Genomic DNA, 113,087 nt, shown 5'->3' with positions numbered 1-113,087 from the left:
GACCAAATGTTATTTTGTAATTTATTTATTTTTTTACAGCTGTGAGTTTGTCATTATAGCACAACCCCTCCACAGAATCGGAGAGGGACAGAGAGAGCAGCTTCCCCCTGAGAACCAGGGAAGAAAGTGACACGAGGAGGCCGAGCTTCTCTCATCACAGTTTGACTGTTAGATAGGATCATTTAGCAAAATGGGCAAACCAACCCGGTTGTTGGCTGCCTTCTAAGTGGCCCCAGGCTATTTCAGAACGTAATGAACAGTTAATCTTTGATAAGTACATGCAATTCACATAGCCCAGGACTAAGAATACCTTGCCAGTTAGAGGTGACATCTTTTTTTTAACTTTAAAAAGGGGACCAATCTGATAAGGGTCCTCTTTACTGGTGTTGGAAGTGAGGATTGCTACATAAAAATATATATATATATTTTTTTTTACTACATCATGTTTAAATTTGTGTTGGTACAACTACTTTTTGAAAAATATATATTGTACTGTATTGGTCTTTTTGCTGGACAGCAAAAAATACCATGGCAGAGAACTGATACAGTTTAATTTAAAATATTAACATTATTATTTAAAGCTAAAATAGCAACCAAAAAAAAAAAAAAAATGGAATGAAAAACAAACCCCCCAAAAAAAGCAGTGTGCATTTCTGTGCTTCAGGTGCCCCCTGCTGTTGAAATCTCGTTGGTGCACTGGTTAGAACTCATCTGTAAAAGGTCATTTTACAGAGGAGAATGATGCATAAATAACTTTTTGGTCAGTAGGGGGCATCAAAAGCCTGTTTTTAGACTTGCTGTGAAACAAATGTTGAATTCTTGGTAATTAGTCCCTAGTGTTGTTTTGCTTTCCCAAAAGAGGCAGTTTTTTTTTTTTTTGTTTTTTTTTTTACAGCTGCTCAATTATGTTTAACCATCGCAACGATTTTTTTTTGTGACCAGATTTGCCCCCTTTTTTTCTTTCAAATAGAAACTGATTAAACAACCTGTGTTTACTTGTACAGTAGTATAATTTGTAGCAGCATCCAAACTTGCAACAGTAAGGGCCACCCTTACACAAATGGAGCATATCATAATTTTGGGATATAAAAATGTAGGACAACTGTCTTGTCACATTTGTCACACATTTTAAATTTATCTAGAAAATGCCTTGTCAAATTCAGATGAAACTTAAGGACATTCTTCAAGATATTTTGAATGTAGTGTAATCTGCAATTATGTTAATGTACTGTGTTTGTAAGTATTTCTGCCACTCTCTGTCTTTACACTGTCAGAGTTGCAGTATATCTAGATAAGTGTGATGAAACGTAGTCTGGACAGGCTTTTCTCACACAACACTCCTCATCTTGTAATGATGTGATTTATCAGCACACGTTACTAATTGAGAGAGAGAAAGAGAGAGAGAGAGAGAGAGAGAGAGAGAATTACTGAAGCCCACAACTTGTTCTGTGCACTACAGTAAATCTAGCCTAATACTAACAGAAATGGAGACCATATCCGGTATAGTAGCTTGTGCACAGTATGGATCAGTACCTAAAACTATAAGACCAAGGGCCAGAGCAAGAGTCAAGAGTGCTGGCCCATGGTGTCTCATGAAATGAGGGATGCTGCTTGATCTACTGTGAATGCACACATGCTGCACATTCATGGTTTTGTCATGGATACCCAGAGGGGTTCAGGAGTCCTTGAACTGTATTGTTTGCAATTACTGTGAACTGATACAGTATGTTAGTACTCAGGTTAGTGTTGCACAGACAGTACAGTATATGGATATCTTAGAAGATAGAGTACACCTCACTTGACAGTAGATTAGACTGTATTGAAAAATCTTCTATAGATGGCACCGAATGTGTTTTATTTTGTTTTTATCAATCGTACTATAAACCTTGGTTTTTGCTGTTTGTGTCCGTGACACACTTGATTTGCTTCTAGAAAGAATTTTTTTAAAAATTCTTTGTTTTGGATCTTTATAGGCCTATTCTGTGTCAGTATATTATCAGCTGTCCTGCAGTAATTCTAATCGAAGCATCTTTTTACAGTATCTTTAACTTGCTGTCATCCACCCTCTGTACTTTCCACTTGCCTTGTATATTGTAAAAACCAAATGCAAACTTTATCTGAAAACAATAGTCAACAGATCCTGCACAAGAAACGACATTTGCTCACCTCCCTATCTGGTCAGATGTCATTCTCTTAATTGGTCTTCATCCACATTTGCCTCTTGGTGCTTCTCCATAGCTTATGACCTTGCATGTCCTATGGGCATTAAGAAACGCTCTCTGTTGGAAGCTAGTCTGAAATTGCTATTCTAATTGGGGCTTCCAGCAAACCTAATCTGTCTCCTATGAAGAGATCTGTAAAGCGGTTGATTCCTGCATCTTGCTTATTGCTGCAATGTACAGTACCTTATACATCCTCTTAAGGTGGTGAATCAAACTTTGGTGATGTGATCGTGTTTGTTTCCTGTGCATTTGCTTGTTGAAAAATGCTGGAGAGTGAATCCAGACTAGCACCTTGGAAACAAGAGGTCAGAGAAAGACTACCAGTCTCCAGACACCCATTGTTAATTGGGCTGAAAGCTTTTTGTGCTGCAGATGTGATGGTGTCTTCAGGGACAAAATCGGATTCTGCTTCTGGTGTCTTCTCCAAACTATCAGTTGCATTTTGTGTGTTTTATGTCTTTTCCTGCAAGCCAGAATGTTGTCAGCACATAAATCCTTTAAATGACATGTGAACTTGCAGCACACGTTTTTAAAATGAAAATATTCAATACAATGTTCAAAGCAATTTTTGTTTATCTTCAAGCCCCCCTGGGCAAATGGGTAATGTTTCATTTTAAAATACCTAATCTTCTATTGTGGGTCTTTAAAATCAATACACTATAGCCAGTAATGTATTAAATAATCCTTCAAAATTAACAGTACTGCATGTTTGGACAATCTCAGTTATTTTATTGACTGAGTATTGATTAGACAACATGCCAAACTTGCATCCTTCAGCCATTAGATAGAGCCAGGGGCTTGGCTGACAGGTTACCGTCATTTTTTATATTCCTTTCTCCCAGAAATGTTTAGATTTACAGTGTTGTTCTACTGTAGCATATCATGCAGCACACTTTTTCTATTTTTTTCGTTTAAATTATTTCAAATTTGTGAAGGAGATGTATGTAAAGGTGTCCTAAGTTGCTACTTTATATTCCATTTTGCTATTTTGTAATAATTGGTCTCTGTCTGGAATTCTTTTAGAATACCTTTTTAAAGGTACTGGCAAGCGATACAGTACATACTGTTAACAAAACCACTTGGCATGTGCTTTATGGAATAGCCAGAGCCGGAATGTGTGCTGCTGTAGTAGTGATTGCACTTTTAATTGCACTCCTGAACCTTAATGAGACTAAAGTCCAGGCCATTTCAAGGATTCCAAGGAATCCCACGAATGCTGCCTCCTGAGGGTAACTGTAATAAGAGTTCCAGGGAGCAATCGGTGCATTAGTGCAGCCTCCATGCTGACGGGCACAAGCTTCCGATGGCTTCATGTACAGAATGAGTGCAATCATACATTCATTACCTTACTTTTTTTCATGGAATAAATGAGTGTTTCAATGTGGTAATCATGACAATACAATTACAGTAGGAATGAGGCAGTCTTGTGTGAAGCTTGAAAATACTTTCTAATGCAGGTCAATATGTGAATAAGACACATACTGTATGCTGTTAATGAAGCCAGTGTGTTAATTGTGACATTCTGAGAATCCTTTTGCCTCCCATTGTTTAAACTACACACCTTTTTAATTAATGTTTTATCTGTCAGAAATGAATTTAGGCATTTAACTTGCTATAACACAAAGCATATGCTACTAGAGTAGAATCTTTTTTTGTTCTCCTAGTGTCGAGTGGAAATAGGATGGAACTTGCATTGAAGAACATCTAGCCATTGTTAGTCTTGTGTATTCCCTGTACATACATTATACATTTAATAGTCAAGCATTGTCTTCCTAAAACGGTGTAATGTTTTGGTTCACAAGTTTCATATTTAAACTAACAATACTTGGTTAAGCCTACTGTGCACATAGATTTGTAAACTAATCAAACAGAACTTTGTCTGTGGCATCCATACATGTGGCAGTAAGGGAGTTAATAAAATGTAAAGCATTGGTAATCTGTTTCATAAGCGTCATTTGCTTTTGAACACCACTGTGCCCCTCCAAGATTGCATTTAACTTTATTAATCTACTGCATAACTTTCACTGCCTTGTGCTTTTGCTGGTGCATTGCTGCCACACGTGAACACCTTGTTGGCTAAAATAAAAACCACTTCAGCAAGTAGATATTTAATTTGCTTTGCGTTTTAATTATGCAATACGTGTGTATGAGAACAAAACAATATTAATGCTTTGTAATTGTTTTGTATATTGTCGTTTTGTGATGTGCAGTACGAAATGAAACAAACAGTAATTTTAAGTGCCTATATGTATTGCAGCTAAGGCATGCGCAGTTAAAGACTAAAAATGGGGAGCCAACTCCAGGACCACGATATAGGTGAATCCACAGTATAGCGAGGGGGAATATAAGGAGGTGTGTGTGTGTGATATATATATTTCCATTACATGAGAGTAGATGTTAAAACTTCATGCTGATTTGAACTCTGCTCTCGCAAAAATAAGCACCAACTAAGACATAGCTTTTACAGTAAACCTAATGTGATCCATCTGCGTCTTCATTTGCGTTTCTTTCCATCTGATGCAGTAGATATCCTTCTGCCTGGTGTTGATAGCTGAAGTATAATGCTGGCTCCAGGGATCAGCTTATTTTGCTTCCCCAGCACATCAGCACACATAATGGCTGCAATGCTGGCTCCAGGGATCAACCACAGTGTGATCTCCCCAGTGCATCAGCATGACAACTGTCTGGATTGAGCTAAGTAGGCTACATCTCTGGGGTCATCAAGTGGGCATCTTCCATCCTCTGTTTCGTCGACTAGCCCACAACACCTCAAGTGTCCCAGCATCACCCCATCCGCCACTCAACTCAACCCAGCTTATTTTACCGGTACATCAGTGCTGCTTTCTTTCTACTTTGCTTGATATCCCCAGCCACAATCTTTCCGTCTTAACCACAGCCAGTTCCTGCGCCTCTCTGGTGCTTCAGATAAGTTCTTCAGTACAACACAACCCTTGGCCACTGAATCTGACATCTCTGAGAAACCAGGTTGTAGAGTGTGCCACAAATCCTCGACAGCCCACCTCCATTGGGTAAACCCTGACTCTCCATACTCGCTGTTCCGCTACAGCGGCTAGTTGAGCATACTGCAGTTATATATATATATATATATATATATAAGAAATTAAAAATTCTCTACATAGTACTATTAATCATTTAAATTGAAAGCACTTTGAAATGAGTGCTTACCTTTGCATGTAAACAAAACCACATACTGTATACACTGTGCCGCCCATAACACCTACTGTCCAAAATAACTGAGACTACTGTAGGTGAAACCTTTTTTTCTTCTCTATCCATACAGCTGGATAATTCTAGCGCAGAATAATTTTCGTGCTTAACGCTACAGAGAGAGTGTTTATTTACAAGAACAACACTCCATCCATTCTGGGGTTTATCGTGAAATTACTGCACTACTCTACGAACGCATCGTCTATTAAAATTCAATATGGCATTCCCAATTGAGAAGGCTCTACAAATATTGACAATCAAAACCTGTACCTTTTTAAAAAATAACCTGTTAAATATTGTTGTACCAGCGATGGTCTCAAGATGGTTTAAAGCACATTTTCAGACAAGTGCAGAAGAGCATGAACGGTTAACAGAGGAGGCTCATATACTGCTCAGAGTTTTTACCAAAACAGAATTTTTTTTTTTTTTTTTTTTTTTTTTTACAGAAGTATTTTCTTAACCGTTCCTATAAACAATAAATCGCTCGAACTCTTCTCCTCCTTTAGTCACAAGATGCTGTGCAGTATGTTTTGCCAGTGAACTTTAACAATTTGGGGAAATACAGTCCTTTCTTGTTTCATTCAGCAAGAAATGAAGCAGAGGACAATAAAAGCCAACATGCTAGTTTCCTGCTGTCACATAATAAAGCTAGATCTTGGCATTACTAATATCTGGCCAGATACTGCAGATTGCCACAGTGATGAACGCTGCATGCATGGAGTTCGAACAACTAAATTACACTCCACCAAGAAGCTTTTTTAGAAGATTTTTACAGACTTTTAACAGACTTCATTAATAGAGAAGTTGTAATTCCATCTGAAAGATGGAATTTTTTATTTTTTTTTGTAAACAGTACAGAGGAGACTTCATTTAGTTTTACCTTTTGATTTTGATTAGTATTAACTGCAAAATTAAATTGCCCTTTCAGCTATTTACAATTTATTTTTATTTTGAGCCTGTAGAAAGTCTGTTTTCTGAGTCATTTGCTTTCCATTTTAAAAGCAGTATTTCTGGGGGGCTGATGTCCGACATTATAAGAAACAAATCCAAGTTTCCATGCGTCAGTTGTCAAAAGGGAAATTCTCGTTGGATTTCTTAGTCTGTCGTTATTTTGGCTATTCTTGGCACAAGCTCGCCATTTAGCATTTCTTCTTCTGTCTTGACATGCAAGTGGCAGTATTTCAATATTTGAAAAAATGAAATAAATTGGTGGCTGCCTTCAAATCTGTTTCTTCTGGTGCAGATTAATGAGGCAGTTGGCTGATTTTATGTAGCTTTGTCTGATTGCTGCTGCTAATCATTTTCTAATTTTTAACCTTGTGGTAGAACATGAATGCAGCCTCTTCAGTGGTTATGAATACTAATTGTTTTCTTTAATTGGCTTTACAGTACTGATACAGTAAAGTGATGTGTAATTCCACATAGGTAAGGTTTTATTGGGTCATCAGACTTCAGGCACTAGGCGTTCATGCTTGTATTTGCAGAAGTGTAAAGAAAATAAAATGAATTGTGTTAACAGTCTCAATTGTATAGACTTTACTGATCCCATAAAACTGACAGCTTCTGTGTCCTCCTGGTCAAGTGGTTTTAGGGTAAGGTCCACTTTATGACTTATTGTATAGTGAGGACTTTGGTGGTTCAGAATGAAATAAAATTAGATAAAGTTAGGAATGAACCTTAATGTCCCCTCTTTGATTTTATTTGTATTAGTTCTACAGTACATAATGTTTTTGGCAAGTGAGTCCAGCAACATTAATTTGTTATAAGACTAGCCAAATTATTTTCCATTTCAAAATGTAGTATTTTCGGTTACAAAACTTTTTTTATTTATTTTTTTTAAATAAACGACCAGTCATACAATCCCCATTTGGCCATATGTCAGTTATACTGTGTTGTCACATTGCAAGTACATTTTTACAAAACAACCAGAAACTTGGTACAAACTCATACTGTAGAATCATGGTGTTGGAGCAAGCTGTGTTGTAATTTCACAATACTCCCCTTGAAGTGTCTAATTGCCATTGTAAACTGCCCCACATCAGTGTTTGAGATTAACTGATTTTATCACCCAGATATCTTATTTTTATTGTTTTGAGTGTTTGAAAAACAAAACAAAATATGGTGTGAATAGAAGTATTCAGCGCCTGCAGGAAAGCAGCTAGTTATCATTTAATCTGCAGAACAGCTGTGTACCCAGCAGACAACCATTTCAAGGCTTCAGCTCCTTCCCTGAATATGATGGTATTAAACAGTGCGCAGCTGACATATGGTTGCAGTGGTAAAGCCTGTGGAAACAAGGTCGACACCAGGTTTGCATCCCATTACTGTATATACCCCAATTTGCACTTCTGAGAACAATCCTGATATGATACTGTATGTCTAAGCAACTTGGTTAATAATTTAAACCTTCATAAATTTTTTCTGTACATTTTTTTAAACACATAATCAGTTATTCAGGATTATACTATATTTACTCTGTTATGTCTTTTTGATTTTATGTGGCTTGTTTTCTTAATTCTATTTTTACAAATCTGGTTAATGTATCTAGGGCTTCTGATTTTTTTATTTGAACTGATAACACCCTAGATAATAAATATAAATATATATATACACACACACACACACACACACACACACACACACACACAGTACTGTGCAAAAGTTTTAGACAGGTGTGAAAAAATGCTGTAAAGTAAGAATGCTTTAAAAAAGACACGTTAATAGTTTATTTATCAATTAACAAAATACAAAGTGAGTGAACAGAAGAAAAATCTACATCAAATCAATATTTGGTGTGACCACCCTTTGCCTTCAAAACAGCATCAATTCTTCTAGGTACACTTGCACACAGTTCTTGAAGGAACTCAGCAGGTAGGTTGGCCCAAACATCTTGGAGAACTAACCACAGTTCTTCTGTGGATTTAGGCAGCCTCAGTTGCTTTTCTCGCTTCATGTAATCCAAAACAGACGCGATGATGTTGAGATCAGGGCTCTGTGGGGGCCATACCATCACTGCCAGGACTTCTTGTTCTTCACGCTGAAGATAGTTCTTAATGACTTTTGCTGTATGTTTGGGGTTGTTGTCATGCTGCAGAATAAATTTAGGGCCAATCGGATACCTCCCTGATGGTATTGCATGATGGATAAGTATCTGCCTGTACTTCTCAGCATTGAGGAGACCATTAATTCTGACCAAATCCCCAACTCCATTTGCAGAATTGCAGCCTCAAACTTGCAAGGAATCTCCACCATGCTTCACTGTTGCCTGCAGACACTCATTCGTGTACCACTCTCCAGCCCTTCGGCAAACAAACTGCCTTCTGCTACAGCCAAATATTTCAAATTGCGACATCAGTCCAGAGCACCTGCTGGCTTTTTTCAGGACCCCAGTTCCTGTGTTTTCATGCATAATTGAGTCGCTTGGCCTTGTTGCCACATCGGGTGTATGGCTTTTTGGCCGCAAGTCTTTCGTGAAGGTCACTTCTGCCCAGACAGTAGATGGGTGTACCAGGGTGCCACTGTTTTCTGCCAATTCTGAGCTGATGGCATTGCTGGACATCTTCCGATTGTGAAGGGAAGTAAGCATGTCTTTCATCTGCTGCAGTAAGTTTCCTTGGCTGACCACTGTGTCTACGGTCCTCAACGTTGCCTGTTTCTTTGTGCTTCTTCAAAAGAGCTTGGACAGCACATCTGGAAACCCCTGTCTGCCTTGAAATTTCTGCCTGGGAGAGACCTTGCTGATGCAGTATAACTACCTTGTGTCTTGTTGCTGTGCTCAGTCTTGCCATGGTGTATGACTTTTGATGGTAAACTGTCTTCAGCAACCTCACCTTGCTAGCTGAGTTTGGCTGTTCCTCACCCAGTTTTATTCCTCCTACACAGCTGTTTCTGTTTAGGTTAATAATTGTGTTTCAACCTACATTCTGAATTGATGATCATTAGCACCTGTTTGGTGTAATTGTTTAATCATACACCTGACTATATGCCTACAAAATCCCTGACTTTGTGCAAGTGTACCTAGAAGAATTGATGCTGTTTTGAAGGCAAAGGGTGGTCACACCAAATATGGATTTGATTTAGATTTTTCTTCTGTTCACTCACTTTGCATTTAGTTAATTGATAAATATAATCTATTAACATGTCTCTTTTTTAAAGCATTCTTACTTTACAGCATTTTTTCACACCTACCTAAAACTTTTGCACAGTACTGTGTGTGTGTGTGTGTGTGTGTGTGTGTGTGTGTGTGTGTATATATATATATATATATATATATATAAATTTGAAATCGGTGCATATCCAATAAACAAACACTGGAAATGGTTACTCAATTCATGTTGACTTCACCCCTTTCCCAGTAAAAATTCCTGATGCAGTTTGGCAATGCCCTGCCTTCCTGACTTGTACCTTGCATTGATTCATTCTGAATACATTAAGCCCACTCCAACTACTGAGTGGCAGCAAATTCCTACTTTTCTATCGGAGGCTTCACAGACTGAGGATTACACACGTTTGCAAGATTTAAAACGAGATTTCAAATAGAAATGGAGGACTGTTGCTTTTGCTATTTAAAGCTATATTACATTGGATGGGGAGGATTTACAGTACATGCTTGTGGGATTTAAATAGAATTGCAAATTGCAAAAATGCCTAGACACAAAGAATAATATGCCCATGGCCATAAGGATTTTGCTGTGGAAGACAGCATAGGAAAAAAAAGTGCAGTTACTATACATATTGTGACATCAGTTTTGTGTTGTATACAGAAAAGTCAAATAGCTCAAAATAAACACAGAAAAATGAAAATAAACACCAAAAAACAGAAGCCTAAATATCTCGCTTTTCCCTGGCACTGTACTAGTAGTCTACTCCCTGTTTCGTCTTGTCTGCAAGTCTCATTGCTCTCTTGATGCATTGCTTTGAGGTATGTGCATCATTTTTTTTTTTTCTTTTGTTTACACAAATTAGCAAAAGCAAGAGATGGACTTTAGTGCCCAAGTTTTAACCCCAATTAAATACAAACTTCCTATTTTAATTGTTCATGCTTTACATGTTCAGTAGGTCACAGAGGCCTACCTTTTACACAATACTAACAATACTGAGCTAATAAAGGATTTAACTAACAAACAATGCATAGATATCTAATAACCATAATTAATATTAATATGATGGGTTGCCACTGTACGTGGAATATTAGGTTCATGCATTGTATGTACTGTACATAGTAACAAAAAATGGACATCCTTTGGTGTTGCAGGAATTTTACAATTAAATACATTTTACAAGAAGAAAACCCTCTCCTTGATAAACCAGTGTTATTTTGATGAGTGTCCTCAGATTGCATGCTGAATCAGTGGAGCAGAATCGGATTGTGACAATACAATACACTCGTACCAACATCAATTAATAACTTCAACACAACTATAGCTTTCCATAGCATAGATACAAGGTGTGTAACAGGCATGTCTGTATTTGTGTTGTGCTATAAAGGGTTTGGTGTTTGTTAAATACATTAAAAAAATAAAGGCATATGGATGCTATAACTTAAGCTTACAGTGTATTGAGAAAACAGACAGCTGTTAAAGAGGTCTCTAAGACTTGGAATCAGAACTGTTAGTTATAAAACCTGAACCTCTTTCACAGGGTTTAGAGAAAAGAAAGTTGAATGCTGAGTTATATAAAAAAAAAAACAAACAAACAAAAAAAAACCCTAAAAAAACACTGTTGTACTACAGTGCATGTGTTCTGTAGCTGAATGGTCAGATGGAGAATAAGGTTATTGTTAATTCTGACAAATGCTCTCTTGTTGCTGTTGGATGACATTGCCAAATAGATATGGGCTATCTTTCAATAAGAGCTAAAAGAGCACAAAGAGACTCCTGCGATTCCAGCTGGCTTGATGTCCAGGCGACAGGAAATCAGTCTTGATTTAGACTTACAACACTGCCTTGGAAAGCCTGATCCGGATAAAATAGATGTGCCGTGGAAGTTATTGGTCAAGTCATTCACATCACTGTGCAAATGTAAAGAAAAAAAGAATACAATGGAGGGCCCTTCTCTGTCAAGGCGTTGCCATGTAAACCACAGCTAGCCTTCATGGACGGTCAGGATTAATGCTACACATTTTATAGGGCAATAATTTATATATGTTGTCTTTACTTATTTAGTATTATGACTGATCTGGAGAATGAATACAGACACTTGATGTTGAAAGCCGGCTGATTTATTACTGACCTTGGAGCCTACCTTTAGTGTGGCGCTTCTGGGTAAATGGTGACGTTTTTCCAGATGTTCAAGCTGCCCTGTGGATAAAAAAGCAGTACAGTAAACAACTAGGTAGTTTGTTTGGCATGCCATCAATTGATGTTTGAGTCTATAACAAGTGTTTAAAACACGACTTCCCTAAATTCTTTGTTTTGATCCAATGCCTCTGTGCTTGGGAATATTAAAGGGACAATGGTTAGCATCCTGCACGCTTGGCAATCCAATCTGTGGATGTTATTGAACAAGTGTTTTAGTATTCTGTAGTTGTGCTTCCTGCAATTAAGTCTCTTGAATAACCCTTTTTGGGACCCCTACATGTAATTATTTTTTATCATTTAAGATCAGAGCTTAGTAAAAACCTGGTGGCCTTTTCACTGATGTACTGCAAAAGGACTGACATTTGTCCAAGAATGTTCCATAACTATTGAATGGAATGTTAGAAATACTTGCTAGTATTGGTAAAAGAAATTCATTGTTTAGTGTGTGTTTGTCATACTTCTGTTCAATGTAGAATCAGAATTGGAGGCAGCAATTAAAGTGAAGACTAATCAAGTACTGTTCATGAATTTTGTACAATGTTAAAATGAAGCATCAGATTTTGTTATTGTTACAACCCCCCAATCCCGCCCCCCAACCCCGTCTGTTTGTTTATAAAACTGGTATTTGCTTTTATTGCAAATGGTTCAGAATACAAATTCCAAAGCTGTTTTTCTTTTCTTACATGAAGTGGTACTGTACTTTGTTAGAAACCTCCAGATGGATTTAGGTAAAATCTATTCTAGAGCTGGAATGCAGCTGTTCATATTTCCATTTTGAGATTTAATTCTCCTTACTGAAAGGATCTTTTTGGAGCAAATCTTTCCAAAAATATCAATTGTATATACAATTACCAGTCAAGGTGTTGGAGAAATATATTGTTACTTCTTGGATGATTTATAAACAGTCACCATTAGTATCCTAAGAAACCACTTTCCTAACACTAGCTATCAGTCCTGTTTCCAATCCGAATTGCCATTGCTTTTGTAGAGAACATTAACTGCCTCCTTAAGCCTTGGCTACAAAACGATTTATCTGACTTGTATTGTTTTAATTGTTTTTTTTTTCCTGTGTTTGTACAGGTCCGAGATGGGCATCCTGGAATCTTGGTGTTTTTATTTGTATTCGATGTGCTGGAATCCATCGAAATCTTGGCGTTCACATATCACGGGTCAAGTCAGTGAATCTGGACCAGTGGACACAAGAACAAATACAGGTAAAAAAAAAAAAAATAATAATAACAGAAAGTGACAACCATTAATACAGTAATGCCTTCAATTCAAGAAATCACATTTAAATTATTCCAAAAGATTACTGTTTGAAAAGACACTTTTACCTTTGTTGAATTTCTCATCCAGTTCCAGAGTCCATCCTTAAACCTGGTTTGATCAAATGTGGTTAAATCCTGGAAGATTGCAGTGTTTCAGGAAGCAATTCATTTGGTTTTGGTGGATTGACCTTCGATTTTATAGAGTGACTTGCATCACTGAGTGCTAATTGATATTATAACCAATTAATTCTTGAGTGCTAATCATTCATTGCAAAGTGGGCTTTAAGCACGTTTTTCTGTTTTTTTTTTTTTTTTTTTTTTTTTTTTTTTTTTTATTTCTTAGTGTGTGTTTAGACCATTTCTGTTTGGAATTGAATTGCTTTGGAATTTAGAGATCAAACCGCTGTTACATTGAAATGTTTGGTAGTGCACTTGAGTCTGAGCATTTGGGGGACATTAATGAGTCTACCTTGGAGCCTACCTATAGTGTGGTACTTCTGGGTACATGGTGATGTTTTTCAGATGTTCAAACTACCCTGTGGATAAAAAAGCAGTACAGTAAACAACTAGGTAGTTTGTTTGGCATGCCATCAATTGATTTTTGGGTCTGTAACAAGTGTTTAAAACACGACTTATTCATTTCCCTAAATTTATTGTTTTGATCCAGCGCCTCTGTGCTTGGGAATATTAAAAAGATATTGAGATAAAGGGGCAGTGTTGCACATCATGCACTCTTGGCAATCCAATTTGTGGATGTTATTGAACAAGTGTTTTGGTATTCTGTAGTTGTGCTTCCTGCAATTAAGTCTCTTGAATACCCCTTCTTGGGACCCCTAAATTTAATTTATTTTTTATCATTTAAGATCAGAGCTTAATAAAAACCTGGTGGCCTTTTCAATGATGTACTGCAAAAGGACTGACATTTGTCCAAGAATGTTCCATAAATATTGAATGGAATGTTAGAAATACTTGCCAGTATTGGCAAAAGAGCGCCACACTACTGCTTTATTTATAAAGTACAATTACTGTGCTTTGTGTAGTATTTGAGGTAGTATTTTATTATGAAATGTCTACAAGTAGACTTTCTACATTAATGGATTAGTTTTGGGTTTCTTGAGTAAAAGTTAAGATAAAAAATAGACCAATATACAGTATAAGGGCATTGAACAAATGAATTATTGTACTTCGAAACTGGCAGATGCATTTTCCTGCAAAAGAGGAGTTTATTTTTATAATTCAAAACAAACCTTATCAGGATTCAAAAGGTTCATAAATGTGTTTTAGTGTGCAGTGCCCTAATGAGGAGAAATGTCATTCAAACCCTATTACAGTAGCTGCAATAATTCAGGCATCTGGCCCAGAACCTTTCTCTTCTGTAGAAATGTATTGGTATCATTGTGTTATTGTTTTGAAGGCACTTTGTAGTAGAAATTCATTGTTTAGTGTGCGTTTGTCATACTTCTGGCTCAATGTAGAATCAGAGTTGAAGGCAGCAATTAAAGTGAAGACTAATCAAGTACTGTTCATGAATTTTGTACAATGTTAAAATGAAGCATCAGATTTGTTATTGCCCCCACCCACACCCCTCTCTGTCTATGTGATAAATGCATGTTTATAAAACTGTTATTTTGTTTTTACTTCAAATGGTTCAGAAGACAAATTCCAAAGCTGTTTTTCTTTTCTTACATGAAGTGGTACTGTACTTTGTTAGAAACATCCAGATGGATTTAGGTAAAATCGATTCTAGAGCTGGAATGCAGCTGTTCATAATTCCGTTTTCAGATTTAAAAAAACAAATGTTTTTTTCTTTTTCATTTTCTTATTTGAACATTGCTGAATTAGTACTTTGTGTGCCTCTCAGGGTTGGAGTGGGATGCACAGTTGGGTGTCCATGTTTTAAAAATCTTTGTAAGCATTTGTGATGGTGGTCCACTATGAAAGGCGCTATATAAAATAAACATTGATTGATTTACACTGCAGCAGTTTACACTTCGATTGATTGTGCCAAATTCTTATAGCACAACCTGGGGATCAACTCATGCAATGGAAACTAAAATTCAATTCAATTGTACGTTGTCAGAATGATGCTTCCTATTTAGGAAGCAATGCAGGATGTACTAAAATAAGCTGTTCATGAAGAACGACATAGTAAATTTGATTTTGTGGTGTATACCTGTTTTCGATTAAACATTTAGCAATGAACATGAAGCTATTGTACTCCCTGAAGTACGGGCACATTTAAACGTGACACCCACAGTAAACAGTAGTCCCTGAGAAAAGAACATTATTTTAATCCTGTTTTCTAACTTATATTCACAGAGCGTTCAGGACATGGGAAACACCAAGGCAAGAAAGCTGTATGAAGCCAATCTTCCAGATAACTTCAGAAGACCACAGACAGACCAGTATCCTTTGCTCTCTTCTTTTTAATAGAAGCCAGTGCTGTAATAAAACAGAAGTGCTAAATGGATCTGCAAATGTGCGCTGTAGCGAAATGTGGAGACAAATATGATTTATAGTGTGGTTTGTTTCATATAATGTACACTAACAGTTTTATATTTTTTCATACAAACTCCTTTTGAAGTAGCTCCCTCATCTAATTTAATAGGGTGTCCACTTTTTAGTCAGTTTTTTCAAGGAAAATATTAGTTGTCTCCGAATGTAAGCTTAAAACTGTTTCTTATTATTTAATTGGTATGCAGACCAGCTCTTCAATAGCCTTGCTTTTGCATTAAACTATGCTGTTGGATATCAGAGAACCCTTTTTTAAAAAAAAAAAAAAAAAAAAAAAAAAAAAATTTGTTTGTAAAGAATTTTGTTGAATCGATTTAAGTAACTGGATGTACATATTTCCAAAGAGCTTTTGTTTCAATCTATGCTATGAAAACCTGATTTAATTACCAAAATGTGAATAATAAATAGGGGTGATGCTTGTCTACTCTGTGGAATTAGTTGTGGCCTTCCACTAATTATGAAAGTCTCTAGTGGGTAGTAGCTACAGTACAACAACAGAACAGTTTTGCCATTTTTAAATAAATAAATGTGCCAGTTTTTTTTTATTTTGTTTTATTTATTGATATATGCATGCATGCATGCACATGCATTGTATTGATGCTAAGGTAGAAAACAAATTATATCTATAATACAATTATGTATTTTAATTGTCAAAGTAATTAAAGCAGGATACACATTTTAGCAGAAACTGAGCCTGGATCTAGTGTCCGATCCTTTTAGTCCAACTGGTGCCTGGGGATATAGTGAGATTCCTGTATGAGTGTCACTTTTAATGTAATACAGTGGATGTAGGTCATGGTACTTTTACTTTTTCACCACATGATTTTCCTTTAGCTGTGGGCAGGTAGTGTGTGTGTGTGTGTGTGTAACATACCAATTTTAGCTATTTTTTTTTAAATTTTCATTGTGCTGTTTTAGAAATGTATCTTTCAAAACCCAAAGGAAATGCACTTTTAAGAGATTTTGATGGCTCTAACATGTATTTGTTTTGCTTGTGTTATACATTAACACAAATTGTATGATCTGCTCTTACAGAATACACTTTTCCTCCAATTTGTGCAAACAGTAATTATTTACTTCCATTTGTAGCTTTGGGACAGAGTTGTTGTGCTGCATTTCCTAACCATGAATGTGCCCCTTCTCCCCTGAGCTGTCTGGCTCTTATTAAATATTATTGCTGGAGGAGTGTTTTTTGTTTGTTTGTTTGTCGTCCCCCCCCCCCCCCCCCCCCCCACCAAGTCCACCCCCCACCATTTTTTCCCACCTGCAATCGTAAATGTTTTCTTAGCTGATCGGTTGTATGTGGTCAAAGTTTCATCAAGGTTGCAAATCCAATAATGTCTAAGAATCTGGGATTTAATCGGCTTCTGTTGTGCAGATAGCTTGGGAAACAAAGACTTGATCCATGATCTTGTACTCTTTCTGAGAGAGGTTCTCGTTCAATTTTCCCATTTTATTTCTATGTAGTTTACATATTCATTTTTCCATCTTCAGTTAATTGTCCACAGAAACTGGCATTGCATATGGCAAGCTGGACAGTGATAACAGTACTGATAAAATAAATAAAAAAGTTGAAAGATGTGTTTAAACTTGTATTTGCTTCATGTTCATAATAGTCAGGTGGTTCTTTTTAAATGGAGATATCTAATGTGTTTTCTTGATTGTCAAATTTTTATAGACAGAAACAATTCTACACATTTACTATTGTCACAAGTTTGGCTGCAAGTGCTTTGGTTGACCTGCTTGTAAAGTCCAGTAATTTGTTTTCCAGGTTAGTGGTTTTAATGTAATAACTAGCTAGCAGAATAACCTGATTTTAAAGTGAGGTGCTTTTTGGTACTTTTTGATGATGATGATGATGATGATGATGGTTCAAATTGTCTTCATTCTGTTTACCTTAATTGGCTTGTCCTCAGAGCAGTGGAATTTTTCATCAGGGATAAATATGACAAGAAGAAGTACTATGATAAAAGTGGCTTAAATGGGACTACAGTAAGTGATATTATTATTTATTTAATGTTCCTTTGTACTTGTTTTGGATATTGGTGGGAGGTTCACTTTTATTACTGTTCCATCAAAGACCCCTCCCCCTTATGATTGATTAAACCTCTGGTCATATCAATGATACAGACCTGTGGAGATGGCCTGAACCCGTCAAGGTACTTGTTTTAAATCAGTAGCAGAGGATGAGAATAATAAATATGGTGAAGGGGAAGAAGATGCTTTTTTAACTGATGAGTTACAATCTGGTGAAAGTGAGACAATTGAGGAAATTATAATAAGGAAGGGAAAAAAGTGTACAAGAAATGTTACTAACTGGAAAGTAAATCAGTCAAAGTTAAAGCCCAATTCAGAGCCAGCCTACTTAAACAACAATGGACAGGAAATTCGTGCAAAAGAAGTAACCAAAGATGATGATGCATGTAGGCAGAAAGGTGCTGAAAAAGCTGTGGGGATGAGCAGAGAATTATTCACCAAAGATTTCAGAAGACAAAATGCATTCATTTGTGGCAGTGTGAAACAAGTGAAGAGTTTCATACCAAAACGCTACATATCCATTTTCACTGTTTCTGGTAAATTTCATATCTCTTATTTCAGATACTTTAGTAACAAGCAATGAGCACATTGAGGAGGTCATAAAACACTCTGGCTTTTTGCCTGTGCAGAATGAAGTTTGCTACCCCTGTACGCTTCACTTCCTCTGTCAGACTGGGGTTCTTCATTTGCATCTTATGGCTCATGCATGTCACACAGATATCTTTGGCAGGATGACCAAAGCCAAGCTTGAATCTGTAGCAAAATACACTGTATAGTGAGTAGCTGGCTTGGTCTTGGTTTTTTTTGTTTGTTTTTGTTTTTTTTGCTCCAAGAGCTGATGCATCTTTTTGACACTCGGGTCGTAGGGCAGATATTTGCACCCTGGTGCCCCACGACCTGCACAATAACTGGCCCTGCACATGAAAGAAGAAATATGCAGTACAATCTTCTCCTTTTTCTGTTCATACTCCTCCAACTTTTTGTGCCCCACCCTTGTGTTCTGGTCTGGGAGCAGCATGCTGTGCATAGTATTGCACACCCCGGGATACACAGTTTTGCTGATCCCTTCAAAGAAATAAGCACAATAAAGCTCACAGTTTAACCATATGTTTCTTTTTTTTCTTTTTTATTATTTTCTTACAAGGATGTGCCAATTAAATTATTATATCATTCCACGTCCACAAATTAAAAATTAAATATAATTTAGATAGATACCAATTTGTAGGGCTTGTGAAATATCAGTCAGATTGCTGTTTTCTGAAATGTTCAGTTAAAAACCAGTGCAATGAATTCCAGGACCAACACCATAAATTGGACGATATTACAGCTTGATGTTTTAGTATTTCAAATATCAAACTCGTTGAAGAACCGTATACGTTTATTACAAAATAAATTAATTAAATAAAAATTAAATTAATATCTCAAAACTCTTCAGAATTCACATATATGGTTCTTCGTCTGAACAGTTCAATTAACAATTATCAACACCTGAAATTCTAATGGTTGTCTTTCTATTGATTAGAAGGTTGTTTTGTTTTTTTTATTTGGTTATTGTTTTTAAATAATCTGGGTGTTGCTGAGCTTTTTATTTAAAAAAAATAAATAAATAAATAAATAAATAATAATAATGTCTTTAAGAAATAAAACATAGAAAATCACAATATCAATTTACCTAGACCACACTAGTGAATGTAGCTTTACAGACTTGGACCCTTGCTTTTTTTATGTCAGCATCTGCAACACGCTCACTTTTCTTGTTACACAATGTGAGATTCATCCTGAGACACTTTGTCTACCTTATAATAAAATATATCGTGATTCAGCTGGAGATCTGCCGGCGTAAGCTTGTCAGCATGACAATCAGAGTTCTTCTCTGCAGAATGAGTGCAGACCACTCGCGGAATTTTGCCCTCGCCAGAATGGCGCTTCTTCTCTCGGTTGTGAGCATCTTTGGATGCTTTACATTTTGTACTGACGGGAGATGTTAACACTGGCTCTGATATTTCATCAAAATTGTGATCATAAACAAATGAACACTTTCCTAGTTTGTGGGTGATTTAAATAACTGCGAATTATTACCTACAACAATTAATGTACTCTCGTACACGCAGTCTTCAGTTAAGTCCCAGGCATTGTAGCCCTCGGGATAAAATTGTTAGCTAGGTGGCTACGTTTTATTAATTTTTTTTAACTAGCAGTGGGAGAAAGTACAGTAGAATCTGCCAGAATTGACGGACATGAGGACGTGAGAGCATAGCAAATACAAAAGAAACGAGTTTTGTGAAGCATCCACACTATAATTTGACAGAACGGGTGATTTATTTGCACTATGAGGGTCTTTATTTTTCCCCATTGGTGCTCGAGCCCCGGAGAACACACGGAATCAACGCCTATGCACCTATTTTTGCTAATGACATCTTAAATGTTTTTTGTTTTGTTTTTTTGGTGGTGCGGGGTCGCAAACCGGTATAAATCTCCACATTTATGTAAATCGACTTTACACTTACTTCAAAGATGCAAAGTGTTTCAGTAAAACGTCATTAAGGGAGGTAGGAATTGCAGGGGAAATGAGGGTAGGTTTCAGTTCCCAGTGACTGACTTTTGTAAGCATTTGAATGCTTATTCACCACCTCTTACCCCATTAGAAAATTAAATTTCCTGCATTTTTTTAACGCTGTGAATGTGAGAGTATGTGTACATTTGTTCCTGCCCAGAGGACTACTGAGACACAGACATCAACTAGTCTTCATCAGATTTACTTCGCCTCAGTTGAATAACACCAGCCATAGAGCTGTACCCATCAAAACACTGAAGAAACAAGACTTTTTCTTGTACTCCTTCGGTATATCCCACCAGTGTCCCAGTAGAACTTATGAGATCTATCAGTAGATGGGAACGATTGTAGCCAGGAATTGCATCCCGATTATGCACCTAATAACTCAGAAGAATGCAATTTCGGTAATGAAATAAACTTCTGGATGGTTTTCATATTCTAACGACTGTAAACTAATCCATTCTGGTGCAAGATCTCTTAACAGAAATAGCTTTAGTTTGAGGAAACTATTTGGAAGTAAAATTGAAAGACTGAAAATGGTTGTTTTTAAAGCAAACTACCTAAGGAGGGATTTTTTTGTTTTGTTTTACGGCAGAAGTGGACTCTCTAGACCAAACTGATAATGGCAAGAGTAAGGGAGTCACGTTTACTATCATTAAATATGTTATGGTTGCATTTGAGATCTGTATTTAATAGAGCTGTTAGAATTTTATTCGCAGCAATGGTGAATGCTTGGTCATAAACCTTTCTTTATATTACATGGCAACAAAAAATGCTTAGAATAAAAGTGGACGATGTATATTTTTGGCCAAAAATATATATTAATGTTTAATTATTTTCATTTTAACAACCAGACCATATTGTACAGCGCATTTTCCCATTAAAACAAATATTAAAATAAAATGTTCAGATTTGTCCTTCATTTTCACAAAACTGTAAAAAAATGACTTGGACCATTAAGGGGAAAAATAAAAAGCTGCTCTGCTGTGCAATGGGTAGCAACAAAAAAGAACCTGAATGCAACAGCCTGCTTTTAATTTGACCAGTTAATGTGGTTGTGAAGGCACTGAACCTAGTAGAATACAATGTTTTCATTGTCTTTGCAACAAGTTGATTTTATGGTGGTTGATTACTGTTAATAACCCTAAACATTCGTTGATATGATATGTGGCATCATGGGGTGGAAAATAGTATAACTGCTGTCTAAAAAAAAAACAAATGTTACAGTACTCCTGTTTTTTTTTTTTTTTTTTTTTTTTTTTTTTTATATATATATATACAGAATAGTTGCTTCTTGCTGCTTTTAAAAAGGCTTTCCATCCTGAACGATAGCTAAAATATACTCGGACATAACTGTTATGTTTACCTTATTTAGCACCAGAGCAGGACTTCTGTGTTGGATCAAATGGATTACAGACTTGAATGCTGTACATTCTGTTTTCAATTTGAGGTGGAAACCAGAGCCTATTTATTTTCTGCACCAGGCAGTTTTCCCTCTGGTAATCCAGCCTTCTAGCATATTGGCTATTCCAATGAGGTGCATGATAAGTAGGTAAAGGATTTAATTGGACTGAATGTGCTACATCTCCTGGACAAAAACTTGATGTAAATACCACATAATACAAATCCTTTTGTACAAGCCTCTTGAATTGAGCTGCTTGTTTACGTGCTTATTGATATATCCACCAGATTGTTATTGTTAAGTTGCCAAAGCTGAGGGTTTTGCAATTCAAATGATCTTACTCCTGCAGCTGATTAAGTCTCCTAGTTTGTTTGGAATCATAGGAAGTACAGTTTGTGTGTGTGAGAAGGAGGGGGCGAGTTCTGGAAGCGAGGTAAGACCTAGAATAACATACAACATTTACTTTTTTTATAATTAACGGATAGCAGTATTCTTTGAACTCCAAGTGATGGCTTTTATATGCAAATGAATTATTTAAAAACAACTCTATCACACTGAGCAGCTATTAAAGGGGGGAGGGGATCAATATTTGCTTGAATTTGTTTTGGAAGAGATGTTGAATACAGTGCTTCCATTTCAATTGAAAAGGAAAGCCACCAAAAGGCTTCATCTTGTTTAGTGAAACCTGGCAGTTCAGATGTTACTTTGTTTTTAATAAGTTAGGCCTTACACCTTTTTTCATACATTGTAGGCCTATAGTTTTCATTGTTCCATCACAAAATGGGCTTTAAAAATCCAGTTGTGATTTAAGGTTCTACGCTAATGATTTAAGTTTGATACCAGAGAAACTGTTGATTTTTAGATTTGATCATTCGTAAGTTAGGTTTGTGTCACTATAAATATTGCAAGGGAGCAGGTCTGTTGTTACTGTGGATTCCAAGACTCCAAGTCCTGTATAAACCCACTTACAATGAACTGCATTATGCCCTTGTTCTAGTATTAAAGCAGCTGTTTGAGAATACAGGCGATCCTCGACTTACGATGCACGGCACTCATGACTCTTTTGCGTTACTACCCTGCTTCGACTTTACGACGTCAATACGGCATTTACGACACGGCGAGACCTGAGCCATGCGTCTCATGCGCATGCTTGGTGTCCGAACCGCAGTACCTGCCGTGGTCGACCTGTCTTAGTCTAGCGTTTTTTTGTTTTTGTTTTTAAATGCATGTAACTGTTTCTGTTATTTATTTATTTATTTGCTGTTAACAATGTCTGATAAGAGCAATTGACTCAAAACAAAACCTAAGCTGTGAACTCTGTCGCATGATGAGGGGCTTAACTTCAGGGTTTCGTATTTCCTGCTAGGAGTACCACATATACACACACTGAATACATCACTGGAAAGCCCCTAGTCTGTGTACTTTTAAACACGCCAGGTAGGTTTCTGAGTAATATACGCGTAATCACCGGGCTGAATGTAAAGAGTTGCATGAGTACAATATAACGGGTCATTTTTGTAAAACTATATTATCTGGCTGAAGTCAGGAACGTAAGCCCAATTTATAACATTGTTCCTATGGGAAAATGTGCTTTGACTTACGATGCTTCAACTTACAACGCGACTTTCAGGAACCAATTGTGTCGTAAGAGCGAGGACTGCCTGTACCCTTGTTGTATAAACTACACTAAAGTTAAACACGAAGAGCAAGTGAGCTGCTTAAATGTCTAATAGAATTAATTCCTGTCCTTTTGTTTTTATCCCAGCTATGTCCGAAGACAACGCATGTCCGCCCTCACTGACTACCTTCCTCATCTGTCTCCACAGTCAGACAACTCATTTTGTTGTTGACACGAGTTTGTGCAGGATACAGCAGGCAATGGCAAATTTGGGAACAAACTAATTCTGTACTTCAGTTCGTTTCATCAGTATCCGCCACCTTCCATTCAAGTACCAACTACCCATATTTGCCCAAGCATGGTGTTGCACGCTTCCTCAGCAGCTGTCTGGATGGGTAGGGTTTTTAAGCCAGGGTAGGACACGCAACATCATCTGCTGGTTTTCAGCCATAGTCATCTACCGTACCTGTTGATCATTTGCATTTTACACCTCATTTTTAATTAATGAGTCCTAAGATAAATTAGTTGAAACAGTATTCACTACTAATGACATGACACCTCACTAATGACATTTGAAAAACAATTTGGGCAAGAACAGTAAAACATACTATTAACCAACCAGGCACAAAGTATTTTCTTTATTGCAGCAGCTTAGATTCACTCATGTACTAATTCTCTGCACATTTTCACAAAATTTCCATATCAGCCCCTACCTTTCCCATTCATTTGCATCACGTTGGATAAAAAGCCTGGTTTACTCGGGAAAAATAAATTGAGCAAATGGAAACCCCAAAAAATCATTTTACACAAGACATTTTTCTCAAGCAAATGTCTCAAGCTTAAAAAAAAAAAAAAAAAAAAAAAAAACACGTATGTAAACTCCATTATTGATGGTGGTCTTTGCTTTTTAAAAACACTTTGAGATTAATTAATTATATTAAATATATATATTATATATATATATATATATAATAATATATATATATATATATTTAATTAAGGCATCTCTCTTTTTTCTGTGAGTGTTTTGTGGTGTCAGACTTGGTCTTTAAGAGCATTGTTTAAGTAGTGCTCCCCTGAGGTTAGAGTCATTGTTCGTAAGAGGCTAAACTGCATCTGGCAGCTTAGAAGATGGAGGGGGGAGCTCTTGAGATGAGATAATGAAAAGAAAATTGGAAAAACAGCTTGCAATAATTGGTGAACAGTGTAATAAACCAAAGGTCAGAGAAGTGATAAAGCAAATGACAGCCATCGGCTCATATCTGTGTATGAGTGCAAGTCCATCAAGTCTGATTGGATGAGAATGGTACATTGAGGGGTTATTGAGTAAGATGAGCTGCAAAGTAACCTTAAGATCACACATACGTCGTCATACATCATTTTGTAGCTGAATAGTATAGTGCTGTGTATTCTGTAGACTTGCAGCAATACCTTTTTAATCTTGGCATGAAACGCCTAGCTATAATCAGATTTTAAAATGCATAATGTAACAGATACATCTCCCAATATATTGTTTTCTGTAATACTTCAGCTTAAGGCTGAATTATTTACCATCAATAAAGCAAAATCTATAAATGTTTACAAAGGGTGTTAGAAATAATATGTGTTAATACTGTAATAATTGCAAGTGTGTTAAGAAAATTTAAGTCAAGTAAGGCAACATTAATGGGTCATTAAAATCCAATTGTAACATAGTCTCTTGTTAACAATCGTCAAAACATTTAACACAATTTAGGTAGGTAACCAATTTTTCAAGGTTATAAGATTTCATTTCTACTGCCTATGTTTATGGGGTAATCCAAGAGGCAAATATTTGTAGCAGTATGTATTTTCAAACTTTTTTTTTTCTTTTTAAACGACATGGTTGCCAAGAAGATTCAATTTGGGATCTGATATCAAGCATGAAATGAAGGGTTCTGAAAGGTTACGGATGTAAATCTTCTTTTAATAACACATAGTATTAGATGGATTATTCAGAGGAATAGAAACGAAATGGCTTTATGATTTAGAGTGGTTTTACTTCAGTTTTTTTTTTTTTTGTATACTACTTGCTTCAAACTGTTTTTGAAGAACTTTAATAAATTATACACAATTTTTCTTGAAGTCTTCATCAAAGTCTTTATATGATATATTTGAGCAAATAAAAATATAACATATAAAGGCTTTCAGTTGCAAAGTATCACTACATTTATTAAAATAATGGCTTTCTTTCCCAGAAGACTACAAATATTAATGAATGATTCTACAAATTGGCAAGAAATCTTCACCTCTTTTTTCATTAATTCTACTGTACTACACTTATTTGTTTAAAAAAAAAAATCATATTGAAAATTGAATGTTTATACAAACCATAATTACCATAAAAAAATCTTTTAAATGCCCATTGCTGGCTGTCTCCAATACTTGTTGGTGCTTGTAGGAAATATTGAATATTATACACCATCACGACCTTTCTAGCCAATCAGATTGTACTGTTGGCATAGCATGCTATATGTCACAATGCACTGCAGCTTTTGATTTTGTTAGTGTATGAAATTGAACTAGTTAAAATAGAAAAGCAAAAATAACTTATTCAAGTACAATGATAAACAGCCAAGGAGAGAACAAAATGCTTTTAAAGGTGTTTGTCTATATAATATTGATGTATAATATAAGTTTTGTTTTTTAGTCCAGCAAACTTGAAGTTAAACATTCCAAATCAATCCATAACCATTAAACATTCCAACAGAGCTTAATTTAGAGATACTAAAATAAACTTCATGCAAGCATGGCACAAATCTACAACCCAGTTTCTCAGAGATGTCGGGTTCAGTGGTCAAGAGTTGTGTCACACAGTGTAGAACTTATTTGAAGCTGCGGAAAGGAGCACCAACTGGCTGTGGTTGAGACGGAAAGATTCTTGTTAGGAATCTCAAGCACAATAGAAAGAAAGCAACACTGATGTACGGATAAGTAAGCTGGGCTGAATTGAGTCAGGGATGGAGGGGCGTGATGCTGGGACGCCAGAATCGCTGTCGAGCCGTCTTGAGGTGTCGTGGGCTAGTCGATAAAACACCATTTGAAGACCCCAGAGATGTAGCCTACTTAGCTCAATCCAGACAGTTGTCATGCTGATGCACTGGGGAGATCCCACTGTGGTTGATCCCCAGATCCATTATTGCAGCCGTTGTGTGTGTGCTCATGTGCTGGGGAGGCAAAATAAGCTGATCCCTGGAGCCAGCATTGCACTTCAGCCATCAACATCAGGCAAAAGGATATCTACATCATCAGAGAAAGAAATAAATGGATGGAGATGCAGATGGATCACATTAGTTTACTGTAAAGCTACGTCTTAGTTGGTGCATATCTTGGCGAGAGCCGAGTTCAAATCAGCATGATGTTAACATCTACTCTCATGTAATGGTAATCTTGCAACCACAAAGGCTGGGTTATGCTATGCTAGAATGCATTCAGTAGTTCATGTGATATCCGATGCATAACAATACGTGAACACCATTAGGTATTTATTTGATTTATTTTAGAACCTTTTGAAGATTTGCACAGCTATATAACGTTATCTGTAGATACAGAGCTGTCTCTTGTTAAGTTCAGGTGCAGTGTCAAATTTTGATTGCCTGTGTCTGTGGGAAATTGTCAGTCTCCCAGTGTGCAAAAGATCTCTGCAGTGCATTCCCAAATTGTAGTCTTGGGCAATATTAAGCTATAGATTAAACATGTGCTTTGACTAACTGTACATGGTGTTTTTAGTTATTTATTTAGTGGTAGAAAAGTGATATGATTCTAAAGATTTTCACAGAAAATAAACATCTGGCATGGAGTCAGCAAGAAGATTGCATAGGTTTTGTGTGGTAGAAAAAACGTTTTGAAGATTTGTACAACTGTATAAAGAGGTGTTCCCTAGGTTTTCAGATTATTAATAAACATCAAAAGCAAGCCCAATTTGGATGTGTGCCGTCGCTGCCCATCGACCAGCAGTTTCATTGTCTCACTCATGCTTCATATTGTGGTATTAAGAATATTACTTTTGTAGGTCCCTAATTAATCCAAAAAATGGTTCTGCTCATGCTAATTTTAATGAAATATGGATTATAAAAAAAAAATTAATCCGCTAAATTGGTGTCTTTGACACTGGAATAACCTGAACCATAATGGATCCATTTGTTTGCTTTTTTTTCTTCCAGACTGTGACAGCATTAAGCACAAAGATTGCTTTCTTGCCTGGAAAATCTATAGCAGAGGGTATCTGGCAAAGTTTTAGTTTCATTTTATCAGTGGATGAAATAGTAGATTACTGCTTTGATTTGAAATATTTTGATGACAAGCAGTAAGATGGCTGGCCGTGGCCCAGTCATTCTTTTTACTGGGTGGTTGCGGTGCAGTTTTGTGTTGGTGGTAAACTGCGCATCGCCATCAGATAATCATCAGGATCTTTTAGCAAAATAGTGACAAGTCTGAAGAATACGTTTTCAGATTGGCTCTGAAAAAATAGCCATATAACTTTGACTTGCATTAGCTCACTCAAGCAAGCTGTCACTGCTGAATGATTTTCGTTCACATCATAAAAAAAAGAGTAAATGTGCTTTGTTTGCCATTTTTGCATCAGTAGTGTTTATGAAAGAAAACAATGGCTCGTTCTTCACTATATTGCCTTTGATAAAGCTCAGATAAGAATAATGCCTTTCTCCTGCTAATGCATCATGGGGATAATTTGTTTTTCCATAAAATTGTTGTTTCTTTGGAAAGCTGATATTGTATTTTCCAGAGGCAGAATGGTAAAACGTGGATTTGGCTTTGTTGCTTTTTGCCTGTTAATTTCTGCTTCAGCTTTCTTTCTTTCTTTCTTTCTCCTCTGCACAGACATCTTCTGATTCTGTTCTGCCCTCAACATCCTCTCCTTCCTTACAAGCGGCAGCTGAGAAAAACAAGTTGGAGGTATCCTCTTTGAATGTACTCTACTAGCAAATGCTTGCAAAAACTTGTCTCTGTTATACAGAAGTAGTTTTTCAAAGGCAGGGTATAGAACCTGTAGTAATTGACAACAAGATGTGTTTGTATCTGCTCAGCAGGGATCATGCTTGCTGCTTAGATGGAGGGTCATAGTGTCAACTCCTTCGTACAAGAAAACCTGAATGTGTTTCTTATAGCAGCACACCAGTGTGGGATTTGTGCTGTGTTCCATGTTTATGAATTATAAATCAAAGATAAAAAATAAACAAAAAGCTGAGCGCTTGCTATGTGTTCTTACAAAAAATCCCCACCATCTTTTTGAACTAAATAACGAGACGATTGCTGTTAATAGGGTCAGTGTAATTATCGGTGATGTAAGACCACTTTAGTCACATCAATTGAAAATCATCTTGCATGGTTAGTGTTGCCTGCTGCCTGAAAATGAATCGTCTGCAAATTGTTCACACAATTATGCCCTGCAGGGGAGTTTAATGTTTGGGCACTTGCCATAAAGAACCCCACCTTTTTATTGAATTTAGTAAAATTCAGTCTCTTGCATTTTATTCTGTTGGGTGGTGAATATCATGCTTGTGTAAAGGTACTGGTAGACAGTACACACAATATTTCAGATGTCAGTGTTATTACTTGATATCTAATTCCCCACCGGCCCTCCTAAATAATCTACATCATGTAAAGCCAATTTTGACATGCACATTTTATAAAACTGACAGTCAAGCTGATTATAGTGATGGGTCATTTGTCTTCTGAAATGTAGTGCTAATCGTTTTAGTACCTGTGTGGCTTTGTTTTATAATTACTCAATTAGCAGCATCACTTTTTCTAAAATGATTGATATTTTGTACCCGCTTGGTGTTTTTGAGGTGGGAGGTATTCATTTTGCCCATGTGCTTAATCGGTCGCATCCTGAGCTTGAATCCCATGGATTGTTCTCTTGGGAGTGAGTAATTTTAGCTCATAGCCACAGAGAAACCTGGATTGGACCAAACTTGTGTGTAATGTGGATGGTGCTGTTCTTAAATTCTGGTATATCACAGTTAACCCATTTCCACCTGATTAAATTGAGGTGGAATTCTGTGCACATGCAATCTGAGCTATTTTTGTGATGCTGTTGGTTATATTTACTGTAAAGCATTAGCACTATAAATTCACAGAATTGCAGTAAACTTGCATACATTACTAATGATTTTTCTAAATTTTGACCAGTGGTATTTTTTATTTTTATTTATTAAATTATACTAGGAACAAAGTTTTTTTTGAAGTATTTTGGGGATAATGTACAATCACAAGAGTGGGTTTTCCATTGTTATATGTTAGTTGTACAGATTGTACAGTTTATTAATTTGGTGCCAATAATTCAATTGAACGTGGCCCAAGGATAACTGAGTTTAGCAATGAAACAAATAGGTAAATACAAGGGAAATGCTACTGGGGCATTGGTCTTGCATGTTATAATTTGATTATTTTTGGTGGTGCAGAATGGCAGGGATTTTTAAACTGAAGGTGTATTTGTACCACTGATGCTGCACACCCCTGTTTCATGCCATATCTGTGTTTCAATCTCAATAGAAAGAAAAGGAGAAAAAGGAGGAAAAGAAGAAAGAAAAGGAATCCGAGAGAGTAAAAAAGCCAGCTTCTTTTGATGCACTAAAAACCGTAAGTGTTTAATACAGCTATATTTGTATCGCTTATATTTTAAACTTCAAAGCACAAATTAGTATCTAGAACTGTTATAAATGAACAGAATACAACTGATGTGCGCTGACGATGTTATTTTCAAAGCTGGATTGAGTAAATTTCATTACTTAATTTTCAAAAATCTAAATCTGCTTGCTATTTGTGTTTAAACTAAAATTGACATTGTTTTGCCCTCTAACCTGATAATTTAAGACAGTATTCCTAAGGTTGGAGAAATAGCATCTTGTACCAATTGAATACCAATTAATGCTGATCATTGGGTGGCTGGGAGCCTGGGTTCAAATACTTGCTGGACCTCCATAATGATTTATGTCCAAGTTTTGTAAATGTTAAAAAGAAAAGCTATAAAAGGTTTTCATGAATTCCCTGTGCAGTATGGTTACTTGAGTTGTCTGGAAAACAGAAGAAGGTTTAATGCTGGTGATTGTTCTGTATATTTTAAAGCTAGTATTGATAATACTGTAATCCAGTGTCCTATCACAGACAGGAGGGCCTCACTGGAACTGTGACTTGATAAAGGCCAAGAAAAAATACAAACCTTGAATTCAGCATGTGTGATTTTGGTAGGGGTTTAGAAAAACATCTATGCTTTCATTCTGCAGTGTCTTGAATCTAAAGATAGAATTGCCATGACAATTGTAAAATGAATCTCTGTTTCTCAGCGGTTTCTTTAGCAGGGTATCATGTCATTGTATACAAGCAGATGTTGATCCGTGCTGCCTTTCACTGCATTTCAATGAAGCAGATTAAACCTGATTGTTTCTGTTGTCATGAGAGACTGTGCCTAATTTGAAAGATAATCCTTTGATTTGGATTTTTCGTCAACTAAAATGCAATAATTTATTTGTTGGTTTTAGCCAATTCAAAGTTAATAAAATATTTGAGGTAAATTCTGTTTGCTATACAATTATCCGTAGGCTGTGTATTGCGATCTTAGTGCGCCCCCCACACCCTCCACCCTCCACCCTTGTGGGGGGGGGGGGTGGGGGGGGGGGGGTGGAGGTGGGGGGGGGGGGGGGGGGGGGGGGGGGGGGCAAGTGACAGTTACAGGGGGGGGGCAAGTGACAGTTGGTTAAGGGAAATGTTTCCTGCCTCATTTGTGATATGAAATGCATCCATTCTCACGCTTCACAAATTCTATTTTAGTAGATTTGTTTTATAGTTTCAGTCTTGACTTTGTTTTAGTTTAATGTTTTATTGATCAGTCAGCGTTAAATCATTTATACCATGTTTATATATTTTTCTTGGACATACTAATCCAGTGTCAAATGTATGACAAGCTGCTGGCATTCATGTCCGTACACTAAGAATATTATCTGCATTTGTGATTATTCAGAGGATCTTTTTTCAGTTGGATATGAAGCATACCTCTAGGGTCCTCTATGCATGACAGAGAGCAACTTTAGAGGCTTTAGAATAAAGATGCATGAAATCTGGCTGGTGCAGGTCTAGCATTGTCTGTATCATTTGTTGTACTGCAGAACAATTTGAAGTGGACTTTTCAGCTTGGAGTATATCAATCCTTATATTAATATTTCTTTTTTTATGTTGAAATGGCCCATCTGTACAGGTTTTAATCAGAAGTATATCCACTTTGTGTATCAATAAAGTGGCTATACACCTCCTATTGCATGATAGTAAAAACCCACAAATAGATACAGCAGGGCTGTGTTTGTAGTATCTTCTCCACATGCAGTAAAAAATGTGTATTTTTTAAAATTTCCCTCATATCTTTAGTTGCTTAGGTACAAATACCAGATCATTGGTCCTTTCACACAGCTGTCCAATTCAGATTTAAAAAACTTAATATATATTATATATATGAATTATATATTAATATATATAATTTCCAAATATGCTTTGTGTCTTGAACCAAGACTACTGTTATTGTTGTTATTATTATTGTGATTAATTCTACATTTTTATGTTAGAAGGCATTAAACCATGTATCTCTGTTAATCAGTGGGGCTATTAGGAAAACATGCCTCTGTCAAAACACTAAACACATTTTTAGGAATTAAAGCATATTTGAGTTCATTAAGTGGTTTGTATATTTTTTTCTGTATATAATACTTATTTTTAGATGTGCATGCATGTACAGGAAGTCCTGGTGAATCACATGTTCATGTTGTTACTGATTGCTCCTATTTTTCAAGCTGTGTTTGAATGTTACTAACATGTAGTATTGAAGGTTGAATTTACTTGAAGGCTTTATCTAATGCACAATGTTGGCAGACCACGGGTACAAGGCTATTGAAAGACAGTAGTCATGGCACACAGTAACTTGTGGAAGCCTAGAGTTTGTTTCAAATACAGTTCTGGTTTGTCTCATTTCATCATTGAATTTTAATGTTTCATATGCATATCATTGCATATTAATCTAGCAATGTAATTAATCAGCATTGAGCTGTAATATATATTTAGTATAATTTGTTTACTAATGGAATCCCCCTGCAAATTGTATTCATAGCATTGCCTGCCAGTTTCATTCCAGAGATTTGGCAGTGAGACAGGTGAATTATGCTGGGGCAGTCCCACTTTGACCTTGTCAGAGACTCAAACTTTAGAAAAGCATGCTGGGAATAAGTAAAAGTCTAAAAATCTGCCCTGTTTGTTGACCTAAACTTGGATACCAGATTGATTAAAGTGACAGATTCAGTTCTGTACTTTCTGTTACAGGAAGAAAGAATGAGTTCTGACATAGTTGTGACTGGAATACTAAACACCTGAATAAAATCGTCAGAGTTGATCTCAAACAGGGCTGCTGTTCTAGGCACAGAGCAATATCATTTGCAACCGCTTAACAATCTGGTCTCATTGGAAATAACAGGTCTGACAGCAGGTTAAAGATGCTCACTATATCTGCCCTATGAGAAGTCTCTTATGTGTAGCATTTGTCTGCTTTCTTGGCATTGTTTAACAGCTGAAGAATAGACCAAAGGCAGAAAAAAATTATTAGTACTAGCAGAAAGCCATGGTTGTGACTGTCATTTTTATATTGCACAAACCGAAGATGTCACTGCACAGCCAAAGAGATGCCTAAACAATGTGGGAGTCTGTCTCTATGGAGGTGTGCCGTGTGTGTGGGTTGATGGGGGTGGGTGTGGGTGGTGAAATTGGGTTTGCAGAGAGGGGGAATATAGCTGGAGCCGTAAATTGAATGGGTGATTTAATTAGACTCCAGCCACAGGGTATAAAAAGAGTGATCACGGCTGTTAGACTTAATGTTGGTGATAGAGATGAAGGTGGTTTTTGCTGTGCTGTGTATTGTTGGTGTTTTAGGGGAGTTTTTGCGAAGACGTGTTTCCTTGTAAGTGTCGGCTCAGCCTGAAACCACAGGGTATGTAAACTGTGTATTGTCTTGTTTAAATGTTTGTATTGGCCACCGTGCCTGTTTTATTTTCTTCTGGTGTTTTGTTTGTTTTATTGTTGTTAAATGTGTGGAATAGTGCATAAATGTGCAGCTTCTGTCTGGATCTCCTTCCTGACATTCACCAGCCTGGGCTGTGATGCTATCCTTTCCACACGTGGACAAAATAAACAGGCACAATGGCCAGAATATTTTAAACAAAACAATTAATCACCCATTATTCAATTTAGAGCTCCAGCCACACACGCCTACCCACACCTGTGCACTGGCAGGACCTGCCATAGGGTGCAATGTCATCTTGATATTAAGCATGCAGAATCCTTGGACGTTTTTAAAATAAGTGACATGGTGGGGAACAATGTAATCGCAGAAAAAAAAAAAAAGTTTTGTTAAGCTTTGTGGAAAATCTGGCTTTACAGCGTACAGTACTGTACAGGCACATAACTGCCACAGTTGGCTGATTTTGAAGACATCAGAATTGTAATATCAGAGAAATTATTGGATCCCCCCTACTCTACCACAGGGCAAATTGATTAATGAGAAACTTACTGGGTTTTTACACATGAAGACTGTTCAAAATAAAGCTAATATTGTTTTATAAAGAACTGTTGCATGATAAACATTTATATATAGTATAGATATTTAAAAAAAAGTGAAATACATCCTTTTATAATGCTTTTGTTAATCTTAATGTTAAATATAATTTAGAAAGGATTCAAATGCATGACAGAGTAGAGTAAAGGCTAATGGCATTAGGTCAAAATCTCATAAATGCTGATGAAACCTCCTTTTAGTATTTCAGTTGCAAAATGCACATTACTTTGAGTGACCTGTTTAATTGAGGTTAGGTGTAATATATTCGTGCTGCAGCTGTGGGGATTGCCTGCTGTCTCTGTCCTAATCATTGTCAGAAGAGCAAACCCCATAATTCCCTGTGCTAACGCCTCTTCCTTGACTCGTGGACAAATTCAGTCTCTCGGCAGATCTTTTTTGTCAGAGAGATAGAAAAATAAAGGTAGACCACTGGATGTTCATATAATTGAATTAGTCCATGAATAATCTGTGCTGTGCAAAAATAACCTAATAGATGAGTTCATGTACTTTTTATTTAAACATTCACATCAGAATATTAATCCAGATTTAAAACAGGAAAATATTTCACTCTGATTTATGAGTGGCTTTAACAGCTAGTGTCACAGACCCCAATTATTGCCGGGTAAAGATTGGGGCAATGAGGGTGCGTGAAACCAGTCGCGTAAGTCAGTCTGTCCCGTGTATGCTGCCATTAGCAAATATTTTAAATTGTAATCCTCATTTGCTGCTTGCAGTCCACAGTGGTTTTGTTAGAAAAACGTAATGAAAACTCTTGAACTGTTGTATTAGGACAACCCTTAAGCACGAACTGCTCCTGGAGAAACTTTTTTGCGGGTGTGTGTACTATGTCTTTGGTATAGAATAAGTTGCTGTGCTAATAAGGGCCAGTTTTGTTGCCTTTTTATTCCTCTTAATCCCCACAGTCTCCAAGCAGCTCTTCAAACATTTTTAGAAAGTGTTGCTTTTTCAAACCTTGTGATTGAAACAATTTGGGTGCTGTCCACCTTTTTTTTTAATAAATATATATTTTCTAGGGTGATACTGAAGCATGAGCATTAGAAGGGAAAGAAAGGCTATTTTAAAATCTGCTGTTACTGCAATGAATTTGCTGGTATAGCAATGTCAACATTTAGCAATCAAGGTGGTAAATGTCAGAAATTATGAAGAAATAATAGCTTTTCTGATATTTACCAGTTAAGCTTATCATTTACTGTAGCGCATTGGTAAATGCAGGTAAATCACCGAAAAATGTGTTTATTCCTGCATTTAAATGGTCAATTAACTGAATAATCATTAATGTCGAAGAATATATTTATTTCTGCATACACATTTTCCATGAACAAAATAATCATTAATAAGCTTACAGTAATGCACAGTTGAGCAATTCAACATGGTACTGAAATATTGTGATCCACTTATGTAGAACAACAAAAATTCTGGTAAATTTGTGTATAAAGCAATTCACAATGGTTATGAAGGATATTGTATTCAAAATACATAGTGTTTTGATGAAAAATTACATTCTGTCAATTGCAAATTAAATCATTTTAGAACTTTCGTTTTTCAACAGAAAATCACACTTTCGTCATGATACAAAACACGACAAATATAGGCACTGAACAGATATATTTACTCACTTATTACAGCATGTAGAATCTTGTAGCACTTGATGTTACACAGAACTCCTGAAGCAGTACAATCTGCGAAAGCTAGACATTCGGTCATTCACCAAAGCCACTTTGTTATTGAGATTTACTAGTAAATGTCAGCAATAATGCGTTCCCTTTCTAGAATGAAATGTAACCATTACTGCATAGGTATTTACCTCCGAAAGACCTGAAACCTGAATAAGATATATCAAAGCTGCTCCACGAACCTGTGACGCAGTCATGGCCTGCCTCCGAGGACATGAAAACACTGTGGTCACAGACCGTCATTTTTCCGTTCAAGAACAGACCTGACAGGAGAGCTGTTTCAGATAAGTACGTGTTACTTTTTCTGCTATATATTTTGCATTTATTGTGTTTTACACAATTTTATATGTGATATTAAAAATAATTGCTGTTAGTTTTACTAATTACGCGTTTTTTTTTTTTTTTTAATTTAGTATTTGCCAATTATTTTATTTTTGTTATTTTCTCCCAATTTGAAATGCCAATTATTATTTAGGCTCAGCTCACCGCTACCACCCCTGTGCTGCCTCGGGAGTGGCGAAGATGAACACATGCTGTCCTCGCCGTGCAGCCACCCAGGAGCTACAGCGTAGGAGGACAACGCAGCTCCTGGGCAGCTAACAGGCAAGCCCGCAGGCTCCCGGCCAGACTACAGGGGTCGCTGGTGAGCGGTGAGCCGAGGACACCTTGGCCGACGTAGACCCCCCTGCCGATGCGCTGCGTCCTGGGAACGCAGGTCCCCGGTCGGCTGTGGAATAGCCCAGACTCGAACCGGTGATGTCCAGACTATAGGGCGCATCCTGCAGTCATGCAGAGCACCTTTACTGGATGCGCTACTTGTTAGCCCCTTAATCCCTGTATTTGTGCCCTGTGTGAAGGGAGCGGCTTGAGTCGCTCCTTCCCAAATCAGGCAATGTAAATCTGCTGACTTTGTGCTCTCCCCCCAGGCTGCAGTAGCTCAGACTGGAGTTGTTTATTTCTCAATTTGGCTTAGGCTAAAATTACAAGACATTGTGTATTTCATGTAATTGTTACAATTGCTGTACAATTTTTTGTTGAAACATTCTCATTGTGTGTTTTTCTGTTTTCACAGATTAAGCGCAGGCCTGTCCGCAGCATGGTGCTGCGAGCAAATGTGTAGCGACAGCATCTGCTTGTTCAGCAGCACTGTGCAGAACCAAAATACTTCGGTTGTGGTTGCTTGCAATCTCTCCCACAGTATCTTGATGCCGTTTTGGTGTCAGTTTTAGCATTACCATAACGAAGGCTTTAAGTTAATTTTGACAAGCTGGCTTCACTCAGTCATGTGTGAGCACTGACTGAGTGGTTTTGCCAGTGGCTTGTTGAGGTGGGCATCCCTGTACATTGCTACTCATGGTAACTGCGGTAGCATTCTATAAGCAGATTGAGGCAGCACCTGTACATCTGTATACTGTACACTGCATTGCTTGCTTCTTGCATCATGCCTGGGTTTTATCCCTGTGAGACATGCAAGGTCAGTCTGACTACTGAGGACAAGCACAGCAGATGTTCTTCTTGTTCTATTTTGACAGATACAGTTCCTTAAAACTGCAGCGTCTGGCAGTTTGCGGTTACTTCTCCTTTTTACTAGACAATTCTTTATGTAGTAATTGTTTTGCTAAAGCCTATATGGTAGAAAAAAACAACAGGTCTTGGAAAAGTACAAGTAACTTGTACTTTTTTATTATACAAGTAGCTAATACTCTGCCATGTGCCATTTTCTACTACACCATACCGCTGTTTTTTATATCACATTACTAAAGTCTTCTCTCGGTCAACCAGTGACACTTAGCGAAATGGGCAGAGATTTATGATGCATGCCAAAATTAAATCTGATCAGAAGGAAAGCTCAGCCAATCAGCTCACATGTTCCTATATTATGGTGTTTTGTCAAAAAAAAAAAAAAAACGCTTAGGGGACAGAGATGCCCTGTAGATAGCGGTGACCTTTAAATCTTGCGTATCAGCAATTTCAGCTTTTGCAATGGACAGCTGATGCTCAACAGGCCAAAAGGAAGGTTCTTGTGGGCTGGATTGGGCCCGCAGGCCATCAGTTGAAAAACATTGCTTTAATAGGTTCTGCCCCCCTGTAGCAGAGACAGAAGCCACAGGCTAAGCCACAAGCCTTGCAGCAGCCCTTGGGGTTTGCTGCCACAGGCCCAGGGCCCCTTTTTTCAGGAAGCCATCTGGAGTATTGATGTCCAGAGCACCATGGACATCTGGGTGCTTACTACCATTCAGACCGCATACTCACTGCAGTTCAAGCACGGTCCCCCTCCCTTTCGTGGCGTGAACGTAATGTCAGTCGTAGTCCCACAGGACGCTTTGATGGTGTCTCAGGAGATAGCAGCTCTGTTGCAAAAACAAGCTATTTGTATGATGGACCTCCTCCAGTTGGAGGCAGGGTTCTACTCCAGGTACTTTCTAGTGCCCAAACGAGATGGTGGCCCCAGACCGATCCTGGACTTCAGACGATGGAAGTTCAAAATATTGACGATCCAACAGCTGTTGCAGTCAAACAGGCCAGATGACTAGTTCACCACGGTGGACCTCAGACGCCTATTTTCACATCCCCATAGAACTAATGCACAGGAAGTACCTGCGGTCCGTTTTCACTAGCTCCCCATGCCTTCTCGAAATGCATGGAAGCTGTCCTGGCTCCTTTTGAGACAAAGGCATCACAGTTCTCAATTATCTGGCTGACTGGCTGATTCGCGCCCAGTTTGCAGCACAGGCAGAGGTCCACATGGAACTTGTCACTGTCCACCTTCAATGGTTGGGCCATACGGTGAATAATGTGATGAGCCAGCTCACGCCTTCTCAGACAGCCTCCTATCTAGGAATGTGCTTGGACTCCATGGCCATGCTATACACTTCAGACAACAGAGTGCAGAGAATAGTGCCCTGACTTTCAGGTCAACAGAGTGCTCACAGTAGTGATGTTCCAGAGACTTCTGGGCTTGATGGAAGCAGCTTCCCAGACCCTTCCATTGGGTCTCGTGCCCTCTGCAGGCCTGGTTCAACAGCAGGGTTTTTCAGCCCGCATTGAACCACGGCTGCCTATTGGCAGTGTCCTGTCTTGTCTTGTCAATGTCTAAAGGTGCTCTTGGTGGAAACAGACTGCCCATCTATGTCTCGGTGTAGTGCTGGGCAGTGTCACCAGAAGGGAAGTAATCACCACGGACATGTCCAGCCTGGGAAATCCACCTCTACATTAAAGGTCTAGCAGCCATTTCGGCTTACATCCCCAGGAGCTCACTTTCACTCAATTTTTGGCTTCAGCAGCATATGAAGGACATTGTTCCTCGCTGGAGGCTAAACGTGGTGTTTAATGCACTCATGAAGCCTCCATTTTTAGGCAAAGCGGGTGAGTGAGTTGCAGGCATTTTCTATTGCAAAAGCCTGTTTAATTTTTACAGAGGCTAGGATAGAGGCTATGCTCTGTACCAATTCTGTCTTTTTTGCTGGCATTCCATGTCAGCTAGTCTGTGCAATTGGAGGCTTTTCATCGACCTCCTTTCCAGTCTGACAGGGAGCAACAGTTCCATATGCTCTGCCCAGGCTGTCCAAATGGATAGCAGATACAGTCAGGACTGCCTATGAGCTGGCCAACTTGCCCCCTCCAGAAAAGCTCACTGCCCATTCCACCGGGAGCATGACAACTTAGTGGGCTTGACTCCTGGGTGCATCTGCCGAGGACATTTGGAATGCAGAGGTGTGGGCTACACCCCCATACCTTTACTAGGTTCTACAGACTTCATGTCATAGATCCTTAAAACCATGTTTTTGGAACTAGTGTTTAGGACGGTTTCTCAGTCAACTCTTACAACACAGGCATAGAGATGAGTTTCTCCCTTATTTTTTTTTTATCCCCAGCTACTTGCTACTGGGGTTCCGTATGGTAACACACAAGGCAGCCTCTTGGCTTAGCCTTGTAGCATTCCAGTCGTTCTGCAATATAGTTTCCTTGTGACGGCTTTGGTACACTCACCAATGTGGTAATGGTTACGTTTCATACTTGAAAGGGAATGTTAGGCTATTATCATAACACTGGTTCCCTGAAATAGAAGTGTAATCATTAACCTTCAAGGTCGCTGTGTCCATGGTTACAGCAGACTTGAAGGAAACATTCTGAGGTCTTTGACTGCAGTGTTTTTATGTCCTTGGGGGCGGGCCATGACCATGTCTCAGGCTCATCGAGCAGCTTTGATATATCTCATTAAGGTTTTGGGTCTTCTAAGAGGTAAATACTCACGCATTTATGGTTACATTTATATTTCAATATTTCAGGGAACCAGGGTTATGATAATAACCTAACCTTAAGTTTATTTTGCACATTTACCCGTAAGTCTTAAGATTTCCCAAGACAGTGTATACTTCACATGTGCCAATGTTCAGAACAGTATGAAGAACACTGAAGCTGCAAATATTTGTGAATCTTAGCAAAGTAACAGAGGTAGCTTTAGTGTTATTATATACAGTATGGCATCTTTTCCTTGCTGATGGGTCTTTTAATATTGTTTGTTTCCTTTAACACCTTTTTGTAAGAGAAATGCATTGTTCCTGAATTGTACTTTGAACACTTGACTGTCATCAACAGTCCTACATTATGGTTTGTTTATCATTTATAGTCCATTTTGATCAATTTTGTAATATCCGTCAGTTTCTGCTTGCTCTGTTTTTATGATAATATACAAATGTTAGTAGGAGGTTATATTTAATTTATGAAACCTCTGAGTGGGGATGCATAATTAATACTGATGAGATATTTAAGCATAATAATGCCTTCTCTGACTCTCTCTATATCGCTGGTATTTTCTAAAGAATTCCTTCATTTGTATTTGTAGCACTTGCATAATTCAAACATATGTTTGAGAGACCATTAAAATGTTATAGAAACTGATTTTTGACACTACAATTTCCTGTTTTTCCTTCAAATAAGTCAGATGGATTACATTTGGTGTGTGTGTGTGTGTGTATGTGTATGTGTATATATATATATATATATATATATATATATATATATATATATATATATAATATATATATATATATATAATTTTGTGCAGGCTGCAGGCTAAGAACTTTCTTGAAATATGATGTGTTAAAATGTTCTCTGTAAAGTTTTGTAATGGTGTACTCACAGATCTACTCAAGCGTTGAATGGGATGATAAGGTTCAGTGTTTCTGGTAATTTTTCAGAACGGGCTGCAACTGTCAAGATAGTCCTCCAGCCAGTTAAAGTAATGTCGACAATGCTCCAAGTGTGCAGCATTTTCAAGGAAGATTGCTTTTTAGAATGTCAGATGCAGATGATCACGTAACTCATTCTGTAATAGTGGTGCCTCTTTTTTTTTTAGAGGGTGGAAGGGGGCAAATGTAAAATGCACTGCCCCTTTTAGTATTGCAGTAGCAATGGTGGGGTAATGTGTGTGTTTATTTTGACTCAGAAGACTAGATGTCTGTGCTCAGACTAACAAATGTGAAGGTTTTGAATGAAGTCCCCATCTGCAGGAGCAGTCGTACAGAATAAAACTTGCTTGTTTTTGTCCTTTTTAACACATGGTGTGAAAGTCAGTGTTGAATTCATACACATTTCTCCTCGGTGTGTATTCTGTCCCGTCCCCTGACCCCCACCCAAGTTAACATTATTTATTTATTTATTTATTTATTTATTTATTTTTGGTTACATTATTGTATTAGATTGGTGTGCTTTTTGTTATGCAGCGTGACTGATTGTTTTGACTTCTTTGAGCATTACTGAGAATTGCACTGGTATGACTGCATCACCTCACTAGAACTGTAGTGATCTAAAGCTATATATGTTTTTTTTTTGGTACAAAAAGCTAGTTTTTTGGGGGTTTTTTTGTAAGGAACCACTGACTGAATTGGGTGCAAACAGAGGATACTTTGAATCAATACATTTTCAATATATAAGATGTATTTAATCTGCGTGTTTACCCTTTATCTGTTTTCTTTTATTTAGGGTGTGTTTGTAAATTGAATATACTGTATATTACAGCTTCCTTTGATGCAATGCCAAGCATCACCTTCAAAGCCGCCATTAACTGAAACAGCTTTCAAATGTAAAACAAATACTAACTAAATAACTTACATATTTTGAAGGCATATTTGTCTTGTCAAAATTAGACTTTTTTTGGCCAGCATTATTTAAAATGCATTCATGTAAATGCACTGCTTCTTTTTTTTTTCACATTTTGCAATCGCCAATTGTAGGCGCTGCCCCCTAAGCGCTCCCGTCCACGGTAGGCAGAGGAATAGGCTGGACTCAAACTGGTGATCTCCAGGCTATAGGGTGCATCCTGCATTCCACGCGGAGCCCCTTTGCCGGATGTGCCACTCTGGAGCCCCCAAATGCACTGCTTTCTAGTCTGTGCTCATTCTACTTCTTGGGTTCACTGAACTTCAAGAAAATAGAAAAAGTCATCTGCCTGTCCCAGGCTTTTCACTCAGCATAAAAGTAGAGCACTGCATTGAATATTTCAAACTCAGATTTCATAACTAAATAAAAAAACATGAAAACCACAGTGTTAGTATTTCTCATTTTCAATAATATATGTGCTACAGTATTGTCGGGGGTATAGGAATATACCATTATTTCAATACATTTTTGGAGAGGTTAGCTGCATATAGACATATTCTAAAAGGTCAATTTTAAATAAGGAAAAGTCTGGTTGAAACAAACTCATGCAATGTATAAAATTCTCTGCATTTTTTTTTTTTTTTTTTTTTTTTTTTTTTTTTTTAAAGCTTGTTGAATAAAGTTATTTCTTTAAAATATGTTAGAAATGTGTTTTTTGATATGTATCATTAGTTTTTTATTTCATGTATGTTTTTTATGACAAATTATTCCTGAATACTAACATTTCTCTACTTTTCAATTTACAAAATAATAATACATTTTATTTATAGCGCTTTTCAAGAATCTCAAAGTGCTGTGCAAGGATACACACAAACATACATGAAACAAAAACCAGATAGAACATCAACCAAGTAACTACAAAAATTATACATTAAAGGACATAATAAATCTCTTAATGTCCACTGTCAGAGTCTCTGATCGTTTTGGGCAAAGAATTCCTCGGAGGTAGCCAATCTTGGCACGTGCAATCTATAACACAGCAGGACTTTGTTTCAACATGACCTGCCATTTAAATAAGGAATGTTAACTGAAACCTTAACTTTTTTTTTAAATGAATTTTTTATTTTTTAACAAAAAAAAATACCCTAAGGAAATTCATTACAAAAACTCTGTAAAGTAACATTAAGGTTTCTCAAGTAAAACCCTCAGAAGTAAAGAAATTAATAGCGAGTTCAGGTTGACAACTCCAGTGTCCATGGAGTTATAATGGACTAGCCAATTATCAAATTATTATGGGTGAAAGAAAGAGTAAGTAAAAAAAAAAAAAAAAAAAAAAAGTATCAACTGTGAAACATGATTTTAAAATAGACATTACTAAGTTATTAAATCCATTTAAAAAAAAAAACAGCAAATGGTATGAACTCAACAAATGTATTTATATAATTAGCATACTAAATCTATTGCCATTACAACTGTTCCACAAATTTAGTTTTGGACATAAAAGAAACAAGGTCCCAGTATATGGAATTATGACAAAGCATTTGCAAACTTTTATCTTTAAAAACATAGATCTTGTTTAAAGATTAGCAAAGATTTATCAAATAGTCTTAAAGAACTTTAAAACAGAAAAAAAAAAAAACATTTAAATTGAATAAACTACTTTTATGTGAAGATATACATACACTGGAAATAATATTATTTAGCCATACAAAATTATACTGCACTTGAGTAAACAAAGAATTAATATATTAGATATAACAGACATTTTAATGTAGCATTTGTAAATAAAAAATGTTAAATACAATGATATATAAAATGACTAATATGGGAGACAGAGAAAATATAGATTAAATGTGCGTACGTTGAATTTCTTCAAAGTGTTAGAAAAAAGATGGAAACCCCCCCTCCCATTTTTTTGTTTTTCTTTTTTTAAAACATACATTTTAGCAGACCCACCCAGGTTATGTTCCTATGGCCAGTCTTCGGGGAGAATTTCTCATGCGATTAGTTATGTCATCAGTGATGTCATTACTGATGTCATATGTGATGTCATACATATGCATCATGGTGCAGAGTTAAGTGTCAACCTTAACTCACAATTTCCTAACTATTGAGGGTTTTGCTTGAATAACCGTAACGTTATTTTAACGCAGTTTTCGCAATGAATGAATATATGTTAGCAGTGCAGTCGGCACCCTTATTTCGTATTCGATTATCGTATAGACGTTTATCGATAATCAATGTGTTGACATTTTTCAAAATAAAGAACAAACTTTTTTTTTTTTTTAACTGAAGATTTAATAACTAAAAACACTGCTGTGCACAATAAACAAAAAAACAAAAAGGTACAACTTATATTCAAATTAAAACACTTCCGGCTTAAAAAAAAAAAAAAAAAAATACAAAGACTTGTTTTTAACAACTGAAAATAATATGCGTGCGTCCACATCAGATGCCCCTTTAACTTTGTAATAATAATAATAATAATAATGCTATATTTTAACAGAAGTAATTTCTATTTGAACTATGGTTGTTCATTATTGTTAATATTTTATTTCCAAAAGCAAAACATTTGAATTAATATCACAAATCCTGACTAATTTAACTATCATACTAAATTCAGCTTCTTTTTATATAGTATTGCCATATAAACCAACAAAACATGCTTTGAAACAAAAGAAGGTATTCGGTAGATATAATAGATTTAAAAAAAATAAATATATAAAAAAAAAAAAATTTAAATCAAGAAAACGTGAATACAATAGGCCTACTTTTGATTTGGCTTTTCCAAGGTGAATGTAGAGGCCTAAAGTGTGTAGCCTAGCAACACGCCAGTCTACCGTACTGGCACTAAAAGAAGCGCACTCTCACACACTCAAGGTTTTGATGCTAACCGGTAACAGGAGACTTCAAACTGGGTTCTAATTTGATGCATCGATTCAACAATATGTAATCGAAGCTCTGGAAATTTAAGGACATAATCAGTGATCGATGCGTTAATTTTATATATATATATATATATATATATATATATATATATATATATATATATATATATATATATATATATATATATATATATATAAAAAAAAAAAATTATCTGTCTGAGGAGGTTCCTTAGAGGAGACAAGGGAGGCAGAGCCTCAACTTTTCAAAGAAAAAAAAAAATTCTAGCATTATTATATAATGTTCAAAAAAATAACATACAATTATATTAAAATATATTTTAACCTAAACCCTGGATTCAACATTCATAAATTAACAGCAATTCTGGCTGCTGAGAGTACTAGCAGTGACAGATGGTGTTCTGGAGGAGTGTTTTGGGTTTTTTTTTATTTTTTATTTGTTCTGTTTGGAGGGAAGGCTCTGCCTCCATGGCAAACTCCATTCTCCCATGAAACACAGTAGTAGCAGTAGAAGATCACGTGATCTAAGTACAGGTTTTAATTGGAGGAGCTCAGATTTGTGTTTTTTCTTTTTTTAAATCAGATGCCTCTGATTGTGGAGTCCTGTCTGTCTGAAACACAGCAGTAGCAGATCATGTGATCTGAGCACAGGTTTTAATTGGAGGAACCTCCCACCCACTGCTGAAGCACTACCGTAATGCACTGAGTGTGCGTTCATTTTTAAGTGTTAATTGAAATTGTTTTGTTTTGTATCGCATCAGCAGTTAGAAACACAATATGTTTTGTTATTGTTTTATTGTGGTCCATGTCTTGTGCAGGTGTTAAATATAAAATGGATAACGCAGTTGATCGGCTGATTTTAAGACTGTTTTCCGTGCAAGATTATACTGAAAAACGTAAGATACAATCTGAAGGGAGGCCACAACCAAAAACTGAAATTGCTGATAAGAGCAAGTCATTTCATAGTGCTTGGTATGACACAGTGGATTTGCTGACCAGAGGTGTAGCAAATAACCGTCTTTATTGATGGCTTTGTTTACTTTTCAGTGACTCTGTGCGCATGGTCAGAGTATGGCTTAGTTGATTTAGATCGGGCTATAGCGTCACAGCAAGTCGAGAGACAGTGACAGTTGTGACATTTAACTTCAAGTTCTGGAGCAGGTTAGTGTACCTACATAAAACTGAACAATTCTATTTATCCACCAAAGAAAGGAAGCAGGGAATTTCTGTCCGTGTCTTCTGTCAGTCCGTCACACAGATGACACTGGGAGCAACGGGAAGCTTTTTTTTGTTTTCTGTTTTATTTTTTGTTTGTTTTAAATCTAAATCAACCCAGAAGGTACTTCTAATGACAATACATGTTTTAATTCTAATTAAAATTACTGTTTCTGTTTGTTTTTTTTTTAATTCCTTTTGGGAGGAGATTTTTCATCAGTCACCTTTGCTTCAAGGTAGCGCTGAGTAATGTACCTTGCTCCAGAACTAACGTATTTCTGAATTGCTTCTTTTATAGTAAATAGATATGTTTCATATGTACAGAACAGTATCAAATTATTTCGTTGGCCATTTATTAAGTTACAAATTAAGTCGATAGTGTGCTTGATTTTTGTCTGACTTTCTCCTACTTTAACAACTTTGTTTAGAAAATATTTTATGCAAAGTATGTCAAAGTGATGTGGTATTGAAATCTAAATGCTATATTAATGTTGTATTTTAAACATACGTTGGCAGTGTGTGTAACAGTTACATTTATTACAATAAATTACAGTGGACTACTGTTTTCTTTTTTCTACTGGCTGGTGGAGAAAATGTGATTAACAGCTTTGAATTGGGGCAAAACGTTAAGATATATAAGAAAGTACTACTGCATTGTCTTATGAACTGTTTAGGACAAGATTTGTAGCTGAAGAATGGCAATTAATTTGATTGATGTCTGCAGGAAAACTGATTCTATCAGATTAAGTGATACTTGTTTGTGTTAATTTGCAGACAAGCCTCTCCCAATCAATAGGAAACGAGTATATTTGAATTGAGTTAGTAAAGGCAAAAGTAAATGTGCACCCTCATCTGTGGAAATGCTTCAAACTAACCACTTCGAATCTCTGAAGCCATTCTGTTCATAAGAAGTCGTGGATACCAAACCTGCAAGCAACTAATCCATACATGTGACAGCCGCTTGGTGGGTAATCAATATCTGCTGGATTTAAAGCTCTTTAAGATTCTAGAATTAGCTGAACAGTTTGCCCACTGTTCCCTGGAGCTTTGATCTCTGCTGCTTTGGTTTGGCTCTGGCAACGTTGTAGTACTTGTATCAAGGGCACTTTGCTGCTTTATAAAACTGGTGAAAATAAAATGCAAGTTAATGTGTGTATGTGTGTGTGTGTGTGTGTGTGTGTGTTTTTTTTTGTTTGTTTTGTTTTTTTGTAATCTGGAATAAGGTATTCCAATGCATTGCTTAATGTGTGCATTACTTTTTTTATTTTTTAAATACAAATGTGTATCCCCATGTTCATTTCAAAATAGCAGCTTGTCTGAATTCTCTGAAGAATCCACAGATGAGTCCCTGTGTCATTTAGCACCTCAGTTGGAAATCCTGTCATTCCGCATTCCGTCATGATTTAGAATTCCGAATGGAAGCTTGGCAAGCTGGAAAAGGTTAACATGTAACGAACAGTGTATGAAATATAATTTGATCAGCAATCTATTTTATATGTAAGCTGATAAATGGGGCTTTCATTTAACACCATGTCTGAGGCAAAACATTGCTTCTTTGTTTATCTTTGAGTGAGACATTAAAGACAGCAAGAACATGTATTTGCAATTGTTTTTACTGTCCTGATTCTATTTGTATTTGGCCCATTACCGTAAATCCCAGTATAAATAAATTTGTTAAAAAAAAAAAAAAAAAAAGCTTGGTTTGGTTAACAGTGCCTTTTGTACGGGAAAATAGGCAAATACAAAAAATAAAGTATTCGTAATATCTTGCCTACTAAAAAGTGACATCTTAATTAAATTAGCATGCAGAATTGATATTTGCAGGGCTTTTTTGTGGACCTTTTTGAAGCAAGTGCAAAGACAAGGGCAATAATTTTTTTAATCTTATTTACAGTAAATTGGCAGCTTTTCACTGTTTCAGTTTAATTTATCTTGCCCTTGTCTTTGAACATTGTTGATTTGGGTGTACTGGTATTGATGTTTTCATCTACTTTCATCCATGATTTTTCAATAATTAGCATTTGTTTAAAAATATTAGTAGAGCCCTGTGTTTTTCGCAAATTTGAAACAGCACGAAATGCAACATATAAAACGAAATGCAGTTGTAAATTGAAATAAAACAAAAAAAATCTATAGAAATTATAATTGCAATTTTAAATTGTGAGGTTTATACAAAAAAAAAAAAACTTCAAATAAATACTTTAAATCATAGTTGTCAAGACTCCACCGTTACCATAGACACAGTCTGAAGGGAAATGGAAGCTTTGACTAGCACTTGCGAAGATGTATAATATACGAGTTGTTTGAGAATTATGATGGAAGTGGAGAGATGCTTGTTTCTAAAATGCCTAAACCATGCATAATAATTAAACACGGCAGAAATGTCTCCAGACTTCTCTGGCCAACTGTTTAATCCACTGGAAACAGCCACTTGGGCATCAGTGGATAAAAATATGTTGAAGCAATATATTGTGAGCGTGCCACTGCTGAGGGAAGTGGAAAGATGTCTTTTTTTTTTTTTTTTTTTGTGTGCTACATGAAACTAAGCAACAGTGTGAAAGATGCAGTTTAGAATAATTTTGACAGCTCCGTAGATATTATTGCCATGCTGCTTGGGCTCAGGTGCAGAATGCCAACTTATCAAGTACTGTGATTTCTTGTCTCATGTACCCTGTGGTTTCCATTGACTGTGAACTTGTTTTTTTAACTCAAAAGTATTCACTGATTTTAACTGACATACATAAAAAGAAAACGTAGAATTCTGTTGTGTGCTTGTGTTTAATTCCTAATTTGAATATTTGTGCTAGATTGAAGCTCCTTATGAACACATGCGTGAAATATCAGAATTCTTTCAGTAACCTGCTTTTTGAGTTAATGCTGAATTGTACAACATTCTGAAATAAGCCATTTTGTGTGTTCATTTAATATTCTTCATGCTGATTTGATTTCCATTGTGCAGTAATAAAGTATTTTCATTTTATTGTATTTTTATAGAGGGCATGGGCAGTATTTGCTATAAATAGGCAGTTCTTTAAAAAAAAATAGTGGGGGATGTACGTTATCGTTACTGTCACTAATGAGAAATTGTGGCAGCTAAATTATTTTCTGTGCAAGGTCTATGATAACGAAATTTGTAGAAAGTTTAAAAAAACAAAAAAAAACAAACAAAAACAAAAACAAATTAAAATTAAAAATTTCACGGGGCTTTAAATATAACCCTTTACAATCTTTTATTTTCCTTGTTCATGCAGTGCACGTTTTACTTACAAAACTGAGCACGCAATTGTGAATGCTGCTGAAGAGATTCTTCTTCAGTGCATCCACACAAATCCCAGACAGCCTTTAACAACAATGCATAAGATCACTGTGTGAAAACAAAGGCAGTGTACTGTGGTTATATGTCAGTTTCTGATCTTTGATGCATTTCTGTGTTGCTTCTATTTAGGGAAAAGTAATATAGCACAGTATAGAAACGCGTAGCACATCAAATCCAAATACCTGCTTAGAAACAAAGTCTCTTAAGTCATGAGTAAGCTTTTGAAGCAGAGCCGTTTTATTTTACAGCTCTGTCCAAACCTTTTGCGTGGCCCTACAGAATAAACTGAATTTGTTTTATAAAGTCGAATGAAAACTGCTGAATAATTTGACATTTAACATATTGATTTTATACCACTTGTGTGGAATGGAAAAATTATATTCTTTATTACTATTATAGCTTCCGGTAGACGTTTGTGATATTTGTTTCATTACATGATGATAAATAAAAGATCTAAATTTTGTTAATTTGTATTTTATTTATTTATTTATTTATTTTATTGTTACGTTTCAACCCTAAAATTCTAGGTGATGCAAAATTTGTGGCCATATCCTGTAGGTTTTATTACAACATGTGAAGCTACTTGTACTCAAATCTTTTTGCATGACTCTGTTTAAAAGCATGTTTAGGCTTGTTTGAGCTGCTGTGTTTCCTGATTTGTCAATGAAATATAGTTCAAGCAAGAGCAAGCACCTATGTTACTGTTTTTGGATATTCTGTTGCAATGTCCCAAGTATGACAAAAGTGCTTAAAGCAAAATCTGTAGAAAACCAAGCTGCTGTAGTATGAGCCAGTAAAAAAAAAAAAAAAAAAGATGCAGGCCTTTTTTTTGTGTGTTTGGCCATGTAACCTGCTGGGGTCATGTGACTGCAACCCCTCACTTGGTTTGTTTACATCACATGATATGTTTGTTGTCCCCCAGCATTAGGTCGGCCAGGGTATCCTCGGCTCACCACGCATCAGCGACCCCTGTAGTCTGGCCGGGCGCCTGCTGGCTTGCCTGTAAGCTGCCCAGAGCTGCATTGTCCTCCAACGCTGTAGATCCTGGATGGCTGCATGGTGAATCCACAGTGTGTAAAGAAGCGGTTGGCTGACGGCACACACTTCGGAGGACGGTGTGTGTTCGTCTTCGCCGCTCCCGAGTCAGCGCAAGGGTGGTAGCGGTGAGCTGAGCCTAAATAATAATTGGGTATTTCAAATTGGGAGAAAAAAACAAAAAATAATTGGCAACGACTATAATTTAAAAAAAAAAGATAGTGCAGGTTGTTAAGGGTCTGCAGTGAAAAGGGGGTGGATAGCTAATATATTCCGGGAGCAGTTATTGGAAATACCTTTTCTCTGTTGGTTGTTTTCTTAGCGTCAGTATCATAATTGTCCGGTCTTGTTCCTGTCAGTCATTGGATGCTCCTGTAATGTGTTCTACTGTTGCACTTTGGTGGTAATAGACTGTTTGTTTTAATTTACATCTTGTCTGTTGACTTCTTCCTCTGCCTGTCTACTCCAACATCTACCTCTGTCTACACGGCCACATCCCTCTTACAGGGGGTCTGGAAGCCAAATGACAGTGGCTTGATACATTCACATTTGCCTAGTTCATTAATGGCCCTAACTCTTGATGATGGATAGGATGACTGGTAGAGATTTCCTAAAAGCGTGTTTAAATAAACTGGTGGCCCAAAAGTGGAGTGACAGGTTAGCTTAATAAAACTAATTTTAGTTTTTACTAGTGGTGCACCGATAAAGATGTTCTTGCCGATACCAATAGCCGATGGTTATCTACCCATATCGGCAGATACTGATTGGATACCAATAATAATATTGTAAGCTACTAGAACAAGAAATAGGGCCTATGTTGTAAACTCTTTTATAGTTATAAATGTTAAATAATGAACAGATATTGTTTACTTGTTTTATTTATGACAAAAATGAACAGGTATTGTTACCTGTTGCATTTACTTCAGAAAATGAATACAAAGAATAACGTAGTATGATATTGTGTGCTTGGCAGCAATTTCTACATTTGTTTTACAACAGTCGAACAAAAATAACATTTTGCATTTGTACTAGTAAAAACACTTCTGTAAAAAAATATGTAATGTGACATTAACTTTTATAGCCACTTGCTGTCAAACATTGTGTTTTATAACTTTTACCTATATTGCACAAAAGAAAAGAAAAATGTAGCCAACTCAATGTCAACTACAACAACGTTCGTTAAATTCTTATTTTAAGCCTATGCTTTTAAAAAATGCAGTCCAACTTAAATTGTTCAGTTAATCAAAAAGAAAAGCATTAAATTCCGTGCTAGAAGAAATTCAAGCATGAATATCGGTGCCCATTATCGGCTAAAATAGCATAAATTGTCGATTTTTTTTCCTTATCGGTTACCGATTATCGGTGCAGCCCTAGTTTTTACTTAAATGTTTTTCATCCTCTTTTTTTTTTTTTTGTGGATCATGTCCTTACACCATGCTGAATAAGATCGCACAAAAGTGTTGTTTTTTTCTTGACCTTTACTGTCATCTTGAATAGCACAAACTGTGAGCATTATTTATTCATCATAATTGGAGGTATATTAAGGATGTTACATTTGCTAATGTTGACTCCCTTTCCTCTTTCTGAGATACAAATCCTCCATTGTTGGTAAAGTCATGTTTCTAAGTAGGCAGCACCTCCATTTTTTTTTTTTTTTTTTAACAAATTGATCAAAAGCATGATGTTTACAGCACATTGATTGTGAGACTAATCCTAAAATGTGTGAACTGTGAAATGTTGACTTTAAAGAAAAGATTATACATTGAGCCATTAGCCACACAAATGTGTTTTACATGATGATATGTGACAATTGTCTAATCTGCTGAATCGGCATGACGTTAAGTTAAATGAATTATGGACATTAAAGCCGTTTTCAGACCTGATTTGAGTGAATAGTGTGTGTACAGTTGGTAAGATGTGATGTGCAGATAATCTGTTTTCAGTGTGTGTCCCCCCCCCCCACCCCCGTGTACTGAAGCCTTTTCAAACCACGGTTAACTGATGCAGACTATCATTAATCTGTACAGATGTTTGGAGGTTAAGACATTAGAGCAGCCCTCTGATCTTTTCTTCTCTGTAGAAATTAGGTGTGATTACATATCGTTTTTTTGAGTGACAGTTGTGTATAAAATATGGAACTAAGATAGGACTAAGATTGGGTATGGCTTCTCCCATCTTCTGCGATTTTGCTTTTTAATGTGTGCATGAACCATTCTGACCATTTTTCCTGCCCCTTTTAGATTCATATTTTTACAAAGATCACCTGTTTTTACACTGTGCTTCAGTGTAGTAAATATTTAATGATAGGATTTGCCAGTCTGATATTTTAAGTGCATTTTCCTTTGTGGGGACATTAAACCTATGTAGCTGTGTAGTCAAACTAGTTTTGCCCTGTGTGTTCCCAGACTTACAGTACAGTGTGCATGTGCTTTATAACAACGTCTAATAAATCTGAGAGAAAAAAAAATCAACAGTCAATCACCATCCATTGAAAAATTGTATAATCGTATAAAGATATGTTTAAATGTTAACTGGGGAAAGCATATAATGTCATCTTTTGTTTTGTTTTTCTTAATAAAGCTACAGAAGAAGGAAGAGAAGCAGGTAGATAGCAGATCGAGTCCTCTGAAAACTGCAGAACCTGCTATTGATCTTTTAGGACTAGGTAAGTAATGAATAATAAATTGCTCCAGATTTCATTGCAGCATAATGGCTACAGTGAGACTTTTTGTTGGAAGAAAAGGATGAACCCTATTCTCCTCATTCCAACAGTAAGTAAACCTGGAATGGTATGCGTGGGGATTGCTGTGAACCCCAGACTAAAGTAACACACCCAGAGGTGTCTTTCTGTCTCTCTTTCTCTGTCGCATCTTTCATTCAGAAACAGTATTTTAGTAATGAGCTCCTTGGAGAGAGGGAGCATAACCCCACAGTGCGCCTCCTTCTAGTCAAAGGCACATCCCATTATTTAAACCCCCTCCCCCTCACAAGCACAAAGAAAAGCATAATATGCATCCTAAGGAAGGCCTTCCTATTTGACAAATTATTCAGTGTCGGTACCTTATGAAGTGTGATTTGATTTATATATTTATTTTGTATTTATATTGTATTCTTTACTATTCTCTGCTATTAATTTTAAGTAGATTTTTTAACAAATATATTCTAGATCACACGTGATGTAAATTTAGTATATATATATATATATATATAATATATATATATATATATATATAAGCGGCGGGTGAAATATATAACACCGTGCGGTCCATATATTGTGGGTGTCGTGGTCCAATATAAATCTGCTACGCAACCCGCTTTTTTTCATTTTGCTGAATTAAAAGCAACGCACCATTTTAATTCGCACTGCAGAGGTTAATTGCTTCTCATCAACTTCAGTCTCCAATTAATTTCACAAGTCTTCCTCTCCTTTCTCAAATGCACAAACCGGCTGCATTGAAAGAATCCATTCCAAGTATACAGTAGGAGACTTGTTGCTAGGGAGCTGACGTTACTGCCTTGTTGGTTTTGCTAGTGCATTGCTGCCACACATGAACACCTTGTTGGCTAAAATAAAAATTGCTTCAGCAAGTAGATATTTGATTTGCTTTGTGGTATATTGCAATACATGTGTATATGATAACAGTACAATATTAATGCTTTGTTTTTAATTGTTTTCTATATTGTTGTTTGTGATGTGCAGTACGAAATAAAATGAACAGTAATTCTAAGTGCCTATGTGTACTGCAGCTAAGGCATATGCAGTTACAGTAAAAATGGGGAGTCAACTCCAGGACCGTGATCTATCCGATATATACTTTCCCTTGACAAAGGTGTATTACACGTACCGAAACATTGGGAAGTTGGCTCTTTGAGCAAAAGACCTGGAAGACCCAATAAGCTGTCTAACAAGGATGAGCAATACTTGAAGATAATATCCTTAAGGAATAGAAGGAAGACGAGCATTGAATTGACAACAGAACCGGCAGAAGGCACAGGTGTCATTGTCTATCAAATCAGCAGTAGGAAGGTCACTTGAAATCAGGACTTAAAGGATGTGTTGCAGTAAGAATACGTTAAGAAAAGTGAACAAGACTAAAAGGCTAAAATGTGCACAAGAACACAGAAATTGGACTATGGAATAATGGTCAGAGGTGCTTTGGACTGTTGATGGATGGACAGCGACACCTGTGCCTTCTGCCAGTTCTTTTGTCAATTCAACGCTTGTCTTCTTTCTATTCCTTAAGGATATTATCTTCAAGTATTGCTCATCCTTGTCAGACAGCTTTTTGAACATGATTCAATGTTTTTCTTTCTTTATGCAAGTCAAGGTTGTTATAATAGTAGAAAACACTAGTGGAGGCTTTGAGTAAATTGTTGATGCTCATAATGCATCAGAGTAGAAAAATACAACATGTCTAAGACTTTTACACAGCAGTGTACATAAAGCAGCCTTTGTTTTGTAGCTGATAGATGACAATATGTTTGACTTTTTTAAGCAAACAAGATTGGACTCATACAAGGGTCTGTCCTACTTTTAATCCTTTAGGTTGTCAGCTATAGTACACTTTCTTCCTTAGAGACCACGGCAAGCAAGGCAGCCATCTGCTTTACCATCGGCTCTGAAATACGCTATGTTGAGAAAATACAGTAACTGAATTCCTGACTCCACAAGGACTACATTTTAATTGTTTTAAAAGTAATTTAGTCATATTTTGTTGTCAGTCTGCCAATAGATCTGCCAGTAGATTAGGGAAAGTCTTTTGATGCCAAATATCATTGACTTTAAACTCGGTTTTTAACAGGTTGATTTCCTAAAACAAACTGAAAAATAGTTTTTTTTTTTTTATAACTTGAAGGACCTACAGTAAAGAATGATGTTGCCTAACTGCTACATTTAAAAACCTTTGAAGATTAGGTATAAGAAAACCTAAATCCATCTTCATTTTTTACTTACAGGCCCTCTTTGTTGAGATGTGAGAAACATGGCAATCAGATCTGAGTCAATATTTACTGTGGCATTCCAATTAAGAGGGATTATGCTATCTATTTTATATGAGTCCGTCTAAGCGTTTTTTTTTTTTTTTTTTTTTCAAAATATATAAAAAAATGTAGTTTTCATTGGTTTTTTTTAGCTCAAGAATGTTTGTTTTTTAATATCCACTATTGATTAAAAATGATGTACTGTCTGACACGTTGTATAAATGTTTCGCCGTAAATACATAACATCAGCATACAACTTCAATTAATCAAATAAGTCGATAAATTAGGTTGAGTTTCAAAAGGGTGTCAAATTGATCCTAACAGCGATTTTTAATGAAGTTTGATCTCCATGCACTTAATTTGCAAGCAGATTTTAAAAAATCATTTGAAATACAGTACCATCTTGAACAGTACCTCGAGCTGATCATGCTGGTGGGAATGCCCTTGTCATTAATGTCTTGGCTAGTTTAATGTTTTCTTTGCAACTTGTGTTTACTGTTGAAAAAAGTCTGACAAGTAACATGAATGGACCAATATGACCCAAAGTGTATCATTCAAATCATAAAATAACGAGGCATTTTAATTGTATTTAATATTTATTCATTTTGTTACACAAAAATCGAAATTTGTCATTTTGTAAAAGTAGTGATGCCAAATTTAGTTGAAGTTGACAGACTACGAAAAACATAAATTATGCTTGTGGAATAATTGGGTGTTGTATGAGTCATTTATATTTTCACCATGCAAGTCAGGATAACATGTACTGGAATGTCCTAGTACAATCACTTCACACTGAGACTAACAACAAGTTTAAACAGGAATCAGAGATTTAAAATTGCTTTTCAAAGCTCATTTGCGACAGCATACATTATTAACATAAATCACCAGACTGCTGTCCAGTGTATTTGAAATTGATTTAGATTAACACAAGGCACTACGCACTTGACGAGATGAGAGACTGTACAGATATATTATACATTTAAATAAACATTTCACTGCTTTGTTTTTATCTCCCTTCACCTTGGCCCCTTGGTAGTTACTTTGCGATCCAGTACATTTCTTGTCTTTGCAGTGACGTTCACCCAGACATTTGCCTTTTATTGTCAGATGTGCTATTGTACTGTTACTGTACACTGTATTTAACAGTGGTTGCAATAATGTGTACTGCAATTGTTCAAAGATACAAGATTCCTGGTTTTCTGTTTGTAATAAGCCTTGCTTTTTTGATTCTCATATAACAATAATAAACTAAAGAAGTATTTATCTTTTCAGTGTATTGTTTGAAGTGATATTAAAGGGAATACAGAAATGGGAAGAAATGAGAACTTATTTTAATTTTTTTCAACAGTCATTATTACCAGATATGATTCGCAAGACAAATTGTTTTAGAGTTTTCCTTACTTTTGATGGCATTGAGGATTTTTTTCTAATTTTATGTGACGGTAGCTTGCTTTCATCTCGTTCTATAGCTGGTTAATTCCTTGAGAGCTGTCTGGTATTTTCAGTAAACACTTAATTATTTCATATGTTAAATACGCATCTTCTAAGTTGTGAGTTGGAAAAATTTAAGGTAAAACTAGGAAACGAACAACAAATCTGCCCTTCATTGTTTCCTTGGTTCATGAAAAATTAGCCACAGAAATCTCTCCTTAGTATCTGGCTATAAAGCAACTACATAATTTAAAAGTGTAGCCTCTTTGATTTAAGTACAGTAAAAATCATTGAATTATTGTTTTTCTAGGCATTTTTGCATAGCACTAAAATGGAGGGCGCGACTAATACACCAGTGCAATGTATGCACCGATGTGTCTATTAAACTAATGTACCAGTGCCACAATGGGGTTACTACAGCCACGGTTATGGTTCACACAAACTGTCAACAACCCAGGTTTAATTTCAGGATCTACGGCATTCAGGTCCTGTTGCTAGGTAAAAATACAAAACCATTGTTCTAATTAAAAGTTTTAATTCGTTACTGTCAATACCCTTAGTCATTTTGAATGTTAAACACAAGGTTTCAGACTCTTGACTGACCTCGTCTCGACTCAGACGCTTGCGTACATGGAGAAAAAAAAAAATAGTGGTTAAAGTGATCAATCTTCTGAATATGAAAAGGTCACAGGTATACTGGTACACTGGTAACACAATAGCTGTCGGTCTCTATGAATTGCCTTATTCCCACCCTCCCGAGCCATTGATTTGTCAACATTCAGACTGAACCCGCCCCTGGGATCTGTACCAAACAGCTATTGGTTAGAAAGCCAAGTAAACTTTTCAAGTCTTCCGTTTGTTGTAACTGCAATGCTATAATAATGGAGGTGACTTTGAGACTAGATAAAGTAGGACAGACCGACAAAAAACAAATGCTACTCAACAGGTTTGAAATTGCGCGTTGTTGAATTTGCCTTAATACATGTTAATCACAGTACAGGACTGGACGAAAGAAAGACAAACTTAAAATGGCCAAAGAAAAACAAGCTGATAGGAGGAAAGTACTTATGACCCGATGTAGAGAACATGTTTTCTGAATGGAGTACTTTGACTGTAATGCATCCTGTAACTTGTTCTACATGTCAGTGCAATGCATTGGTACACTTGTAAAGTATGTGTATGGTTATGGTCCTGATTAACAAAACAAAATGAATGTATTGGTACAGCTGGAAATTGAATGTAATTGTACTGCAGCAAATGCAACACTAACATGTTTTGTTTACTGGTTATTAGATGGTGCCCCATTTTAGTTTGTTGTTTTTTTGCTTTTCTAATTGATGCAAGCAGCACTGTTAATACTTTTAAAATGTGAATATAACAAATTTGTAAAAGCCAATGCCACTGGAACTGTTGTCTAAGTATGGTTTTGGAAATAAATGTTCTTTTAAACCAAAGAATATATGTTCTTGAACTTTTCTGAGTACTTGATAAGCTCAAATAAAATAGCAGTAGGTTAATACAGATGGGATGTGGGATGTATAATTTGATTTTACACTATGACCTGTTTAATTATTCATTTTTTAAATTTTAGAAATTTAAATAGTTTCTAGCAGTTAAACTAAAAACAAAAAACAACACTGTAAAAGTATTAATGTAGTAAAATGTTCTAATCCTGTGCGTCTTTCTTTATTTATCGGTGTTGAGCATGTAGGGAAAAAATCAATTGTTATATAAGATGATTATTATGGTAAATATTGGGTTAACTGTCATTTTTGTTGTGTGGAAATTGAAAAACATCTTTGATATGTATGTGTGCTTCATGTTTATTCTGAAAACTTTTACCCACAGTTAAGTAATCTAACCTATTGTGAGCTTTTAAAAAAGGCATCCATTCAGTTTTAGAGGTAGACTTCACAATAATATAGTTGGAACTTTAGAATTAGCGTTACTTTTTGCTGGAATTGATGACTTGATCGACGTGCTTGATGATCTAGATCCTAAGTACTGTACTGTGTAAGAGACTTGTTAAAATTACCATTCAGGTCAATTTTTCTGTCTTTTTTTTATTGTGTTGTAAATGCAGCATTAAACTCTAACTGGATATCAATAGCAGCATAGATTTTAGTCTCGGAGTTATTACCCCGTCGATTTGTTTGGTTATGTCAGCCAGTGGTTTGCAAAAAAGAATAAATGTAAATGGCTGTTGTCAGGGAAATTAGTGATTGAGCTACTTAAACTATAGAATGCTGTGTTTTTTGTTTGTTTTTGTTTTTTTCCCCCCAAGCTTTATTTGTTTTTTTTATATACACATGTCTTAATTTGAAAAGCGAGGAGATTTTGTTGGGAGATAAGAGTTTATCTATTATTTAGGTACAATATTGTCTCAATACTCTGGAGTAGAGAAAGCAGCTGCAGGAAAGGCATTTATAAAATATATCTTGACCTGAGGCAATTCTTGATGGTGGGATTGTTGGATGATGTGCTTTAAATTGAACAATGCATCTTACTGATGTGTATTTCAAGATAGAAGAGAGTGAGGTCCCACAGTGGCAATCCGATAATAAATATAGATGAAAGAGATTGAGGAAACTACCCTTCCCTCATTGTTGCTGCTCTTGACCATGTGAACACTGGCATGCTAGATCACTGTCTTTCATGCCATGGTCATAGACAAATATCCTTCCCAAGGCTGATCTTTTGCTTTTAATGACAAAGCCATAAAAAAGTAAGTTTATGGGAAGAAGTGGTGGTTAGTGGTGGATAGAATATTGGTGTGTACCATCCTTATTAATTTTTTTATGATTTATTCTTTGCTTGCAATTTTTACTGCAGAGTAAGTGATCTTTACTGTTTTCTCTCTGCATTCTTATGAGGCACGTAGAGTTAGAGTACTTTTGGTAAAGAAAAAGTGCAATGACTTTATTTGTACTGTATTGCTAAATTAAGCAAACGAACCTTCATAAGAGGGCTTTAATGTCTGGTAAAGTCTGTCTCATGCAGTTAAATGTCCTGAGCCAAAAGCAAAGGAAAAAGGGCCTTAAAAGACAGTAAAGCCCTCTTATGAAGATATTGCATTAGAAAATGGCTGCTTAAAAAAAATCCACAGGGCGGAACAAGGCCACCTGCTGTTATGTCCTTCAAAGGCCCTACACACGTAATGAGGGGCTCTGTCATTGAAGAAACCTGACAAACAGGAAGGGGGGTGGGGGGGGGTGTCACTGTTTCTGAGCTGACCCAACATAGGAAGAGGCTTGCGAACCAGAAAGAAAAACATTGATTAGTAATATTAACACATAAAAGAGGTTCCAACTCTTCAATGGCCCCACATATTCAGTAGGGGGGGTTCCGTCGCTGAGCATACCCGACAAACAGGGGGGGAGGTACAATCTTTGAGGTGACCTGACATATAAAGAAGGGCACTGTCTTTGAGGTTACCCCACATAAGAGGCTCACAAACCGGAAAGAAAACAAAGTTAGTAGATGTTAGAACATATAGAGCGGGGTGTTCCGCCTCTTCAAAAGCCCAACATTATAGAAGGGGAGTTCTGTCGCTGAGGAGACCCGACAAACAGGAGAGGGGTCACCGTCTTTGAGGAGACCTGACAAACGAGGGGTATTGCTGCTTGGGGCCCTCACAGGCATCAGAACCTGAAAGAGAAGAAAACAAGGGATCAAGCATGCTAAAGGAAGGGTTTGGCCAGGGGTCCTGTAGCGGTAAATGTAGCGACACTTAACAAATGGTCGGAGAAAGTGGAATCACTATTCCCCCAGAGGAGACCGATGCAAAGGCGGTTTGAGATTCTACAGGAGGAGGAGGAGGAAACAAAAATACACAAGACAACTAGGTAAAGGTGACTAAGTTTTAAATAGAATAGATTTAATTGATGGAAGATGATGATAAGGCACACGGGCCTAGTACTGCCCCCCGAACCACACGAAAAAGGTTAACATTTAATAAATCAGTTATATTATAGATAGATAGATACATACATACATACATACATACACACACATGCATACATACAGTGGCTTGCAAAAGTATTCAGACCCCTGACCAATTCTCTCATATTACTGAATTACAAATGGTACATTGAAATTTCGTTCTGCTCGATATTTTATTTTAAAACACTTAAACTCAAAATCAATTATTGTAAGGTGACATTGGTTTTATGTTGGGAAATATTTTTAAGAAAAATAAAAAACTGAGATATCTTGCTTGCATAAGTATTCAACCCCCACACATTAATATTTGGTAGAGCCACGTTTCGCTGCAATAACAGCTTTATGTCTTTTGGGGTAAGTATGTACCAGCTTTGCACACAGTGTCGGTGTGATTTTGGCCCATTCTTCTTGGCAGATTTGCTCCAGGTTGTTCAGGTTGGTTGGACGATGCTTGTGGACCGCAATTTTCAAATAGTGCCACAGATTCTCAATGGGATTGAGATCAGAACTTTGACTGGGCCACTGGAGGAAATTCACCTTTCAGCAGGACAATGATCCCAGGGACAAGGCCAAAGCAACATTGGAGTGGCTCAAGAACAAAAAGGTGAATGTCCTACAGTGGCCCAGTCAAAGTCCTGATCTCAATCCCATTGAGAATCTGCGGGTCTGATCTGAATCCTGTCGAACATCTATGGAAAGAGCTGAAACATGCAGTCTGGAGAAGTCACCCATCAAACCTGAGACAGCTGGAGCAGTTTGCTCAGGAAGAGTGGGCCAAACTACCTGTTAACAGGTGCAGAAGTCTTATTGAGAGCTACATAAAACATTTGATTGCAGTGCTTGCCTCTAAAGTTTGTGCAACAAAATATTAGGTTAGCGGTCCCATCATTTTTGTCCATGCCATTTTAATTTGTTTTATTATTTACAATATTATGTTGAATAAAAAATCAAAAGCAAAGTTTGACTTCTATTAAATATGGAATAAACACTGGTGGATGCCAATTGCTTTTGTCAGTTTCAAGTCATTTCAGAGAAAATTGTGCATTCTTTGTTTTTTGTGGAGGGGTAGCAACAAATTTGAGCGTGTGTGTGTGTGTGTGTGTGTATATATATATATATATATATATATATATATATATATATATATATATATATATATATATATACTATGTCACATATGGTAAAAAGGTTTTTCACCAATTTTATACACTTAAATAGAGTATATGCTTGTGGGTTGGTGAGCTGCAATCCCAATTCTTAATAAAATCTTACTGTACCAGTAACACAGTGAATTATACTATAGTCCAAAGTATTTGCTGTTTCTTCTAGGGGACGTGTGCTGTATCATAGCTTTAACCAGCGGTGGACAATGCTGTGGGTATGTCCTGTAGCCTATATAATAACCAAACACTAAAAATCTTCTACTTACACGCAGTTGTTTTTCAGTTCAGGCACCTCGTATGCAAAGGAAAACAGTAACTTTTTACCCTCTAATTTTAGGAGATGTAGTTGTTAGTGGAACGGGAGGGGAGGCAGGCAAGCTGTGCATTAAAATTGCGATGCGTATTTGTAAAAACGGCAGGTATGCAGCTTACCTGGACCGCTGCGTGTAAAAGAATAAAACTAAAGTAAAAATCAGATTTGAGTCTAGGTTTGTGTATATTTGTAAGTTTAATTACAGTACATTAAGTTACCATTAGCTCCTAATATACATTTATTGGTGAAAGTAAAAAAAAGTTTGAGTAATTAAAAAAAGATCTGGTAGCCACTGTGCCAATGCTTTGCAGTACTTGATTGACCTGGGAATATGAGGGATGTATTTTTCCAAGGGCTGTCACTTGATTTAAATTTTTGAACAGTTAATTTATGGGCATTAGTTGATTATTCCATATTTTTAATAAAGGTAACAATGTTGTAGTGGCTGTCCTTCATAGTAATACTAAAAATAAATAAATAAAAGCCCAATGGGGGAATTTGGCTTTTTAAAAGCATTTTTATTTATATTTTAGTAAATGTAACACATTTTCACAGAACAACCGTTCTTTCGGGCCGCTGTCAGTCACATACTTGAAAACACAAGACAGCTGAGCTGAGTTTCCATCGTCGATTGTTTCATGTACCATGTACAGCTGCATTCTTGGCTTCCTGTGCTTCTGCATTTAGCAGAACCTGAGGCACTGAAGAGATTAAGTTGTTCTGAATCTTGTTAGAGGTACCAGAGAATACTGTGGCTATTGACAAGTGATTACTTAACATGCTGTTGTAGTCAGAAATCAGAGAAAGTAACTCCACATAATTACCTCTATTTGAGGAATTGGTGTCTTCATTGTGCCCTATGAATGCCAGTTCTCTCTTGCCAAGGTAAACAACAGAATCAATCAAGCATTTAAGAACCTCACGATTTTTTCTTACTTGCTCATTGTGATGTATTGTATCCCTACGTTTCTACTCATCTGGTCGAACATTAATCCAGGTTTGTCCAAAAGTTTTGAGTGTTACACTGGCTCGCAAGTGAATTTAGGAATGCTCATGTTTTTTGTGCTGACTTCATTAGACATTCTAGATTGCTGTAGCCACATTTTCTGTACTGAACAAAATACAGTTCCAGCAGTACACTTTTTTTTTTAAGTGACAGCTACCGGTAAGCCACAGATACCTTTCATAATTTGAATGTTGGAAGTGGCGAGTATATCCCTTCCCTTCCTGTGTCAGATTGGGTACAGTATTTGTGTATACCTCAGTTTTTTCTGAGAAAGTTGAGGATTGAAACTTGAAAATAGCCAATCATTTTTTTATTTTATTTTAATGAAGTAGATTAACAAAAAAAAAGCATACACACTCCAAAATGCTTAATGTGCAAAGTACAAAATGAAATCCTTTTGAGAAAAACATTACTCACACACTGACGAAATGTTTAACTGTTTTGTTTTGGGTTAAATCAGAAATATTTGTGGAGCACATTTAGTAAGTGTGCTAGTGCTTCCTCCTTTTGAATGAAATATTTCCTTGGCAGAGTTTGTAAATTCCGTTTTCTCCTGCTTTGGTAAAGAAAATCCACACGATGCCCCATTGCTGGATGCAATGTTTTAAAACAAAAGCAGAGTATGGCCAATAAATGTCATAAAGAATCACACAGCATTTTATTTTAAATTTTTATTTAAATTCTAATCAATATCCGAAAAAGATCAGAGTTTTTCACAGCAGGTACCCGGTTCCGGATTTTCTACCCGTGCCATCCTCTTTTAATCTATGTATGATGTATGTAGAGTTGTAATAAGGTCCCTGTATGTACCGTCCTGTAATGTTATTCACTCTCCATTTCAAATCAGTGAATTGAATCTTTAAATTTTCCTCCATATCAGCTTCTATTACACAAAAGTGTTACAGTTGCAGAATATTTTTAAAAGCAGTGATGTGTAAAGAGAGCAAGTCTAGACTGGTCTTCATGTGCAGATGAGAAAAACTTGGTGGCAGCATAACTAATGTAACTTGTAATACTTAATTGCTTTTTTTCCCCCTGTGATACCTGGTGTATTATAATTTAATGGCATACAAACAGTTGTTCAGTTGTATGATATTCCATAGAGGCAGATTCAGGTTTATTTGATTATTAATTTTACATACACATTAGTAGATACTGTTCCCATTTATAGTTTTTGACAAGGACCTGCCAAACTATTGGTTCCCAAAATGAAATTAGTGAGCTTTATAATGACTACTGTATGTTAAACCTATTGTAGTCCTATAGATGACTACACTGCAGAATTAACAGTGCTACAGTAAAGCCAACAGTTGAACCTTTGGAGCCCAATATGACTAATGACTCATTCTAATCATCCTTATAGAGGATGCTTCTCAGTATTAGAAAGCTATGATTTTGGGGGCTCCCACGTGGCGGATCTGGTAAAGGTGCTCCACGTGGAGTGCAGGATGCGCCCTATAGTCTGGAGATCGGCAGTTCGAGTCCAGGCTATTCCATTGCCGACCCGTGGATGGGAGTTTCCAGGGAGCGGCGCACAATTGGCTGAGTACCACCCGACAGCAACCCCAGTAGACTGGCCAGGCGACTGTGGGCTTGCCTGTAAGCTGCCCAGAACTGCGTTGCTCTCCAATGCTGTAGCTCTGGGCTAGCTGCATGGTGGGCCTGCAGAGTGAAAAGAAGCAGTCAGCTGAAGGCATACGGTATGGAGGACAGCATGTGTTCTTCGCCACTCCCGAGTCAACACAAGGGTGGTAGTGGTGGGCTGAGCCTAAATACAATTGGACATTTCAAATTGAGAGAAAAATGGGGTAAAAATTAAATGGTGACCTACTAAATTTATTTAAAAAGTGAAACCTATGATTATAATCTCCTTACCACTTGCATTTGCAGAATTAAGAGTTCAGCATTGTGTTTCGAACCTGTCAAGCAAAACTAGAAACAGGTGGGCCAAGTTAATAATAGGCTAATTGCACTTTATTTTAATGTCTTAAACACACACCACTTTAGTTAATAGACAGAGCATCATAAAACGCTTGTTTGACACAAGTTTAGCTTTGACCTGTCTGCTGGCTTTGTATCAGAGAAATTTGTTTTAATTTTAAATGCAAAAAGTAAATGTTTTGGGCGTACCTGATTCTGGGATAAAGTTTTGTAATTCATTGTAAAATATGATTTTCTTTTCACTTTTTCTTCCAAGATGCTCCAGCTGTTGCTAATGGAAGAAGCACCACAACTAATGCACCTTTGAGTGATGATCTGGATATCTTCGGTCCTATGATTTCAAACCCACTTCCATCTTCTACCACACCATTTCCTCAGGTAGGCTCAAGAACATTGCTCATCCGGCAAGGGAGAAAATGCTAAAAAAAATAAAAACATTAAAATCTACTTGTCCTTAAAAATCTACTTGCCCCCTCCCCGTTGCACAAAACACACACAATCACTCAATTAGTGATGTGACAGGGGTGGATCTAACCTGTAACCTGACTGGTTGACTGTACTGTTAGATATGCACTTTAAGGAAATGTTCCTTTCGGTGCAGAATGGAACACATTTGCCAAATCATTGCCAACTGTTACTGCTGCTTTGTGCAAATTTGTAAAGCATATGTGTATAACCTGTCAAGTTTCTCTGCATTTTGTACTGTGTTTCTACCAAAATGCATGCCATATTTACAGTAGGCGCCATCAAATTCTGCAAAGACAAAAGGTGTTTTTCTTTTTAATTAATTAATTAATTTCTATTATATACTTAGTAGTTTTTTTTTTTTAAACAGCTATTTCTCCACATCTACCATCTTGCCCGATGATGGCTAACTGGAACACCGCTGCAGCACAGTGATCCTGGTTTCATACCCTGATGGCTTGCTTTGTTTTTTTTTAGGTGGGGGGAGAGCAACATTCTTTCCCTGCACTACTCTCACTGAAAAAATAAATACATAAACACATTGCCATGAGATTTACAGTCTATATTTTATTCTAAATTAATAGAATATTGTACAGATAATCTCATATATAAACATTTAATTTCTATCATTATAAACATACTTGTCAATCTTCATGTTTTAATAGTTTCACAATTTGATGGATTGTGCATGTCTAATAAATAACTTATATCGCTTTTTTTTTTTGAATTTAGTAAAAAAAAAAAAAAAATCCGCTGATACCTTAGTGACTGATGTTGGTTTTTTTGGGGTTTTTTTTTTGTAACTTTACTAGATTGCTGCATTTAAATGTCAGATTCATGTATTAAGAAAGCAGTCTCATTTATTTGCTCATTTTGCAAAAAATTAATAATAATAATAATAATAATAATAATAATAATAATACCTTAAGTTTAATAGATTAGTCTGTGCCTTGCCAGCTTGTCAGCTTTTGTCACAGCCAGCCAGTCACAAGTGATTTTTTAATTCACTTTTTCAGTTCAGTTTTCAGAAACTTGCCTGGCTCTCTAGAAATATACCTGGTGTCTTTTCTAGCAACAGAACGAACATAGGAAAAATAAATAACAACTATTAGTTCAACCAGCGAAGTGTAATGGCTAAACTTGTTGTCCCCTACACAAATCTTGCTGTCCTGGGTGTCGGGCGATATGAATTGCACACCCCTGTGTGATTTTATATTTAATTGTTAGAATATAGCTGGTGGATTTTGCATAAATATTTCCAACTCGTTATGACCACTTTATTGCACAGTCTAACCAAACAGGCTTTTCTAAAGCTGGATTTTCTTTAGGTTATGTTCATTATATAACACCAGGGGTGTAGATAATGTTACATTAGCTTTTCATTTTAAACATGACCAGTGGAAAATAACTGACTCAATTTTCAATTTCCTCAGTGTACGAAAACCCTTTCTAGTTATGGGAGAAATGGCTTTGTAAGGTCGCTGAAAGATTAAAGTATGCTAATTGAGTGATGTTTGCATATTGGCACACTTCGGTATGGAATGCAGTCTGGGATAAGGTTAATTAATGTTCATTTTGGATTTCTAATGTGTTCTAAATTGCATCTTGCACAGTGATCTGCAACCTTTCTGACATTAAAAATTCAAAACCCTAAAGTAATTATAATTGGGTACGGTATTCTGCTCAGTGGAATATCAGGAGAAACCAGCAGCTTCCACATGAGTTTGTTCATGTGGATACAAGTGCAAAAGACAGTACAACATTGATAACGCTTATATGTTGTGGCTTTGCAAGGAAATCATCTGGGACACATGCGAGTTTGAGCATGAAGAGCAATTTGTCTTTGATCTGTGAAATATAGTGAGACCACCAGGCCTTGTATGTTTCAGTGTTCCTGTGGGATCACTCTGCTGCTGTGTAACCGATCTGGGAATTATGCCAGCATCTAACAAAAACATTTTCCACTTAAATGAATGCTTTGGTGAAATATGTGCCAGGAAAGTGTTTCTGCTTTGTAGATTGTAAAATGCTTCTTTTCATATAATAGTGCCTTTTTGAGATTGGCTTGCATTACCAAATAAAAAACATTCAAGTTTTTTTTTTCATTATTGCTTCCTTTATAGATTGAGTTATTTTGAGTAAATGTACTCAAATCTAAAATAAACAGGTACATATAGAGTATATAAATTAGACAGTGTCATATATAAAGACAAAATACATTTACAAATACATTTGAAATGCATTCCAAAACGAAAAGGGCTAGAAACAAAATGCCTGCCATATATAATTATTTTAATACATACAATATAGAGTTTTAATACCTTTCCAATCTACAACTTTTAGTTTGTTTGTACACATATGTCAAAGGGTGTTGTGTTGTCCATTGTTTTACTTTGTATATATTTGTATATATATAGGATATATGTTTATATATATATTTTATATATATATATATATATATATATATATATATATATATATATATATATATATATATATATATATATATATATATACACACACACACACACACACACACACACACAAAAATAAACGCAACATCTAAAGTGATGGTCCAATGTTTCATGAGCTGAAATAAGATCCCAGAAATTTTCCATACTCACAAAGCGCTAATTTCTCTCAAATTTTGTGCACAAATTTGTTTACATCCCTGTTAGTGAGCATTTCTCTCTTTGGCCAAGATAATCCATCCACCTGACAGGTGTGGCATATCAAGAAGCTGATTAAACAGCATGATCATTACACAGGTGCACCTTGTGCTGGGGACAATAAAAGGCCACTCTAAAACATGTCACAGATTTTGAGGGAGCGTGCAATTGGCATGCTGACTGCAGGAGTGTCCACCAGAGCTGTTGCCAGAGAATTGAATGTTCATTTCTCTACCATAAGCTGCCTTCAACGTCGTTTTAGAGAATTTGGCAGTATGTCCAACCGGCCTCACAACCACAGATCACTTTTAACCACGCCAGCCCAGGACCTCCACATCCGGCTTCTTCACCTGCGGGAACATCTGAGACCAGCCACCTGGACAGCTGATGAAACTGTGGGTTTGCACAACTGAAGAATTTCTGCACAAACTGTCAGAAACCATCTCAGGGAAGCTCATCTGCGTGCTCGTCGTCCTCACCAGGGTCTTAACCTGACTGCAGTTCGGTATCGTAACCGACTTCAGTGGGCAAATGCTCACCTTCGATGGCCACTGGCACACTGGAGAAGTGTGCTCTTCATGGATGAATCCCGGTTTCAACTGTACCGGGCAGTTGGCAGACAGCATGTATGGCATTGTGTGGGCGAGCGGTTTGCTGATGTCCACAACGTTGTGAACAGAGTGCCCCATGGTGGTGGTGGGGTTATGGTATGGGCAGGCATAAGCTATGGACAGTGAACACAATTGCATTTTATCGATGGCATTTTGAATGCACAGAGATACCGTGAGGAGAACCCGAGGTCCATTGTCGTGCCGTTCATCCGCTGCCATCACCTCATGTTTCGGCATGATAATGCACGGCCACATGTCGCAAGGATCAGTACACAATTCCTGGAAGCTGAAAATGTGCCAGTTCTTCCATGGCCTGCATACTCACCAGACACATCGCTCATTGAGCATGTTTGGGATGCTCTGCATCGACGTGTAAGACAGCGTGTTCCAGTTCCCGCCAATATCCAGCAACTTCGCACAGCCATTGGGACAACATTCTACAGCTTGATCAACTCTGTGTGAAGGAGATGTGTCGCGCTGCAGGAGGCAAATGGTGGTCACACCAGATACTGACTAGTTTTCTGATCCACGCCCCTTTTTTTTTTTTTTTTTTTTTTTTTTAAAAGTATCTGTGACCAACAGATGCATATCTGTATTCCCAGTCATGTGAAATCCATAGATTAGAGCCTAATGAATTTATTTCAATTGACTGATTTCCTTATATGATCAGTAAAATCTTTGAAATTGTTGCATGTTGCGTTTAGATTTTTGTTCAGTGTGTGTGTGTGATATATATATATTACACACACACACACACAGTGCCTTGCAAAAGTATTCAGACCTCTGACCAATTCTTTCATATTACTGAATTACAAATGGTACATTGAAATTTCGTTCCGTTTTGATATTTTATTTTTAAACACTGAAACTCGGAATCAATTATTGTAAGGTGACACTGTTTTTATGTTGGGAAATATTTTTAAGAAAAAAAATAAAAAACTGAAATATCTTGCTTGCATAAGTGTTCACCCCCTGTGATGTGGAAGCTCCCAGTTTGCACCGATGAAAGAAATTGCCCTAACGAGGACGCAGTTACCTTACCATTGGCCTCCACCTGTGAACCATTAAAGTTGCTGTCACATTTTCTGGATAAAAACCCCACTGTTGAAGGATCATTGGTAAGGCTGTGAATCTGAAGGAAAATGAAGACCAAAGAGCATCTACAGAAGTTAGAGAAAGTAATACAAATGCATAGATTAGGGAAAGGGTACAAAATAATATCCAAGTGTTTGGATATCCCAGTGAGCACAGTTGGATCAATAATCAGGAAGTGGAAGCTGCATCACACCACCCAGGCACTGCCAAGAAAAGGCCGTCCCTCAAAACTCAGCGCTCAAACAAGGAGACTTGTGAGAGAAGCCACAGAGAGGCTAACAATCACTTTGAAGGAGCTACTGAGTTCAGTGGCTGGGAGTGGAGTAATGGTGCACCAGTCAACCATATCAAGAACTCTGCATAACACTGGCCTGTATGGGAGGGTGGCAAGAAAGAAGCCGTTACTCAAAAAGTACCATCTGAAAGCGCATCTGGAGTTTTCCAGAAAGCATGAGAGTGACCCAGCTGCGATGTGGGAAAAGGTTTTGTGGTCAGATGAGACCAAGGTAGAGCTTTTTGGCCAAAACTCAAAGCGCAATGTGTGGCGCAAACCTAACACTGCCCATGCCTCAGGACACACCATCCCTACAGTGAAGTATGGTGGTGGCAGCATCATGCTGTGGGGATGCTTCTCATCAGCAGGGACTGGGCATCTTGTTACAATTGAAGGAAGAATGTATGGAGCAAAATACAGGAAAATACTGCAAGAGAATCTGCTTGAGTCCGCTAAAAAACTGAAGCTTGGGAGGAAATTCACCTTTCAGCAGGACAGTGATCCCAAGCAAAGGCCAAAGCAACACTGGAGTGGCTCAAGAACAAAAAGGTGAATGTCCTGCAGTGGCGCAGTCAAAGTCCTGATCTCAATCCCATTTTGGAAATTGCGGCCCACAAGCATCGTCCAACCAACATGAACAACCTGGAGCAAATCTGCCAAGAAGAATGGGAGAATGAGAGAATTGGTCAGGGCTCTGAATACTTTGTAAGGCACTGTGTGTATATATGGGTTGTAAGGATATATGCAAATAAAGCATTACAAGAGCCAGTCAAATCACGTAAAAGTTGCCTAACGGCTTCTACATTTTTCAGCATTTTAAAAGTCAAAATACAGTATTTTTGGTATTTTGATTTTTAAAACGCTGTGAATGTAGAAGCTGTTAGGCAACTTTCACGTGATTTGATTGGCTGTTGTAATGCTTTATTTGCATAGTTCCCTACAACCCATTGTTTTTAAAATCTATTGCTTTAATTCATCTTAACTCGAAAGCTACTTGGGTGTGTGTGTGTGTGAGTGAATATCGTTACATTTTTTTGCCAGGGAAAGTTTATCTTGAAATGCTTCTAAACAGTTTTTTTGTAGAATGTGAATTAAATAATACATATACATATGTAAGTTAAAAGCAATAAGATCAATAAATATGTAAAAGAGGTGCAGCATAATGCAGAACAGGTCTAGCAAGAGGAAATCCTAAAAAAAGAAAATAACCCTATGCGAATGATAGTCGGCACGATTGATAATCCAACACACACAATAGTTGAAATAGCAGAAAAACATAGGTCACACATTGAGAAATTACAAGCTGTGTTAAGGATACAACACAGTTTTTTTTAAAAGACTTGACTCCCAAAAGCACAACCTTCCAGAGAATGCAATTTTATTTTGCATGGATGTAAAATCCTTCTATCCAAGTGTCCCTCGTAAAGAAATTTTAAAAGCTTGTCAAAAAGCACGAGATAATGGACTAGATAAATCCATACCAACAGCAAAAGTGCTGAACATGATCAACATAGTTTTAGAAAAGTTATTTTACAAAGCAGTGGTACAGCAATATGATCTAAATTAGGAATGCATTTTGCCAGTACATACATGGGGAAATGGGAAGAACAATTACTTAGAAAATCGGAAAGAGAACCTTTAGAATATGTTCGGTTTATAGATGATATTTTGGGGGTTTGGACACATGGAGAAAAATCTCTTCCTGTTTCATAAAATGGCAAATTAAATACACAGAATATTAAAGTGGACCTTTGATGGATGAGAAAAGATAGAATCTTTAGATATCATAGCAAAACTTGAAGGTTCAATTGAGACTGACCTCTTCTGTAAACCTACTGACATGCACCAGTATTTACACATGTCCTCTGCACATCCAAGACACACTAAAAGGGCAATCCCAAAGGAACTAGGAATAAGAATATGAAGAATTTGCTCAAAAGAAAGCGACTATGTAAAACAAAGAAATGTATTAAAAACAAATCTTAAAAAAAAGAGGATACAACAAAGAATTAGAGATGGAGTTAAGAAAAGTGGATAAATTAAAGAGGTGATCTACTAGATTATAAAAATAAAGATAAACAGGTCATGAGTCCCATTAGTAATGACTTACTGTAAAGTTTTGCCCAGTATTTCTAAGGTAGCTTGGAAACAGTTGCAGATTCTACATAATTCAGAACAATTTAAAACAGTATTTTTTTTTCTTAAGGCCCCAATTGTAGCATTCAAAAGAGAAGGTAATTTAGGGGATGTTTTAGTTCACAGTAAACATAAAAGAATAATTGACAGAATAGGTTCTACAAATACTTGCACTAGTACATGTAAAGTGTGTAAATACATGGACAAAAGTAAAAATATAATTAAACATATAACAACTAATACCTACTGTAAAAATAGCAATCTTTATGGAATAGTGAAAAATGTGTTGAAATACAATATGTTGGAGAGAATGGAACAACTTTTATATAAAATAATTCAGAACCACCTTTCATTAATTAGAAGAAAAAATGAATGAACCAACAGTACAGCACTTTACCAGTCAAGTACATGACATAAATTAACTCCAATAAATATATGAATTTTTAATAAATAAATAAACAAAATTCATTCAGAAGTTGTGCATGCTGATGTGCTGGGGAGGTCAAATCAAGGCTGATCCTCAGAGCCAGCATTGCATGATAATATAAATATAAGTTTATATAAAATAATGTTAATTAGAATTAATACAGATTTAAAGGTAGAAGTAAAAATGATGTCACAATATATAGAGCACCATTACATCATGTAAGAATAAATAACACTGTGTAACAATTTTTTTTTTTTTTTGTTCCTGGGTAGTAAGTGTTATTTCCTAATTGCTTATGCCTCAAAAGTATAGAACATGGCTATTATTCCCCACAAACTTTGCTTTTGTGACCAGGACAGTGATATTTCAAAATATCACTATTTCCAGTGGGAAAATGTCATTTTGAGTGAGTTTTTCGAGATTTACAATTATACTGTATTTACAGTATAATCATAAATCTCTAAAACTACTCACTTCTAAATCTTTTGTAGTCATTTTTGTATTACTTTAGTATAAATACATGTTAATTTGGATTCATATGTTGTTTTTTTCAGACTTTATGTGAACGAAAAGACACACATTGCCCATTTTCCCACTGGAAATAGTGATATTTTGAAATATCACTGTCCTGGTCACAAAAGCAAAGTTTGTGGGGAATAATAGCCATGTTCTATACTTTTGAGGCATAAGCAATTAGGAAATAACACTTACTACCCAAGAACAAAAATTGTGTTACATAGTGTAATGGATTTGAATATAAACAATAACAAGTAGTTGTCATGCTGTCAAAAACCTATAAATATCTCCAATGTTTTGATTCAAACACATGCTCCCTTGAGAAAGATATGTACAACACATCAAAACATTGGGCAGCTCGCTCTTTGAGCTTATATATATATATATATATAGAACAGTAAGAGATTACTGAAAATGTGTTCGCTGCATTTTAAGTGTCTGAGCTTGCAATGTTTGGTACGTAGTGTTAAAGTATATTTTCAATCATCTAGACACACTAGCTAATAAAAACATGATGAGATGTTAATGTAGTAATTGCCCGAAGAAGAATTTCTGTTTTCATTTATTCATGTATTAGTTTTATTAGCTTTTTAGTCCCACCTACACTCTCCAAAGTTTGTGCTACTGTCAGGTTGTAACTTAGAATGGGTAGTGGCAAAATGACATTTTATAAGCTCAGGTTTATCCCATCATCAATCTCCTTTAGTGCCATGACAGATATGTGGTCTGTTTATAAGAGGAGGAGTTGTTGTGGAGAAGAAACTTGCATTTGCTGATCAGTGTTTGTGGATGTTTATTTATGTACGATATTCTCCTTCCTTGGTTTAATGTTGTCGTCTCGCAGCCAGCAGCTGTAGCTGCTTACCACGGATTCTTTAAGGATTTTTCTGAAGGATCTCATTGCTCTCTCTTCTTATGGGGTTTATGGATTCTGTCATTTAAAGTGTAAGGCAGTTTGCATTCATAATCAGAGTGATTAATTCTTAATCCATTCATAATCTCACTTCAGATAGCTGCTGATCTTTTAACATTAAATAACATCAAAGCCATGCTGCTTTCTTAAACAAAATATAGCACGGCTTCTTAACCCACTTTTAAGCAAATTCTACAACTTTACTGCCCTGTGTTATTTGATGCTCAGCTTGACTCTCATTTGGTTATAAACTGTTTATCTTTATTTATATATATATATATATATATATATGTATGTATATGTATATGTATGTATTCAGTACAAGTTAATTGCTTTCTGGAGCTTTGTGTATTTACAGATCTGACCCTTGTTTTACAGGCCACTTCCAGTAAACCAGCAGCTACCACCTCTGCTGCAGTGTCAGGGGATCTGGATCTGTTTACTAAGGCACCCGCCAAATCAGAGGAGTCAGCAAAGAAGCCCCTCTCTAAGGACTCTATATTATCACTTTACAGCACTGGGAGTATGCAGCAGCAGACAGCTCCTGGTATTGCAACCTTTAAATATTATCTTGAATCCCTTCGATACAAATTACAAGCCACTAAATAGGCCAATTAGAATTGGAATTTTGAACATTGTAATTACCCATAACTGTTTGAACTGTGTCTTAAGACTACTGATTATATTGTGGAACTGTACGTACTACATCTGAAAATTAGAAATACGGTACATGTTGGTCAGTTTGATGTTGCTTGCATATAGTAGAAAGTAAACCTGTAATTGGCAAAATTATAGAGGAAAAGCTAGTGATTCTTGATTTATGAGACACTGTCTGCTTTCCCTGTTTTTAACAACAGCAAAAAAAAAAAACTTTTTAACCTGTTGCAATGCTTTTACCTAATAGTGTTTTTAAAACTGACATTTTAGAAGGTGAGTAATAAGAATAAAAATATTGTGCATAGTTTCATATTTCAAGAATCACAACCCATTTTTTGCTGCTTTTAAAGCTCTATGGTATTAATAATGCAGTTGAAGAATGCACATTCCCAAGGCTGATGTGTGTTCTTATTTTCATGGCAGCTGGCATGTTCATGGGACCAGCTCAGATTCCATTTCCTTCCCAACCTCCTGCAACTTTTCAAGGTTTCTCCAATATGGGAGCCCCTGTGCCTGCTTCCACTGGTATGATGGGACCTGTGATGGGACAGAATGCAGGGATGATGGTTGGCATGGCGATGCCTAACGGATATATGGGCAACGCACAAACTGGAGCTATGGGACAGCCCCAGAATGTCATGGGACCACAGGGCGGAATGCCTGGAAATGTGACCAATCCTCAAAACGTGTATGGCATGCAGGCAAATCAGCAGGGACAGTGGAACCCGAGTCAGGTGTGAGGCAATTTTTTATCCATTTACAGAAATCTGTGTATCATTAATTTACAGTATGTTCAAAATCCAGAATATCTTTCCAACTTCCATTGAGTTAAACTATTTCCACTGAAATCCTGATATTTATTTATTTATTTGTTTGTTTGTTTGTTTATTTATATTTGAAAATGTTTCCATTTGTTAACCAAAGAGTCCACAGAAGCCATCTTTTGTGGGCATCTTGGCATATCTTTAAGGTTGCTGCATTGATTTGCTATTTTTATATTGTTTCGTATTTCGAAATTCAATAACTAGCAAATAACAATATTTGAACACTTTCACACGACCATGTGTATTAATCACATTTACCAATAAATTAATATTAATTTCTAGGTAAAAAATAAAGTAAGCAGGCATGCTTCCCCATATAATCAAAGGTTTGAGGTGCAGTATGATCCAGCAACAACCCCCCCCCTCCTCGTCCCTCAAATATGAAAAGTTCAAATAGAACTTTATTATACCACTGATTTTTTATTTTATTTTTTTTGGTAGTATGCTTGAAAGCCAAAGATATAAAGGGCCCACCCCCTTTTTTTGTAATCATTTCTTTTTTTTTTAATGTTGTTCCTGGGTGTTTAACAAAATGTTCTCATCCCTCGTGATGTTAATTAGATATAATAAATCAATTGAATGCACTTCAGATATGGGTAATTAAAGGCCTCTTTGCACCGCTTGCACACATGAACACTGTAAAGTTAAATGCCTGAAGCACTACATTTGTCATTGTCACGATGTTATAATCAAGAATTTCTAAGTTAATATTTGCTTCCACTGGCAGCACATTGATGCATCCTCTGATATATGCACAAACAATATAACATAGGATTCTTAATTAACATATTGCAGGAAAAAATCTAATTAGCATTGTTTTATTTTTTCCCTAAAGATTGTGGTATTGTTTGTTATGCTCTAATAGAGCTTTGTAATAATTAGTATGTGCTCAGAGGTGGGTAACTAAGGTAATTTGAAATCTGTCACCAGAGATAAACCTGCAACACAAGATACAAAATTGCAGTAGAGCTGGTAAAATTTTAGTATTATTAAAATTATTAAATTCTGAGGTGTTTATATATGTAATAGGGTTGTGCAGAAAACTGTTTTAAATTCATTTAATTTTTACTCCCAGTAATTGAACAAAGTGCTTTAATTAAAAATTCAACAAGATATTTTAATTTTTCAGTTTCCACAAATTGATTTGTACATGTTGATGATAAGTCACATACCATAGTGAAAGAAACAATTATTGGACAAAAGTTTTGAATTAAAGTCCTTCTCTGTCTATGCTGCTATTGACTGTTTTAGAGTTATGAATGAGAATAGTCAGTATTAACATAAGTGTTAAAATAATTCCTATGATATTTAGTTTTATATTAAGTTGGCATACAAGAAATGAATGTCTGCTTGTTGGCTTACATGAACCTGTAAAATATAGTTTTCGATAGGTAGAGGAAAGGTTTATTGAATGGTTAGGAAACTTCCCAATATACATTTTTTATTCTGGGGCAGAAACTGTGCCATGTGCTTAAATAACCTCCACTTTCTACATACTAAATGGAGAGCCCAAAAAAAGGGGGGAGGGGACAGGATATAACAAGCTCATTTAATTAGACAAACATTTCAAATAAATTAAGGTAAAGTTAGAAATGTTGCAACCGCTGAGGTGCTGGAAAATTGCAGTCTAGTTAAAAAAAAAAAAAAAAAAAAAAAAAGTATAAAAGTAAAATTAATTTTAAAAAATGAATAAGAAGGAATCCTTGTGTTTTTAATTAAGTAAATTACCAATGTTCAATGAGTGGTACAAGTTTAGTCTTAAAGGAAAGCGGAATATTAGTTTTCTTTTCAGAGTAGACTTAAAGCCAAGGGAAACCCAGTATCATTGAGCATTAATAATCCTAGTTAATGCCTAAAGAAAAGAAACACAATAAAACCGTCAATATTATGAAATACACCCTATTCTAGATTTTCTGTGCTACACATGAAGCCTCCATATCCAACTCCAAGCTATAGCACAGTCTTATTATGGATTTTCTTTTACTTTAATTACTTTACATTTTTATTAGAAGAAAAAGAAAACTAGACACTCTAAGATATTCTGTAGTAATACATTTCTTTTAGTACTAACTGAATAAAATAAACCAAACTCTGTACGAGTTTGTATGGCTGTCCTCTAGAGAACTGGTTCAGTTAACTCTCCCTGCCAAGACAATAGCTGTAAAACATGGCTCCTGCCAGTATGACCAATACATTGTAAATCCTATAGAGATTCAGATCAATAAAGATAGGTAGATACCACAGCACTAAATACATAATCGACTGAAATTTTGGCTTTCAGAACTCTCTCGAGGTGTGACTTCTTTATAAACCTTTTCACTGTTTTAACTTCTGCCGTTTTCAGATTGGTGACAACCTAAAGGAGATAAATAGTTTGAATAGCACTGTTGTATTTGTTAAAGTAAACATACTGCATTGAAATGTTTCTCATTCAGTATTTCTCATAGTTAGATCAAAAACGAAATTGGCATATCCAATCTTGAACTAAACCGCTAATGTTTAATTTTCGAAAGGGGCATATGAAAGTTTTTTTAATTTTTTATTGTTATTATAATTTTGCTCGGTACTAATGGAATTATGGTTATTATTATTCATATTTAAGATTAGTAGTAGCATTCTTTTCAGTATTGTTATCCCCCCCCCCCCCCCCCCCCCCCCCCCCCCCCCCCCCCCCCCCCCCCCCCCCCCCCCCCCCCCCCCCCCCCACCCCCCCCCCCCCCCCCCCCCCCCCCCCCCCCCCCCCCCCCCCCCCCCCCCCCCCCCCCCCCCCCCCCCCCCCCCCCCCCCCCCCCCCCCCCCCCCCCCCCCCCCCCCCCCCCCCCCCCCCCCCCCCACCCCCCCCCCCCCCCCCCCCCCCCCCCCCCCCCCCCCCCCCCCCCCCCCCCCCCCCCCCCCCCCCCCCCCCCCCCCCCCCCCCCCCCCCCCCCCCCCCCCCCCCCCCCCCCCCCCCCCCCCCCCCCCCCCCCCCCCCCCCCCCCCCCCCCCCCCCCCCCCCCCCCCCCCCCCCCCCCCCCCCCCCCCTCCCCCCCCCCCCCCCCCCCCCCCCCCCCCCCCCCCCCCCCCCCCCCCCCCCCCCCCCCCCCCCACCCCCCCCCCCCCCCCCCCCCCCCCCCCCCCCCCCCCCCCCCCCCCCCCCCCCCCCCCCCCCCCCCCCCCCCCCCCCCCCCCCCCCCCCCCCCCCCCCCCCCCCCCCCCCCCCCCCCCCCCCCCCCCCCCCCCCCCCCCCCCCCCCCCCCCCCCCCCCCCCCCCCCCCCCCCCCCCCCCCCCCCCCCCCCCCCCCCCCCCCCCCCCCCCCCCCACCCCCCCCCCCCCCCCCCCCCCCCCCCCCCCCCCCCCCCCCCCCCCCCCCCCCCCCCCCCCCCCCCCCCCCCCCCCCCCCCCCCCCACCCCCCCCCCCCCCCCCCCCCCACCCCTCCCCCCCCCCCCCCCCCCCCCCCCCCCCCCCCCACCCCCCCCCCCCACCCCCCCCCCCCCCCCCCCCCCACACCCCCCCCCCCCCCCCCCCCCCCCCCCCCCCCCCCCCCCCCCCCCCCCCCCCCCCCATGAAGTCTGCAAATAACGTGTCTTCTCTTTGTTTTGTTTGTAGATGAATCAGCAGATGGCTGGAATGAATCTGGTTGGTCCCAGTCCCATGATGGGCTTTGGGCAGCCTGCAAACACAATGGGAAACTGGACAGGAAGCACCTCAGGCCAGACTCTCAGTACTCAGCTGTGGAAATGAAATGGCAGAATCTGCTGTACCTGGAATTCCTTGCTCTGCTGAATACAGACTATTTTACTTTATCAATGTACGATTTTCTTGTTTCAAATTGTTAATATTATGGAGTTAGTCCACTCAGTCTGGTGCGTGTATATTGATTGAGTAACTCGCTGGTTAAGTATACAAACTGGCAGCTTGTCCATTTTCACATCACAAACCCATTCTCTTAAAGCATATCAGTGAAAGGCTGCTGGACCAATTACACAGTGTCTAATATATCATTACCAAATCTATAGTGAATAATAGTATTTAAGTGACAAAGCGATATGGCTATCATGTTTGTGAACCCCTCCCTACAAATAATCCTATATAACCTCCAATGGCCCCAAAATTCTGTAGAAGATATTGTATGAACATATGTATGTTAACATCAATAGAAATATATAAATGAATCAGTAAAGATTGTTTTGTTACACATACTATCTCTTCAGTTGAAAAGTCATCCATTTCGCTGTGATGTTTATTGTGCGTGTTACAGAAAAGCGCAGTTAGTAAGCAGAAAATAAACCTGGATGATACAACATTGTAACTCATTTAAAATAAAACTTATAAAGGCTGTGATTTTCAGACCTCCATAGGGTTAGTAAAATACTAAATTTGGTGCAAAAAATATGTAATTGTATAGAATGCAGAGTTCCTACAAATGTAGTTAGGGTCAGTAATTGTATTGCAGTTTCCTCCAGGTTTATTACTATATGTGTTTACATTATAATGGTGCCTAGTACAGATGGTAATATGTGTGTATGTGTTTTTTTTTTTTTTTTTTTTTTCCTGTGCATTAAACAGATAATAGCCATGAACTATTGTGTGATCCTTTTGTCTAATGACTGATTTATTGTTTTGAATACAGAAAATACTGCCAAACATTGCCAGCTTTCTAGAATAATCCAGGTTCTCTGAATTGTTGACCTTCTGGTGTCAAACCACTTTTCTGTAAGGCATCTGACATTTCATTTTCTAGTGGACAAGCTACAGAAGGTGACAGGAAATCCCCCAAAAAGGCCTATCCCATACCCATTTTAAATGGCTTCTGAAAATGTATAAATGTCAGACTTCATTCACAGGACTGAACTGATCCATATCAGAAGACAGTGTTAAATAGAGCTTAGAAGAAGAATACAAAAGCATGCAGGTGGAGACAAAAACACATTGTATTTGGTTCCCAAGTCATCTGATATTCCATCGAGATCGGATAAAGGTCCATCACATGAGTACCTGGTCCTGTTTCATGGAGACAGACTGAAGAAAGCCTGGAAGATCAGCTGTGATAAGCATTTTGTGTTCCAGCCCTCCCTGTGTGCCTTTTGTAATACTACCTTTTATTAAACCTCAATCTGAATGGTGTCCTGGTGATGTTTCGGCTCATTCCCTAGGTTCACTTTTTCAGTTCGAGTGTGCCAAACGAGGACCTTGACAAAGAAAAAAAAAAAAGATCTTGTTAGCTATTCGAAAAGGAAAACTGTAAAAATGTGTTATTAGCTTTTTATTTGCTTTTATGTGTGTTTCATATTAACGTTGGGTTACAACTTCACATCAGTAAAGGTGTAAAATGGATTGAGGCTGGTTGGGTGGCTGTGAGTGGGTGTTTGAAAAACTTTTTTTTTTTTTTTTTTTTTTTTTTTATAAATCAATGTATCGTTCCTATAACCCTACAGAGTTATTGCTTGTTGTCAATGAAGGTTGATGGGTGATGATGGGGGAATGCTACTGCAAAAAAGTAAGTGCATTCTCTGCTCCCTTAGCCTTTTTCAGGATGTGTGTGTTGCACTCATGGCTTTCAAAAACAGACATTCAGTAAATAAGTAAATTAAATATATGGTTCATAAGTGGCTGAATATAAATGGAACCTCCCCCCTATCTGCATTTTTCCAGTATGACATGGTACAGCTTTGAACTCCTTGACAATTTTCACAAGCACAGTGTTTGTGTTGGAATGTCATTTTATTTTAATTGGTTTAACTTGTGCTCGCAGTGTGAGTTCTCTCATTTAATATTCAAGAAGTATTCAATAAATGAAATTGAATTGTGCTGGCATTCCAAGTAGCGAATATAAACTGCTGCTCAAAATATTATTCAATATTCCTTTACATTCTTAGCTAAATCCACCACAACATGGCTCTGATTTGTTTTGCAGCTATGGCCAAAAGTTTTACATCACCTAGAATTTTTGGTTTGCATTATATATGATGTGTGTGTCTACCTAATTTAGATATTTTATTTAACATGTAATCAAATTGACTACTGGAAGCTATAATAGTAGTACAGTATTTCATGTCCCAGTTTTTTGTTAAGTAAATGTAAAACTTTAAAGCGATATGTAATTCAATATGTTAACGTAACATTATTCAACAGTTTTCATTAGACTTCATGAAGCTAAATTAGTTTATTCTATATATATATAGGGTGATGCAAAACTTTTGGCCATAGCTGTACCTACATTTTATTAGAATTGGATCCAGTACCTTGGTACAATTCTGTGCTTTGGGTTCAAGTTCCTCCACTTTTGTTATCTGCTTTAGGAAATCAGATTCCTGCATTCCTGGTTGGGATCCCCGGCGTTTGAACACAGCTTTGGGATTTGCCAGAATAACTTGAATATTCACTGAAAACCCTTTAGAAAAAAACAAAAGAAAATTGTAGAAATACCAAAAAGCACAGCAACTTTTTTTTTTTCATAATAAAAATAATATCAGTTGAAATCCTGACTGCATTGTTTTGACCATAAAGTGATGTGCACAATCTTTGCACACACAACACTGCAAACATCCCTCTGGTGGTAACATAAATTAATTATATTTTTACTGTTGCATTGTTTTATGTCGACTGTAAATTTGCTTAATGGGTTTGCAATTTATTGTATCTATTCAAGAGGAAAAGCAATGTTCTGTAGCTGGTAGGACAGAAAAGTTAGGAGCCTACAGGATGCACTGTATTTCTCTGTGGAAACAATTTGCACCAAAAGTTTATATTGTTGTAATGAGATGTTTGATTACCTGTTTCAAATTTACCAGTACTTTTCAGAATTGGATTATTACTGTGTAACACTGCTGTTGATCTCATTGATTATTTAATAAGACAGAAGGTACATATTTATTCTGCTTCCTCCAAAACAATTGAAGTCATATACCAGAATCCCAGCAGGACAGCCTACTTTTCAACAGTGGCTTATATTGTCAGCAAGGATCGCAAGAAAAAGGAGAACATAAGAGTATTGAATTTATGTCTCAGTGATTGATCTAACCGATGCAAAGTGTTATTCCCTCAGTCTGGGCTTCACAAACCGTTGGAAGCCGGGGAGTTTATTTAGTTCTGGGTGTAAATAGGGCAGACAGGACCCCTACTGGGACAAAGAAGGCACTCTTTACAGCAATTTATTGTCTGAATGGATCATTTCTTACTCAACAAGCAACCATATATCATCATTATACTTATTATTGTTATAGTACCCATATACTGTACAAAAATACAGTATATAAGCTGAATCAATTGGTGTTACCACTTCCTAAAAGGAGTTATGATGTGATATTACCAATCTTCAACACTTTTACTGTCTTTTCCCTTATAGAATAGATAGTACAATTTAAAGACCAAAAAATAAATAAATAAATACTAGGCCATGCAAGTATTACAGGTACAGAAGAAAATCACTCCAGCAAGAAGAAATAGTGGAGATGAGTACAGGTTGTAGCGCATTATGTATTACCTCTTTCTCTGAATTAGAGTACTATTTGCAACTAATGAGACCACAAAGCTAGCACTGGAACACTCCAAACCACAGCAAAACTATAAGTCCAGTGGCTGCTCTTTAAAATCCGAGAACCGTTTCAAGGTTGTTGCAGCAAAACATATTAAAAAAAATATTGAAATGCTTCAGTGGTGCCCCGCACCCCCCATATCCCATATGGAGCTCATTGGCAGCACACATTATTAAACTTCCATTGATCACAGAAAAAGCAGCAGGGGTGAAGGAAGTGCGTCTGTTTTTAAGTTTCACATTGCAAGTACATTATGAACTTGCACAGACCCCACGCAGTGCAAAAAAAATGCCTTCAACTGATGCTCAGTCTTCAAGCCTTTATTAAAAACATTTAAAAGAAACGAGCTTGTGCTGGATTCACTGAAACTCGGGTGTTGTTCTGCCAGCTTTATATAGTGTTTGAAAAGCTCTAGTTCAAAAGATAAAGATAAATATTTATGCACTTTCTTTTCTAAAATACTTGTGTTTTTTTTTTAAAGATAATTGAGTGTTCAGACTTAAAACTGTATATTTCAGAATCCAAAATAGGAAAGAGCTGCTGTAAACTAAAGAAAGATTAATTGTTATCTCCATCTAATTTATTTTTCTTCAGTTTATAACATTTCAACCAGTTTACACATGCTGCTTCCGTATTAAAATAGAATAGCCATGTACTGAAATAAGCCATCTGAGCAAGTAACACAAAATTGTCATTATAGGTTGATTAACAATATTTAGTAATGGCTGCCTTCCAGGTATCCTTGGTCTGTGGTAATGGTAAGGGCAAGTTTTGAAAGCTTGCCATATGTATTTTTATTATGCAAAATTGGTCCGGTGATTAAAGAAAACGGCTTTTAACCTGGAGATCCCCGGTTCAAATCCCAGCTCAGCCACTGACTCACTGTGTGACCTTGAGCGAGTCACTTAACCTAGTGCTCCATCTTTGGAGTGAAACATAAGTGACTCTGCAGCTGATGCATAGTTCACACACCCTAGTCTCTGCAAGTCACCTTGGATAAAGGCGTCTGCTAAATAAACAATTAATAATAATAGTAATAATAATAATACATTAAGAATGTTGTGCATTATAACTTCAAAAAAGGTACAGAATGGTAATTGTATTTTCCTAATACAGATATTAACAATATGAGATGGGTTTATGTTTCAAATTAAGTCTAAAAGCAATCTGAGGTGAACCAAAAACAACTGAATACAAATTGTATGCATTTATAGAGTGCAATTATCAACATAAATGAACACAATGTGAAAGAAAAAAACATGTTTAATGGCTCCCAGAATTTTAGCAATAATTCTCATGGGCTATTAGGGGTAATTATAAAGCCATTAATGGGGCATAAAAGGCCCTGTGGCTGATCCACAGTATAGTCACCCTATATACAATATAATTACACAGTCAATCAAACTGTTTAAAATACTTTATGCATTAATACCAAACATGCTGATTCTGCTGATTACTAAAAGGAAAGCTGGACATATTGCTTCTTTCTGTACTTCAAATCTCAGGAGGCTATATGGCATTAACACTGGTGGGAAAAAGCAGCCCATTTGTCATCTCAGGTTTAAAGATGTGCCCAATGGAAGTTCTGTCCATTTACAGACACTTCCACACAAAATACTCTGTCATCTTGGTCCTCTGTTGTGGACATTTCCATTATTAATGCAATATTACCTAGTCGGGTTACATGTGCTGCAACATTTTTTTTTTTTTTTTTTTTTTTTGTGCTGATGTTACTGTTTAGATTTTCATGAAAAGAAACAATAATTTCATGAATGTGACAGGTGTGAGATAACATCGACAGTGACCTACCTGCCATGTCAATGGCAAAGGGCCTATCTGCTCTCCAGCCTGTGTACCAGCCCACCACTCTGCCTTTTTCCACAAGGGGGCGCTCATACCAACGTCCCCCCACCAGACCCACTGGCCACACTGACACCTTCCGTGTTGAGCGCATCTGTAACCACAGCAAGAAGGACGATTGTGTTACAAATCATGTTTTCTTATAAAATTTTTTGTTAATTGTACTGAATTGTAATACAAGTCTTTCTGGTTGAGAATATTCAATCAACCTAATACTGCACGACTGTATTCATGATGTGCAAATAAAATATTGTAACTGTGGTACCTGACACAGTGCCACCAGGTGGCCAAATACCATAAATGAGGCAAGGGTCTTAAATTGAAAATTATCGATACTTTGATTAGCAATATACAAAAACCACATAGCTTCCATAAGTTTAATAAAAATAAATAAATAAAGTCAACATTGAGTAATGCGTCTGTTTTTATTTTGTCATTTCTTTTTGTAGATTTATACTACCTTCCTGTGTCAGGTTCTATGTAATATAATTCTGTGTAACATACTGTATTGATTTTAGAATAATATTTGTAATGACATCAAATCAAATACCACAGCTACTAAAAAGTTGGCAGTTTTGTGAAATAATACAGTACCTAATTCAGCTGTGAAAAGTTGCATAACTGCAACTGGCCTGTCATATTATTTTAAATATATCCCTTGAAAGCTTGTTTACTGGCACTATATCTCCAAGCTGTAAGCTGTTAATATTTGAAATCATTAAATTTTTAAACGTTTCCAAAATTGATTCAAACTTAGCTATTTGGTATTCTAGCTCCACAAATGATTTTATTCACATGGTATCTATTGTCACTGGCTGTTCCCCTGACTGCATCTATACAGGGTTATGCCTCTGAAGCATTCTGCATGTAAAGGCTTAATGTAACGTGTCTCCCGCAGCAGAACTATGGAACCAGGAGGTGAAAGAGCTTGCCGTTCCCTTTTTGTTCTGACCAAGCAGATGCCAGGCTGCTCCAGGCAGAATTCTCCATTTCCATTTCCCTCTAGGCTGTGTCTCCTTCAGTACTGGATTGAACCTTAGGGCTCCCAATCAAAACGTGAGGTGTGATTTAGGACTGGTTCATCTAAAAGGCTTAAACAACTTCAATGCTCCTTTAATGGGTTATCGCAGTCAGTGGAGGCGTTTGTATGTGGTTAGGGTTTGTGTAAAGTACATATTGTTTTGTCTTTTTTTTAAATTAGTGGGCTGTGGTGCATAGATGTGGTTAGAATACAATTAAGATAAGGGCATATCTAAATATTGAAGGTAAGAGAGAAGGTTAAGGCTAAGGGTATGTTGGGGTGAAAACAATCCTGTGATGGTACCAGGGTATATATTTCTCTCTGGATTAGCTGGCACATTTCGATACTGATATTGTTGAGATGCAAAGCTAAGGACTACGCTATTCGGATGTTGGTTTTTTTTTACTTGTTTTTTTTTTTTGTGATCAGATGAAAGCATCAGAAATAAAAACACAGCCTGTCAAAAATCATATCCATGTTTAAATTAAGAAGTGTGTAAAATAACCTTTGCAATGTATTGTTCTGAAGTAGATAGAAGCCACGACTGTGTACATCATTTAAATAGGGTCTGACATGGGATTTTATATATTTATAAAGATACACACAAACACCAAAGAGACTCACACATGTAGTTTCATAACCTTGGTACACAAAACAGCTCTTTTGTAGTGCTCTAAAAAGCAGCAGCATTAGTTTCACTGCCATCTAAACTGAAACAGATATCTTCTTCTTTTTCAGGTTTGTGAGGAATAAATATGTCTACATGCAATCTATCTGTGATATTCCCCATAGAAAGGCTATAAAAAGAACAATATAAACAATATAAACCTTACATTAACCAAACAGTAGTTTGGCACAGTGCACTGCCAGTAGGCTAGTTTGTACCTCCTGGTTGAGGGTGTAATGTGTACAGTACGAAATGTGCTACATATTGCTTTGTGGAAATGAACAGATGAGAGCCCTTACTGTTATGTTTTGTTTTTGTTTCATTTTTTGCATGAAAAATACTATACTCACTTCAGTGAGGAGAAAAAAATCAATAGGCTACAATCAAGTATGGTAGATCAGGCTGTTCAACAGGCATTCAACAATATGCTGATGAGAAATATAGAAAACAGATAATGAATCTAGAAAGACAGAGGTCACAATCTTTTCTAGATATGATGAGTATGATAATCGCCTAACCACAACATATTGACTGAACACATATCTGCAATAAAAAAATAAATAGAAATCCTCTTTGCTGTGATTAGTATATATTTTTCCTATTTCAGGATGATCGAACTCTAAAAGTATTACTATAGGAAGACAGTTATTTAAAAACGTATAGAAAGTCTGTAGGTATCCATGCTTATTAGTGCTTATTTAAATATTTTTCTAATGTATGGTATAAATGTGGATATTACTTTACATATGAAGCCTGTCTATCTATCTATCTATCTATCTATCTATCTATATTGTTTTTCTTGAATAATAAATAAATGCAATGGATTTAGCATTTAGATGTACGATATTTCTTAAAATAGAAGTAAGATCTATAGTACTTGGTGATATATTTATATAATGTATAAATGCAGTCATAAACAGGATTTAATACGTCAAAATTAAAGCAGGCCTGAATATTCTATCAGAATTGAGCTAGGGGGAAAAAAACTGCTACTGCCATCCTAATGGTGATACTAATGAAAAACTTTCAAAATAACTGCAGCTGTTGATTATTACCTCTGGGATTTAGTCTTTTCATCGCTTGTTATTTACTGAAATCATTTATATGCACTCAATATGGTGTATGTATATCATTAGAGACCTCTGGTTTCCAGATATTAATTAAAAATAAAACAACGAGATTGCTCTAACTACATTCATACCCACTACAATACCTGACACCACATTCTGAGCGAAGAAAAAGATTACATTAAAATTCAATTTCTTTAAGTGCATAGTATTATAAACTAAAACGTTAATAGTCTTTTAAAAGATAAAGCCAACGAAGTCAACACTATGGCTGCTGAAATTGTAAAAGCGGTTTCCAACATCAGAAAAACTTGAAGTCACTGAAATGCAAAGTGCCCCCCCCCCCCATATAGGAGAACAGTTAAAATGGATGAACTACACCTGTTTTGATCAAAGACCCCATAAAAAGTGCATTATGCACGTTTATATTAAACAAGCCATTATCCTACAAGTATGGAATATGAAACACATTTTTGGGGATGCAAATAAATAATAAAGGATGCCACCAAGGCATTGGAAGTTAATGAACAACATTTGTTCGACTGTACTTGTGGGACAGGTTACTTATTATTTTCAAGACAATACTTGCATAAAACAAGGCGATTATCTGTGTAAAGTCAATCACACGTTTAGAATGATGAAATGGTTTTGTGTGGATGATACAGTTGACTATATTGCAAGCACTTCCAGCTTGACTTGTTTTGTAACCTGTTCAATAGCCTAGTCTTCACCCATCCTTGCAAATTGCTTGTCGTCTTTATCCATCCATCTATTAACTTATATGGCCGTCTCTCTCTCTCTCTCTCTCTCTCTCTCTCTCTCTCTCTCTCTCTCTCTCTCTCTCTCTCTCTCTAATAATAATAATAGTATTTTATACGATTTTCTCCTTCCTCTTTGAAAAAAAGTGAAACCATGAAAAAAGTGAGTGTCACTTTAAAAATAAAAATAAATGTTTAGTTTGCTGAAGGAATTCATATTTTACAATAATAATGAAAGCGAAACGTCCAAAACATATATCCATTAATAGCATAATATGACTAACTTTCTGTTAGAAATAACAAACTATGTAACATTGTCTATGTAACAGAGAAATATCAAACATAGTATATATATATATATATATATATATATATATATATATATATATATATATATATATATATATATATATATATATATATATATAGTGGGGGAATGTGTGAGGGTGTGCTTCATTAAGTCTTCAAAAGAAGAGCTCCAGGCTGTAAGTGTTGTCATCATCTGCAAAGAAGACGACCCCGAAGTCCCGAGGGGAACGGTGCTGGCGGAGCCAGCCGAGCCCCGCGTTCCTTTGTTCGGTGGCCCTCGGTAACCCAGCTCGCTTATACCTCCTGGGGGTCAGCACATGCAGGTGTGTGTAAGGGACCCCCGAGCGCTCTAAGAAGCGCGACACGAGCTCCGTTCGCATGTTAGAATCCTCCACCACAATCCAATGGAAACGGGGTACCTGGCGGAAAGTGTTAGCCAAGCGGGTGAGCTCCGCTTTCTGTACCGCCCGACTGTATGTAGGGGTTATGGCATAGATAGTTGGCAAAGACGAGTGATTATTATTGCCATTGTGGGGTGCTCTACCCAGTCGCTGGGAATTCCCCAGTCTTGAGAAATAGGGATGCGCTGGACTCCTGGATGAGGATCTCTTGGTGTCAATGTCTATCATTATAATTACTATCAGAACCCAAGGCAGAAGAATGAAGAACCGACTGTAAAACAGAGATTTCATGGTGCATCTGATCAACAAAAAATTCGACTTGGGTTTATAAATTCTCAAATATTAAAAAAGAAATCCACTACACCAGCGCTGTTTTGCTAATTATTGCTGTACAGTGCATTATCATTATTATTATTATTATTATTATTATTATTATTATTATTATTATTATTATTATTATTATTGCACCTCACACTGCTTAATATTCGGACAAACATGTCCATTAATTAACACCCTTGACAAAAAAAACAGTTTAGTTATTACAGTATTCTAAACGAAAAGGGAGAAATCCGTGCACCATAAATTATTTAAGCGAGCATGTCTTTGTGTAGCCAACTCTACAGTATTTAGCTCAACAGTAGATCCCCCTCCGAATGTGAATGCACATATTCGGCTGTGGTTAACGTGGTGGTCGCCCCATTCACGTTTTCGTGCCCATCCTTTGCAAAGTTTTCAAACACGCTCGCTTCAGTAAAACATACCTCGTATGTTTTCCATATCTTCACACAATTGTCCTCTATCTGTGGAACTGCTCCGAAATGTAGTTTTTTGCTTGTTTGTTTGTTTTTCAATCAAGAAAGACAATGATGTGTCAAAGCCAAAACAAAGTGACACTAACAGGTGAGTTCAACACTGTAGGCAGCATAGCACGGTACAAAGTGTAATCACGGGTCTTCATTATTCACAATATAATACGCCAAGAGACATGGGCAGACTTTAAAAGTATAATAGAATATGTTTAGCTTGTGAGAAATATATAGTTTTTTGTTTTTTTTTTTTTTTTTCTTCAGAATATATATCCTTTACGTTAGTTGCTCCTTGTTATTTGGTGAAGCGTTGTCCTCAAAATGATGTTGCAATATAGTTTCCTGCAAATCTCTAAGCAGCTTGCTCTCAACCCCCGAACGAGGCGAGCATCAATAGAACTGACTGGAGACTGAGAGAGAGAGAGGAGGAATAACGGTGTTGAAGATTTGTTTTGCTGTGCCCTGAAAAAAAACGTCAGTGTCTACAAAGATCTGAGAGAAAAGCTTCGGTGCTGGTTTCACCAGCAGCGCACTCTACAGAGAGGGAGAGAGAGGGAGAAGAAAAGAAGGGGGAGGGGACATTTATAATTTAAAATGTAATTGTACTGTAATTCTTAATATGTATATATTTTTTCTATACAACTGTAAGTCGCCCTGGGTAAGGACGTCTGCTAAGAAACAAATAATAACAATAACGTATATTGGAATCCAATATGATTTTAGGAATGCGTTTTTCACATTGATCAACGAAGAATATAGATTACAGAATAGTGAGTATTTATAAGTATATTAAATCATGTAAATAATGTTTCTAAACAAAATCTGCATCCATCTGACAGAGAGTACAATTATATATATATATAAGTTTGTCATTCCTGTGTAAGGGAGCAGAAAATGGCAAAATATACTCAGTTAAGCAAAGAAAAAAGTAATTGTAATTACTTTAAAAATGAAGGTCAATCAAATCGCAAGAACTTTGCAAGTGTCTGTAACTGCGGTGGCCAAGAATATCAAACGATTTGAAGAAACTGACACTCACGAGGACCGAACAAGGTCAGGCAGGCCAAGGGTGACCTCAAAATCAGAGAACAAGTGATTAACTGCCCCTGAAATACAAGCTCAGCTAAATGCTACTGGAAGTACAGATGTTTCAACATCAACTGTTCAGAGGAGATTGCATAAAGCTGGCCTAACTGGGAGAATTGCTGCAAAAAAAACATTAAGAGTGCAGATTAAGAGGAAGAGACTTGCCTGGGCCAAAAAACACACAAACTGGCCGTTTGAGGAGTGGAAGTCAGTCTTATGGACCGATGAGTCAAAATTTGAAATATTTGGGTCCAACCGCCGAGTATTTGTAAGACGCAGAGAGGGTGAGCGCAGTGTCATGGTCTGGGGTTGCTTTGCTGGTGACAGAGTTGATGATCTTTACCAAGTCCGTGGCAAGCTCAACCATCATGGCTATCATAGCATACTTCAGAGGCATGCCATTCCATTAGGATTATGGCTAGTTGGGCAGACCATCATTCTTCAGCAAAATAATGAACTGAAACACACCTCAAAGTTGTACAAGAACTACCTGGTGAAGAAGGAAAGTGATGGACAACTCAATCTAATGACCTGGCCTGCCCAGTCTCCAGATCTCAATCACATAGAACTTGTATGGGACGAACTGGACAGAAGAGTCAAAGCAAAGCTACCCACAAGTGTCCTACATCTCTGGGAATTGCTGCAGAAGAGCTGGGAAGACATGTCAGGTGATTTCCTACTGAAACTTGTTAACCGAATGCCTCATGTTTGTGAGGCTGTTATTAAGGCAAAGGGTGGCTATTTTGAGGAATCCAAGCTTTTTCAATTTTCAATTTCCTTGAACACTGCTTTGATTCTCCTTATGTTTTGTTTTGTATATTGTAACATGTGTTTTCATTTTCAAGTATTTACAGAAACGTTTACGACGTAAAACATTATGAAAAAAAACCTAGTTTCCAGTAAGTGTACTCAAACTTTTGACTGGTACTGTATGTATTTAGCCCACATAGTCATTCAGATAAACATTTAAAGAAAATTAACAGCACATTTTTGCTAAATGGAGAAACCAAATGTTTAGCCTTTTTTTAAAAACAAAAAGTACAAATATATTATTATATTTTTGATTCTTAACTGTGGCCTTATGTCTTTTTGTCATGCCAATGTTTTTTTTCTCTACATTTTATACATTTGTTGTTGTTTTTTTTAATAATTATTCTTGCTTTCCTGTCACAACCACTTTTTTAAAAACCCACCCACTCCACTTCATCTGTCAGAGGCTCATTGATCACCATTAGAATAAAACAAGGCTGTGTTTCTAGAATAAACTAAAGGAACAGATTTAAACGTGAATATTAAGAAAACTGTAATAACTGCCACATAGTCCTAAAATTGATGAGAAGATAATAATAATATTTAAAAAAAAAAAAAACAATATTTCATTTTGTGAGTTTACCTGTTATAGATCACACATGTCTTTAAAAAACAAAACATGTACATATGGTAGGAATGGTGCAGCAAAAGCGTTCCAATAAATTATATAACTACACTAACTGAAACTTGAGATCACTATAGTGACACTTCTCCAACTGCAATTACAATGCAGTAAAATTAGAATTACAGTAAAAAGGCAATTAGAATGCTGTAAAGTTGCTTCTGGTATTTATTTGCTCTACAGAAGGGTTTAATTAGGGATAACTGCAGATTATTCTTATTCTTATTCTTGTTTACAAAAAGACCTTTAAAGGTAGATCGACAGATAAACAGTGCACTTCTGATCAGCCTTGAAGACACAGCATCCAAAGAGCCCCCTCTTAACTGCCCTTTACAAATCAGCAGTCGATTCTACAAAATCAATATGTTCTCAAGACAAGATGTGCAAGCCGAAAAGACCTACTCGTCTAGTAAGAGCTTTCAATAAAGCCTTATGACAGAAAGATCACAAACATCTAATCATTTCTGGTTTTGCACAAAGTTATGACCAAATTAGAATACTGAAGGCCTACTTCATCACAACATGAAAGCTGCACTCGGGAGATGCCAAAGCATTGAGCACTATATTGCAGCTATTGAAGATAATGCGGCTTTTCATCACAAGCTGGCTGTAAAAATAATTAAAAACTTGTGATGACTTAGATAAACAGGCATTACAAAAACAAGGCTTTGCTGATTTTAAATCAAACTGATAGAATCTAACAGTAGTAGGGCACTCTGTGGGGCAGATGTACTAAGATGGGCCAGTTGCAGTGCCAGCACACCCATATTTGCATTTTCGTTGCGACAGTTCGCAAAGTGTACATTTTGACGTATGTACTTGTCACAGGTCTAATTCTGCAGCATTGCACTAAATCTGATTTACTATAACCACCACTAAAGGATCCCACTGTAACCCAGAACCCAAGCTGTCAACATGCACAGTAAACACCAGACATCCAGGAGGTCAGTTCAACATACACAGTAAACACCAGACACAGAGGAGGTCAGTTCAACATGCACAGTAAACACCAGACAGAGAGGAGGTCAGTTCAACATGCACAGTAAACACCAGACACAGAGGAGGTCAGTTCAACATGCACAGTAAACACCAGACAGAGAGGAAGTCAGTTCAACATGCACAGTAAACACCAGACAGAGAGGAGGTCAGTTCAACATGCACAGTAAACACCAGACACAGAGGAAGTCAGTTCAACATGCACAGTAAACACCAGACACAGAGGAGGTCAGTTCAACATGCACAGTAAACACCAGACAGAGAGGAAGTCAGTTCAACATGCACTGTAAACACCAGACAGAGAGGAAGTCAGTTCAACATGCACAGTAAACACCAGTCACAAAGGAGGTCAGTTCAACATGCACAGTAAACACCAGACACAGAGTACCCTGCTGCTGTACCCCTCAGCAATATGTCCCAAATAAATACATATCTGACAATGAGTAAAATTTTTTGTCAGTGTCATTAATACTGTACCATGTTTTAGAATAACAAACCCCAACAGAATTGTGGTGTTGTACATAGAATAACCACTAGGGAGTGATGCTCAAATTACATTAATAAAATGACATTAATAAAATGGTATAAGGGTGTTCTACTTACTGTAAAAGTGGGATTTGTTTACTTTTCTGCTCTGTGTATATACAATATTTGTTTATGTTGTGTGTGTTACATGCAACAACATCCTAGGAAGTTAATTTATTCATATAGTTTATTTTCTAGTAAGTTTTCAAAATGGTTTCATTAAACCATTCATATTTGGAAGACATATGCCAAGCATTAAGATCATTAGGCACTGATGAAGATGGATTTTCTGTAGAGCGTTACAGATGTACACGAGGTCTTTGGGCCCAGATTGTTGAAAAATGTGGACTTCCAAACACAGAAAAAGAGACGCTTTTTTGTATGACCTTTGGAGACGTTCAAAGCAAACTCAACTTAAGGTGAGTTCTCAAAAAGAGGAATCAGAACCTTCTAATGATACCCAACACCATGTAAAAATAAATAATATGCCGATAGTTTAATTCAGTGACCTAAAAGGACCAACAGAAGACCATTACCCAGTATATCTGTTGCAGAAAGATTTATTAACACTATATGAAGTATACACTATGCTGACCAATGTGGACAAAACTAAAGTCACAAATTAACCTCCCATTAATCCAAAACATGGTGAAGTTTATCTCTGTTCATATGCAGAACACAAACAGAAAAGGAATGACTGGCCTTCTGATCAGATTACTTGATTAAATAAAGGAACATGCAACTTGCTTTGGTCAGCACCAAACATATAAAAGATGTACTTTGTGGTGAAAGGTGAAAACAAAAAGTTTAACAAACATGTTTATGAGCTGAATGACAAGTCTGTCCCTTATACTGCCATACAACACACTGCTGTTGAAGGTGCATACATACCAAAGCAACATGGAAATCAAAAGACCAACACATATATATCAGAACATGTCCTGGAGTTTTGGAAAAAATTGCAGACCTGAAAATAAAATCACCTGTTGCCATTTATCAAGATTTGATAAAGGAACAAATTACCTGTGCAGTTGACATACCAGTCACAATACACAATGCCTGGAACAGGTTCACAACAAATGCTTTACAAACCAAAACAAGATTAAGTCATGATGAGCTGTATGCAATTTATGAGATGACAGTGTACACCAGTGACTTCATATGGGACTATGTGTTGGTGCTTGATTTGATGATAACAGTAGGTTTACCAGAAATGATAACAGAGTTACAGTTAATCCTTGATGCATCATCTGAAGTTCCCCTAATGCTTTCATAACTGTGAGACTTTTATATCTCTGCTCTTCTCTTTTGCCATGAAGCATTCAAAGAGGCTCCTGTTTTACCTGTAGGTTTCATGATGCTTCAGCAGAAGACCAAATTCACATATAAGCAGTTCTTCAGAAGAATCTACATGTTAATACCAGAATTAAAACGTCTACAGATTGTAATATGCGCTGACTGTGAGGCAAGTATAGAGAATGCTATTCAGGCTACTATTCCAGAACTCGTAGTTGTGAACTTTCTCAGGCTATTGGATAGCAAGTGACAGGACCAGTGCAACATTAAGTTCAAGGATTTCTCTAAGAAATGGAGCCAGGCAGTTTTGGAGTACAACCAAGAGTTTCTTGAGGGCACAATTCTGAAAAAGAGTGTCAGGTACCATTTGGAAATGTTAGGTGTTTAATGCCCAACTAGTGTGGTAACTACTAATTCCTCTGAAAGGTTCAATGTGGTTCTGAAATGCCTGTCCAGCTGGAAGGAAATTAGAGCAGATGCCATAATTTTATCATTGTTCTAACTCCAAAATGTTTACTTTCATGAGATTCCTAAGGGAAAATGCAATCTGGACAATTACCATCTTACTAAGATGTGCTCTGCATTTAGCTGCAATTTGGAAGAAGTTACATTTCCAGAAGATGTGTTTGATCCTGAACAGACTGTAAATTTTGTTAAGAGTGGTGAGGTTCCAAGTCCCAGGAAGCAACAGTTGTTAATGATGTTCCAAGAAGGAACACTTGTGAAGCAATGACAAAGGTTACTCGTATGCACCACAGAGTATCACTGGATGCAGTGGCACAAAGCTTCTTCCTGACAGGAGAGTGCTACCATATATTTGCAGCCAAACAATCTTTGGGTATGGAGGTTCTAAGAAAACACTTCGCTTGAGTCTGTCACAACTGAAGAGGAAAAGAAGAGGAAATGCATGCTCTGGAAGGAAGAAACCAAGAAGAAAGGATAACATTGAAGTGACACCTGCACCACACTCCCTGGAAAGTCAGAATTTCAGCATTTTGACAAACAGGAGTCACAGTAAAGTAAATACAGTACATCTTTTTCCTGTGTTCCCAAACAAAAGATTATACTCTCTGATGTACCTGAAGAAGTGGACATACAGACATCTACACCAACAGAAAAAAAGTGTTTGAGAGTAATATTAGTCATATTAACCTTCCACCTTCTGAGGAAAATGCATGCAATACTGTGCCATGGAAAGATGTGCATCCTTTAGAAATTCATGGTACATTGGATGAGGTGGTGAAGAAGATTAAAGGTGTTATATTGAGAAAGTGTGACCTCCTTAGTTTGAGAGGACAGAACTGGCTTCAAGGAAGGGTTAATACCAGCACGTGAAGACCTACCCGAAAAAAATAGGTATGATGTTAAAATGGTGTGTCTGAGTACTGATTTGTTTCAAGCTCTAAAAGATCAGGGAATAACCCAAAGGATACGCAACTATGTTACAAAGCAGAATCTCTAATTTATTGTAGCTAGACAAAGAATAATTTTGAACAGAAAAGTGCAAACCGATTACGCTGTGAAGGTGCAGAATTATTTGTACAGAAGTAAAAGCAGGTATGCAGAAGGTATCGACCCCAATGCTAGCCGACACATGCAATGGTATAGCTGTGCCCAAATCGTGTGGAGAAAAAAAAAGTGCACTGTATGCAGGTATGTGATTTAGGTGAACACTTCCTTCTTTGATATTCTGTGCTGTTGTGATTGTAAACCTAGTTTCCTTTATTTATTTATATTACCATGTTTCAATTATGTGTGTATGAATGCAGTTATGTCTTTTTTTATCGTTTGCATAGTAAGTTATGACCAGTTATGACCAGCTTTTGCATGGTTTTTATGGCTATAGGCTACACATATTTTCAATGTCCTATTACTTATTTTGTTTGTACAGTTTTATTTAATCATAATATAACTGTATATAGACACATTTCTGTTCAAAACTTGTTTTTCTTGATTTCTTTAAAGCAGTCGGCTGGTAAATGTGTGTTTTAGTATATTAATGCATTTATTTTACTTTTAGTCTTACTTATTTACAGTTTTGGATGTGTAGTATTGCACATACATGTTCCTGTACCTTGTGCTGACAGTTAGCTTTAAGACCAATCTTGGCTCGTAACACCTGTTTTCCATTAGTGCTATCAAGCACGCAGTTTAAGGTGTGCTTCATGGTTAGCCTCATTAGTGCTCTCATGCCACTTCATTTGAATACATCACCATGCATTTTGCATATTCAGCAGATGCTAATGTACCCATCGTGTTATTTTTAAGGCATGCTGCTAACTCACATTTTATGGTTTAAGTTGCGCTTTATCGTGGTTGATAAATACGGGATTATCTAGCACAAGCCTTATCCTTGGATAACACGCATCTTATCACATAAGAACCTCTAATAAATGAGGCCTACAGTCTCTTATATTGACTTAAATGATCACATAATGTAATTTAAGTGACCATGAGTTTTTGGTCTGAAAGTGTAAATAGGGAAAGCAATAACTATATATTTTCTAATGCAAATGGGGCATATATGGGGCAGGGATATGTCAATTTGTCCTGAAATGGTTGTATCTGAATAATAAATAAGTGATCAAGAAGATTTAGTTCTCATTTTAAATGACATCCATCAAGGTAATAGAAATAACAAAGTTTTGCCACCAATTTCAGATGGGCTCAACCACACATTCAACTTGTAAAGGTGCCAACAGATATTTGGTACAGGATAAAAGCAGATCACTTTATACTGTAGAAATCAACATATTAAAGGGACTTTTATCTTCACAACGTGTCATTAATGTTTATGCAATAGCAGTTTGGTTAGTTACATATTAGCTAGATATTTAATGCATTGCACAACTTAAAGAAGCAATACCTATACATTAGTCCCTTTATACAATATTCACGACTGTAATATCGTTCCTTCAAATACAATATAAATAAATCATGAAACAAAAATACTATTGCAGTTCTGTTTCTTAAATATAGTACATTATACTGCATTGTTAAATTAAAAGAGAAGACTGTCATTTCCACAACAGAGTCGGACATAAATGTGCTGTCATAACTTATACTTAGTATTTGATTACTCATCTAAAGTCTGCCATCTGGATATTATGAATTTATGAGTATTGAATAATGAAGGTTGTCACACCTATAAAACCAGATGTTACAGGCCAGTGATTATACTGTAGATTGCAATAATCTCCTAATGAAGTGCTAAGAAAATATTTATCAACAACTAAAATTGTTGGGGATGCTCCTTGTTGACAGTCTTGTGGGATTATAATGTGTTTATGTGCCGAATGCAGAACACAGATAGCATTCAGAATAGTTGTTTTCTTTACTGTCTTGTCTTGAAGTGTGATACATCTGCTTTTGTGCCAGGATAATCTATTTGTAATGGCAGGCAATGAGGCTCATTATTTTTACAGTTCTCATTTAGTTCCAGATTACTGAAATAATTGGATAGTCTTTTAATAGGTTCAGCTCAGTGATATCAATTTGAATACATAATGAAGAAAAAACATTTGATCATCAAAACATCAACATCATTTACAACCTTGTGGTATTAATACTATCCATTTTGCTGTCTGCAGGACTGTTTAAACTGTTTTTTCTAGTCATTTCATCAGGGTTTTAGAAAAACATTGCAATGCCTTATGTGGAGATATTAAAGCATAGCATATTCCTTTTTGTGTCCTTGCGGTGGGTTTTTGTGGGGTATGTTAACACAGTTATACACAGTGACAGTGTTGTTATACTTGATGGTCTGTTAAATGACTGTGAATGATGCATTGGTTCTTATTAATAACTTACATGCAATCTTAACAGGGAAATAAGGAAAAATAACAGGTATCTGGCATAGTCTAAATGGATTAATATATGCATAAACTGTACTGCACTGTAGATATCTTATAACTTAGTCCAGTGAAAACTGCTAAATAACTGATTAATTGAATCGACCATATATTGAAATGAAGAATTGCATTCCCTTTGCACGTCAGCCAATACAAAACATATCAATTAACTGAATTAACTGCTTTAGTAATCAAAATGAAGGTGTACAAACACGATCACATTGAGGGGGTTACCAGGTATCATCGTTGTTAATTAAACAACACTGTAAAAAAAACTCTGAATGTGTTTGTACAAAGTACTTGAATGATGATGTATTGAATAAGATCTCTATTGTGAGCACTATCATGGCTTAAAAGAAAAGCCTGTACAATTACAGAACAAAACATGAAGGTTACCAAACAATGGATTAGTCAGGCAATATTTGCAACTGAGTCCTTACCAAAAAATATGGAGGTGTATTCAAATGATCTAAACAGTGCTGGGTCGTAATACTGCCATCATGGGAATCATTAAAAATCATACATTTTAAGACAGCTAACACCTCCCACAATGCAAGTCTGTTTCTGTTATGGAATTATTTTATTAGTTACAATTGCTTTAATTTATTTAATTTTAGTTTATTGCAGTTTAAAAAAAAAAAAATCGTCCATGTATTTTTGTCTTGTAAGAATAGCTTAAAATTTTCCCGCAGGGCTAATATTTTAAACACCTGGCTTAAGTGTCTTAACAACCCATGTGAATCTATTTAAAACGCCATTGTTTGCATCACAAAAATCATCTTGTATTTCTATACAATACGCCTTCCAATCCCCCTAACAAAGAGCTGAGAAAGGAATGGAGTGCATTGGCTTAGTGATACTGAATGTTTTGTTGCAGTTGAATAACCTAGGGAGGATTTCAATACATATAATAGGCACAGGCTGTTAACACAACGCTGTTTACAAATCTAGATTCATTAAATCCTCTCTTTGAACGCAACCCAACATCATTTAGGGAAACTGGCACATACATATTTATTAGTTTCAAATCTGTCACTGACTGAGTTTAAATGCTGCATATATTTACACCATGCAAACAGTGCTGATAGATGGCTGTAGCATGTTAAGCATCCAAGATGGCTTAGGAGTATGCATGAGTTAAGGTAGCATCAGAACCAGTAAGTGGCATATTGATGTCAAAAGGCAGCGATACATGCAGCGTTGATAGTAAAGAGTAATAACCCATTCTTTACAAGCCACTTCATTAACTCATATTAGCTTTATTAAGAATATTACTATTTCCCTTTCAATTGTGGCATTAATGTTTTTCTTAACTGTGTTATGAATTTAAGATATGCAATTATGTCCAATGCAATTCTAAAGATAAACTGCTACCTCTTGGTGCATATACTCTGGGTAACATGGTCTGCAGCTACAAGTGATTGGGCAACAGGAAGCAGCGGCAACTTTTCACCTATAGCATTGTCTTTGAAATATATTCCCATCCCAAATTGAAGTATAATACAATACAAAAGATATTCAACAGAAGTCAAGAGGACGGTGATTATGTTATGTATATGAAACCTTGATTAACACACCTTTAAACACTTCAGGCCCCCTTCAATGGATATTACAGTTGTTTGAAAATTCAGTGTGTCCAAATGTGTTATGCTCAATTTTAATTTCACCACGCCGCTGCAATCCACTTACTGATCTAAGAGGATTGAAGAGCAAAGGCGACCTCTGTTCCCACTGAGACGCTGATAGTCTTTTTCTCCCGTCGAACCAGGCAGCTGAACCCTGGAGCTGAAGCTGCTCCAGGCAGCAGTTGGAGCATGACTATATTAACAACTTTAATCTTACAGCTTAAATTTCCACAAGCTTGACTAGTTTCTGATGAAGCAGAGAGCACAGAGGCCTAAATATATTGAAGAATGTAGAATCATTATTACTAGTAAACAAGTCCCCAGGAATCACATTTTAATAGCACTCATATCAAAGTTTACTGCTTTTCCCCATGGCTTTTATTATGCAATCCCTATAACCATGATCTACCACGCTTTCACAGTGATTCCATGCGCATTGGTATAGGCTATGCTTATCCATAGCACAGTATGCGTAAAGGGAAACTTTAGTTTTATCAGATATATTTTCCTATTTGGTTTTCTACATGTTTAATATTCGATTGCAGTATGTTTGTTGTGTATGATTCTGTATTGCTGTTTATGCTTAGATAATTAGATAATTAATTACTAAGTTGGGTGAATAGCACAGCAGTAAAAGACAAAAACCTTTTTCAGGGAACACAAATAATATACAATGCCAAAAATAGCTGAAATGGTTGTGTTTTAAAATAACTAGGCTTCCATTTAGATGTACTGTAGTTGATTTTGTTGGTAGGGTACTATATTTTCAACAGTAGTAGTATTTTAATTCACTTGCCAAAAAAAGACGAATGGACACGTAAACTGTAATGCACTACACTACTCCCACGGTATAACGCTGGTCTCGGGAGAACACATGGGCATTATAACCGAAGAGCGTTATAAACGGGGGAGGGGGTGTGTGATTATTCCGTGAATTAACCATGCATAAAGCACAATGTTATCAACGCTATATATTTACAAAAAAAGTCAACATTCCCACTCGTGGATCATTTTAATTACAAGTTTTTAAACTAAAACTAGCCTGGTTCGGGAGAGGGGAAGAGGGAAAGGGCTCGCCCCAGGTTCGGCTTCCGTAGCGGGGATGAAGCGGAAGCGCTTCTTCTCCTGGAGAAAGCCGCAGCTTCTCTCACAGCAAAGAAGTGAATACATTAAGAAAGATAACAACATAATAGGTAGAATATTTATTCAGTCATAAAACAAATGCTGAATAAGATGCCTGTGTTATAAAGTGCCAGCGCAACTTTTCTTCAGTTCAGATACTGTATCAAAAGGGAGAGACAGAAACTGGTTAGACTGAGAAGTTGTTTACAGTTTGAACAACATCGGTACTGTATTTACTGTAGAAATATTGCATGAATCACTAGTATAGAGAACTGGTAGGAGCGTTACATCTGAGGCGCGTTATAATCAAGAGCCTTATAGTGAGGGAGCACTGTACATATTTTTAAAATCTGGTACATATTGTATCAGTGTGTAAAACTCCCAATTAACGACAAAACAGCAAAATAAAATCAAAATGTTACCCATGCACAGAACTGCTTAAAACATAAAAGGCAATGCAATTTAGTAAAATATTTAACAATAACAACAACATCAGTTTCCAGAATTAAAACAGTATCCAAAGTCAGTATTCAAAATTGCAGAATATAGTGCTCGATAAGGCCCTAATGTTACAGTTCACTTTCAAATCAAAATGCACAAAACCAACTAAAGATCTCAGATTATTTTAAAAAATGCATCACAGTATTGTAATAAAACCCCTTCCCAAGGCAGAGTAGTGTACTAACTGAATTTATAGAGAGTAGCGTACAGCTGCCACACTACCTTTGATTACCCGGGAAGGTCCAGAAATAATCGATTGCTGGAAGCTCAGTCTATACAATAAAAGAAACATCAAGAAATAGGACTAGTATAAAACAATAATCCTGTATTTATTGACAAGTGAAAAAGAGAACATTAAAAAAATCAACATATATAAAATTACTGTATGCTTAGAGACAAGATCAACAGCAATCACCATTAATAATTAAGACATGTTACCTAGCTAGAGTCAATAAGGCTGCATATAACTGAATTGACTACAGTTAACATAAATATATAAAACTATCTATAAATGCACACAGCAAACAATAAAGCACATCTTTTAAATCAGTTTGGAAATACACGCAACAAACAATAAAGTGAATCCTTCAAATCAACACAATGCAAAATCAAAACACTCATTAATATAAAAACATCAGTGTAAATTCTAATTTGAAAGCTCTGTGGAGTACGCTCAGGTGCCAACAAAATGTGAAAACTTTGCAGGGGGGTGAATAGTTCTGCAAACCACTGTACATATATATATATATATATATATACACACACACACACACACACACACACACACACACACACACACACACACACACACACACACACACACACACACACACACACACACATTTCCCTTTGATTTACACAATCTACTCAACACTTTGAAGAGGCAAGATAATTTTTATTGTGAAACAACAGTTAATGAAAAAAAAAAAAAGAAATGTCTTGGTTAGATAAGTATTCATTCACCCCCTGAGTCAATATTTGGTAGAACCACCTTTGGCAGCAATTACAGCTGTGAGTCTTTTGGGGTAAGTCTCTACCAGGTTTGCACATCTGGATCATGCAATATTCGCCCATTCTTCTTGGCAAAATTGTCCAAGCTCTGTCAAGTTGGATGGGGATCATTGGTGGACAGCAATTGTCTTGCCACAGATTCTCAGTTGGATTTAAATCCGGGCTTTGACTGGGCCACTCTAGGACATTCACTTTCTTGTTTTTAAGCCACTCCAGTGTCGCTTTAGTTGTGTGCTTGGGGTCATTGTTCTGCTGAATGGTGAATCTCTGTCCCAGTACTAGGTCTTTTGCAGACTGAAGCAGGTTTTCCTCAAGGATTTGCTTGTATTTAGCTCCATCCATTTTGCCCTCTACCCTGACAAGCTTCCCAGTCCCTGCTAATGAAAAGCATCCCCATAGCATGATGCTGCCACCATCATGCTTCACAGTAGGGATGGTGTTACCTGGGTGATGTGCTGTGTTTGGTTTGCGCCAGACATAACGCTTTGAATTTAGGACAAACAACATTTTACATGTGCTTTTTTTCCCCACTCTCCCATACAGGCCAGATTTGTGTAGTACCTTAGCTATTGTTGACACATGTACAGTTTCTCCCATCTCAGCCATGGAATTCTGTAGTCTTTCAGAGTTGTTATTGATCTCTTGGTGCCCTTCTTACCTTGCTGCTCAGTTTAGCAGGACAGCCTGCTCTAAGCAGATTCTGGGTGGTGCCGTATACTTACACTTCTTAATGATCTACTTGACTGTGCTCCAAGGGATATTCAATGCCTCTGAAATCTTTTGATACCCCTCCCCTGATCTGTGCTTTTCCACAACTTTATCCTGGTGTTGTTTTGAAAGCTCTTTGGTCTTCATGGTAGTATATTGATTTGAATGCACTACCCAACTGTGGGACCTCTCAGAGACAGGTGTATTTAATCTGAAATCACGTGAACCACTTTTACTGCACACAGATGGTCTCCATTTAACTTACTGTGTGAATTCTGAAGGCACTTGAATGCACCTGAGGGGGTTAATACTTATCAACTGAAGACTTTTCAGGTTTGTATTTTTTAATTGCTTTGTTTTCTCACCCCACCTCCTTCCATTTTTTTCACACATTGAAAGTGTTGAGTAGGTTATGTAAATCAAAAAATCCCATCTAATCAAGATTTCAGGTTGTAACACAACAAACTTGGGGGGAAGTGAATACTTCCTATAGGCACTGTGTGTGTGTATCCTATATGTATATGTATATATATATATATATATATATATATATATATATATATATATATATATATATATATATATATATTGTGGGTCTTTAAAATAAGAATTATGTACACAATGAAGGGGACTGACGTGTATCTGAGTGTCGTATATCCCAGTGCTGACTGGGAAATGTGATGATATATCCCTTTAAGTCTCAATGTCTACATCACTGTGATACACAGCAAATTTTATTAGAAATACTTTGTTAGTGATATGGTGTTCTGCTCTCCACATAAACGCACATGCTGTGATCTGTTAGGTTGCCATTTGTTTCTATTTTAAAGATAGTACAGTATACTTGACGTCAATAGCGCCCCCGTGCCTGAAAAAATGAACCATTTCTGAAGCATCTGCCGTTTGATGATTTTGTGAAGAGAACAAAAGTACTTTGCCTCCTTGTTATTCTGCTCCTACCCCCGACCCTTAGGCTGAGATCTCCCGCAGCAGATTAGCTCCATCACTGACCATAAACTAGCGATCTTCCCTGGAAGTTTACAGCCGCTGTAATTAGCACAAAAGCAATGTGTCAACGTCCACAGTTGCTGCAGCGAATTCGATATATATATATATATATATCTATATATATATATATATATATATATATATGACTATATATATATATATATATATTGATATGTTAAATTTAAGATCAAACAGATATTGATATATGACTACTTAAATTTAAAATTTATTTCAAATAAAATCATAAACAATTAGTATTTGTTATGATTAAACCCTAAAATTGTCTTTATGAACAGAATATATAAAAAATACAAGTGTTAGAGTTATTTTCAGACAGTTTTAAAATACTGCCCGTCGCAAAAATTTATGATAAATTATTATTGTATTTAAAAAAATATATATATATATCAAATACTTTCAAATTAACAGTTTTCCCCCACCCCATTAAAATGACACTGTTAAATAAACTCGTTATGATGACAGCGTATCACGTTCTCAATGTAGTTGACGTGCTCGCCACGTACTGTTTGAGGCGCGTTTTCTTTCTAGAAATCCTTGCTGACATTCGTGTTCAGATTAACTTCATTAGATGGCTTGTTTTACCGTTTTCTCATTTTGCTCAGGTCGTTATCATTAATGTGTTTTCGCGTGAGCACTGTACAAAGTAGCAAAGAGACCATTTAAATGCAGGATATTTACAACCTACAGAGGCTTACTCGAACTCCCCAGAGCATCTGCGCACCACAAAATGATAAGAACTTAATTAAACACCTATTGTCGGGCTGTGAACATTGTTCTCGCATGACAGGGACTGCGGAACTGATCTGACTGCGTCCGAGTGGGGAGCCAGTGTACTGCGATACAGCAATGCAGTACAGTGTGCTTTACTTTCACGTCACTCCTAAGTCGCATATAAAAAGACAAATGCAATAGGTAGTTGGAGATATGTAAAAGCTACTGGTTTTGGTATAGAAACAGTGCAATGTGGATAAATATATTACTTTGTTATATTTTACTATTTTATACATCTTATATAATTTATAGAAATCTTATTTTTAGTCTGGGGACTGTATAACAGCATGCATATCTCACATTCATACAATGAATCTTGTGCATAATAGTGTCCGTTCTATTTTATATTGTCACACTATGTGAAGCATTTATTTCCTTAAAAGTATCCCCTTTGCCTTTAATCGCTCCCCTTTTCCCAGAGCTACCCTGACAGCTTGCTTTATATTTTAGATGCTGGCAACAGAGCTGCTCTTACAGACAATTCTATATTCCTACTCAGTTTAGCTGAAAACAAGTCTTGTATCTGTGGTGGCCACACCAAACTATAAAACAGAAAGGGTCCTTTGAAAACCTTGCTGGGTACTTTGTGTTGATAGAGTTAGAACAGAGGCTAAGTGACAGAAGCATTCAATTACAGCACCAAATACCAAACCACCATATAAAGACAAAGGAACTAATAGCATAAAAGTGCCTCAGTGTATCCTGAATTAACCTACCACCAAAGGCACTGCCATTTATAGCCAACAGATAGACATCTACTCCCTCTTGCTTGCATGCTACCCTCTTTCCCTTAGCAGATTGCTCACTGCTGTGAAAGTAAGTGTAATACTGTATTATCCTCCCACTTTATTAGCGTTTGATTAAGGCCTTCCAGCTGACCTGGTTGCCTAGGGAACAGCTACCCCCACACATACAGTACAGCAAGTCAAATTATTCATGACATGTTGGGTAACACAACATGCAGCTGTGGTCAAAAGTTATACATAACCTAGAATGTTAGGACTGAGATATCATTTAAAAAAAGGCCTGGATGAGTGGAAGAGAGGATTTGTTGCCAGTTACTACACAAAAGAGAAGAGCCTCTGCCTCAGCTCAGTCAAACGGCTGGTGCCACCCTCACCATGGTACGTCTGCTGGTCTGGTGCCAACATCCTGGGTTCTTACCTGGGAGAGATGGCATTTCAAAGACATCAGAATCTAGTAATGTGGGAAAGCTGCTGCTTAGTTTTAAAGATGACATTTGTAAAATACATTTTTCATGGAGCTTGTTTTTTTTTTCTTTTAAGCTAGCACTGCATATACCATTCCCATACTAACTGTAAGCATTCTAATATACCATATATTGCCCAATTCCTAAAAAATATATTTAATACCTTTGTAATAGTGTTTGTTCCCATCGAAAATGAGACCATGTTGATATGAATTAGACACTGGTAGTATAAAAGTTAACAATTAATCCAGCTGTTAAGATTTTTAAAAACAATGTGCATTAATAAAAAAAGGTTCATTAAAAATAATACCAAAATACTCTTCTGGAGTATCTGATAGATCATTTTAATGAACGATAATAATATTGTATATGAGGCAATGTTCAAACATCTTTTTAAAATGAAAACTATATATATATACACACACACACACACACACACACACATATATATATATATATATATATATATATATATATATATATATATATATATATATATATATATATATATATATTATATTCCTTGTCGTCTCGTATGAAAATAATGTTATTAATCTTTACAAATACAGATCTGTCCGAGAGCTTACTTCTATATTATGTCCTCAGTACGAATTAAGGGATTACAGTTACAGTTTTTTAATGAGGCTTCCAACTGCAATGACATAAAGTTGTTGTCCAGCTTTCACCTGACCCGTCAAAATGAACACTGTAGTGTTAACTACATTCATGCAGTTCTATCCTTCTGTGCACTCTCAAAGGTAAGACGTTGTCTAGATTCCCCAAAGGTAGTTTTACTATTTCACTCCCTCTTTGAAACCATGCTTAGAAAATGCAGCAACTACCTGGAAGTAGGGCACACAAACTCAGCTTTCACTTGTCATGAACTGTGACCTAGATGAAGAAATAAGCGTGAATGTTTCTTTTCGATGTCATAATCACTGACTTTCCTGACCTTCCTGTGTTTGAGCAGAACAGCTGTTAGAAGAGGAAAGGCTAGATTGCAATTACAAGAAATCATGAAAAAATAGAACATATTTCAAAGCTAGAGCTTCCTATAGAAATAGAAAGTGAAAGATTGTGGCTAGAACAAGCTATGTGCACCAGAACACACCCCATGTCCAGTTCAAGTTTAATTCCTGACTTTGAGTTAGCATTTTGAAAGGAGCACCGAGAAAAGCCTGTATTAAGCAGAGCCTAATATATAAGAATTTGAGTCAGCATGTGGAAAGATGAATTTAAGCAGGAATAGAAGCAGAGATTAAATGCTAGCATAACAGGTGATCCACAAGCAGCTGAGAGCAACCAGACCTTGAGAGCTTCAAAGCATAGGGTAGAGATTTCAATCTTTGAACCTGCAAGAGGTACTGACTTCTTGATATATGTAAGTGTTGAACTCACTTCTGTTCTTTTAATAAACTTTTAATTGTTGAACTTACTCTCTTTGTTGAAAGATTGTTATTTTGCTTCAATGCTTAATTGAAATTGCTTTCAAAACTCCACGTGGGAGAATAACAATAAAGCTTATTTCCTTGCTTCAAAGACTTGACTAATTTTGTCATTTGTTCTGAACTGAGTGGCTTCTTAAAATATCTTGCAGCTTTAGAATCCACCTAAAGCTCATTGCCTGTGGACCTTTAGGGTTCAGAGCATGACACACTAAATGAAAACGGATGTTTGCTGTAACTTCTTTCATAACTACACGTCGGACCTATTAGTGAATTTAACGTATGATTTATGGAATTGTTTCACAGTTGAGAGTGCAAAGAGTGATTACTAAGGCAAATACTTCAAATAATTAAGTCTTTAATGTAACTGTATGGTCAATAGCAAATCTTACCACTGTGCTACATGCCTGTTTGATAGTTTGATATACCGAATATTGGAGCAACACAAGACATAGTATAATCAGTATATGATTTTGTTGATGATGTCTGTCTTAGAGGACAGTCTGAAGTTTAAACAGCTCCTTCCTGATGCCTTGTCACTTCTTGAGCTGAAGGTAGGGTTCACCCTCATGATCTGAGTGAGGTTGGAAGTATGGGGTGGCAGGTGAGGCTAAGCTGTTACTGTATGTTGAAATCTGTGTTGACTGCCTCCGCTTTTTCTGCTTTACCCCTTACTCCCACTCCGTCTCTTTGAATCTTTTCTAATTTCATGCATCCTGCTTCTGATTGTAGGATACAGCAGGAGCTCACTGATTAGTGAATGTACCTATTTTGTCTTTCCGTTTTGTGAAAATATACACAATACATCAGGTGGTATTAATGACCATAATTACTGACTATGCAAAACCATTAAGAAGTTTTCAAGAAAAATATAGGGGATTGGATGAACAACAATAATAATAATAATAATAATAATAATAATAATAATAATAATAATAAAGCAACACATTCTCCATTTATAAATTTCTGTAAATGGAGACACTCTTAAAAACCTTATCGGAATGACACCCCTAGCAAAAATCACTTCCTGGAAGCTTAAAATTACAAACACAATTTAGTTTAAATTAAAACCGAAGATTAATTGTACTTGAGCATCAATGAGTTTCTTATAGTTGTATTTCTGTGATATATATAAAAGCTGTTGCAAGTAAGTCACAATCGGCAAGATAGAAGATCTGACAGACTTTAATGGTGGGCTGAAAGTGGGCTGGTGTTTAAAGAAATATTTTTGATGTTTCACTATGAAATGAGGACTCTATGGCCATTCTCAAGAACAGACTGCAGATTTCCACCCCCAATTTACCTGAAGGAATTAGAGGTGGTGACAATGGATAATGTTCACATATCCTTTCTAATGCAATTCATTTTATATGATTTTTAATTACCTTCATAGCCATAAGAGGGCATTAAGAATCACCAATGAAAAAAAAGAAAAGTAATTTGGAAGGAATCAGCTTACAGTAAGTAAAAAATTAATCAGGGTAGCTGGGTGGTCTGAGATATTATAATCAGGTTCCAGTTCTGCCCTGTAGGCATGGGTTCAAATCTCAAGTGAAAATGCTCATAAAAGGTATATATTTAAAGTTTACTGTGATTGGATTTCTGACATAGATTCTGATAGCCTCACAGCTCAAATCTGAAAACTCATGACTTCACTAGAGGATGGTGTCAGAGCTGATATTGATCAGCCATCAGCTATCCGGGGGAATGGATGATCACATATTGCATTTCACCAGGGTGTGATATTAAAGATTAATTATTAGATTCCTGGAATATGAACAAAAATACAGATACATATTGTGACACTTGCGAGTCACATGGTACTAAAGGTCCCTTTCTCTGGGAAATTGTTGCACCCTTTCACAATACCTGGACCATCCATTAATATTCAAATTTAAAATTCCTTTATAATGTGCATGATTATTAATCATTGAAACTGTTTTTATAGGAATGGAGTAGTCAATGGATTCTGAAATAAAAGAGACTAGTTGCTCTGTTGTAAAAAGGTATTGCCGTTACCACAAAGGATTACAGTCCTGTTAATAAAAAGACGATTCAGATTGGTCCATCTCAGGTCACAAATGAGCCAGTCTGAAGCAGTCATCTCTGGGAATTTCATACTGACCATCTGGTGATGAAATACTCTATAACAAGGAGTTTTTTTGTTGCAAAACATTCTGGAGGATTGCTGCATAGAAATCAGATGGGAAAGGGTTAATTGGTTATTCAGCTGTTCTTTTTAGAACATTATTTGTTTATTTATTTATTATTATTTATTAATTAACACTTGAGATATACATTTCATTTCAAACAGGTCCTGGCAAAAGAAAGCAGCAAAAAATAACAACATTATAAGATTAGAAAAATCATAAAAATCAATGGCAAAAAGGGACAAGCTGTTCAAACAGGACAATAAAGCAGTTAAAGCAAATAGATATGAACTCATTTCTGTATTTTGTACAGCTCTTTTTAAGTGTTCAGCTAGAGTTTTTTTCAAAATACATTTATCTTTTTGTGTGTGTGGTGTGTGAAATACTTATGCCATAATATATGTTTGCCAACACTATCCCAGTTAATTTCAGAACTTTGGCAGGTCTGTCAAATAAATGTACTACTCTATATGTTATCCTCTATATCACTTATTATAACATATTTCTGTCATTTTATTTGTGAAATAATTGTTATATAGTTGTCAACACTATCCCTGTGAATTTCAGTCAGATACAGCAGTCAATACATTTACAACTATACATTTAATCAACTTATTTACTTACTAATTCTACTCCATTTATCTTTTTTTTGTATTTTCCTTTTTTATAAGTATTTGTTTTCTTACAGCAATCAATTAAACAAACCTCACATTGAAGTTTACTTAATTGCTGTATGCTGGACAGTACTGTAACAGTTAATTTCAGAACTCTTTGATAAATTTATGAAATACAGTAACCTTTACCTGGATATTACCTATATTGAAAAAATTACTGCTAGTCAACTAATCAAAATGAAAATGTTCCAAGTCTTTAGAAATTGATGATTAAGAGTTAACTGTAAAACCTGCTGGATTGTGGCTGTTCAGGACCAGGGTGACAAAATGTTGTTGCTGCATTTTCGTCAGGTGAAACTGGAGGAAGTGGTGTGTAACTGCACCACAAAGACAGACTGATTTGCGAAAGCCAGAAAAAAAGCGAAATTGTAACTTGATGGGCTTTGTATCAAAAAACTGGTGACGAAGTCAGAAATTGTGTGTGACAAGTGTGTGTGAAAGTAAGTGGTTGTGGGAAGTGTTATATATATATATATATATATATATATATATATATATATATATATATATATATATATATATGCAATTTGTAAGAAATAACTTTTCCAGGGATTTAAAGTTACATAGAAAATATTCTATTATTATTATTATTATTATTATTATTATTATTATTATTATTATTTTTTTTTTTTTTTTACATTTAACCTGAGGTATCTCTCTCAATTGAACAGATATCTACAAACATGTAACGTTACTGAAAACTGTGTCCTGAAAAAAAAAAATAAAAAATATATATAATATTATATATATATATATATTATATATATATATATTCTATATATATATATATATATATATATATATATAAAAGGATTTATATTTCCTTTAGAGACTTGTGAAAATATGACTCTGAAATGATCCAAATTCAACAAACACCTCTAGCAGCAAAACCAAGCAGTTATCCTGGAGCACAGAGTGGTGCTGATGTAGCCTGGGGAAAAAAAAACAAAAAACACCATGTTTTAATGTGTTTATTCATGCATGCAAATGAAACCCATTAATTCCCCAGCATTGGCTTACTTAATTAATGTCACATTCCCTTTATTTCTTATGTAGACGTCTAGAAAGTAAACTTTTTCATTATTATTTACATGTGACTCCTTTGCTCCACAGCAGTAGTTAGTCAAGGGATTTCCTTGGGCTGCTTATTTATTATTTTATTTTGACTAATGGCATGTCATCTTCAGAACACATGAGGTTTTAGTTGCTGCCACGGGGAATCAAATAATAACATTTCTAGATCTTCTGTTGTCAGACGCCCTTGGAGCACTGCTTTCTCAAAAGCAGCATATAATAAGGTTCATGAAGAACCTTACACATGAAGAAAAGAAAAGAAAAGTTTTCTTAGATATACGGATTATTTTTCAAACCTGTATTGAAAAAGCTCAGATTTAAAAAAAAAAAAAGTTTGACAGTATATGAAGTTTGACAGTATATGCATGTCACCCAGTGGCAACTTTCAACACTACACTGTTTGTAGCATGCTTATATTCCATTCGCAAAAATGGATACGAATGTTCATTGAAACATTCTAGAAACAATTGAATGGGTATGTCAATTTACAATTATACAGCCTTTTAAATTAGCTTTTCATTTTTAAAGTGTGCAAAGATTTAGTTTGTGGTTAATTGTACACGACTAAAATCCAAATTGCCAATTTCCCCACCACAGATTTTCAATCTGTAACCCTTATATTTAATAAGTATGATCTCTTGGTTTTAAATTATCAAATATATTTTACTTTTCACTCTATACAAATTAAAACATACAAAAAGGGCTAAGGTTCTGGCGTTTTATTTCAAGCCAATGATTTATTTCCCTAGCTCTCCAAACTGCCCCTGCATTGCTTC

The 113,087-nt window shown here is 36.6% G+C and overlaps 2 protein-coding genes across 2 annotated transcripts; one reads left to right on the top strand and one right to left on the bottom strand.

Moving 5' to 3' along the window:
• The first annotated feature begins 12,880 nt into the window (after nucleotides 1-12,880).
• Nucleotides 12,881-79,447, top strand: LOC121316832 (stromal membrane-associated protein 1-like). Its single transcript, XM_041252071.1, has 10 exons — nucleotides 12,881-12,963; nucleotides 15,337-15,422; nucleotides 17,448-17,523; nucleotides 28,000-28,074; nucleotides 29,677-29,763; nucleotides 52,618-52,702; nucleotides 65,070-65,191; nucleotides 74,298-74,466; nucleotides 75,063-75,310; nucleotides 78,988-79,447. Exons 2-10 carry the CDS (start codon nucleotides 15,349-15,351, stop codon nucleotides 79,120-79,122), a joined length of 1,071 nt encoding a protein of 356 aa, XP_041108005.1. The 5' UTR covers nucleotides 12,881-12,963; nucleotides 15,337-15,348; the 3' UTR covers nucleotides 79,123-79,447.
• A 98-nt stretch (nucleotides 79,448-79,545) lies between these two features.
• Nucleotides 79,546-90,297, bottom strand: LOC121316833 (galactosylgalactosylxylosylprotein 3-beta-glucuronosyltransferase 2-like). Its single transcript, XM_041252072.1, is given in 4 exon segments — nucleotides 79,546-80,570; nucleotides 81,624-81,772; nucleotides 84,726-84,870; nucleotides 88,742-90,297. Coding segments are annotated over 4 exon segments (930 nt in total). The 5' UTR covers nucleotides 89,291-90,297; the 3' UTR covers nucleotides 79,546-80,483.
• Between the last annotated feature and the right edge of the window lie 22,790 nt (nucleotides 90,298-113,087).

The sequence above is a fragment of the Polyodon spathula genome, chromosome 6, assembly GCF_017654505.1.
Source record: "Polyodon spathula isolate WHYD16114869_AA chromosome 6, ASM1765450v1, whole genome shotgun sequence".
NCBI lineage: Eukaryota > Metazoa > Chordata > Actinopteri > Acipenseriformes > Polyodontidae > Polyodon > Polyodon spathula.
The sequence above is the reverse complement of the archived record's forward strand: the minus strand, read 5'-3'. Positions and strand labels throughout refer to the sequence as shown.

Excerpts from the sequence above, each read along its gene's own strand:
- LOC121316832 (XM_041252071.1), top strand. The coding sequence starts at position 15,349 with ATGGGAAACACCAAGGCAAGAAAGCTGTATGAAGCCAATCTTCCAGAT. Across the intron at positions 17,524-27,999 it reads GTGGCTTAAATGGGACTACA|ACATCTTCTGATTCTGTTCT; the intron begins GTAAGTGATATT and ends TCCTCTGCACAG. Across the intron at positions 75,311-78,987 it reads GACAGTGGAACCCGAGTCAG|ATGAATCAGCAGATGGCTGG; the intron begins GTGTGAGGCAAT and ends TTTTGTTTGTAG.